The 121,896-nt window shown below is 37.3% G+C and overlaps 1 protein-coding gene across 1 annotated transcript; it reads right to left on the bottom strand.

Moving 5' to 3' along the window:
* Positions 1-292: 292 nt before the first annotated feature.
* On the bottom strand, positions 293-89,992 carry LOC149796108 (neural cell adhesion molecule 2-like). The gene is made up of 13 exons (XM_089964192.1): positions 89,837-89,992; positions 78,281-78,607; positions 73,604-73,885; positions 60,445-60,699; positions 46,270-46,545; positions 44,105-44,404; positions 42,441-42,731; positions 36,390-36,530; positions 34,640-34,670; positions 33,445-33,557; positions 31,506-31,542; positions 28,724-28,818; positions 293-4,225 (listed from the first exon to the last, which is right to left on the bottom strand). The coding sequence occupies exons 1-13, from the start codon at positions 89,901-89,903 to the stop codon at positions 4,131-4,133; spliced, it is 2,310 nt and encodes a 769-aa protein (XP_089820318.1). The 5' UTR covers positions 89,904-89,992; the 3' UTR covers positions 293-4,130.
* Positions 89,993-121,896: the final 31,904 nt, after the last annotated feature.

The following is a 121,896-nucleotide window of genomic DNA, read 5'->3' as shown; positions in this document are numbered from 1 at the left end:
GGATAATGCTTTGGATACATGCGGATCTTGCAAGTTGTAGGTGATGGAAATATTTATATGTTGTCTTTTAAGCAATGTTTACTACATATGTTGTTATAAGAATGAGTTTCACAAAAGAAAGAATTGTAAGACAGCTTATTGCACATGTCTAAATATCATCTAAATGATGAATATTACTTATTTGTGTTAAATTAAAGGTTGACATTTAAATTTGGAGACAATAATTACCAGAAATTATCACTACATTTTATAATAGACAAATATAAGATGAACATAATTTGGTCATGTCGGTTGATTTTATTAAGATTTAAGATCAAATTTTCTCCCTCATTTTGACAAATTTATCCGAAGAAGAGAAAAGTGTATTCATTTCTTCATACTAAAATGACTGCTATTATAATAAATTTGTATTTATTATACTTTTCAAACGGAAAACAAATTCAAGAAGCTTAACCAATTTTGATTTATTGCAACTGTTTTGCTAGTGTGTTACGTTTTCATATTTTGTTTGTTTTTTACGGTAACAGAATATAATCTATTATTGAACACAATGACGTTTTCAGATGCACTCATGTGTCAAATACAAATAAAACATACCATCGTCATTGTTATAATCATGATATTTAATTAAAATAAAACTGCCGATTTATTTTCCGAACATGTAGCTTCTGAGATACAGTACCTGTCAAACTAGTACATTCGTGCACCATGTGTACGCGTTACGCACACACACTGAACAAGCATTTATAGAAACGTTGCAGTAAAAATCCCAAATAATATGGTGCAACACAAAATATCACTGTTCTATAGTTTCATACAGTTATGCGAAAATGACCGAATCTTACAATACTAAATGTATAGTCAATTAAAACAATTTCAATTTAGCACACTTAGTGTAACTAATATCAACTGAGTATAATGCAAACAAAACTGAAAAGCATTTAAAAACTCACCAAGACATTGAGATGTTCCAGGACATATAACATGCAGATAAACCATAAAAGCAAGGAAATAATCCAAAATGTACATTCTTACTGTTATATATATCTTTACTGTGTTAATACTATATGGTTGTCAACTAAGTAACGACATGCGTGACGACCAATTTGTTTTGTAAAATTCAAAAATGAATCTCCCTAGAATACAAAGTGTAAGTATAAAAAAGAACGTACAGTACTGTGAAGTAAATCCCATATCGTTTAAAAATTTATATCACAAGTGCAAAGTATGTGATGCTCCAAATGAATTTCAGTGGTGTTCCGAACGAATTCCAATCTGTAATATGCTGATGTACCGATAACCTGGAATGCAGTTGACGTAATCTTGATTTATCACATAGATATAGTGCTGTTACCAGTCTGTGCTCTTAAAATAAGTAACAGAAAAGAGTGAAGACAACAAGCTTTGTAAAATTAACAAATAATTTATTTCCATAGAATATAAAGTGAAAAATGAGAGCAAATAACTTACGCTATTGCGAATTAAATCCAAATATAATCCAAGAATTAGAGACACAAGTCATATTAATAAAAAGTCCTGAATAAAACTCAGATCAAATCCCGACGTGATCCAAGTCTCTTGATGAATCACAGAAATATTATTACAGGTTTTAATTCAGTATAAATTGCAATGAATGTCTTTATCAAATCATTTTATCAGAGCACATTTGTATTTCCAGAGCAAATAATCACTAGAATTCAATAATTTGAAGAAAATAAAATTCAGCAATTCAGCCCAAACTGGTCACAACATATAACAACTTAAAGTGCTAGATGCTAAATCACGACTGGTAAAATCCTCACAGTCACAAGATAATAAAGTTCTCTACTTGACCTCAGGTACAAATTAGCATTTTCTCAAACCAACCATTGCCTAATGTAAAATAACCTTCTAAAATGATATAATGAGCCTTGTTTATTTACAACACAATAGCCTATACATTTTACTTAGTAATCTCCAAAACCCTGACCCAAATTAACATGTTTACCTGAATAATAATTCGGTTAATATGCAATTTAAAAACTAAAAACATAAAACAGTCAATCAGGTAAAGCATAAATGAACTCAAATTTGGACAAGGTCAAGTCCAGCAAGCAATATTACATTACAAATAAAATGTAATGAAATAAAAAAATTAAAACTAACCAACAAACAATTAAATACAATATATATGACAGTGCAAAATGTCTCTAAATGAATTTTAAAAAATCTCAAAATAGTTATTTACTCTGAAAGTATTATCGATTGTTGTTGTTTTGGTGGGTTTTAACGCCATGTTTCAGCACACGATAGGCTATACATGAAGGCCAGTATTAATGGTGGAGGAAGAACCCGGGAAAACCCCGGAAAGAACCACCGACCCAAGAGAAGCTACTCACATATCCACATTGGCCGAATCCGAGACTCGAACCCACGCAGACAGAGGTGAGATGGCAGTGATCCGTAACGGAGAGCGCTTTAGACCACTCGGCCACTCGATGCCCCGAAAGTAGTATTGAGCACTTTGTAATTCCAGTGAATAATTTAAATAAATAAATCATTTCAAATATTAACTGAAAATCAACTAAAATTGATTCCTCTAAAGACCGGTGTTAAGATATAAATGAGTAATTCTAATATAAACATAACAAAATATAAACACCTGGGACAAAATTAGACGACCAGGATGAGAGTCATCTACATGGAAATTTCCATCAAACTGTAAACAAGATTCGTTTCTGGAATCTTCATGGATCAGCACCAAAGAAGTATCCGGAACTTAAGTTCCAGTAAACATGTTTTCCCTACAGGACAATTGGCAAATAGGGCCAAAATGATATCCTCAGATGTGGACAAAAGACACACGATACAAATTAAATATTCGTAACACATCCCATCATAAAGAAAAAAGTATATTTATTTAAAAGAAGCTTTAATTTACATATTATTCAAATATATTTATACTATACCAATTTTAATTACATAGAAAGATGTTTTATGAATGTTAAAATATATAAACAACATAAAACATGATAGTACTTCAATACACGTGAAGGCGTATCTGCAGTTGGATTATATTTCTCTTGATGTAACTGGTGTCAATATTATATTCCTGTACCATCAAAATCTACCTTATCAATTTCTGAATTATGCTAATGAAAGAGATGGGGTTTGCGATCATTAAATGCCACAATCGTAGAATGAGCTGAACTTACATACACTTAAAAGTGTTACGAAGTTAATCTCAAAGACAAATAGTTCTTTTTGATTGTGTAATAATGTACATGTTAATTGTTCAATTTTGTTAGGAAAATAGCGAACTGGGTTATCCGCACCATGTTTGTCCTCCTGAATTCATACTCCACGAAACCCAACATCACTTGATCCAACATACATTCACTTAAATCTAGAGCTAAAAAAAACATAAGCACTCTTAAGTATGGCCTTTAATTTAGCAAAAGCCTCCTAATAGGTTTCGGATCAATGACACTTGGTTGTCTTACTCAACAAATTGGTCAGAGGATCAACAATTATGGAAATATTGGAGTTAAATTTCCGATAATATCCAGACATACCCCAAATATGGCACATGATGGACAAAGGGAATTCAGAGATAGCCTTGACCATAACTGTATTGTTTTAACTTGACCGTCTGAAACAATGTCCTAAAAATGTAGCGAAAGCACGATAAAACTCACTTTTGAATACGTTTTTGTCAAATCTGCTTCGATTAAAGAATTTCTGGATGGTTTCCAAGTGATCTTTCCAGTCATCTTTAAATGATGACCATGGCAAAAGTTTAAGGCAGTTAAAAGTCATTTCCTCCAGCCCCTGCATTTGTTATTACAAAACAAACACCTAAAGGTCCTTTTCAGGGCCACTCACCTCTCTTGAAAAGAGTGACTACACAAAGTTTGCCACATCAAGTTAAAACTTAAGTTCTTTTTTCCCCATGATCTTTGAATTATTAGTGTATGCGTGTGTGTGCTTAGGTCCTTATTATTATAAAAATCAAAACCTAGAGACACTTAAAAACACAAGCAGGTATGTTAACTGTAATGTTCGCCATGTGATCGATAACACAAAGCAATTTTATTGATTGCTTAATTGATGGCTCGTTTCTAAGTAAAGGCGAGTTTAGAGCGTAATGATCACAATTTCTTCTGAGCAGCCTCTTCCATCTGCATCGTAGTCTGTGGCCGCTTTCTTTTCTTTGTTTTGTATCTCCGGAATAATAGATTTGCCACTGAAAACATAAAAAGAAAGGATCATTTGTATATTATTAGTAATGCACAATTATGGCATTTGCGTGCAAAACGAATTTTACGGCTAGGATATATGTCAGAACCACAATAATTCCATTGATATAGATCTTGTAATTACTTTCTAACATGTTATATTTTTCACACAAAAAGAAATTGATGCCTCAGAAAAAAATGAATAACTTAGATTGTTACTAATACAGGTTTAGAACCGTGAGTATTATATATAATGCATAAGATCATTTGTACCACCAGACAATATGACGAATATAAGGTTAGATTATAGGTGTTTTTAATATCAGTTGGTGTACACGTTGGCCTAAATGTTTAGATGTAGCTCATATATGAAAGTAACAAACACAAGGTGTCCAATGACTAACATGAAACGCTATCATTAATGTAATTCCAATAATTCCCACCAGTTGAATGTAGACAAATAAAGGCCACTTATACAGTTTAAGTACGTTGGACAAGATACAAATCTGTTACCGTTGAAATGAAAATCTCCATATAGTCATTTTAATGAGTCTTTCATAGTTGTAAATTTAATATTTAAAGCATTAAACTGAACTTGCGACATCAGTCCATGATGTGAATAGGCGAATATGTTCAATTATTGAACATTGTAACATTAGTTTGAACATTTGAAAATCTCTCTCTCTCTCTCTCTCTCTCTCTCTCTCTCTCTCTCTCTCTATATATATATATATATATATATATATATATATATATATATATATATATATATATAAATTATAAAATAAACAACACCAACACGTAGTATGTGTGACCGGTTTCGCTTTAATGCTTCATCAGACTGAATTCAAACTGAATTCAATATCACTGCCTACGTCATTAAATATGTTGTTTCTAAGTGATCAATGAAATAAACAATGATATAAACAAGATGACGTCATAGCTTACATTTTTAACGTAATTATCTAATACTTTAACGAATAATTTACATGGAGATGTGCATATACAGCAAAGATTAATGATATCTTAATACATAAATATATATATATATAAAACTGGATCTTAAAGATACATATATCTCTACTGAAAACTATATATACGATTTATTAACAAATAGAGATAAACAGTTTTAGTAATATTAGTATTATGTATAATACACGCTTATTAGAAGAAAAGAAAATAAATTACAAAAAAAAAAAAAAAAATTACAAAGATAAATGTAATCAACATATATACTAGTATAATCTTTATAGCTGTTAAAGTGGTTATCAGAACTCAATTTATTTAATAAAAATATGATAAAAATATGGTGTGCATTACGGTTACTATCAAGTATTTTATAAATAATTAATCAAGTATTTTATAAATAATTAATCATATTATATTGATAATTAATTAAAAATTCAATTTCATTTTTTAAAGAATTAGTAAACTTATAAAAAAAATAAGTTTACTGATTCTTTAAAAAATGAAATTGAATTTTTAATTAATTATCAATATAATATGATTAATTATTTATAAAATACTTGATTAATTATTTATAAAATACTTGATAGTAACCGTAATGCACACCATATTTTTATCATATTTTTATTAAATAAATTGAGTTCTGATAACCACTTTAACAGCTATAAAGATTATACTAGTATATATGTTGATTACATTTATCTTTGTAATTTTTTTTTTTTTTTTTTGTAATTTATTTTCTTTTCTTCTAATAAGCGTGTATTATACATAATACTAATATTACTAAAACTGTTTATCTCTATTTGTTAATAAATCGTATATATATATATATATATATATATATATATATATATATATATATATATATATATATATATATATATATATATATATAGATAGATAGATAGATAGATAGATAGATAGATTGATAGATTGACTGATTGAAAATAATCTAACAGGCTTTTGAGCTATCATTCGTCTCAAGCAGGAATTAAGCCCATGCCCCAAGTAACGATAGTACTGTCTATCCCTCCCAAACCAACGCCCCAAGCAATACCGTCATGACTCATCCGGGACAGGCCTAACAGACGAAAGCATGAACTCATGGTGCACAAGAACGCGAGTGTGTGTGTGTGTGTGTGTGTGTGTGTAAACGCTTCATCAGTCACGTTGTCCATTATCAGTCAAATTTACTGTGCAGGTTTTGACGAAACTTTCCTTAGTTAAGGAGATAGATTACCGTGGAAAAAACGTAAACCCTGACTAGGAATAATTTATTCGATTTGGGAAGAATATTAAATTATAATGTATTGTCTTTTTTCATGTAAACCTTTTGAATTCAGTCATAGAATTATATATGGCTGTCTGTCATTGCGGCAAATACAATAGTAGTGGGGGGGGGCGATGGGGGTATATGGGACATTACAATGGAAAATGAGATTATGAAATGTAGGTTCAAGCCAATTAATAGGGTAAAAAAAGTGTATAGGGTTAATGGGAATTTAATATGATGGGCTTGTCTAGGGTCAAGGCGAATTGTACATGAGATTTATAGGGTCACAAGTTAATAGGGTTGAAAGGGTCAATATACACAAACAAACAAATAAATACACAATCAAATCTATATACAACAGAAAGACAAAAGTTGGAAGGGGGAGGGGGGCAACGAGATATTGGTTTTGTTAACACCACTGAGCTAACGTATAGAACATCGGACGGGTCTTCTTCTTTTCCTCAAACTCTGACATATTGACCTTGGATTAAGACTCGATTCAGACAACCTTATCTCTCCGCATAAATCCTTCGTTTCCTAATGGCCGTATATGTGATCTTCATGATAACTTATGATAATGTCACATACATGGGGTAGTCCGGGTTGAACAGAATCCCCAATATTACAGTAGACGATTCTGCGTTTGTCCACATCTTGTCGTGAGAACAGTTTAATTGAATGAGGCAAGCTGCGATTACTTATACTTTAAGAGCGGCTCTTTGACCAATCCAAACATGAGTTGCAAAATTAAGTCAGAGCGCGGAGTCTCTATTCCAATCAAAAGAAAGCGACGTGTGACGTCACATACTCTATTTACGTGCGCTAGATTCGGTGCACAGTGAATCGATGCAACATTGTTGCAACATGACTGAAACTATGAAGACGACGACTTGGGGTGCGCAGCGGAGGCGAGGAGTGATGGCATAGTGAGCACTACCAAGGCAAGCACGGTGATACTTCCAGAAGAGAATGCCTGTAATTAGGATTTAGCAAATTTTCTCTCCTCTTCGCAAGAATTTACACCAGTTCCAGCACTTTCACCATCGTCTCCCTCCTTACACTAGGTCAAGGATTTTAGAAAAATGCGGAAAAAAGAATTGGAGAAATTTGTAAATCAGCAGAAAGAAGCCGAACAAGCCATTGACATTCAACAGCAACAGCGAGACGAGGAGGAAAGAAGACAACAAAAGGAAGAGAAGATAAATTTCCAAAGAGAGAAGAAGGATGGTGAAAATCAAACGGTCACGGTGCTATTAGACATTTTGATTAGGTGTCTGAGATAAATGCATCCGACTTCTTTAACTCGACCCAAGCTAAAATGACCTTTCTGAGCTAAACATTCTTGCCCAGTAAGTACTCCCTCTACACTGACTACCACTGAGATACCAACAGTATGATCTCTACCAATCGTCGACCTTAGCAGGCGAAGAAGTAGGACATGGCCGTGGCAAAATTTTAAGGTCGTTAAACGTCATTTCCTTCCGCTCTTTGAGTTTTTATATATATTACAAAAAAAAACACCTAAAGGTCTTTTTCAGGGCCACTCACCTACCTTGAAAAGAGTGACTACTCAAAGACTGCCACATCAAGTTAAAACTTAAGTCCTTTTTTCCCCATGATCTTTGAATTAATAATGTATGCGTTTATGAGCTTATAAATACCAAAGTCCGGAGACACTTACATTTTCGTTCAGGTATATTCTCTTGTAGAAGCTAAAATAAAACTTCACAACACAAAAACAAAAGTTTATTTTCTTCTTCTGTTTTTTCACTTTCTCTTTTTCCAATTTGTTTAATTTCTTCACAGCCACATATTTTCCTCTTCCTGGACTGTTATGGAATCTTCCTCCTTTTCGATGTTATTCTTCATTATTGTAACCCCTCACCTCCTGTTCTTTCTTTGATCGGTTCTCTTTTTTCTTAGGACAGTCAGAAGAACAATGTCATTTCTCCTGACAACGATAACAAGTATATAAACCCTTGTCTCTCTTGACGCTTGTCTTGCTTTGACATTGTGGCCATTCAATCGTCCAATGTCCTGTTTTCTGACAGACATAGCAAGTATCTTGGCTTTTATCTCGAAAGGAGGGGGAATAGTCCGTCACCTTCTCTGAAGTAAACCGTCCCATGACACCTCGCAAATCTTTGATCAGAAGCTTCATCAGAAGACACACCCTATCTATACATATATATATATATATATATATATATATATATATATATATATATATATATATATATATATATATATATATATATATATATATGGGAGACAATGGGAGAAGGAGGTAAGAAGCCACAACGTGACGTATCGCCTCACACAGTAGCTGAAATCTTGGCCCAAGTCCATGCCAGCGAGTTTGAAGACGACATGGCCGAGCCAGAGTCCACACCTTCTATTTCTGCATCCAGACCCAGAGAGTCTACTCAAGGCCAAAGTCAACCACTAACGCCTGAAAAATATTACCACACATGAGAGACGGAAAAACTCTCCTCAAGGGAATTCAGAACCACGGATTACACTTAAATCGTGAGGTTTAAAGATTTCAAGTCAGACGTACCACTCGAGAAAGCAAAAGACTTCATCACTGATTTGTAGGATTCAGTGTTAACCACACTAAAACGACAATACCAGTGCAAAGAAGAAGACCGCCTGAGACTTTCCATTTATCATGACAGTTTGAAGTCGACAATCTGGATCAAGTTAAACAACTCGACAGAACTGACAACTTGCAAAGTCGTCAACAAGATTCAACACGTGCAGCAATCCAACGATCGATTTGAAATCAGCGATGGCAAAGCTACGCTTTACATGTCCCACGTTACCCCTCCGAAAGGGGAAGGAACTCAAAAATTTGTAACTGGTGGACGACCTCGCAGCACCAAGCTCCGCCTCGTCTAAATTAATAACACTCAGGACAAGATGTGCGTAGCCCGAGCCATCGTTGTGGGACGAATGTATGCCAATAAGAACGACACGGCAGAATAGAAAAGAGCCTGGGTGAACATTCGACAATCGCCCCGATTCAAGCAACGAAGTGAAGCAGAGCTCCTGTTAACAGCAAGCAGGCCTATCCAAATGCGCAACCTGTGGAATTCCTGAAATATAAAAAACTGCAAGACGTCTTATTTCCACTCAATACATTAAAAGGGCACCCACAAGAAATGCGCAAGCCAACGATTTCCCCGACGGAAAATACATTCACATTTATCATCACGAAGAACATTTCGATGTCATTACCAGTATCACCGCATTCCTCGGATACGATTATTATTGTGAGAAATGCGACCATGGTTATATAATCGAGAGCAACACCTTCATTGTGCATCGAAATGTCGGGAATGTTTAGCCTCGAAACGAAGGACAAGAACGTATGCATTACTCAGCTTGTCGACGAAATTTTGTCAGCCTTAAGTGTTACCAATGACACAAAGTTAACAGCAGAAAAGTGCTTGCCAACTGCTGAGATAATGCTCTACTTATGGACAAATCGTAGCGACAATAATGCCAAGGCGCACATTTATCGAGGAAAGAAATGATGTCACATTTGTCGCGAAATCTTGGGCGAAATCTTGGGCTTGGAACATGAATGCAACATTCAAACATACCAATCAAAGCAGGGGGAGGATGAGGACAAAAAGAAAGGGAATTTCATCTTTTTCGATTTCAAATGCATACAAGAGACCGGCATTCACATTCCTAATCTCTGGGTGGCTCATCAAGCGTGCGAGAAGTACATCCAAAAACTGATCTTTTGTCATTGCCAGCACTGTAGTAAGTTTCCTGGAGGACGTGAAAAAATCTTTCGTTGGTTTAACACGCTCGTCGACTTTGCCCAAAGGATTATAGACTCTATCGACGACACGTGGAGTCAAAAAAAAACATCAAACGTTACGGAGACTGTCATCACTATAACACGGTGAAGGCTCACAATTTCTCGGTATACGATGGTCAATTTCTTCTGAAAATATTATACAGAACAAGGCATCTAATGTACTAAAACTTTGAACGGAGCCAAACTCATCTCCATATAAGTGGAAAAACTACGATTGATAGATTTTATAATTCCTATGAGTTAATTAGCCGTGTCGTTGAGTTGAATGCTTGTAACGTTTGGAATGACGGAAATGGCCAAAGGGAATTTTCCGCACTTTTTCAATGCTGAAGCCAATCGGCACGCCGTCCTGACAAATTTGCCTGACGCTCACTACTACGACCCAGACAACATGCGCACCCAAACGTGTGAAGCTTTCTTCGCCTGGTACCACTCTCACGCTTCGGAACCATTTGACTTTCAGGAAGAAATGTTAAAGTATTGTCGCTCTGACGTAGACATTTTACGGCGTTGCTGTGAAAAATTTCGAGAACTGTTCATGGAGCACGGAGGGATAGATCCGTTGAAAGAAGCCTGTATCATTGCCAAAGCGTGCTCGTTAGTGTATCGCAAGCGATTCATTCCAGAGAAGACCCTAGCCAAGATATGCCCTCAAACTACGAACTTCAACAAACGTCGATACTCAGTCAAAGTTATGAGTTGGCTACATTACTTGTGAGAACAGGAAGACAAATTGATCCGGCATGCCCGAAACGGAGGAGGCGAAAATGACCTTGGGACGTATTCGGTAGATGGCTGAGACTTAGAGACCCCAAGATTGTCTACGAGTTTAAATGTTGTTTTTTCCTATGATGCCAGACCTGTTACCCTCAACGTGACACTAAAAACCCATTATCAGGGCGCACCGTGGAAGAATTGTACAAGCACACTTGTCAACGACGCCTAAAGCTAGAATAGCAAGGATACCAAGTCGTGCAAATTTGGAAACACGACCACGACCAATGTTTGAAAACTGATCCCAAATTTAAATGCATCGTGGAAAGTAACCCACTGGTAGACCCTTTCTATCCACGCAGACGAGGAGAAAGGAGAACAAATCAAATACCTGGATTTGTTTTCTTTGTATTGGTACGTGTGCAAATAGTGTCACTTTCACAGAGGGTATCCGCAATTGTTCACGGAACATATCGACGTTATAAACATCTGACAATACTAAGGTCATATTAAATTTAAAGTCTTGCTTCCCACCGACTTGTACCATCCCGTCTTACCTTACCGATGTCAAGGAAAACCTATGCTTCCTTTGTCCCACACCTGTGCTAAAACGTGCAACCAAGATCAACCTTGTCATTACACTCAGGAAGAACGCGCATTGACTGGAACGTGAGTCAGCGTGGAATTGCTTTGAGCTCTGGACCTGGGATACCAATTGTTAGAAGTATGCGAAATTTACCACTTTACTAAGACAGAACAGTACCAAATAGACGACGAGACTCAGAAAGTTAATTCTCGGTCTACGTGGATGCCTTTCTGAAACTCAAGCAAGAAGCCAGCCGCTATTCCTATTGGTATCAAACTCCCGAAGACCAAGATAAATCTAAAGAGGAATACATATCCAAATAGGATATCGCTTTATACCACATCGAGAAAAATGAAGGAAAGTGATCGTTTGCCAAAGTCATGTTGAATTGCTTGTGGAGAAAAATGGCACAACGACCGTGATAACTCAAGTCGGAGTACTTGACAGAACCCTCCCGCTACTTACAGATCATTCACGACAAATCAAAATATACAAAACACGTGTACGTCGTTCACCAAGATCTAATCCTGGTAAATTACGAAGAAGAACTACAATTTGTACAGGCCGTCGAATTTCGAAATGTCATCATTGCGGTCTTCGTGACAGCCTATGCTCGGTTACAATTGTACGAAGCCTTACACCTGTTGGGAGATATCGTCCTGTATTTTGACACAGACAGTTGCATCTACATCGATCACCCTCATCTTCAACCAACTATTGAAGGAGTCCGTGCAGGAGCCTGGACGGACGAGCACCCAGACAACAAGATAATAAGATTTTTTCTTTGCGGCGGACCTAAAACTGACTTTAGTAATAGCGAGACAAACATGGAGAATTACATAAGGCGTGCACATTTAAAAAATTAACGTTGAATCACCGCACGAGTCCAGTGGGGACCTTTGCCGTGCTGAAAGATGATTTTCACTCTGGAGATGATAGACGTAAGAAGATAACCGGGTTGGATTTCGGATTTATAGCAGAACACTTTTGATGGTGATAGAAATATAATGTTTAATGATGAATGCCTTGAAAGAGAAGAATTATCGTTAATAATTGCGTGTATTTGATCCAAATATTGGACAAATTAACATAATCCGCACGAACATAATAATGCAAGAAATGAAAATACCACAAAATGACCTTACACAATACAAGGACAAAGGTGAATGATTCACAATAATTTCACATGACGAAAATAATCAGTTGTTGTACTCAAATAGTAAAAATGAACCCACTCAGATAGTAATATATCGGGTATTTTACTCAAATAGTAAAAATGAATTCACTCATATACGATAAAACGTAATGACGTTATATTCTGTAAGCTATACAGATTATATTATCAGCACAATAATTACTAGACAATACACAGATTCAGAAGTGAATCTTCCTGTGCTCGATAAGAATCCTACAGTACTAAACGTTTCTTAAGAATGCAACTTTATATTGCTAAGATAAATCTCTTGCTAAGTCACAACCATGACTAGAAAATATTTGCATTTATATTACGCAAGCCGATGCTACATTGAAAATATACAAACATAAATGGGGTAGTAAAATATTTATAACTTATACACAAGTAATTAAAAAATAACTCATATACCTCTACAGCTGAATATGTGCAAGTCTTTAAAGTAGACCGTTTACTGACAAGACGTTCCTTAATGTGTAGATTTATTCTTATGGTGAGGCATTTATACACAGACTATGTCACCATAATTCGGCTGTGCGCTGGAATTATTCGGTTCTTCCCATCGAAACCACTTTCAATGTGCGGCATAGGATGAACCGAATTCACTGTTTTGAAATATTGTACAATATACATAAACCATCCTCGGGTATCGTTGTACACAAAAATACGAAACCCGAGTACATGTATTAAATAAATAAAAGGATTTATACACTTCCTTACAATAAAGATTTTAGGGCGACCACCTACGAACCTCAAAAGACTGTACGTTTACCCACTGATCTAATCGTCAGCTGACCATTAAACAAACTGTTTCCAAACGTGTACCAGAAGCGAGTACGATTTCCCAACCACTTCACCTTACCGTACGGACACGCCGATAGTGGCAAGTATATAAATGGGAAAACGTCCAAGACCGATACTTCATTTTCACTACAAATGCCAGACTAAAAAGATAAATCCGTATACACAAACACAAACCAACAAGAGGTTCAAGTTCAGTGGTGATCAACTGCAGTGTGATGGTGTACTTTGCTATTATTTACTACCAAATAAAGTGATGGGGTGCTTAGTAAACCCTACGGATGCGAAAGCGGTGCCATTTGTTACATTAGAACTCATCTCATTTCTGGTTTTCATCCTCAACGTAATACTGTGCAGCTACGGCCCTACGGAGCTCATCCATCCTTCCTTTAGCGGGTCCCCATAAATTTAAGTGTCAACGATAATTGCATTCCATTTTGTTTAAGAAACCAGACTTGCCAGGGATGAAATCTTGGAGAAACCATTGCTTCACTGGAGTCAAGTGCTGAAACCCAATTTCAAACGTAATATACGAGGATTGCCAAACGAATTGCAAAAGACGATCTACAAGGAAGTTTGGCTCGGTCTTGCAAGAGGGAAAACTCACTTTGTAACAAGAGAAAAGTGAAGAAAAATGCACAAAACTCATCAGTTTTCTGTTGATCAAGACTTTGGTCTACAGAGTATTCATCTACAGACCGTTAACATTAGAGGATTTTATTAAAATTATTGACAATTACCCTGAATGGCAGTGGCCAGAAATTATTCTCACATCGATCACTTTAACCTGTCGACAAGATATCGAATAACTAAAGACATACAGAAGTTGCCTGAAATAGATATAAAAGCTTGCTACCATGCCACGACCTTTGTCAGTAGTTATACAACAGATACCGGCAAGATGAAAATCACTGGTAAATTCTTGGTTTCGATGCTTGGACAAATGAACTGGTCACCTATGCCAAAGATTTATGTTAATTACTTCAAACGTCCAGTGAAAAATGTGATATTTAAACCCGTGTTATTCACAGTGCTAGAAGAACCCGACATAGAGGAAAACAACCCAGTTCAGGACACCAGCAGTATCGTTGTCGACATCGACACCCTAGTTAAGCCATTCCGGGAGGAAAGAAGTGAAACTGTGCATAGTGTAGAGACTCCAAGAACATTACAGTGCCTCTAGAGTACTACAACTTCGTAAAAAATGTACCTGTTTGCATAGCATTTTAATCGTCTTGCTTGTCACGTTAGACATGTAGTTCACCCTGTAGTGGCTCTTATCCATATTTGTATATCGTGTCAAATTTTAACTTCGCGTAAACATGTCCTGAAAAGTATAAAAACTCTTTTCTTGTCTTTGTTATTTTCAAACATGTGAACAACTTCGCTATGGCTACATCTTCCTTTTTTACATCTTCATTAACCTTCAAAGTCATCGACTAAAGGTTATATCGTTCCAGCTGAGAGGCTCTGTATCTCATGTTGATTGCTGGACCGGATGGTTAAGACAAAACCGAATTTGTCAAATGTTTGATAGAAGACAAAACCCATTTAATTATTCGTCCACCCCAAAGCATCGTGTGGTGTTACAAAGAGAGGCAATTGGCTTACAGCTTCCTTCGAGAAAGTCGAGGAGATTCTATCATTTAGGTGGATAGCATTCCTCGCGAGGATGAAGGGATCGTGTCTGACACCAGTCAAATACATCTGGTTATTTTCGATTTCAACAAAGTAAAGCCCATCGCACCACCAGTTTCAATGCTCATTACATAGTTTTGTTTAAAAGTCCAGAGATAAATCTCAAGTGCAAGTGTTAGCCGAACAGTTAGGAACTCATTGGCGTGCGACAATGCCACTCCAACACCTTACACCTATTTCCTATAAAGCCAGTCTCAAAGAATGGTTTACGGTGACAGCACGTGAATTACTTCAAGGCATCATTCACATTCCTAATCAAACCAAACGCCTTTTTTGGCAAACACAAAGTAGCCTTGTCGCAACTGGCAGATCCTAGAATTGATACTCAAACCAAACCGAAAATCAGTTTTTGAAACCTGGATGTATCGTGTCTCTAGGGGGTGTCGTCTTTCGTTCCCTCTTACAATGGGATAAAAACGGACAGCAGCCACCCCAAGAGAAAAGCTTCTCCCACAAAAACAAAACGTTGGTAGAAGAACAAAAACAGTAGTGATAAGACCAGCTTACATCCCCAGAAAAGAAAAGTCCCAAGAAAAAACTTATACCCGAAAGAGAGGCAGTACTACCCGGGTGCAGCGTTACTTTTTCAAACTACGATCTTCAGTGACCGTGTCTCCAGCAGCAGCAGCTTTTTCCACATCCCCAAGCAAAACCCGATTGCACAAGCATTTTTCCCAATTTAATGAAAACATGGAAACCGGTTTCTAAAGAAACTTCTACTCCATCAGTGACGACCTTCTCCTCCTCATTTTTATCCGCAGCGGCGGCCGAAAAGGAAGAACCCTCCCACAAAGTCAAAATCCAAGAGAGATCGCGAGTGTTACAGAGTTTACTTGATTTATCCAAGCAAGAACTGTTAGAATTTAGTCCGTTGCGAACTCCAAAACGTCCAGTGGTGCTTGTCTTAAAGATGATACAATGTAACGACAATCAGTGGTGACGTATTCCAGTATAATAAAGACCCGTGCCAGACGATTGATATCAGTGAGTTTTTGCTCCTGAACGAAACAATATGTCATCCAAAAGAAGCCATCACTCCTATCTCAAACAGGAAAAGGAAAAGGACTGTCTCCTCGCTTAACCAAACATTGGGACGTGTTGTCGGTCCTGTCCAATACCCTTTCACAAATGTCAAAATAACTCAAAAAGCCTCAAAAGACATCATCGATACCGTGTGCGAATGTTGCCTGAAAGTCTTCAAAGGACTTTGTCTAAACACCAGAAAGAACGCTTAGCAAAGCATCGACACGTTCTTCGACAAATGGCTCGAAAGAAAATGCCCATCCGTGAAAAGGAAAGATGTTGATGCAACGCGGAGGATTTCTTTTTCCTCACTGATAGGACCTTTGATCAAAGGACAAGCTGTAGCGATACTGAGATGAATTGTTGGAGGTGTTTAACCCACCGGTAGATAAGAAGATGAAAAGAACGTCTCGTGGAAAGACCTCATACGTGTCCTTTGGATTCTCATGGAAGGACGAAAGCTTAATTTAGTGCCCTACAAACGATGGATGGAATCCCATCGTCGACATAAACAACGCACTCCCCATTTACCTCCCGATCATCATATGACAGAGATGTCACAGTTACAACACGAATTGCAATCGTTGATGGATCGATCGCAACGTTTTGTGAGAATCGAAAAAATATCAACAGTTTGTCCAAGTTTTGCAACGTCTTCAAGTCTTTCACCAGAAAACTTTAGACGAAACAGCTAAACCGACTCTGATGAGTTTAAGGCCATGATTAAAAGCCAATCGCCACTATTGCCCCCAGTGACCAGAACAGACTCAGCCACACGGATACCAGAGGAAGCAGACGCAAGAGAAGTCTTTCAAACGCCGTCGGTTCCCTTCCCTAGTACAACTGCAGCGTCCTTGTTGACCCCTTTCGCCGCATTCTAACGAGAAGAACTCAAAGCTTCGGTTAAAAAGATGATATCCATGCTCCTTTGACAGATGTGGAAAAATGAAGGAAAACCAAGAGCGGAAAAAAGAGCGGAAAACCAAGAGCGGAAAAAGAAAGCAACAACAAAGATATCCCACTGCCACCACACTACCCTCGACTTCTACTCCCGTGGCTCATTGGACACGCTAAGCCGTTTCCAAACAAACCCATCAAACCAAGACTAGCATTAGTGAATAGTGGGTGACTTATTGAAGAGAGTCCTAATGGACAATCTTTCAACCAGCATTTACCACAATCCTGCCCATCATGTGGGTTACGGAGGAGTTCAAAATTGTACCTTGCTGCCAAACCAAAACTGAAAAGTGTACGTTTATCTCAGGTGCAACGAGGACAAACCACGTACACGTTACACAAACCCATTTAACGAAACTTTTTCAGAAGTCGCACCAAGGTGGAGGGTATCGATCATCAAAAGCAAGCCGATTTAGCCGATATATCTCATTTGGCCACCTGCAATCGCGGATACAAATATTTGTTTTGTGTCATCATCGACGTCAATTTCGAATTTCCATAGGTCGTGCCTTTGGCTATCAAATCGAGCTTTAAGTTAGTGCAAGCCTTAAAATTATTGTTGAAACAAAATGGTCTTCACCCTTTCCGATGGCAAACAGACAAAGGCACCGAATTTCTGAACCAAGCTTTCAAACAAGAATTGAAGAAAAGAAACATTTCTTCACCACCGAGAATTCCTAAGCCACAGCCAGCATCGTGGAACATTTTCAACGCACCCTAAATGAACGCATGTGGAAATATTTTACGCATCAACACACTCTCAAGAACATCGACGTCTTACCGGGCCTTGTTAAAGCTTTAAACCAATCTTACCATCGGGACATTGGATGCACCCCCGTAGAAGTAACTCCCAACAACGAAGTAGTCGTGTTTGAGCGTCTGTTTGGTATGTCTCCCGCTGATTTCCTAAGAAACATTAACTGTTAACACCGGGAGATTGGACGCGATTTGGGAAAACCAAATGCACTCTCGACAAAGGTTATTTACCCACTTGGACAACCGAATTGTTTCGTGTCACTGAACTAGTGCGTTCTCGCTATCCTTCCGTCTATAAATTTGAAAACATGATCGGCGAAGTGTTAAAAGGAACTCTCTACTTGCCCGAGTTACGAGTGACCTACAAAGAAGACGACGTGTACGACATCGAAAACATTCTCGATCGAAGAACCCACACAGTTGGCAAACGGCGTGTCAATGAAGTCAAAGTGCGTTGCAAAGAATATCCTCCGAGTTTTGATTCTTGGATCGACTCTTTGCAAGTCATCGACTATAAAAAGAAGTGACCCTTATGCCGTTCAACACAGGATCAGCAACAGACGTAACCGTTCCTTCTCTGAGTTTTTCTTTTCAGGATCTACAAAAGAATCCCTTGTGGGTGTGATATGGAGAACGTGTGCCTAAAAAAGGCAAATCGTCTTTTTCTGCAAAATCTTTGTGGTGAATTGCGTCATCGGTACAAGCCATTGCCAAGGAGAAAAACAATTGTGGACAATTTACTGAGCAGTTTCATCGGTTACCTTCCACCCAATCCGACACATAAATATTCCAGTAACAACGGGAGCCTTGAGGACAACTCCAGTCACCCTCCAAACATTACAACAACAACAACCCTCTTTTTGAGACTCCTTTAACCTCTAGCGACTCATCCTAAACCAAAACTCTCGAATTATGAATAACCAATTTTAACTTTACTCAGCGACATGATTGTTTCCCCACAATAAAGTGAGCTGTTTCACGGCCGAAGTACCCCAGGCCATACAGTTGGATCACGAAGCACACTGGGAAGTGGCTTTTCTAGAAATCATTATTCCCACACAAATCCTAAACATCACTGAAAACGAAACATTTTCGAGATCAAAGAACAAACGAAGTTTACCGTCCAAATCCGGAGTCCACGGGTACAGGATCAATTCGATAAGAACGATCCTGGTTTTTACGAAAACCTCAAACGGTCATCACCATTTGATCTTTTACTGAGCATACATGACATTACAATTCCTGCAGGCAATTATTTTAACGGTCATCATTTGTTGGAAATGATTGCCAGCATTTCAACACTCAGTTTTACAAATCCATGGACAAATCGAATCGAAGTGTCAAGATCGAGTAACATAAAATAGCTCGTCGCCTGTGATGAAATCTACGGATGACAATACTGCGTCCATCACATTTTATCGTGAAATATGTTTGTATTTTGGGTGGAGAAAATATCTAATCAGCTAATGGTCAAGTTTCCAATGACATCAGTATTTCCAGCAATGACTGATTCTTTAAGTTATTTCGTCACCCTGTAAAATTGATTGAAGGGTTGAATTTAATGTTTGCGAAGTCCGATGTTGTGGAATACAACGTGGTGGGGCACACGTCCGAGCTGTTACTGCGAGTCATTCCTTTCAATGTGGATTCAGCCTTGGCTAATGACGAAGAAGGTGGTAATACCTATCACGTTCACCGCGAATAGACCGCTAGCAAGTCGTATTTCGATAGTTTCAACATTGGTACAAAAGGAGATCTTGGGCAAAACATTCCATTCTCACGGTGAAACTTCATTTTGGAAAACGATTCTCTAACGACTAGTAAGTCATGTATCAAGTGTACCGAGCAGTCGCTCGACAATGGGTACATCGTTTAGGAGATATGATGAAATATGCGTTTCGTTCGTCTTGAAACCCATGGTGATGCGAGCATTGCATGCGTTGGAAGATGCCTCTTTGACGCAAGAAAAAGAATTTCTCCGAAATGCTATCATCGACAAACAAATTTAATATGAAAACTCCTTGCTGCGAGCCGACAAAAGTGTCTTGCTTCAAACTGGAAAAGACATTTGGCTCGCCGAGAATATCCTATAAATGCACTGCACGCTGTTGAGCAAGACATTCCTTCCTCCTGCATGCCACAGTAAGGGCAAGGTAGGAAAAGACTCCGATGACAACCCACAAGAGGAGTTGATAAACACGAAGCAAAAAGAACCGTCATAGAATTAGACGTTTTTGATTATTAAAAAAGAGAAAAACAATGATGCGAAGAGAATCTTGCGAACGTTCCAAGTCTAAACTGGATTGTGTTTGCCATACCACCAACCATGATCACAATGCGAGAATCCGAATGGGTAGAATTCCATCCCATCTCCGCTGTAACAGTCTCAGTTCCCATAGAATTTAAAATTAAAGGACGGACCGAATATCACATCAATCTGAATGGCAGTTACTTGTACCTGCAAGCCAAAGTGATTGATACAATGACTGACGATCCCGATATAAAGGACACCGATCAAGTAACCCCTGACTAAAACTGCATGCATTCCTTGTTCAGCAAAGTGGATTTGTACTTGAATAACAAACTGATCAGCAGCAGCATGGATACTTAACCTTACTAAGCGTACGTAGTAAATTTCTTGACGTACAGAACATAAGCCCAAAACACGCATCTGGATGCTTGTGTGGTATGGAAAAATTACGCTGCGGGGGAAAATAATTTCAACAATCGAGATAAAGACAATGCAGGATTTATCGAACGTCGAAAGAAAATCAAGGATGGGCAGAGTTTAGAACTGATGGATCGCTTGCATTTGGACATGCGGTTGCAAGACAAGTATTTGTTGAACGAAATGGATGTCCGACTGAGACTAAATCGAAGCAGTACCGCTTTCCATTTCGTGGCTAATAATGCTGCTAATCAGAAAACCAAACTCGAAGTAGCCCGACTTTAAGTGCGTCGTGTGGAAGTGTTGCCTCAAGTGGGAAATGATATCAGTCACACCCTGAATAGAACAACTGCTAAGTATCCTATACGGCGAGTGGAATTGAAAACCTTCATCATTGCCGCTAATCTCCGATCCAAGACCGATGATAATCTGTTCATAGGACAGTTACCGAAACGCTTAATCATTGGCATCGTCAAAATCGCAGCCTTTATAGGAGCCCACAGTGAAACACCTTTCGATTTTGAACACTGCAACGTGTCCAAGATAGACTTCAGTTGAGGTGGCAAGACCTTGTGTACCAGACCATTCGAGCCTAACTTTGACAAAAAGAATTACTTGAGTTCGTACTTTTCTCTGTACGAAGCCACCGGACCAACATCAGACATGGAATTTCGTACGACGATTATGCAGAAGGCTACGCATTATGTGTTTTTGATTTCACTCCTGACCAAGGCAGCGACGAGGGACATTTCCACCCTATAAAATCCGGCCAAATTCGTAAGGAACTTCAGTTTGCAAAAGCTCTTGACAACACGGTGAACGTCATCATGTATGTAGAATTCGATAATATGATATAAATCAACAACTTGCGAAAAGTGATTCTATACTATTATAAGCTATGGAAATATCTTATCCCCCTTTGGACTGTGGAGCCTGTATGGAGATGGGGAACGAGGATGCCCTAGAAGCAGAACCGAAAGACAAAGACGAAGAGGACATCACAATAATGAGAAAGCCATAACAAGAAGAACATAAAGTCAACTGTTTTGCAAAGCACCTGCGGAAAATAATTACAGCGTTTACCCACACACATTCATATGGTTGTCAAATTGATCATCACAGTCAAATTCAACACGATAAATGTCTGAAGATTGAGCCAAGAGAATAAATTGGAAGAATATCTGGATGACGCTTGGCGTATCAATTAAGACGTAGCAGTGTTACATAAGTTGTATAAAGACTTGCGTGGTTATTCCTCCCATCCGTTGACTTCTGTGGAGATCCAACGCATCGAATCTCTCTTTCAACAGAGTACAGAGACGAAGCGAAAAGCTATTTACTCCACAAAGATTTTCAAGCAAAAAGTCAGGAATGAATTGATGATTCATTATTACCTGTGAAAGAAAACACATGGATATCTTGAAACTTCATTGCATTTTGAAAAACAGTTTGCACTCAGCTTCTTGGAATCCTGTTGAGTGCGCTAAAGATTAAATTCCTCATAGCAAACCTAAAGACATTCAAGCTTATGTCATCAGCACCAACGACAGTCACCTCCCAGGAACCCACTGGATGGCCGTCTACTTTCTCAACGATCACACTGTGGAGTATTTTGATTATTATGGATCACCGACTCTGGAAGACGACAACATCGACTTTATGAGAAGAAATGCCAAGACGACTAGTTGCAATAATGTGAAATTACAGGTCACAGATTCCATGGTGGGTGGAAAATATTGAATGCATTTTCTTCATCAAAGCAGTCTTGGATATCCCTTGGAATATTTAGTGAAGTATTTTGATAGTACCTATTCTAGAGACGATGACAAAGTAGAAAAATGGTTTGGCGACCATTATAGCTAACCTTAACGCTACTGGAGACTGGGATGACAAGTGGAGATTCAAAATCTCGTCCAATAAAACTGTAGGAATGCTTTTCTCCCCCTCATTAAAGTAGGATAAAAGGTACCCGAATTTAAAACTACAAAAAAAGCCAATACAATTTGTCAGAGTAAATAGATTCCTAGGGATGCTGCTAGACGAACATCTAATTTGGAAAATCCATATAAAATACCTGATTAGAAGATATAATCAAGACCTTATCTTACTTAGGAATATAAGAGGAACAATCTGGGAAGCTGACCATAACACACTACTCAAGCTATATAAAGTCTTAAATAGATCAAACTTAGACTATGGGTGTCAGGTCAACAACTCAGTGAGCCTGTCACTATTTGTTTTTAAATAATTACAAGGGAACTTACATTGCAACTAAGAAGAGATGAACAATTACTAAAGATTAATTTATATGCTCTAAAATTGGAAAACAAAACAAGACAATGCAGTGACAGTTCTATCAGACATCAAAAGAACACTAGATTAAAAATACCAAATAGTATTTTGTTATTTACACAGATGGATCGACAACTATTGAACTAACTGAACCTCCGCTGAAGTGGTCATCCCTAGTGGACAATATCGAGTTTGGAAGTAGACTACCTGACGGAAGCTCTAACTATACAGCTGAATTCTGGGCAATAACTGAAGCCCTTAAGTGGATCAACAACTTACCCGATATAATAACAGAAGGCCTGCTTATAATCATAGATTCTTTAAGTGTCCTCCGATCTATAGAATCAGATAATTCGAAAAGCAGGAACAACGTTTCACAAGAAATACATCTACTACTCGGGGGAAAAAATGATAAAGGACACACACTAGAATTCATGTGGGTACCCTCGCATATTAACCTACAAGGAAATGATAAAGAAAGATAATATCTGATGAATGACACAAGAGCCGAAATACAATACAGTAAAATTAAGACCAAAATCAACCAAAAATGGCAAAAAGCATGGATAACCAGAAAAGAAGGAAACAACCTATTCGAAATTCAAAAAAAAAAACCAATATGTAACATCAAAACTCCGATTTTGGATAGCATTTGAGATTGTTTTAAAAATATATTAAATCGAATCAAAACTGGGAAAACTCTAATGGCCAGCAGCGTAGGTAAACACATTAAGGATAATAATATAGGAAATGCTAAATGCCCTCACTGCCCTTTATCAGACGATCTTACACATATGTTTAATATTTGTCCAAGTTATTATATCTAAAGAACAACCCTACAACAAAAACAGAAACGTATTAAGTACCCTTGGATATACACAGACATCATTAAGCAATACAATGGTAACCCACTAACTACATACCAAAATATTATCATATTCTTAAAATCCATTGAATGCACATCAGGGGCCATGGGGGGGGGGCAGGCAAGATGGATCAAGAAATGCAGGAAAAGCTGGAAACCAGCCGAGTAGGGTGTGGTGTTGTGCCAGTGTGCATACAGCGGACCCTATACCGATTGCAGCCCCCCCCCCTCCGGGATTATGCTACGGTTGCAAGCAATCGACCAAGCAGTGCTAATGGTGACATGACTTATACCCTCTTTTAGGGAAAAGTCAGCTTCAAATAAAACAAATTTAATCTATCACTTATAACTTAACCTACTCCTCTTTAACCTCTTTCTAAAATGATTACTACCGTGGAGGATACTGGTCAATGAAAGCGAAGATCATGTTATTATTTGGCCCTAAATTAGAAACTATAAGGTAGCTAATGCCCCACAGCCATCAGATCTCGCCCCACAACGGGGTAAGTAGTTTCTTATTGTAGGCCCTTATAAATATATAAGGCGACTAAAAGCCCAAAGTCGTCATACACCTCTGCACAATGCGGAACTTAAAGTATTAAATTAAGTCATATGATACTTACTCCTAAATGTTAACACACAACAATAAGTACCGCATTTCAGGAAAGGCACAGAACTCTATCATACCTAAATTGCAAAACGAGGCTATTAGATCCGGATCCCTGAATGGTTGGGAGCGCGTTCAGTTGTGCTGGGGCAACTCTTCCCGTCGTCGCTCCAGCCCTTGCCTCACCCGAACATTACGATTTATTAATCTGCATTGCATACATAAAAGCGAGGGGTAGTGGTTCCATACCTACCCTCGCGACATATTAATCAAGTCACTGAATGGGCACCAATAGGTCCCAAATGTCCAACGTATGCGAGCGACTTAAATCGAACACCGTAACCGCAGTCTGACTACCTATAGCTGACGTGTCAACAACCCGAAAATGAGCTGCGTAGATGATCTGAGTGATGCTTGGCATTGGATGTTGTCCGTGACGTATGTAGTAGAGAAGATTCCAATCTATTGGAGACATCCAGCTACTCTGCAGTGTGTGATAAGTCGATTGTCAACCGTTGAAGAAGCCAAGAACCTTGATTAAAGAAGTATGGGGGGGGAGGAAGAGAAGAAGATGAAAGGATTAATACCCTATTAACACTGCAAAGTAGGTTTATTGGTGAAAGCCTTGGATTTGATGGTGGTGACTTAGTATGTTTTTTTTAAAGATAGAGGCCTGCGTCTATTCTCCTAACCCGCCCTTAAGCTGCCTCAAGGATGCATCTACAATCATAATAAATTATGAGAGGCTTGACAGAAAAGTCATGAAGGAAGAAGTGGAAAAATCAAGTCCACCAGGGCAAAGGAAAGGAAAGAAAGGAAAAAGAAGTCAGAAGATCAAGGAAAACTGTGAGAAATTAAATAACAACTGAATCAAGTCCAGGAAGGGGTTAGAGCTATGGGACATCCTGACTGGATCCCGGAGGATGGAAAGAAGAAGAAAGGGATAATAGACAAGCTGACAAATTGGTGGAAGAATTTGAGCAAAGAAAGGAAGAAGAACCCAAAGGCCCTTTTCAGGGTCACACCATTGCCTCGAAAAGATTTGCTTCTTTGAACAAAACATTTGTTTGTCTTTCTGTTGTATATGTATTTAATTGTGTATTTGTTTGTTTGTGTATGTTGACCCATTTGACCCTATTAAACTTCGACCCTATAAATATAATTTTCAATTCCCCTTGACAAGCCCACCATATCAAATTCCCATTGACCATATAAATATTTTTACCCTATAAATTGGTTTTACTCTATATTCCATATTCACTTGTTTCCATTGTAAAGTCCAATATAGCTCCTATAGACTCCCTCCGCCCATAACTACTTAAAACACCACGAAGTTAGTTATACTGGCAGAGTTTTAATGGCTATTAATCATATTTATGCGTACTTTATGTTCTATATGCCGAATGTTTTTTTCCTGTTTATTGACCAGTGGTCGTATTCACTCTCTGTATGTATGGCGACTTTTGTCTTCCCCTTTATTTAACTGTCTTATTAGTTGGCATTTTTTTTAAAGTAAACATGGGGTGCATTATTTAATACCAAAATTTGCGTCTTGTCATGTTTAATATATTACTTTTCAAAACAAGGGTTTGTTCCAAATTTCATAAATATGTTCTGAGAGATACTTTCAGTTACATTTTCATTGTGAAAGAAAAGACTGACTCGCAAAATAAATCAAACAGGTACAAATAATAAGGATCCTTGTATGTGAAATTTCTTTCTATGTCACTCAGCCGATGTCAGGAAATGTATTATTTAGATTAATGTGAAGAATGTTACAAGACAATCATGGAGATAAATTCAATCCATATTGTATGTATGCACATATATATTATCTATTTATGTATGACTTGATGAATTCACGGATTGTCCTGTGTATCACAGACAGTTCCGACAATTCAAATCACAAACTGGTCTGATCAGTCACTCACGTGCTCACATAAACAAAACCAGTTAGCGGTGTAATGATCATCTTTGCAATTGAAGGACGAACAAAACCAATGACTGATGACTTGCATAATTTAGGAAGTGTGGGTCTTTTCCTCTTTTATTTAAAATGTTCTTTTCTGTTTTATGATCGTTAAGGACGGAAGCCAATCTTTCACTCTTGTGATGGAGGATGACTGTCATGGATTTCATGTCTAGTTTCCCTAACCTTCTTTTTTTTTTATTTGTCGTACAAAGTCTGATTCTATATAACTCAGTCTTCATGGTAATGGTTTGTTTTAACTCTTTTTGCGTCGTTCTAAAATTATCGTATTTTTCTCAATGCCATCATAAATTCCTGTGCTGACAAAATTTCAGAATAAGCTAAGACTGATACACCCTGCACATGGAATGCATACTGCACTATATATAACTGTATAACACTTTAAGAAATGTTCCTTTCTGCATCCAATGAAAATCTCGCCTCACTCATCTGAGCCGAATGACACTGCTTGGTGGATTCAAAACAAGCAATGGATGGAATGAGTCAGACGATGCTCTCTGATTGGTTGATACTATGACATGTTACGCTACGGCTGACAACGTGCCACACCAAATTTCGATCCCTTGTCTATCTATGTCAAGTGCAGTTTTCACTATTCTTGTCTTCAATTCTCAACTAATCAATATGCGAGTGAGTGCAGAGTCGTCAACAATTATCCACAGTATGTTGTTTCATTCAGATTTTCCAGTCAAGGTGGTGTCAAACATCTCAAATGCACAGTGGTATTTCTCTGAAGAAGGCATGTAGAAAGGTGCTGATAACAACCTTTGAGCTATCCAACGATCCATTTCATTTTATGTAATGTATTTATTTTGTCCCTTTGGTGTTTTTGTTTATATGAGTTTTCCAGAACAAATTTAGATATCCCAACTTGTTCCCTTGGTCTTGTATGCACAAGTGTGTGTATGTTAGTCATCCTACATACAGCCCCTTTGTGTCATTATCATAATGTGTATTTACAAGTATTCGTTTATAAATACAAAATATACTCTATGACATACTCTCTTCTAGCCATCCTATTAAAATTGCTATAGTACCCGATAGTACCCCTACTTTAAATCCCTATGTATGGCCAGAGTGTCATACTAATGTTAAATTCCCATAGACGTCTATAGTGTTGTTAAATTTTCATAGATGACCATGGCGTCCTCTAACGTTAAATTCCTATAAATGCCCATAGTGTCATACAAATTTTAATTTCTCACATATGGCCAGTGTAAGCAGATGTCAAAGCTCCATAAATGGCCAGGGTCATCCTTTTAAAGTGCAAACCTTATGGCTGTAGTGTCCTCTAACGTTTAATACCTATGGATGGCTAAAGTGTGCCCCAGTTTACTTTATCGTCCCCCTTAACTACTTACGGGATATGGGTTATTAGGCAGTGTGTGTGTGTGTGTGTGTGTGTGTGTGTGTGTGATTTGGATTGTTAACGTAGCTTTAACAATGTTTTAGCTACGATTTCTGCAGTGTGGCAGTTTATAGTGATGTCTAGCACTGGGGCATCATGCTGCAGACATGATGTCCCACCTAGTCACATTATCCTGACACCAGGCCGACCAGTCCTAACACTAACCTCTTAGTGCTGAGCGCCAAACGAGGCAGCTGTTAGTACCATTTTTATAAGTCTTTGGTATTACTCGGCCGGGGATTGAACCCACGACCTCCCGCATCCAAGCCGGGCGCTCTAACCACTAGGCCACTGGAGCGGTCGGTTATCAGGCAGAAGATCTTTATTAAAACAACGGTGTCATATTATAATGACCTGCATAAATATGCTCAGTGCATGCATACTTTCTTCTCTAGATGCTGTTGCATGGTTGGTCAATATTTTTACATCCTTAAACTGTCTAAAGTGACATATAAATCTAATTGTTATCGAACTAAAGACAAAACAAAACTCATGCGAGGCCCTATATTTTAACACAGTTAGTATTAAGGGGTTTATTTCCCCGGTCTAGTAACATACTTGTTTCTTAGGTACCGTGCTTTAAAAGCCATTGGAAAACCTATTTCCGATTTTTCAACCGGTTGAGCCACTTTCGATCGAACTATTTAGGAATTAGCTTACAAAACACAGTATTTCTTTGTCCAAGGCGGCTTCTCCATTAAAAAACGAAACGATTGGATGAGACTGATAAATATTTGAATTTAGAGACTATATATATGGCTATTCATTCCTTCATTACTACACTCTTCCTGATGTTTCTGCGTAAATAATCTTTTTATAAAGAGATTGTTGCCTATCTACTAGCCGAGTCATGTAAATTATTGAGAACTGCCAACCTTTTCTTCGTGTAGGGGGAGTCAAGGAACTGTAGTTATGATCTTGACTGTTTGCATACATATGTAGTTTTTCATAAGCATCGCATTCGGGAAGACTGAAATCGCAAATAAAATAATATACCAATTATGGCTAAGATACACATATTTATCTATGTACGCTGACATACATACATACATACATACATACTAGCATGCATACATACATACATACATACATACATACATACATACTTTTGATTCGAACCAAACGTTTTAGTCATTGGGTAAAGTTGACCATTGCTAATATCGGCAAGAACCTATCATGCAAGTTGTGGTTAGTTTTCATATAATTACTGCTTGCTTTTGCTTTTTTGCTGCCAAACGTTTTTCTTTTTCACTATATAAGCATCAGTTATATAAGATGAACTTTAACTTCAATTGGTGAAAATATAGCAACTATCAATATTGACCTTCTTGAATTGTTTGTGTTCTTCACTATTATTATTTAGCCTACTTAATCAGAACGAGGCGATTCGTTTCTTTTTCACACGAGACAATAATAAATTCATATGTGTTTTAATGAACATGCTCAGGGACTGGATAAAGGGACAGTATGGTTATCAGATACAAAATATGTTGATATTACGAAATATACGGCTAGTGACAATAGATAACGGTCTTCTTCTTCAATTCTTTTCTTCACATATCGACATATTTATAATTCTACAAAATGATATATTAGCAGTATAGTGGGGTGATGTGGAGACAATGGAGAATTCAAATGAATGGGTCTCTTGTGGAGCAAAGGAATGTCACCTTTTAGTGCTTGACATGGCATGTTCAATTGACCGCATAGTTCAGGGACAATAGGAATTAAACATTACGCCTCAATGTTGAAATATGAATATAAACAAGGAAAAAGTTAACGTTAAAACCACAGTTCATTTGAGTGGCTAAAACCTACTATACTCCACATGTACAATTCAACACGCCGTTGGAGCTACGAGCATCCATTCATGTTATCCAGCACTCCACATTTGCTCTCAAACAAAGCCGTTGGAGTAACCAACGAGCACCCATTTAACACCCCGCACATACCATCCAATATGCCGTTCTGTGTGACAACAAAAAACCTATCTAACAAACAACAGGTAAGACACTCTACACGTAGGCACACAGACTACCATACTGTCATGCATGAAGAGTAACACGAGGACGTGGTGGAAATATACGCACACTAGTCAAAAGCCGTTGAAGAAATGCTAAAAAATGAACAAATAAGCACACAGTCTAGAATGATTAGATGATAAGAAAGCTTAAACTGTGGGAACATCATTTCAAGAAACTTATAATTCAGATAGATTTACAACCATTTGACGCTATGGTTGCATGTTTATAATATTACGGATTTGACAGGACGGGTGGCAAAGATGAGACTTAAGAATATCTACGTATTGTTGATACAAAATGGTTGAGCGAAAGAAAGCCTCTATTCAATGAAATTATTCCGTTAAATTTTTAAAATATTTGAAAGGTAAAAAAGTGAAAACTGTTGCTATTTAACATTTTACCTATCATTGTATTTTTATTGGATTAGAGTCACTCTGCATTCGATGTAAGATGCACAGCATCTATGTACTTTAGTTCTGCGGTTATAAACCTCCAAGAGAAAATACTATAACCATACAGAACATGTTAAACCTTAGTTCCCACGCCAAATTCTGACTAACTTCGGCTTTATGGCAAATGTAACTCTTGCCTTTCTGTATAGGTAACATTTCACTCTGTGTATTGAATCTAGTACTAGAAATACATTTGTAACGAAATGAATTGCCATTGTGTAAGCAATATCAGTGTGTGTTTTAAATATAGAGTGGCCACCCAAAACCAACCGATATTTGCAACAAATGTTTCTGCCAGCATTTACAAAAAAACAATGGTAGACGTTTAGTGAGAGAATTAAAGCCAGTATGACAAAAAAGAAATCAGTATTTCAAATTCTAAATTAGTTGTATGTTTTTGTATGTTTCATACATGTTTCTGTTTAGTGTGTGTGTGTGTGTTCCTACCTTTCTCTCTCCTCTCACTCCATACATGGGGTAGTGTGTAATTACGGTGGTATGCGTATGAGAATTCCTACTCATTTGTTAGTAGAGAGGATGTCGGTCAATCCAACGTCATGTCGGGTAGTAAGTTCGGGATGTTGGACATTAAGTGTGGGGTTTTGAGTATTACCTGAGTGGGTGTGGATCACACCAACATCGTATTTGTTAATGCGTGTGAGCTTCCTCTTGTCCTTATAATTATTGTTTGAAGATGGAGGTATAATGTTCAGTTCTCATTATATCTGTAGCAACCACTGTCAACAGAACTTCGCGATAATGGACTATGTCAAGTTATTCAGTAATGTTAAATTCTCATTGTCCCTGTAGGGATCCATGATGTTAAATTTCCCTATCACCGTAGCACCACAGCTATCTCCAGAATTATAAGGACAAAAAATAACAATATTATATTAATCACTAAAAAATGTTAAATTCCCATTGTCCCTCTAGCAACAAAAGCAGTTCCGATAAATATGGTGACAAAAGAACATGTCATGTTAAGCACTAATGTTTGATTTCAATTGTCGCTGTAGCTAAATATGACTAAATCCCCTTTGTCCCAATATTAACATATTTAAACACGGCGAGATGATATTAATTTTCCATTATTCCGATACCAGCACACTATATTAGTAGCATTATGTTAATAGGAACGAGTTTCTATTTCATCACTGAGGTATTACTGATGATCAAGTTACCTGATACTTTCACTGGCACTGTAATCTGTTACGACATCTGCAATCAATCAAGCAATATATATATATATGTGTGTGTGTGTGTGTGTGTGTGTGTGTGTGTGTGTGTGTGACAACGTATAAAGAAAACTTCAGCTTTACATCATCGAAATCAACCAATGTATCAAATGTCAATCTCGATTCTAATTATTTCTGATATTATGATATCGAACAATTTGATTTATATTTGAGTCGATTACGGCTTAAGCTTTCAGTTAGAAACGTAACAAAACATTTATTGCATTTCTCTTTCAGTGGACTACATATCTTCGTAATGAACAGAACATTTAATCACTGGAGCAACGCTGGGATGCAAAGTCCTGGCAGTCTTTATACTATGTTGAATATGTTAAAATGAGCGTAATGTAGAAAACTTGCAGAATGTCAGATTTGTACATATTAATGATAGCTTATTACCCAGGTAAGTCTTCACTTCTGTATGATACAATTTTAAAGTTTTGCGACAGTTTGTTTTGTAATTCGTGCTCCTGTATTTATACCCAACCCACAGCATCAGTAAAAATAATATAACTAAAAGCAATACAAAGCTTAAAACATGAATATATATATGAATATATATATATATATATATATATATATATATATATATATATATATATATATATATATATATATATATATATATATATCTGTTTAGTTAAAAGGATTATACGAAAAGTTCATTTTTATCAAACACGAAAGATATAGGAGTGCTTTAAAAGTTGGGATTGGTTGTCCTGTAGTTTTAAAGACTAAAACCAGAGTTGATGCAATATCTTATCGATTCCCTTTAACTGTATTTTTCAAGCCCTCTCCAATCTTCTCCGTGCAGTAGTCGAGGATGCATTACGAAAATCAATATATGGCTCCTTCCTTTTATTACACGTATATGAAGTCGGTCCAGAATAGTTTAAAACTGTTATTTACTTGAAATCTGCATATTGTGACCTTTTATTCCTCAAATGAATCACAAAACATGGAGTTAATTATGAGATCACTTCTGGAGATAGTTACACGACAGACAATATATAGCCACAAATTGTTTAAATTTCCATCCAGAGATTTGGAAGATTTGGCAACGGACAAACGGACGAACACAAACGAATGCATTGCAGTTACCTCAGTAGGGCATGTGGATAAAATCATTCAGATATCAAGCATCAATGTTGTTCATCTCTCTAGTATGAACCTAAGGTTATGTGCATGATTGCTATCCAAGTCTTCACTGTAACGTTTGATTTCGCTTCACTTCTAATTGGATTTTATATGTTTTCCTAACGTGTTTTTTAAAAGCGCTAACATATCTCCCAATGAAAAATTCACTCCGTAAAATATATTTTTAATACCATTATAGGTAAAATTAATCTGCATTTACATTTTACCTATAAATGTACTAAATATAAATTTTACGGAACGACCTTTCCTCGAAAGATATGTTAGCTCTTTCCAAAAACTCGTAAAGACAAATCTCTGCAATTAGGGGCCCCGGGTGGCCAGGTGGTCTAAAGCGCACGCCTTTACCGATTACTGCCATCTCACTTCTGTCCGCGTGGGTTAGATTATCTGGGTCTGCCAATGTGAATACGTGAGAAAGATTCCTGTGGGTTGGTGGCTCTTACAGGTTTCCTCCCAGCTTCTTCCTCCGCCAGTTATACTGGCTGCTATATACAGCCTATCATGCACTCAGATTTCAACCCAAAGCAACAACAACAGCATTTGCACTTACAAACGTACTAATATTTGGGTCTGCTTAGCAGACGTAGTCATATCTTGCAACTCTTGAAGGCCCCGTATCTTTTGAACATTCTCACTTTTGAGAAATACTTTGTTGCAACATATTAAAAACATCTTTTCCAACAGATTTTAAAATAGTAAGGTTCATAGTCCACAAACTTTATCCTACCATAAATTTCTGAATACGGGTTGTAATTGTCTGTATCGCTTCTCATATCTTCGTGCTCACCAGTAACTTCGTTACGCCCGACAGGAGCGATGATCACTTGACTGAACTCTGCACTGTACAAAGAGAAACTTACATCGAGGGAAGAGAATAAAAATATGACGATGAGAGGATGAACTATAAACATTCATTCATGAACACAACACACACACACACACACACACACACAGATATATATATATATATATATATATATATATATATATATATATATATATATATATATATATATATATATATACATATACACACACACGCGTATATATATATATGTATATGTATATGTATATATATATATATATATATATATATATATATATATATATATATATATATATATATATATATATGCGTGTGTGTGTATGTCATTTTAACAGTTTTGTAATCTTATTGATAACATAATTATTCTCTGTGTATTTGTTTTTTTGGGGGGGCTAGGTGTTTGGTAATTTTTTTTAACAAATTTATTATTTTTTTTATGTTTTTTTTTATTTATTTTTTTTATTCTCAGCAAATCTGGAACCACTTTATATTGTGATAAGAAGCAGCCTTATAAAACTTTTTACTTAACAGAGATATAGAACGACTGTACACAATATGTGCTTGTTCTAATCCTGATATCGTCCTATTGCTGATAAAACTAAATAAGCGTTTTGCTTGTTTTCACTTTCGTTCCCTTTGGCCACTTATGACCTCACTTGTTGTCACGTAGCATTACAACTGTATACTAAAGTGAATAATGAATATTGGAAAGGTTTAAACCTTTTCATGTTTTAAATATATATGACTAATTACGTTACTGAAATGTGCTGAAAATAATGAATATAAATTAATTACCCTGAAATTGAAATAATATTATAAGCTGTATCTTGAATATTGCATTTCTTGTTTATATACGAAACTTCGTTCAGAAGAAGGTTTTATAACGAATTTTTTATATAAAAAATTCACATTAAGAAGCATATTGAATTTATTTAATTTAACATCATCGGTTTTGCCCTTAGGCTGTCTGTACACCTCGAGATATGATTATAAATTATATTTATCAAAATATTGTTCTAGCTCTAAACATTACCATTAAAAGAGCATGGGTACTAAATGTAAAGAAACAAATAGTGTCTGCCAAGAACAATCTTACCAAACCTCGTTGTTCGGACTTGAGTCGATGCCTGCAAAGATGAAAATTAATTTGAATTGTGAATTAATACAAACTTTATTCTTTAGAAGGCCTTACATTTTAAACATTTGCTGAAACATCCGATACATTTTACTTTTGAAAATACTAGAAAGCAAACAAACTCTTTGAAATGAATTACATTACAATACTACAATGAATATTCCTAAAACTGTATGCATATTTATTACTGTGAGATCTAATGGCGTATCTTTTTCTAAATATTTGGAAATTATTTTAAAATATGTGCTTCCTTGTTTTCTAAGTCAAAATGTAATGTGGAATAGTTTGAAAACCTAGTTTATATATGATTGTTACCATAGTACGAGTTGTCCCTATCGCCTTTGAATCGCTACATTTCATTATTGACTTTCTTCATTCGTAAATTCACGTTTGGGATATAGTTTTAATAAAATACTTTTACTGATGTAGGAAGATTGTTGTATGATCACCAGCATATATAAGAGAGTAGAAACCTAAAAACGTAATTATGAAATTCTGTTCCGATTCAATCAGACGACATGACTTTTTAAGATGTGTCATGTGGTAGTATTTATGCATGTGTTTGTAATTAGGTGGCTCTCTCATTCATAGCATGATGATGAAAACTGAGATTTGAGATTCAAGCGAACACACTATCGCATTCCGAATTATTCAATTAATTTGTAATCAAAAACCTGCATTTATTAATTATCCTGATGAATACTGTTTATTAGTAATCTCCCGTCATAGAGGATCACTAAAAAACGCTTGGATCACAACCCGGTTAATTAATTGATTATATGATTGATTGACTAATGAACTGTTTGAGAGAGTCACATAAAATAATAGTTGGTCTTTGTTGATTGATTGTTTCGCAACTCACAAATCCTATTTAAAGAAAAGGAATACACGTGGATAGCTATTTTGATATCGACATATTCTGCATTAATGACACTTGGTCTGTTACTAGTTAACCCTCTTATGAATTGAATTGAATGACTCTTGTGTTTGAGGTTAGTCGTTAATCGTGTCAGTATGATAATTCATGCTTTCCGTTCCAACTTTGAACCCGATTTTCGCATAATCTCTGCGTATTTCGACTCAATTACATGTAAAGAAAAAGGGGCATAATTAAAATGTATTGCCTTCCAATATAGTCTTTCGCCTTAGAACATTCTGATAATTGTCCGGAAACGGTGAATGTCGAGTTTACCATAAAAGCGCTAGGTCAAGCATGATACAAAAAAATTAAACAGCACCTTTATTTGTACTGGTGTCATGTTACCTGACAATGAAAGATATAAAAAAGGCTTGCTTATCTGGTCACAAAATACTCAAAACAGTTAGCCTGGAAGATCTATTCAATATCGTACAACGTTCGATTTCCATATATCACATTAAACTTACTAAGAGTAAAACAAAGATAGCACGATCTTGACCTGAGATTTACATACTGGATTAATTTTGAAGGAAATTAAGCTTCATGGGACTTCTACTAAATCAGGGTGCACAACCTTTTTCGGCCAAGGGCCAGAATGCATTTTCTAAGACCACTCGAGGGCCGCTAACACTAATTTCTTTAATATAATTAATGTTGATGGGCCAGATTTCTTTGTTGTTTTAATTTGCTATGAGGGCCGGACAAAACACGCTCGATGCCCGCGAGCCGGGGATTGTGCACCCCTGTACTAAATGCATTCCAGACATGAATATAATGGCACAGTACACCAACCTTGTTTCATACAAGTACCCTGTTGACACTTCCATCTTTTGGTAACGCAAACAGATATTACCACGACAATGCAAACAACAAGCACTACAGCCACTCCAGCAATCAATAGTCTCATCTCTGTTGTATGGATAATGTTCTCTACTGAAATGGAAAATTTGCTTTGCTTCTTATCATTCAATATACTTCCATGAACATATAACATTTAAAGTTGAGGGAGGAAGACCGCATATCATGAGGTGGTACTATGGTCAATTAATCTTATGTGGCTACCGTAGCTACCCTGTGAGATTTTAATATTATAAGAAATGATGTCCACTTATGGAAAATTAAAATATGGGTCACTATGGCCACTTGGATGAATTACATTTGACTTTCATTTGGATGAATTACATTTGACTTTCACTTGGATGAATTACATTTGACCTTGAGCACTATAGTCACCTATACAAAATGAACACGAGCGGATTTATGGCCATATATGGGAATGAAACATGATGGATGGAGAAAGAGGGAACTGGACGGATGGACAAGGTGAACCTAATAATAAATATATTATTACTCAAACAGTTTGATATACAAACATTCACTTTGAAAGACAAATATCTATGCCTAATCACACACAAATTTTGGTGCAAAAAGGATTATTTGTCTTTGTTATGTTATTATAACTTGCCTGATTATTGCCAACGTATAGTTAACAACACCTACAGAAATGCACTGGTGAGTGGAGATAATGGTTTCTAACGCAGTCTTGCTGACCAACTGAGATTTTAATGACCAATACTCAATCTTAGTAACCGACCCTCAAAAACGTAGAACGATACTCATGTGCCACATAATTATGTGGAATAGGTGGAGGGTGGTTGCAACTAACACCTATTAGTACATAGTATAGATAGATATTCATCACTTAAAATCAAAACCTTGTGAGGGATAGAAAAGTTAGAAACTGATACACACAAGAACACACAAATACTTACAAATGCTTACAAACTCATACTCATACAAGCAAGCCCAAATGTTAAAGGCAGGATCTAGAGGGTATTGAAATTTATCTTTGGAAAACATAATACGAAAAACGATATTAGAAAAACACAACAAAATATTACAATTATAGAATGTGGCAACCAATGAAAAGTATTATGTTTCTTTCATGCTTGTTGACGTAATATGCGTGGCTGAATAGGACCATTGTTTTAGACCTTAGAAGAACTGTTTTAATGGCCGCATCTCCTTTAGTGTGGGCATGTCCCAGGCCGAGTTTTACAGGTAATATATCTCTAATCATTAATTCGGATGCCACCGATACCCTGAAACGGACAAGCTAAATGAATCGGTTTATTCTCACTCATCTCGGCCTCTACTCTAGCATCTGTTGTTGCTCTTCTAGTTGACGTTTTTCCTGCTGCCCTCAAGCTCTCGTCTCTGCTTCGCTTTACTTTTATAAGACATTCGTCACAGGTCTTTGTATGCGTTTGATTTGTTTCAAATGTACCAATGTCACTGTCAATCTGCTTATTATCTTCTGGTTCTTCGTTCTTCTTTCTACTTTCTGGTTCACTATCAATAACAAGACTGTGGAGCTCACTGCTGTATATGCGAGAGGTATGGACGTGATGGCAAACATCTCGTTTTCTTTCATGTAAATGATTGAAACGATTTCAAAATTTACACTAGAATGTGATTGACAACATTACCCTTGAAATAAAAAGATATAGAATGAAAGAGAACGGAGTAGTCAAAAACAGAGTTTGAAAATACAACGAATATATAAATAAACAAAAATATCTTTTGCAAAACCAACATTTGATTAATCTTCGCTCAACTAATTCACTAGCTCACTAAACAATAATGAAGAAGGAGGATTATGGAAGATCCTAATCCTTATGTACAATTATATATTTTCGCGTTGAAACTAGACAATTTTCAATGCATTTGCTAATACAACACCCTCCTGAACAGGCCTGGCTGCCAATGTTCATGACAGTTTCGCCTTATTCTCGGCGTAAACTACATTTTCGAGGAAAAGAGATAATCATGACGATAATAACATCGTCATTCTAGCTTTGCATCATGTATATGGAATAGCTGAGCGAAGTAAAGAAGAAAAGTATTGAACTTCAAATCCAAGACTACGCTCCTGAACGAAAGGCACACAATATTCTTGGTAATCCGTCGAGTCTGATCTGTTTAATCCGGTACGATGGAGATGTGTGTGTGTGTGTGTGTGTGTGTGTGTGTGTGTGTGTGTGTGTTGATCCATTCAAAACAAAATATTTCAGATGTGTTACTGTTCAAAGACGTTCCTCGGTGGTTATTATGTAGGCTCGAACATCTTTGTGTTTTCAATAACGGAGTTATCCGTTGACTCATTCTACAGGATTCCGAAGGTACATAACTTGTGTGTAAGGAAATATGAATTTCTCATGTATTAATTCCTTTAGACCAACAAAAGTCACAGGTAACGATATATCATGATTACAACATATTATCATTAACATAAGCCAACAAATAATATAAATTTAATACACATAAAAACTGGATTTGTGATTGAGCCGTTTCTTTTTTAGTTAGGATAGCTGGCAAGTGGAGTATCCGCTGCATGGACAAAATTGGAGTTAAATCTATTTTTGCAAGAGACAAGTGTCAGTTTCTTCCTTCCATAACAGACATGTTGCAGTATTCATACCCTTTAATACGGTATCATATTCCATTTCACACCTAAAGAAAGCCATGTTATCGTTCCTAGCGCCTCTGGCTCACAACGAAGAAATATTTCTTATAGACTTGGTCCTAAGACGAAGGAAAGATTTTGTATGAACATGAGCATTGTGTGTACTCAGAAAGCAAATGGAATGTAAAGCAAAGGAAATGGGTAAAAAAGAACTAAAAGAAGAGGTGGAAATAACATCAATATCCCCGTTAAGAACTTGAAACAGGGACGCTATCATGAAATCGACAGACGTAAAACAAAAACATTTTATACTATGATGTTATTGAAATTCATTATTATTCCTAATTCATGAGGATATACCAAAACTGAATTGATATCCAATAGTTTTCAATTTGTCATTTGTGATGTGATTTTGATTTTTAACGTAGCTTTAACAATTTTTCAGTCATATCGCTACGATGTCTGCAGTGTGGCAGTTTATAGTGATGTCTAACACTGGGGCATCATGCCGCAGACATGTAGCATGATGTCCCACCCAGTCACATTATCCTGACACCAGGCCGACCAGTCCTAACACTAACCTCTTAATGCTGAACGCCAAGCAAGGCAGCTGTTAGTACCATTTTTTAAGTCTCTGGTATGACCTGGCCGGAGATCGAACCCACGACCTCCCACATCCGAGGCGGACGCTCTAACCACTAGGCCACCGGAGCGGTCAATTTGAATATGATTATAACCAAACCATATTCCTTTGTCCAAAATTCGTTCCAGATTTTCTCCAATGCACTCGCATGCATGCATACATACACAGGTTGTTTCTTTCATTGGCATATTGTTTCTACAGTTTCTCAATGATAGATATGCGAGATATGGTTGGGCTTGAATAAAGTCGTCTGTAACACACCGATTCTCCATTAGCTCTTTTAAATGTCTCAATCATTTTTCTGCAATATAATAGTATTTGCAACGGTCGTATTTGTTGTAGCTTTCACTAATTGCTTGGACATTGTGAAGAAAAGGTCTTTTCCTCTAAAACTTGAATAATGCTAATAATTCCTTCTTTTTTCAGGGTCTGGTATAGTCCACAAAGAATTCTGAAGTCAGTCTTTCACATCGTCTGATTTGTAGCTCTGATGGATGGTATATTCTTGCTTGCTCTTATCTTCTTGATGCATTAAAAGAAACTCTCCCTGTTTCTATGTAAAACGGTATGTATATTTTCGGCATGTGTCTGTTACAAGCGACTTATTATGTCAGTAGAATCAGAAAATGTCGTGCTGATAAAAGTTCAGATGAATCCAAATCTTATAAATCTGAATCCGACATGTGTACGGTACTGTATTTAACTGTACAACACAATTTGGAAAGATTGATGGAAGAAATGTCAAGTCAAACCACATATCCCGTATTCTGATTAGCAGACATAAATCAGGCGATTGTAAGAACGAGTATATGACACACTCTGATTGGACTCTGATAAGACTCGCACAAGATATGCTACGGATATTAACGCGCTATAAGGTCATTTATGATCCCTTGCCTGTACATATAAAGTGTGGTTTTTCACTAGTACTGCCGTACAAGTCATCATCATTTAAAATATGGGCGAAAACGTCTATAATTTAAATAATGATGACTAGTACTGCATTAATTGTCAAAGAATCAATATGTGGGTTAATGTACAGTCGTTACGTATTGTATCCAGTATAATGATTCATCCTGATTAGCCAGTCTATGGTATATAAAGTCATTTATAAAACATCTAACAGACAGTGATATTGATGCAAAGACGTTTTGTAAAACGACAAGGTTGTGTGAAGCTTGACAGGAGCCTTGGAATATGAACTTAATGTGAGAAGACGTTTAAGGCGCGCAAAAACAGATTTGGAATATATTAACAGACTTTGTTAACACCCGTCAATCCTTTTGCGTACCACCACCCAACACACCTATGTATGTAATGCAACCGTATATGCTTTCTGTATTTTGTTTATGTGTTCCTACATGTATTTTGTCTCTGTCTGTGTATGATATCAAAACGAAACTATTCCATATGTGCAACTTATCCATTCTAGAATGGGTTTCAGTTCAAGAGTATAATACTATCCGAAAGTTGGTTGCATGCTTGTATGTGGTATTCATCAATGCATACGTTTTTCTTCCCTTACATACTTTTGGTTCTGAGTGTTGATTTATTTGCCTTTTAAAATGCGCTTGGGTCTGTAAGATTAGGTGTTATCCCTAATCATTATATCACCACCTTATATCCTCTTGCATTTGAAGTTGTATATATATGAATGCTGGTCAATATTGGCCAATAAAACTGTATTAGCAACCATTTCATAATCCCAGCCTTCTCTTATATGTTTGCAAGATGTTTGCCCACAAGAATTGTTAGGCGGATGATCTTTTCATAACTGAAGACAAGCATTCGTTCCTACAAAAAATTAGTATATGTAGTAAAGTAGTGATACATGTCTGCCAAGGCGAATGATTGGCGGTCACACCGTTGTACATAATGTATAATGTCTCCATTCCCTTGCTCCCACTCCATGATGTCGATTTCATTCTAATTGGTGGTCTTAAATGGCCCCGTTTTAAAATGCCATATTAGACCATAATACCATACGTTATGTAAAATACCAGTAGGTGGTTATAGTGCCCCTAATAATAAATTTCTATGGGTAACCAAATTAACCCCAATTTTAAATTTCGCCATATGTGTCCAAGGTGCCATCTTATGGGTATGCCGCCACATGAACTACAGTGAAAGGGAGATAGATTAGTCACTACATTTATGCAAGCTTCATTTTTCTATCCAAAGTGACATCTACATATTTCACTTTTGTGATAACAAGCACATGTAAATGTTGGGAAATTTCAAGTTGAAGCAGAACATTTATATTAAAAAATAATTTAACAGCACGCATTTAATGTTATGTTGTATGATAGTCTTTGGTGCAAGAAAGAGATAATGCTATAAATAAGAAACAGGACAGTGGTGAGTACTTTCTTCAAAAGGGAACACGGTTAAAATAGAATTCGGACATAAAAATGTGGCACTGTTATAGCTTTTGTTTGTAGTACAATATATCTAGTAAACGAATGTATTGAAGTTTAATAAAGATACTTACACCAATGTTGCAACTACATAACAAAATTTATTCTGCTCAACTTCAAAAAAATTTTCATTGAAAGAACAATATTTTTCTAAAATCATCTGTTTGCTTTTAATGGGCGTAATCGTAAAGCATACTGTCTCCTATTTTTCCATTTATCCAAAAACATAAGAGCATATTTGGTGAATTACTTGCTTTGCGTCTGAGTCAAACCCGAAAATCGTATATGTGTGCGCAATTTTCATTAGACTTTCTTACCATTCCGCGTGTACACGATGATGACCTCGGTCATATTGCTTGTAAATATTGAGTTATTCGCCGATATATGAATGTTATATTTTGTATTGGGAGTTAGATCCTCTATCACAGCAGTTCCAACTTTTCCGTATCCAGGATCAGCTGCGTACACAGTTCTTGCGAAGTGACTTGCTAAAGCGACAATCTGAAACACCTGTTCTGGACCCCCACTGTGGCCTGCCACCCACTCGACTGTCAGACTATTTTGTGTCACTTCTACGATTGTTACACTAGACGGAGCCTCAGGAATATCTGGTGAAGAACCGTTTTCTCTATAAATTTTCATATTTCTATGTTTGAGCGTCAATGATTAAATTTCATATATATAAAATAACGATTTCTTGGGTATCAAAATATATCTAGCATATTTTTGTAATTAGTAAAGAGTACACTTTAAAACGTTTGTTGAATTTAGTAATAACAAACAAACTTAAGTTCAATTACATTGTTAAATTAAAACAAAAATTATTATATCTCGCTCAATTGAATATTAATTTGTTTATAAACATTAGAAAATGGGTTAGATGGGTTTAATCCATGTATTTAGTCCTGATAAATTTCAACTTTTAAAGCTGCCTTTTTCCAAACATTAGCTTTTACTAATATGTTAACTTTATTTTTTTTTTGTAACTCATAACTATCTTACTGCCAAAATTCACCAATATCGTCATGTTTGGCTCATTCAGTATTTTTGTTTTGTTACTAAACGGTAGGACCACATTCATCGATTTGAAAATAAAATTGTCTTTCATCTGATTGAAGATATGCACTGTGGTTAGATGCTTGGTCAGGCTTTTTATTGGATCTTTTATACTCTCTGATATATGACACTCTGTACGTCTGACACAAATCATCTGATAGTGATCCTCAAAATTTGGCATCTATTAAGTTCAGGTTTTGTCCAGATGGATGTGCCTTACTGACCGCTTCGACTGTTTGATTACAAGTACATGATAAGCAACGTGCACGAAATCATCTTTTTTGCATGCCTGAATGTTTCAATCCGTCTTAGGATTCCTCCGTTTTCTTCAATCTGGTTTATATTTTTAAAATCATTATATTTATAGAGAGGACCACAAATGCTCATCATATCATTATCCCATTGTCTGTGATGGAAATGTATACTGTGACATTTGTATGTAACATAGAGAAATATCAAGCGATTTTGCCTGATAGGCTTCAGTTAATATAACATGATGTGTTCCTTTTCTCCGTGGTAAATAATTCTTCTAAATTTAATTCAGGCACACTTAATATTTTTCGTCTGCTTGAAACATTATCAAAAAGTAAACATTCCTTTCCTTTTTTTGTGTTAACTCGATGTATCTTTCTTTGGGAGTAGTCTACATATATGATTCTTTCGTATGTTTCCAAAGAAACGCAAACGTTACGTTCCATTTCTGGCAGATAGTATTCAGCTTAATATCAAATATGTCAACATGATAAAATTTCAACAAGCAGGTTGGAAAGTGTACCAATTAAAGAAATTCTTATATAAAGAACTACATAATGTTCGATATAATTGTTCGTTCGGGTCGCTGTACACATTATAGTTGTAAATTCACTCTTTTATGCTTTTATATTGTGAAATCACCTAATTTGCATTGTCAGCAAAACTACTTTACCTGCTACAGCAAGTTCAAACACCGTCGTGGCAGATGGCGGGAATAGATTTTCAGCAGTGACTAAATAAAATCCGAAATCCTTTAGGTCCAGATTTTTAAATGAGAGCGTGGAATGCTGGCCAAAGTCATACTGGACTGAGGAATTTGGCAGAGCTTTCCTTTCGCTGCCATTTCCGATGAATGTCCATACAAATGTTGGGTCTGGATAGGATATCACCGTGTATCTTAAATGTGCATCTCCACGACGTTTGCTATAAACCTTCGTCACTGGAGGAGATCGAAAGTCGGTTCGAGGATGACCTTAACATAAATGAATATATTTATTTATATAATATAGTAATCTGAATGTAATACATCAACAACTTGAAAATTACCATTATTAGTGTATTACGATTGATGCATCATGCAATGTATCTATGCCTCTTTAACACGTTTTTAACATTAGCTTGTATGGCACTGTAATACACCATAGGAGTTTCGTTTCTCAGCCATTTCATACCTGGCGTGAATCTCGCTAGAGGTCACTTGTTTCTTCTTGATTTCCAATGACTTATATACAACTACCATTGCAAAGTAGAAATCCCAACGCTCCCAGACATTAAATAAATTTCCTGTAATCAATACATGCCCACAATTAATACAATTACACAGTTGCCTCTCAATCTCACAACTGCATGGTTACTCATTATTACATTTCAGTAACGTAGCGCCAGTATTTCATGCCGTAAAAATATACAACTCAACCGCCAAATAAAAGGAACTATTTTCCCTGCTCTACTTAAGGTCAGCAAAATCATGTTTTAAGCCTCATTTAGCCTGTAACTCTGCACCTTATTTACCATCATAGCAACAATAAACGACGCCTACATATGACGGAACAGTCCCTTCTCAATTATTTCATTGTGCAATTTACCAGTCCCCAATCATAAATACCGTACATGGAGTTACACAATCAATCCACACAATTAGATTTTAATAGGGACTAAAAAGTGACGGGGACACTTATTCGGCTCTGACCTGAGCTCACTAAAACTAAACCATGCCATTATGCAATCCCACCAACACTGCACTTCGTGCCGTTTTCTCCTAGTACATGGCTAATTATTCGGGATATGGTCTGTATCACCAGCACCGACTTCCCATAATCAAACAAGTAATCACAAGAAATCCTTAAAATGGAGAGCTGTGCACAACTGCACATACTCCAAATTTATTTATTTATTTATCGTATGCAGTGCATGCCAAGCCATTTAACAGCAAGGTGCACAGTATTACAGTATTACAATAAAAATTGTATTCGTTAAGTTGAAATAACACAATGAATCTGAGATCTAGTATTTCATCTTTGTCATTGATACTGTGCTACAATGATCGTTTCGCTTTGAAAAGCTAATTCGTTTCATTTACGAATTATTTTGATTTCTTTCTTCGAATGGCGATGACATTTATACAAGTACTTGGCCTTGAACGATTTTATTCATCATACTTGATGATCTCAAGTAAATATTCTGTAAAAAGTCAAGTGACAACAGTTTACACAAGATATGATTAAAACATACGAGTAAAGGTCTTTACTTTATTCCTATAATGCATATCAACCCCGTTGCTCTTCAAAACTTTATCAAACTCCCTAGACTAATGACGTTTACCAAAAGCCAGTAATCTTCAAACATTTCTGAAATGTTCCAGCCAGTTGACTAAAAGCAAAATGTTTCAAGAAGATTTTAATGATTGCATATGACAAAATATTTAATTAGGACAGGAAAATATAATTACCCTATCCGACTCCAAAAATGGAAATTGCAATCAACAGTCAACAACAACCACGAATGAAATGATGGAAAATAAATTTCCATACCAGGTGGTGGTCTACGATTTTTCAAAAATTAAAATGGCAGATGGTAACACGTTGTTTCAAATATCTTTGAAGCATATTAAGTCTGATGAACTGGTTTCAAATTCATAGAACAGGTTACGTGGTCAGGAATGCACGATTATAAAACTACCAATATCATATTTGTCTTTCTATATCGATTAAGTGAGAAACTACGAGATGTGAAACCGTCAAGCGGAATAATTCGCTTATTTATAGTTGGTGCTTTATCCACAAACCCGTAAAGAAGTTAGAAAGGAAAAAAATGTGAAAGGACACTACTTTGGCTTACAATTAACATGAAGCGAAATCCTTCTATCTACAGGGATATCTACACCATTGTTTGCCTGACATGTATAGTTGGAAGCATCCAGGCACTGAGCACTGTTAAACACCAGGTGACTTTGAAGCATATCAAAATCTGCTTTTAGGGGCTTGTCAGTTCCATCTTTGGTCCATGTGATGTTAGGTTCTGGTTGGCTGTCTGTGGAACATGTTAGTCTTACTGTGCCATTCTCGTTCACAATGTTTCTTTCAACCGCTGACAGGTTTGTTATCTTGGCTCCGTCTACAAAGTATTAGAAAGCATCATCAGTATTATACCACCATTAGGCGAACACGTTATCTTTGTTACCATACACTATCATGTGGAATCGATCAATTATGTAGAAGATGAACAAGCTTAATCCATATTCACACATGAAAATATGATTCTAAGGGGATGGGAAAATAAGATGATTGTATTAGGTATTACATAAACGGGATAATGTGTCTGTGCTAGTCATTGAAGATCAAAAAACTGTACAGCAGAAAAGGATCAAAGTATTTTTTTAAACTGAAAAGGGAGGACGGTATAGTTACTATATGGGACATTAAATGGTTCTTTTCTTCTTTGCAAATTAGCTTAAATGTCTGTAGATTTGTGACATTATAGATACAGGTGTTAGTAGTAATCAAAACAATTGAATTGAAATAAGCTGAAATATTTTCTCTGATGCACTATTTTAACACATGGTTAGTAGAAATTATTAATACCAGGCATACAATGAAGTGCAATTTTGTTCTCAATTAAAACCCTTAAGCCAAATATATATGAAATGCTGCACAAATTGACAATGAAAAGCGTTTTTGAACGAATCAAACAACAATATTTCTGGCGGAGAAATCCAAGATGTGCATCTGGAAACATTTGTAATTTGTTTCGTTTTGAAGACAACGCGTTTCCTAATTGCGTCTGAAGATGTGTGTGTGTGTGATTTAGAGTTTTAAGGTTGCTTTAAAAATGTTCAGTCATATCGCCACCATGTCAGCAGTGCAGACACAAAGCGTTTCATAATTGCGCCTTAAGGTGTGTGTGTGTGTGTGTGTGTGTGTGTGTGTGTGTGTGTGTGTGATTTGAATTTTTAACGTTGCTTTAACATTTGTTCAGTCATATCGCTACCATGTCTGCAGTGTGGCAGTTTATAGTGGTGTCTAGCACTGGGGCATCATGCCGCAGACATGTAGCATCATGTCGCACCCAGTCACACTATCCTGACACCAGGCCGACCATTCTAAAACTAGTCTCTTAATGCCCGTACCATTTTTATAAATATTTTGTATTACTCGGCTGGGGTTCGAACCCACGATCTCCCGCTTCTGAGGCGGACATATAGCCACTTAGGCCACTAGAGCGTTCACGCCTGAAGATGCATTAACTTATTACGTTTTGTTAATGTATATCAGCTGGTTAGGATGCGACCAATTAAACATCTTGAAGGTGGTGCAGATAAAGGAACATCAGTACAGTTAAGTGTTTCATGATTTTTGAACATTTGGCATCAAGTACTGCAATTAAATATAAAGACTTTAACTTCTTAGCCAAACTTCATTAACGTAGAAGAATGCCCCAACCATGTCTAACAGTAAAGAAACGGCAAGGATAACCACAATCCGTGAATGCTTCACTTGTCTGCCCAACATCCACCACCTGTGAATTGTGTTTCTTTGCATCGTTTAAGTACTAATAGCGTTGCTACAAATAAGGAATAGCTCCGACACTGATGCGTTGTTTAAAGAGTTCATTATACTTGTACGAAAAACTCTTCGCATATAGTATTAAAAACATTAATTATGACGAAGTTTGGACGGCAATTATTTTCATAACATACAAATTATCCCTGGCCTAAATTTATATGAATACATCCGATAATCCAGGGTAACTTTGCAAAATAAGTTTAATTCATATATACTTTCTAGATATCACCGACATCACAGATAACCAGAATGGTTGCACAACGCAACATCGGACGGTTTAGCTCACATGTGAACCACGGGATATACCTACCAAAATCATCTTTTTATCCTGTTGGGAAAGATTGGTCACACTAAACTAACTTACCTGGTAGAACTAATTCGATATTAGGTATAATGAAAAGATAAAGCAGTAGAGACCTAGATGTCACAGGTATGCTTTTGTTATACGAAGTATATACATAAATACTGGCTATCATCGTAATTTGGTATTTTTAATTTTCTTCAGTTTCTGTCCCAAGCAGCGCCACTTTCAAACTTTTTTATGCGTTCTAATATATCACTTTGAACACTGAGCACAGCAATGCAATTAAAAGTTTAGAAAGAGATTGTCATTTGCAGATGGTGTCTATTTTCAGATTTTGCTTAACATGCCGTAATTTATTTCAGTTAACAAATATTATTGGAGATGTTTTTAAAAAGAAAATTATAATAATATCTAATAAGAACTTCATAGGTTCCGATGGTTCGTCGGTGAAACTTTTAAGACTGCCAATAGCCTGTGTTGCTTAACCACTGACTTAGATATTTAGTATGTGGATAGGGACAAAAATATTTGAGGACGATGGGAAGAAAGGTAGAGGAAACTCTTTAAAACCAGGAGACGAATCCAGTCTTATTAATTATTAACTTGGATCTGTTATGCCTATTTTGGGGAAACTGAAACTATTCACTCTCTATTATAAATAAACACCATAATATGAAAAATACAAATCAAGTTTAAAAATTCACAAACGTATGGACCTATCTTAATTCCAAGTCTAGCATCTTGGCACCGCTATATCTTATTGCTGATGTTGTTGCTGTTGTTGTTGATGATGATGATGATGATGGTGGTGGTGGTGGTGGTGGTGACGACGACGATGACGATGATGATGATGATGATGATGATGATGATGATAATGATAGCTTTCTTTGGTACGTTATCAGCCCATACAGGTTTTGTAGCCTAGGTAAAAAGTATGCGGCCTGTTTGCGATGTTAGAAGACTATGAATCTACACAATTTGATATATAAAAAAAGAATATGACTATTGACTATTTACATTACTGCTAAATTATACCTGGATGACGTCCACATAAAACCAAATAATCGAAGAATATATACCTAATTTGTTAACACATTTCTAACAAAAAGAACACATAATTCAGGGCTGAAACAGTTGAATGTACCTTCCCAGGACATGTGCAAGGATCTAGGTCTTTCACCAGAGCATATGCATATACACAGTGCTGGCAGATGCTATGTACTTTGCAAACTCGCTTAAATCTCTTAAATAGACACCAAGATTACATCAGTAAGTATATAAACTACTATAGCATGCAAGAACTTTCTTGAGAATACAACATGTATCTATCTCTATATAGGTCATTTGTAATGACTATAAAGAAATTCTTAGAATACAGAATAGCCCATTTCTTGTCTGGTGAATATATCAAACATGTCTTCGGTATACGATATGCAATAAAGAAAATGCAACATGGGTTTTCCTTTAGGAAAAAAATAATCTCGCTTCTTGAAAAACTCAAGCCATATTAATGCATACCTGTCTCACAAAGCATTATTACTAGATATATGACAAGTAGGTTCAGTTAAAACACTTGTTATGTGTATATAATGTGCGTGTGTGTGTGTGTGTGTGTGTTTAATTTTTGTCCATGATTGTAGATTGTACTCTAACTTAATGGTAATTTGCAAACAACATGTTTACTTAACTAACTGTTTCCCATGTCTTTAAGTGGCATCCAAGATGTTTACTAACATTTCAGTTCAATATTTTATTTTATTTACGAGTTAGTGAATTTGTTCCGTTAGAAATTATTAGTTTTCGAGAACATCTTGTTGTGTTATATGTCAGGTGACATTTTGTATATAAAAGACCTATGAAAGCAAAGTCTTCATTCCTGTTTCATATCAGCCTTTGGAAATTAATGATCAGGGTTTAGATTTTTTTTTAAATTATTAATTGGAATTACAAAGTGTTCTTTTAATTTTGAACAAAAACACTGCTTTGGGATTATTGATAACTCATTCAAAGACATCCTGGATTGCATTATTGTAGCACATCAAGACATTCATGACTATTAGATATTAATTGCTCTTTTAATTTAACTAAACTTGTTGATTTCACATCTTTCTGTCACTTAGTTTAAGACCATAGAGCCGTAAAAATGTTGACATCTATACGCTTCTATTTCAGAAATCTTTCTACACAACGGAAAAGTGTATTTCAGCTTAATGATTATAGTAAATTATGTAATATTCTGCCTTCCCTTCTTCAGCATCTTTATTTACGGATAATTCAGAAAACCCATACAATTCAAAGCTATTTCCAGTTGGATAAATTTTTCTAATTTGTATTCGTGACAAATGTATAATGGTTTGAACAGCAAGTTAGCACAATCGTTACTATGTGGTGCCAATTTAAAGTAAAATTCCAAAGAAGCCTCTCTTGTCCTCATTATGATGTTCATTGAATATCAGATAGCACTGGAATCTTGCATCATTTCCCTTTTGCTTTTTGTCTTTCCATCCTGTCAAATGAAGTCTATTTATATTACCTTCGTGCGGGGTTGATATGTATGTAAAAGAACTTTGCAAACATGACATGTACGCCTATGATAGTTTCCTTTTGTTACGTATACGTATACGCTAAAATTTCACAGCCATTTTGAAACATGGATAGTCCCAACATTACTTACAAACATGGAAATAAAGACTAGGGTACAAATATTTTACATATTTTCACTACAAAGTGGTGCATTTTATATATGACAACACGTGGAGTTTTTTAGCACATCATGACGTGTAGGTTCGTTTGATAATAGTTACGTTACTCGTGTCAATTACAAGAATATGTATTGTTTCCATTTTTTATACAGAGTCAAAAACTTTCTTTTGTAGCTTCTGCAGACCCTCCCTTACCAGATCTGTATTCAGGAGATTCACGGAGGAATAGAGTGGACTTTACTTTGACTCAGTTCCATCTCGGATATCAAATACATATTTGTCACACTATGTACATGTCATTGGTCTGAGTCAGCTGTACCTGGCAAAACACTTAAGCCATATTGCAATATAGTCATAATAGACATGTGTGTATATATATTGATACAAGCCATGGGTCTTTACTTGACCGAGCGGTGTCAAAACCCTGGCGCGATTCTCGCTAGAAGTCATAAGTTTACCCCAACTTTCCAAAGACTTCCATACAAATTCAGTTGTAAATTAGAAAGCCCGACGTGTCCATTATATACCTAAATTTTACTCTAAGCAATGCAAGACCACGGATCTCAAAACCTGCCAAATATCTATCAAACCGCGCATTTGCATGGTTTCTCTTCATCTGGTTTCCGTACCGCCAGCAGTTCACACCAAAAAAACTATACGAGCATCCCCTAACACTGGGAACTATTTAAACTTCGCCACTTGAGGCCAGTAATCTATGCTTTCCAGGCACATTTCGCCAATATAAGTGCACCCCATTTGCCACCATGGCGACATAAACGGTATCTGCCGAGTCCCTTCAATATTTATCCCTTTCTGTAATTTACCGGTTTCAAACGGTAAGTACTGCCACTTCAGTCACACCACCAATGTACACCACTACGTTTTAATATGGACTATCTTACTCAGGGACATTCATTCGTTGTTGGCCTGAATTCACTACTGGTGAACCATGACATCATGGAAACTCACTAACACTTCACTCCGTGATGTTTACTCCAAGTAATTGGCTAATTATTTCGGGCGAAGGATATTTCCATTGCGCCGAATTTCAATAATCACACAAATCTTAGAATTCCTTAAAACGGGGCGTTATAACCAAAGGCGCATACTCCAGCTTTATCCGCCAGGCAGCAGCTGCCCTAGACACACCACATGAAAAATTGCCCGGTTCAACAAGGGCCGCCCTTCCGTCTTGCACCAGGGCGGAGGTGGGAAGTATATGACTGGTGCTCAGAGCAGCAATATTCGTGTCAGGAACAGTATCACCATTGGCACTTGGAATATGATAACACTTAGAGCAATAGGAAAGCATGAGGAGCTTACATATGAAATGAACGGATACCGCTGTAACATCCTAGGACTCTGTGAGATACGATGGAAGAACATTGGAGAAACAACTAACTACCTTGCAAGGACACAAACTGTACTTCAGTGGCAGAGAAGACAAACATGAGCAGGGGGTTGGGCCCCTTGTACACAAGGACAGTGTGAGTACTGTCATGGGATGTCGGCCAGTATCCCTCCAGCTCATCACCATCCACCTCAGGACAACTCCATTCAACATCACCATAATACAGGCATACACCCCAACATCAGACTATGATGACGCGGATGTGGAAGACTTATATGACCGTCTACAAGAAATTGTCAATAAAACACCTAAAAACATTCTGGTTGTGCAAGGTGATTGGAATGCCAAGATAGGCGAGGACGCTTGCATGAACTGGAAAGGAACATGTGGGCGCGGCTGGAATGCACAGACAAATGAAAGAGGACTGAGGCTCCTGAAATTCGCTAGTTACAAAGACCTTATATTTGCAAACACCTTCAGCCAGCACAAAGTATCCAGAAGCTGGATATGGCACTGCCCAAGCGGAGATCATCACAGTCAGATCGACTACATCATGGTGAAGAGGCGCCCTCAGTCAATTATAAACATCGCCAAAACTAGAAGCTTTCCCGGAGCGGACATAGGTAGTAACTATGATATGGTGATGATGACTTTAGGCTACATCTAAAGAAGGTCAAGAAAGAGATCCACACAAGAACACAATTTGACCTCGAAAAATTGAAGGATCCCGAAGTAGCAAGAGCGTTCCAGGCAATGATTGATGGGAAATTCGCACCGCTCACTATCCTCGATCCTGACCATACCGACATGGACAGGTTGATCACCACCTTCAATATAACAACGACCGAAACAGCCAGCGATATCCTCGATAGACATCGCCCAGTCAAAAAACCCTGTGTCACAGTTGAGGTTCTAAATCTGTGTGACAAGAGGAGGGAACTGAAGAAGAAAAAGAACGATACGAAAGGGGCAGACCATTACAAGGCAATCAACCGGGAAGTCAAGTAAAGCTTGAAAAAGCAAAGGAGAACGGGACAGAAGAAATGTTTAAAGGCATTGTGGCAAACTTGAAAAGGAACAAAAGCAGGAAAGCATACCGACTGGTCCATATTCTAACAAGCACAAAACAACGACGAGTGACCTCCTTACAGGACAAAACCGGAAACTGCATCACAGAACAAACAGATATTATGATAAGATGGACAGTGTACTGCGCAGAACTTTACAACCACCGAGAGCCACAATAGATCCAGCGGTACTGAATGTTACTCTCGCAACTAACAACGACAACCACCCTATCATACGCGAAGACGTACAAGCCGCAGTGAGATCACTGAAAAAGTGAAGTTCAACATTAGTGGACAACATCTCGGCAGAACTAATACAAACTGGGGGAGAAGCAATGCTTAGCGCCCTCATGAACATCTGCAACAAGATCTGGCACACAGGAGTATGGCCATCGCCATGGACCCAACCACTGATCATCACCCTCGCCAAGAAAGGCAACATGCAACAGTGTCAAACCCACCATACAATCAGTCTTATAAGCCATCCAAGCAAAGTCATGTTAAGGATCCTGCTGAACAGACTAAAACCACAGACTGAAAAGATCATTGCCGATAAGAAGGTGGGGTTCAGAGCAGGGTGCAGAACAAAAGAGCAGATCTTCAACCTCAGGATAATGTGTGAGAAGTACCTCCAACACCAGCAAGATCTGAACCACGTCTTCGTGGATTTCAAGTAGGCATTTGACAGGATAGGGAATGCAGCGTTGTGGGCGACCATGAGATTGTACAACATCAATGCCAACCTCAATAGACCGCCTTTATGACAAGGCCTCCAGTGCAGCATGCTTCAACAGCAGCATAGGGGACTGGTTCAAAACTATACTCGGAGCCGTACAAGGCTGTCGGTCTTCTCCCACACTATTCAACATATTTCTGGAGAGAATCGTGGAGGACGCGCTTGACAAGCATACCGGGACGGTCAGCATCGGAGGCAGAACAATCACCAACTTACGTTTGCTGATGACTTTGATGGACTAGCAGGAAACGAGCGAGAATTAACTAGCCTAATAGAGAGTTTTGAGAAAAACTCTGCAGCCTATGACATGGAACTTAGTGCAGAGAAGACCAAAATGATAACCACCAACATCTAGGGCATCAGCACTGACATCAGTGTCCAAGATACAAAGCTAAAAACAGTCTACAGCGGTAAGCATTTGGGGACAACTATAACAGATGAAGGATAGAAGCCTGACATAATCTCCAGGATTGCAAAGACAACATCAGCGCTGACAAAACTGAAGCCCATCTGGAAATACAAGAACACCGCACTCAGCTCAAAAGTCAGACTGATGCACTCACTGGTGATCTCCATATATCTCTATGCCTGCGAATCATGGACCATAACAGTGGACATGGAGAAAAGGATACAGGCTAAAGAGATGAGATGTTTCCGCAAGATCCTCGGTGTCACATACAAAGACCATATCACCAATGAAGAAATACTACAAAGGATAAGACAAGCCATTGGGCCTCACGATGATCTCCTGATCATAGTGAAAAAATGGAAACGGCAGTGGTATGGGCAGTGGTATGGGCATGTCTCGTCATCCTCAGTACTTGCCAAGACAATCCTACACGCGACACTGTACAAGGAAGAAGAAAGAGAGGCAGGCAAAGAAAGAGGTGGGAAGATAACATTCGAGAGTGGACAGGCATGACTCTGAGCGACTCACCGAGAAAGACGGAAAATCAAGAGGAATGAAGGAAGCTCATATTTAGGTCTTGCGCGGTGCCACAACGATCTTCCAGACTACGGGACAGATGATGATGATGATGATGATGATGATGATGATGATGATGATGATGATTACTTGATCAACAGGATACAAATTGTGTCTGCAAATTGAATACACCCCAGCCCAGTTAATATATGTTATGGTGTTTCCACAGAGGTTTGTTCTTGGACCTGTTCTCTTCATTCTATACACTCAGCCACTCTCAGGTGTCATAGATCATCATCCAGTGTCTCATCAATTGTACGCTGATGACAAACAAATATACAAATCTAGCCACCCAACTGAAGCTGATGCTACCATCCAAGGTGTAGAGAGGTGCATTACTGATGTGAAATTATGGATGACATGTAACAAGCTGCAGATGAATAATACTAAAACCGATGCCATTCTGATCACAATACAAAGACTTTCTCATTCACATCCTTTATCTCAACAATAAATATCAGCAACACCAACATTAAATATACACAGTACGAAACCTAGGTGTTACTCTGGACAGTACTCTCACATTGTACCAACATGTCATGAACATATGCAAGGCTGCATATCTTGAACTGAGACGCATCGGCTCCATTCCCAAATATCTTTCAGTTGTTGCCACTAAAATGCTTGTGTGTTCATTAGTACTTTCAAGACTGGACTATTGTAACTCAATTCTGTCTGGTCCATTTCAATATCTACTCCAAAAACTTCAAAAGGTTCAAAACACAGCTGATTGGGTCATACTTAGACTACCACGATCAGAGCACACCTCCCCGCTGATCTGTACCCTACACTGGCTATCCATTCGATCCAGAATCAAACACAAAATGTGTTCTCTGTGCTACGTTTCACTGACGGACTCAAGTCCAACATACCTATCCGACCTCACCCATGTGTACACACCACCAAGATACTTACGCTCATCTTCTGCCAATTATACTCATTATTCCCACTATGTCATATGGACAATGTTCTTTTGGATACCAGGGCCCAGCAACGTGGAATGAATTGCCCACTGAACTTAGACACAAAGACTCAGTGATCCCATTAAAGAGTGCTCTTAAAACATAAAGACCCAATAATGTTTCCTACCTTAAATATTTTCAGCACGTTTTTTTATGTTTTCTAATTTCATGGTGTTTGTTTTTGTAATCATATCATTATATATGTTTCTTATGTTATTGGTGTTGTCTAATGTTGTAAAGCGCTTAGAGTTTCTAAAGATTAGACGCTATACAAAGACCTCATTATTATTATATATATATATATATATATATATATATATATATATATATATATATATATATATATATATATATATATATATATACATATATATATATATATATATATATATATATATATATATATATATATATATATATATATATATATATCTTAAAAAGCATGTCTTTTAAAGTTTTGGTATAAAGCAATATGTAACACAACTACTGTTGGTATATCTAATTGCTTCCCGCCCATGGCGCAATGATACCCATTTATAAACATTGTTGCAACTGTGTGTGAATGATTCTACAAATCAATGATGAATTTCCACTGATTAATCTTTATGGACGTATGAAAAAAACCACTAAAAGTATTAATAATCCCCGTTTCCCGTTTTCTAAATGAATTTAAAATGGTACACAATTTCATCGCAATTCTTTCTGCTTTTCCTTCCACTCTCTCCTCTCGTGCGTTGGGACAAAATACGCAGAAATTTGGAGTTGGAGAGAAAAACAATTTTGGCTGGATGAAAACCTTGAAACTGAACTTACGCCAAGTTACCTACAAGAATATGGTTCGTTGTAACGGTATGTGTACACTTTCTTTTCGATTTATCTACAGTGTTAATATAATCAATAATATAAAGTTGCAATAGCCTGCCGACACTATACGGGCAATTTCTTGCTTACGATGCCCACATACTGTAATGCAATTACTGCTTTGATGTTGTTGTTGTTTCTTAAACCTATAATAATGTTCTAAAACTCGATCGTTATTAATTAAATAGAAAATGTTCAAACGCCGCCCCCTGCCACCCCAGTCCCGTAACAAAAATGAAGACTCTATAGATAAATATTTAAGAGACATTAACATTGTGTTTGAAATCTAAATTCATTTCGTTTTGAAATTCTCTTAGTCACTGATATTTTGGTTTTACATAAATCAACTTACAAGCTTTTACAATGCCACACGAAGTGGAAAACTATTACAAATCCGTCAAACAAGGGCTTGAGTCCTTAAAAAGGATGAGTTGTTCAGCTTGCCAAACAATATTCTATTTCGGAACTGAAAACATCTTTTGCGAAAAGACGAAATTAAAATTAATTTTGGTCTAATATTTTGTCAGAAATGAATTTTTCATAGAAGGGCTTAAAGTTTGATTAGTAAATCTCTGTCTGGCTCTGAAATGAAATAAAAACTTCGATGGAAACTGAGCTAAGAAAGATTCAAATTCAAAATGAAATGATGAAAATAATCCAAAAGAAGAAAGATGAGAGAGCAAGAAAAATGCAAAATAGGAAAGAAGAACGAGATACAGAAAAACAAAATAACAAAGTAAAAAGAAAAGAGAGGCAGATGCAAATGAAAATAAGGAAAGAAGAGAGAGAACTACAAATTCAGAGAGAGGAAAATGAATAAGAGAAGGAAAAAATACTATTTAAATTTAAAAATTAGAACTTGCAAGCCGAAAGCACTCCCTATAAAGTTCAGTTTTTTTATGTTGCCAAAATTGTTAGGTTAACTTTTGAAGAAAAAAGGAAGTATATCAATATTTTCCTCATTTTGAGAAAATCGCTGAAAAGTTACAGTAGGCAAGATAGCATTTGACTTTATTATTAGAGAGTTTATTTATTGGCAAAACTCATGAAATCTACAATTCACTGTCGATGGAAGCGAGTGCTAATTATGACGTAGTTACGGAAAGTATATTTAAATGTTATGAGTTGGTACCTGAGGAATATCGACAGAGGTTTAGAAATTGCAAAACAGAAACTGACCAAACCTCTGTCAAGTTTGCTAGCGATAAGTAACAACTATCTGATAGGCGGTGTGCTACTGCACAATATGATTAAGAATATGATAATCTTAGACAACAAAAGACTTACTTTGATGAGCGAACAGTAGAAACTTTTGAAAATTCTGCTCGTGCAGTTGATAAATTATCCCTGACTCACAAAATTCAACTGTCAATAAGTTTTCCTTTAAGCAAGTGTTTGGTAGAAACCAAATCAAATCAGTCTAATACGATAACTTACAGATCTTAGTCTAGTACAGTTGTTTGATACTGTTGATCAGAAATCCTTATCCTTAGAAATCGAATGGTTCTATGTCACTTATTGATGATTCTGCTAATCCTATTCCTATCAAAACATTAAGGGACCCAGGAACTACACATAGTCTTTTATTATCAGGTACTTTGTCGTTATCCGAAAAGCCTAATTCTTCACGTAAACGTATACTTTTTCAGGAAGTGCGACTTTATTCAAGTTCCAATCCACAATATAAATTTGTTATCATACTTAGTCTCAGGACCCGTGACTATCGGAGCGGCGCCATTTTTGTCCATTGAGGATATATTTTTATTGTTAGGCATAACTTAGCTGGAGATAATGTAGTGGTTAAGCAGCCTGTTACTGGCAAGCCTTGTTAGGATCAGAATGTTGGTTCTACTGAAATTGAAATTCCTGATTTATGTCCCGCATGAGCAGTTGCTTAAGGTATGGTAAACATGGCTCTTGCGAATTTGTTAACCGGGAAATTATTCCTTTTGCTGACATATCTATGCGTAAGTCTTTTGATGAGATAACTTTGTCTCCGATTATTGATCAATCAAAAGGTAATGATCACGGTTATATTCTGTTTACTACTCATTATCTTTCCTCTAATCAGGATTACGAAAGCAAATCAGTTATATTCGAACGGGAACAAAATCTCGAGATCTCCTGAAAGGTTTGAGAGGGCTTTTCGCTAACCTGAAGCCACACAAGCTCCAGGTTGTCATTTTGCAAAAACGTAATCTTTATGGGATAAAGCGAGACATAACCTCACCTATTCGAGTCCTGTTTAGTATATGCTTGTGTACTTTTCTGTCTACATATTTACAATCATTCGTAAAGAAAATAGCTCCATTTTAGGACCAAACAATGTTTTCTCTTCATCATTAGATGTATTAATTTATCGCTACCGTTGTAAAATCTTCAAATATGTGTGTCGCAAAAGAAAAATGTGTTGCTGAAGTCTAGGCTAGCAAAGTGAATGAGATGACTGTAACCCATATATGAGACATACTCAATTACAGAAACAAGCCAACCTTTCTGAAGGTGCAATATATGTAAATATGTACATTCGTATTTGAAACTACACAAGCGTTGGCGTGGCTGACGACCTTCTGAAAAATTAACGAAGTACCGAAATAGAGTATCTGATGAGCGACTTTAGCGTTCGCTTTGTACAAATGTGACCTTATTCTGCGAACGTATATGTAGCTATCCCAAACAAACGTTGTCAAAAGTATTTTCCTTTCTGATTTAATAAACAAATATCGACCAAAATATGTGCAAACTATGTTTGAACAGCGTTTAATTTCCGCCATAAAGCTATTGGCACTGAATTTAAAGCTATCTTCAAATACACGCGTGACTATATCGCTTCATTTGAACGATCAAATATTACAAGTTTTAGTATTAGAGGCCAATAAAGAAATGTTAGCATCATCGTGGAGTCAAGAGTTTTCTTTCTGCAATACATATATAAACCATCATTTTAAAATGTGTACAGGACAGAATAATCACAAATTAACGTATAAACCGCAGGTCAATAAAATATTTACCCAAATCAGGATCATAATGAAACTCCACACCTAACGGGCATAAATTCATGCACATTATATACGCATACGCTTTCTTCATTCACTCTTGAAAGTTAATTACCATCTTTGTAGTTTTGAAATGCTCGATACTGACATTATTTTATAATTGCAAGAACAAGCATTCAGCAGAAGACATGCTAGAAATATGAAATGGTGATACAAACTGTATATGTCTTTATCATATTAATAAAAAGGACAATGGATGTTATTTTAATAGTTTATTAATAGTATTCTAGTAATTATGGTATGTAACTAATATTTCAGTGATCATAGTCTTTAGTACTATTTTAGTATTATTATAACCTAGCTATACTATTTTATAGTTATGGTGCACAGATGCAAGAAAGGATCATCTTCAAAATAATGTATTTTTGAACAACGTTACTTCTCTCCCCTTACCTGGACTATATTAAAGTAACAGTAACAAACTTACACTGAACACGAATATCTATTGTTTTCTGGCTTTTCAATTCTCCGTGCTTGCTTGATTTGGCTGTGACCTTACACGTGTATGTTCCTGTATCTGTTCTGGTGACACTTTCAAATAAAAGTGTATTGTCAGTAGATCTTCCACTCCACAAAGGTTGTTCAGGGTCAGGATTTCCCTTAGCAATACACAATACACTTACCGACTGCGTCTCGTTCACCGTCAGTGGACTGGTAGCATTAAACTCGATGATAGGTGAATCTGCAATAAAAATATATATTGAGCTGGCTAAAAAGTCTTCCCTCTAGTAGACGTAACTGCCATACACGCTATTCGTTTGTGTATTGTACACACTAGCACATCTACAAAGTTGCTAGTCTGAAAGCTTCCCATTGAGATTGTTTGTAAAAGGTGAATCGGCGATTTTATATTTTAGCAAACATATTGCATTCTTGTAGACGTAAAACTTTGGATGAGCTGTTTAAACGTTTTTGAATCACTGTCCCTCACCGATTACCAAAAATGCTTTTTTGTTATATTATTCAAGTGCCTTTAAACGAAATAGTAATATTTCGCTGAAGGATCAATCCCGTAACGATATATCTCTATTTAAAAGACAATTTAGTAATGTTTTAACAAGACGAATGAAAATGTGTTAACATTTGCTTATAAAAGCAGCAATGGTTGTACGATAGCCAATAAATGAATTTGAAGAAACAGGTCAGCACTTAAGCAGTTTGAATCAGCTAGATTCTATATGAAAAATAAAAGGTGTAGCATAGAAGGCCACCCACCCACTAATCCACCCTCAAAGTCATATATATATATATATATATATATATATATATATATATATATATATATATATATATATATATATATATATATATATATATATATATATATATATATATATATTGTAATAGAATCAGCAAGTACCTATGTTAGTAGACAAAACAAAAGCCTGAATTATACTCGGAAACGTTTGTGGTTGTTATATGGTATTAACAGGTAAAGTTTCGTCCAGATATGTTTCAAATGCAGTAATAAGAATGGCACAGTATAGACTAGGATGCAAAATATATTCTGCCCCATAGTCATGATATTGTTATACCGAGCGACAGAAGAAATAGGACCACCTCCAATAAATCGGCAAACAGAAAAAATAATGAAAATACTGACTAAATATTTAGAACAATAATACTTATAATGAAGTTCGAAGATTCATTTACAGATGATAAACAATGTTTAACAGAGAATATTACCAAGATATGTATGTACTTTTAACTCTACTAAAGAAATAAACGTAAGAGCGATTAAATATGTTGTCTCAGTGAAACCTGACTTAAACTGTGCTTATTAATGTTCAATTTTTTTATACACCAAGCGCCCTTTGTCATATAGAATCGAATCAATCCTTTCTAGTGATATTATGAACACAGGGGGCATTAAAATGTGACAAATAAGAATTTGATTTTGATACTGTTATGATGAAGTTGATATAGTAGATAATGTCAGTGAGATACAGGACTACCTTCAATACTGTAGCTAGGGAAGCGGAAATGAGAGAAATTATAACATATCCGTTAGAGTTACAGACAGAACAAGATAATTTAGTGTCATGATGTTCATTATCTCTCATTAATGAACTGGAAGTATTCTAGTAGAATTAATCATGTGTTATGGTTAATGTCATCTCACACAAATATAAAGCTTCAAACGTTGTTCCCCAAAGGCGTTAAATAATTTATATTATTATATATTCATTTTTTCCCCATTAACTTTACAGTGCCAGAATCATGCAGTATTATACTATACTGAATACTAATACTGCACTACACGTGAGTCGAAAAATGGTATAGTATTTTAGGAACTACTTTGTAAACAAACCATGTACGATCATTTAGCAGACTCTCTAGGGTTTATTTATTAGATTTGTTTGTGACTGAACTAGAGAAGCTGTTTCGCCTATTAAAAGTAGAGATGAAAACATGAACGATGTAGATGAATCAACTAAGTCACAAATGCAACTTTCAAAAGGCAAATAAACGAACGTGATATTCGTAATGTCCACAACAAACGTGAGAAACTCAGTAATTAAAAATACCATTATGACCATTTAAACAGTTTTTTAGGAGAAATTGTAGTAAAATTTCATTAATAGAATGATTCACACTATGAACAGTGAACTTTGTGTGTATATACATATAACACAGAGACGCATATTGAGGCCCAGGGCTATCGCATATCTATCAGAGACGTACCATTTTACTAGTCAGTCAAAACACTAAATTCTAGACAAATATGTAACTGAAGAATTTGGTTTAAAAAACTACGATCCTCAGAGCCAATAAGACAAAATAAATACAAAATATTATTTACGCTGGCTAAATGGCCTCATACAACAGGTGCTTGGCCCCAAATGGCCAAGTGGTCTAAAGCGCTCTCCGTTACGGATCACTGCCATCTCACCTCTGTCTGCGTGGGTTTGAGTCTAGGATTCAGCCAATGTGGGTATGTGAGAAAGCTTACCCGTAGCTTCTCGTGGGTCGGTGGTTCTTCACTGGGTTTTCCCGGACTCTTCCTCCACCATTAATACTGGCTACCATGCATAGCCTATTGTGTGTTGAAAAATGGCGTGCAGGACATAAACATGTCTTCTTTAGCTAATAATAAGAATGGTAACAAATACACTTACATTTATGCATCTTGAATGTCATAACAATGTATTTATTTTGTTCCGAAAATCTGAATGATATTACACATGTAATGGAAAACATTATACACACCGCAACTGTACTGGAATTTCGGCTTAATGTTTAACTGAAGTAACATTTTCCTTACTGTTCTTAATTGACCCAATAAATTCAGTCCATAATAAGCAGAAATGCAGAATTGAGTTGGATGGACAGAAAATTAAAATCCATATATTCCAGACCAACTCTAAAAGTTGTTTCAATGTGCAATCATTCAAATAAATATAAAGTTTAAGTAAACCAAAACGGGACATTGTTTAAACTAATGTCGAGCGCGCAACAACGTTCAAAGGTCGCCGGGCGATGCTATGTGCGCATTAATATTGCTACTGTATATTGATAAATATACGGTTTTGTATTTGTTTTGAAATACAGCATAAATTCAATTACTTTGTCTCTTATCGTGTATTCTTTATTAGTAACCCTTAGGTAGGAAAACGAAATGAGTATATAATATAAAGATTAATGCATTTGTATTCGGAAATATTAACTCCCAAAGGTCATGCAGTATTATCAGAAGAAGAAAAAAACTTGTTCATATGTTCCCATGCAGTATCCTATAATTATTCATTATAAACTGGATAGTACTCACTATTACAGTGCACCAGGATTATCTAGTAATGCTTCGATCAAGTTAACCAAGGATAAGCGTTACTGACTGCGCTTGATATATTTTCATAATAAAGGAGGAAGTAGTAAGATTCGTATTGGATATGCTAACCTAATCATGGACACCGTAGTGAATATAAAGGCAAAGTTGTATATGAAGGACAATATTATGTTCTTTTAGCATACGTCATATTTGTTCAGACAACCACTGTTCTTTAACTAAGAAGTATACACTTTACTACATTGCCTGGAAGCAAAATCGTATTTGCCTTAATAAGAAAGAGTTGATCACACTCAGGTTGATTTAGCTAACGATACATCCGCAACATTTCCCCATATTACTTGTAATGTAATAAACTGTTATATTCATGCAGCAGGAAACGATGTATCTTTTTCATCCGATAATGTATTCTAATTTCTTGGCGAATTATTTTGTTTCCATGTTTAGGTTTGGTAAGTGGCGCCGACAAAGAAATAATATCATTAGTAAATACTAACATCTGCATTAGGAAGAAATGTAAATCAGTCCCATCAATACTACTAAATGTAAATGTATGTTTCTTTGTTTCAGTTAAATAATTAGTAATTGCATGTACAACATGTTCCTTATCTACACAGCTCTATTGTGTGACCTTCTCATTACCTGTCTCTTTATAAATTACTACATATTTTATGGTTAAGTATTACTATGTCATTGTCAGCATGTAGTCCTAGCTTAAAACTATCAGATTATGTTTAACACTTCTTCATTAATTGTATAACGTTACTGGTGCATTCAACAATGCTACCCAATTATATTATGATTGTATCACTAGGTCATGCAATTCCAACAAAACATAAGTCTAGTTTAATTTTGAATCTAAAAGTATATCTGAAATATTGATAGAATATTTCATCATTTTCATAACCTTCTTATCCTAAGGTTAAATAACGTTTCGCATAATTAATGTGATCATCTTGTTTTGCGCCAGGTTAGATTGCACAATATATGTTCTGTTTTGAACATCAGCGCTTAAAGTACGGATTACACAATATCTATGGATTTGGTTTAACTCTGCAATATCTTCATCTTATGGCAGTAACAATCTCGCAAAAAACAACAAAGACCTCGTGTTTTACTTGTTGCAACTGAATTAATTTATTTCATCAGCTGTTAGTCTTACTGTATATTCAAGAGTACGTGCTCCTTCGCGACCATACGATTTCTCCATTTCTATGAAACTATTACAATAGCAGCAGTTAGCTCTACGAAACCCTGCTTTCCAGGTCCATTAGCATTCCAATAGTTGTCTTTTCACATTCATGTATATCGAATCAAAAGGTTTGGAAACGTTTGGTCTGTGTTTTGGTTGGTTGCATTATACACTTGATCATCAAGTAAACATGTTTTACATTATAATAAAGGAATATGTATTTTATGGTGGACGCGAAACTGATCTACCGATTTTAATAACTAAGGTTTATTTTGATACGCTCAGTGCCAGTGGGCTAATCACATCAAGCTTTTGTCATCCATAATGCTCATTTAAATTTATTCTGATGAAATGTCATGTTCCTGTTCTATATCTATGAAGATAATTTTCACTCGCGTTTTAAACTGTACGTTTAAAAGCTGAAGTACAGTTTATCTTTGTAAATATTTGTACAATTTCAATATTATCTGTAAAGATAAACAGAACTGAACGACCAAAAAACGGGTGTTCAACATGCTAATTTCCTAACTCAAAAGTACATTCTTTAATTTTCATAAACAGTTTACATTTCAATCATATCAACCAATTATGTTTGTGATTGCTGTCGTTTTGTCACTAGTGAATGTTGGAAAAAAGGACTTGATGTCTCTTTAATAACTATTTCTTTGTTCCTTTTCCTTGTTATGTAAATCTATATTTTTGTAACCGTAGGTATAGTCTGTGTAATTTTTGTTCATGACTGTAAGCTGTAGCTATCCTCGATAATTTAAATAATATGTAGCTAATTTTTTAAGCAAGGGTATACAATTCTATTTTAAAATATTGAAAGTGTTGATTGCGTAGGAGTTATAAATAGATGTGGTTATAGGTGTAACGATCAATAATAATAATAATAATAATAATAATAATAATAACAATATTAATAATAATAATAATAACAATTGTTGACAACAATTTTGTATTGATTGGTTTGGCCAAGTGGGTTCTTAGAACAGTTAAGTTATTCTCCATTGAATGAGTTATAATAAGTGGGTTCTTTTACGTTACGGGATCTTTGCAAAGTATCGCGTAGCGAGTATTGGAAAACGACTTATCACCCCTTAAACTTGCATATGAGTTTGTGGAGCTGGACAATTTAGTAATTCTCTTTTCTTGTGTTCTTTTTGAAACATCTGTCAATAGATAAATTTAATGATGGTTTAGATAGTGTTTGAGAGGAAAAATTTGTTTAGATTATTTATTGGAACTACAAAGTGATCAGTGGACTAATATATCATTCTGCAACTATTGTGAATTATTCAAATGAGTTCTGAACAATGCTACTTTGATACATGAAGACTGATTGCAAACCAATACATTCGAATATCTGTAATTCATTGGGAACATTAAATTCTGTACATGTGATAGAACATTTGGAATTACTTTGGATCAAATTCATAATACTGTAAGTTAGTCTTAAAATTTCATATTATGACTTTAATAGTTAAATTATTTGTTAAGTTTTTGGTTTCGCTTCATTCCGTTGCTGTTTATAACAATAGAGTCGTAAAAATATGAATGGCTTAGACATTCTTTTAAAACTCTAGATGTTTATGTTTTATATTTTTCGCTTAAATTTAAGATGTTTGTGGCCCACACATGCATTATTAATATTTAGAACTTCAAACGGATATGAATCTTGTTTGTGCTCATGGCCCAGCTGTGGCTTAGAAGCTGGGTAATTATTTGAGAGGTTTTAGATAATGAAGAATGTCAGTTTTGGGGTGAACGAATTGTATCTTACTAATCACGAAAATATATATTATTAAATAAACGCATTGTATTAAGATCAAACAGAGTTTTCGAAATGATATTTAAATTTTCTCACCTTAATCCTTCAGTTTAGATACTGGCATATTTTACACAAGACATACATTGAGCATGATATACACACTATCGCAATGATTGATGAATCGGACATTCTTTTTGAAAAAAAATTATCACGCCTACGCTAGAATCGTATTTTACTATTTATATCTTTGACATGCACACTAAACGTTGTAGTGTGGTGCGTTCTACAGTATATATTGATGATTTTGTTGGTGTGTGAGCAATGATTAAATCCAGTTTTGCTTCCGGACAACAATTTGCAGAAATAAATATACATGTGAATGGGTAAACAGATGGACAAGTAAATAGAAACAGACGCTGCAAGAAAAGAGAGAGACAATGAAATTAGAGTAAGGTCTCTCCTGATTTGGACTTGCTTAGTTAAATGGGGAAGGTTTTTACGGGAATAAGAACGAAATAAACACGTTTAAAAAATTGCAATGACTATAAGAGATTTTAAATAATGACTGGGAATTCAAGTTGACTATGTCAAACTAGAAACGTAAGCAAACAGAGGAGAAAGATTTCATTGTTGTACTCATTAGACAGGGAAATACTATTCGCAGGCAAGTATATGTCTTAAAATCCGACAAATCAATTGGGGAATGGATTCAAAATCTAAGGAAAGTACCCTTTTTATTTATTCTTTCTTTTATTGGTTCTCGCGTGGAAATTAATGCAGCAAATGTATCCATGCGAAAATTCTTATAAAAGGTTTTCATTGGCTCATTTTAGCAAATAATAAGATTTATTTTGAAACTAATTTAAATATTAAAAATAAAGAGCAGTTAGGTTTAATGATACCCTTTGAAAGAGGACGAACGTATAAATTTGACGTCTCATAAAAATTCTTACACACTTGTGTACTGTGTTTGATTTACGCAACGTTGGGGGAGGAGCGTAGAAACAATGTGAGAGAAAAAGGAGTATATATGAATATGGAAACGTAAGACGAATAAAGATATGTGTACACACATTATTAGATTATATTTGCAATTTGTCCCTAGATAAGAATGAAATCTTTCAAATGCATTAAACCAAGCCATAATCATCAGCTACGACATCAAACAATGAGTTCAATGTTAAAATAATATATTATCGTACTTCATAACAACAATTTCTGACTTAAAGCAAAAAATAACCTGCTTAATTTGGGATGTGTATAGATTCTTATACATGAATAAAGGTCATTTTCTTTTTATATTTAGTGTATCGCTTAGCTCACTTTGCAATTACAGGTGGTTCAAAGAGAGGCCTTTCGACTTGTTCTAGCACAAAGACTTGCCTTAGGACTACAATCGCTAACTAATGAAACATTATTCATGGGGTGGAAACTTTTAATCTTACTAAAGTTTAGACTCGAATCGTGCACAACCTCAGTAGAAAACGGAAACATAATAAAAAAGAAGGGTAAGAGAAGCAATTATTTATTTTTTGTATGCATCTGCTAGCCCAAAGATGTTCATGTATTTTGTTAATTTTCAAGCAACAGACTAGTGATTTAAACCACAATGCATTTAAAATGCGCGAGACTAGCTATCAAACCTGCCCAGAAATTAAGGATTAGATTGACAAAATTTACAAACTATTCATATTAATGCAGGGTTCAATTAGATTCACAAGTGTCACTTCTTCCAAACATTTTAGTGTAACCACTATTCACTTTACATTTACTTTACAACGCTACAACGTTAATGCTTCAAACAGAGCTGACTGTAAATAATTTTTAGTACACAATGGATTCCATTTTAAACCAAACTGTGTTGCATATAATAATTCATTTGTATTATGTTTCATTAATTTAAGTCATCAGAAGAAATTGATTTGTGATGGACTTGTAACAAAATGTGCAGTGCAACTATGGATTGAATGATTCCACACACAAACAATCAACACATGACAAGAAAAGAAAGATGAACTTCTCTTTCGTAGGAACAGTATAGAAAAGACCAAACATTTGACATCAGCTTTTGCAGTGGTGCTAATCTGGGCTCTGGACTATACATCAGATGCGAAAAGAGAAAACATGTTGCAAGCCGATCCGCTGTGAAAACATAAGTTGCATATAAACGTCTCTGAGAAGAAAATTGATATCCACAGGTCTGATTCCTTCAGATATATGGAATGTGAGTGTTTCTGAAAAGGTAAATAAATAATTAAAAAAGAACAGGATATAAAAGCCGTGGCGGCTAAAGCAATACTGAATAAGATGTTGAAATGCAATGTAGACCGGTCATTGGCCGAGGTTTCCAGCTCGCTGAATTGGATTCCGCACCATTTCAAGTTACACTTAAGGTTGTCTTTGTACCTTTTCCTGGGGCGCCATCGTTTACGTCTTCGTTGCCCGAGATCACCATATGAGATTTGTCTTGGTATTCTTGTCTTCTCCATCAGAATGACGTGGCCATACCATCTGAGCTGCACTTAAAGCAGCAGTGCCTCAGTGCTAGGAACACATGCCCTTTAAAGGACTTCAAAGCTGGACATCTTGTTTTGCCATCGGATCTGCATGATTGACCGTATTGAGAGCATGTGGAATTGCTCGAACTGCTTCACGTGCCTGTTTTATACAGTCCAGGTTTCACAGCCATAAAGCAGGGAGGTGATGATGATTTCTAGATCGTGATTTTGGTGAGTATCATAACGTCTTTTGGCTGCAGGACTCTGACACAACGTTTTAAAAGGGTTTGGTCTGCTTCCAGGATCCTGGCTGTAATTACATTGTCCAGAGACCAATATGAAGACATTATGCTCCCCAGGTAGGTAAAGTTATCCGCGTTATTCAGTTATCTCCCATCGATCTTGATGATGGGTTGTGATTGGTTTGTGTAAGGAACTGGCTGAAAGAGTATCTCTGTTAATCCAGGTTCATTGTCAGACTAAACAGCCTGGATGCTTCAGAAAACTTATTCACTATGGTTGAAGGCGGTTTTCCTTTTTGCTGTAAGTGCACAGTCATTTACAAACAGAGCTTGAATAACTGGTTTGTCCAGTGTCTTTGTTCTTGCTGACGCAAGTCTTCAAACAGAGATCTTTCCAGGCGATACACGATGTAGACTCCAACGTCTAGGTCTTTCAATCGGTGAAGAATAGGTTGAACAGCACACGTGTGAGCACACAGCCCTGCTTCACTCCTAGCGAAATGTCAAAGTGCTCTGAGTACTCCCTATTGGTTAATACCTCTGCTGTCATGTCGTCATGGAACAACTGGATGAGGTTTGTGAACATTCCGAGGCAGCCAGGTTTTCTAAAGATGAACCACATGGTTTCTCTATGTACAAACTGAAAAGCCTAATATACATATCCGTGTGCTGTTCCATGCATTTCTCATGTATTGACCTCACAGTAATGATGATGTCGACTGTGCTGCGGCCTAGACTGAATCCAAAATGTAATAAGGGTTGCAATTCCTCTGAGATGGTTGCGACACGCGCGATCAGGATAGGGTAACAATCTTTCGTGCAATGGAGAGCAGAGAAATTCCTCAATGGCTGCTGCAGTTGGCTCTTGCGCCTTTTTTTTTGTATAGTGATATGATAGTGGCATCTCTTGCATATGCAGGCATCTCCTCTTCGTCCCTGATGCTATTGAGGATGTTGTGGAATCCCAAAAATGTTTCTGTGCCAAGAGCCATGAATACCTCTGCTGCGATTCCATCTTATCGGGTGCTCTGCAACAGTTCGTGTTCCACACCATCTCCTCATGTGGGGGAAAGTATAGCTCTTCGCAGACTGGTATTTGGTGGATTTGTTGTAGTGTTGCTCTATCGACAGTGGATGGTTGATTGAGGATTGAGGAACTGGCTTCAATTTCCTTTCCATTTTGCTCTTATCCATTCTATGTGTATGATGGCTGAAGTGAATATGCTGAGAGCCAAGGGAGGATCCTGATCTGGGAGGCCAAAAACAAATTTAATGACACTAAAGAACATTATGGAGTTCCTCATGTCAGCATATTGTTGTGTGTCCTCTGCCTTTCTTTTCCACCATTGATTCTGTACTTGCCGTTGAGCCCTTGCAAGCAGGTGATTCAGCTTGTCTCTTCTGGAGATGAAGTTTTGGTCTTTCTGCAACTCAGATAATTCCTTGTTTATTTCCTTCAATCAGGATATTGATATCCTCATCATACACATCAAACCAGTCATAGCTTACTCTTGTCATATGACCCAGGACTCAGTTGTTTCCGTCACCATCTTTCTGAGGTGGGTCCATTTTTCAGTCGGTGATCCTTTGGCAGAAAGCTTGTTGTCGAGTCTGATTTGGAACGCCAGCTTCTGCTCCGGATGCTGTAACTTGCATGTGTTGAGGACAGGTCTAACCTGTTGGATTCGCTTGTGGTTGTGAGGGATGATGTGTAGGTTAGGCTTAGTCAGTCGAGCACTTTGCACTGCGCATGGATCTATTGATGAGCACATCTCGAATGTCCCTCTGCTAAATGATGATTAGAGATGCTAATGTTTAGACCTTAGGTGCATCCATGTTGTCTTGTACATGTCCGCTTGTCTAAATATGGTGATGGAGATCACAATGTATATGTTAACTTTTCTAGACCCCTCCCTTTACAGGGTGAGCATCGTTGTCCTGAAAGGGATGTTGAGTTACCCCGGATGCTGCCAGACTCCTCTGATGCCCTAGATCCAGAGGAGAACGACCACTTGTCCAAGGGCAGGTTTGTGAGTAAGATTACCAGAGATAACCTCCACATGTCGATTTGCCAATCCCCCATTAATGTAGGACTTTTAAAGGGTACTAGTTTGGTCACATATGGTCTGCAGAACAAAACCAGTGCGGAAGAGCTTTTAAAGTGGGACGGGCTTTGCACAGGGATGATCACACTGTCTCGACCGTGGAAACCGGTTACAGAGAATGGCCATTAATTTGAATGTGCCTTGCCAATGCCCTTGGCGTTCCACAGTAACCTGTTGTTCCACCATCGTGGTCATTGAGTCGACTACGACCTCATCCACGCATTCAGCTTGATCAGACTTTACTTTGTTTGGTAGGCAGGTCCCTCTATTTGACCCCTAGTTGAGTAGTAGTCAGTGTCACGCCAGGCAAGTCCATACATCGATGGGCATGTAAGTCACACCTCTGGGATCCACTGATACTCGAGATCGCTTCAAATCAGCCTGGGGTCAAATGATGACTTACCGTGTGTTGCCACTGGGAGACACTGCAGGAGACACGGCGGTGGAGAAGCAGGTACTGGCAAAGGGAGACTTACGTATTCGGCTACCCTTTTATCCACTAGTCAGCGGCTAGCCAGTAGAAGCAGCTGAAAGTAGAAAGCTCATGCACTAACTACAACTACACTACACTACGGCACTAGATGCATCTCACATACCCTGTGGCACAGCCACTAATACACCTAATATTTAATGATTAACATACGAAGGACTACAGTGCAATTGGCTGAAAAAAAGATTTCACGGGATCATAGGGAGCATATGGGGGAAACCTGGATAGCACGCACAGTGTTAATTACAAATATTAATGAGGAGCTAAAGGGTATTAACATTTCATACAGACGGTATAAGTCTTTTGAAGGAAAAAAAAAACAATAGTGAAACCTGTTCAACGGGAAAGCCATGGGAAAAAAAAGATATTGATGGATATTGGCGGAAGCTGTATATAGGTTTCCACAGGCAAATCAATAGAACACCTGCAAGCATGTATGAATAATGGCAGCGTGCCATCATTGGTGACAATGGGTCAAAGAGTGTAAGTGATGCACGACACCGAGATAAGCCTAACAATGAGGAAATTTTTGCCAACAATTATACATTATATATTATCAGCAAGATAGGATAGGCCTTAGTCAAGCAGAAATGAACAGATTAAAAACTATACTTGACGTACCAGTAGCCGTTCAAATTACAACTTTACCTTTAAAAAATCTGAAATACCAAACATGTCACTGGTAGATCCTGGTATGTTCTGCGCTTTCGGGTATAATCATACCATATGATTATCCTATTTTTGAAAATGAATCATACAATTCATGAACTAGTTGATGTGAGGAATAAAATGATGCAATTTTAAAGGACATTGTTTGTCACTAGTGTCTTTGATTACATTTATTTCCACAATGACACTGATACTGATCAGACAGTACAACGCAGGATACTTATCAAGGTTGCTACATCATAACTGATCGCCAATTGTCTATGAATTACGCAAATATATATGGGTGAAACAATTTTATAATAAGATCCATTGCTTTGTAAGTAAGAAATGTGGGTATCAGATACAAATGAAACTGAGGATTTGCAATCGGCCCTAAGACTAACAAAAGTGGACAGTGATCCAATGTGAGGCTATTTCAGAAAGTGGCGAATCTGGTAAGCAATTAAAACTCAAGTGAACCGTATCGCATTTGCCAAACCATTTGACATAAAAGAGTGGAAAAAACGTCCAATTAGGAATTCAAATAGGACAAGAAATAAAGAGCTTTCAGAAATATGCTGAATTAGAAACTAATGAATGAAACATTTGCTTCTGCTATTGACATTATATTTCGGACGTAACTAGTATCGAGTGCAAAGTGACAATTTTTTTCCCAGAGTTGCTTATTTTCAATATCAGATGCTGAAAAGAATACATTTATAAGTTTGTGTTTTGTGTTAATGTAAAATAAATCCAAATGTAGAAATGCACATGTTAACGTTTCATGTAGCCTGCTGTCAACTTTTCAGATTGCTTTTTTATTTATAAGTTGATATAATCTGCATATACTTACATTCAATATTGAGGATTATAGGCTCTGACATGACTGTAACATTTTCAGCGATAGTATAGTTGCTGACAATTTGACAGTAGACTTTTTTTCCATTGTCACTGGGCATTAGTTCGTTGATCACCAGATTTTCATACTCGTCAATTGTACCTCTGTCTCCGATCCATATGATTTTCGAATTGGGGATGTGATCGCCACCATTGGCACAACGGAGAGTCCCTGTCTGATTCTTCAGCCAGGGAAATTCTTCGCCATATTCCTGTATTTTTGCTAGGTATGCCTGGTCTTAAAATCAATAAATAAATTATGAAAATCTAATTCATCTAATGAATGACGAAAAAATTTCCATTATTGAATCAGTGTTATGGAGACAGTGAGAGTATAAGCAAAACGCAAATCAATGAATATTTATCCTTTCTTATTCTTTTCTATTCGAACAGACCATTCCACCACATCGCTGGTTCACTTATTATTTACTATATTTTCACACTTATATTTAATTTGAACAGCAAGTGGGGAATTTTACACAAAAACCTTTATAGTAAAATGTTTTATTTTAGAATCTTAGCAGAACCTATGCTTTATTAAATACATTTGACGAGGGAATGATTTAGATTTAAAAACAGCATGTGTAATCTTTGTTCAATATTTGTAATAAAAATTGTTAATATAACCAATCTTGTAGTTACGGTTATAAGAGCTAATGCTAAATCTGCTTTTGTAACGTTTGTTTTGTCCGTTCAATTAATGATTTTCCATGATTTTGAATCCTTTTTCTTTTTAGTTCTCCAAAAATTGTCTTCAAACTGTTTTACAGGGAAAGCTGTTTGCGCCATTCTAGTTTCAATAATTTATAATGGTTGTTTGTTTGGTTCTGGCATTCCTACGGATGTCCACCTCTGTACTCTTTAATTTATTTTTATCTGGCCTGGTAGAATATTACATGGACATCAGAAGTCATAATGGTGTATATTTTTGTAATCTTTTTTTGATCTGGAACTTGTATTTTTCACTTGAAACAACAAACAAGTTTAATCGGATATTCTCTTTCAGAGAAGTGGAACCATATCACCATTAAGTTATCTTTACAATAATATTGTAAGGATTTATTTATCTCAGTCTTACTTCTTCCAGCATGTACCGTATTTCATTAATAACAAGCATGTCAGTTATTTCATCTTTGTAAATATACTTTATTTGGCATGAAATACACGTATTTTTGCTTGTTGTAACATCTGCGGAACGTCCTCATCATTATTCTGCAACATTTCTAGATTTATACAATTTTATGATATGCAGGATGATCATATTATATAGCTTAAAAATATCCCCAGCCGTCATAAATATCTTGTACGCAGCGACAAAACCAATACATCCCATGTACAAAAAAATTGGATTTTACTGAAGATAAACATAGCTGTTAAGTAGTAGCAAGGAAGAAATTGAAAGAGATGGAATGTCAATCATAATAAATGAATATAGCTATTGCAAATAGTATACGAAGAGATAACCGGTACCAATTTGATTGAAAAGAAGATCTACAATGTGGACGTATGAGATCTTCTCCAAATATGAATTCATCGTTAGACGTTTTAATTACACATTGACATCCAAAATTAGCTAAATTATGTTAAACGAAAATTTGGACGGTTTACCAACTGAACTGAACTTTCAGTGCATGAGATGAAGTGGAACTAAAAATTATTTCTACCTATGTTTATCATTTACTGATTACTTTCGAAACGTTAGAATAAAACCACAACAAGAAACAAGACGAAGACGTTATGAGACTTGCTATGCCACGACTTTTGCCAGCAACGCTGCACCAGTTTGTATGGAAGAATTACACCTTTCAAGACTTATTGGATTACCAGGTACAAAAGAATTGTTTCTATAAGATGACGCGAATTCATATAATTTTGTACCTCGTGTGATGTGTGTCTAAGTGACTACTTTTCTTGGATTTCATTTGTTAGCAAGTTGTACAGTTCTGAATAGTGCTTGCAAAGATATCACCAACAAAACATCATATGTGCACGGAAAATTCCTTGTGCTGAACGTAATGATGAATACGAGTTGCGGACCATGGGCGAAGAAGAGATTCGACGTACTTTATCAATTCTACATACTAAATATGACATGTGTACAGCCAGTTGGTTGTATCAACAGATTTACGAATGGAAGGCAGTACATGAGTGAAAATGAATTGGACAGTATGCCTCGTTACAAGAGGTGGCTAACTTTGCCAAAGACATGCATGTGACCAGTAAATAAGAAGTATATGATGCAGAGTTAGTGGAAAAAAAGCTACAATCGAACGAAAAATTGAGGAATGGAATCGCTCCTCATTTGGCCAAACATTGGGATGTTTTATTAGTATTGTCCAAATACAATGTCCCGATGACAAAACAAATCATTTAGAAAGCACCAAAAGAAACCATCGATTCTATGTGAGAATGTTGCTTGTACGTTTCGAAAGTAATATAGACTTTAACATTTGACCTTTGACCTGCACAACAACTATCGATTCTACAAATATCATTGATATGGAAGGAAGGAATATACTGATTGTGTATTGCGAAGTCGCAGAGTAAAATGTCAAGGGAAACACAGCCACTTCGTTGCGCAGAGTGATTACTTTCATAGGAAATCTTGTCATAGATGCTTACAATGATTGAAAAAACCAGTATGCTAACTGATATTTTGTTCATCGTTATTTCCTGTCAGGAAATCATAGTTTGAATGTGTTGATATTCGTATAAAACGAAACCTTGGACACAATATTGTTTCTTCAAACGAGAAGTACTGCGAAGCAATAATTTTGAAAAAGATTTTCCAGTGCATTGTAACATATGTATTCTGTATAACAAGGAATCGCTAGGAGATATGTTAAAGTCAGCTCTTCATACGGCAGCACCCATCATGGAACCGATGGTGACTCTTGTTAAAAGATGCAGCTTTTGACGCAAGGAGCAGAATTTCCCCAAAACATAATTATCGATAAACCAAGTCCCAACGAAGTTTTCATGAAAGCAGCAAAAAATGTATTGATTCAGACTGGACAAAAATCTCTTTGGGCTCCTGTAATTTTGCCTCGTGCTTCTGGCTCATGGATCACTTTCTCCTCTACCAGAAAGAACCATGCAAAAAGGAACGTCGAAAACCTTCAGACCTCAGAGACATGTACAATAAAAGAACGAAAAAGTTCAGCATTCACAAAATTATACATTTTGGATTACTTACTAAACAAGTATTGATACACAAAGATGTTTGTTCTCGTTCAAGGTCAGAACTAAATCTGCTATTCCACCAACAATGCTATTTCTGACCACCTGATGACATACTGAATTTGAAATCAAAGGACATCAGAAGTTTACATCGATCTGAATAATAGTTACTTTTACCTGAAAACTGAAGTACTCAAAGTGGACAACATCAATCCAGGGTAAGATGCCAGAGAACATTCTCATCAACAATTTCATGATTTATTCCTTTAGCGAAGTGGATTTTTACCTGAATAGCAAACAAGGAAGTAACTGCATGTGTACTCACAATCAACGAGCATACCTGGAAAAGATTCAGAACTAAAGAAAAGAAGTCAAGAACACACACGCACACGATGATCCTTACAATGATGGATCTAACAACCGAGAAAAGAACATCAACAAGAACTTACTTTATAAATGCATCTGTATATATGTATACAAGATAAGCATATGTTGAATGGTGTAAATGTACGCCAGAGACTAAATTAATGTAGAACCGTATTCCACGTGCCGGGTAGTGCAAACAAGTACAAACAAATATCGAAACGAAATAATTTCACGTGTGATGTGTCATGTGTGGAACTCTTAAATAAGTGGGAAATACATTAGTCAAACATATTGACAGCCAAATGTTTTCTATGTCAAATGGAAGTCAAACCCTTCACCATCGAATCTCGGCTGGACTTCAATCCAAGATCGTAAATCATGTTTTCCAAAGTCAGCTACCATAAGGTTTGCCCATCAGCATCATCAGAGTTGCAACACTTCAAAATATCCCAAAAGAGATACACAACATGGCCAGACGTTCTGAACCAGACCCCTTCAACCTCACTTTGGCCAAAAATGGTATTTGAGATATCACATGACACTCTATGACGCCAAGTGATGGTTAGATATCAACAGCAGCTCAAGCATTTCGGACGAAGAACATGCAGGAGGATATGTTTTGTTGGGTTTTCATTTTTCTCCAGACTAAGAGAGAGAAGGGGTCTTTATATCCGTACAGTACTTTAAGTGTAGAATTATAAAGGCTTTTCTCAAAGACCCAAGGCTTCTAAACTTGATATTGTTAAGTTCATCTGAAATGTCTCCCAGTGCGCTGCGTTTATTGCTATGTGACATCTCCATTGACAACTATGTATAGATAGGTATTGATTTTATGATGTCGACAGTAGAGAATGTATTGTGATGAGTGTCAACAAAACTGGTACCAATATTTTTCAATCTTTTTCGTCGGTTCAAATTAATTCTTGATGTAAACATATTATACACTCTTTGCTTAATCTAACGTAAGCAATGAACATTTGGAAAGACTTTCTTGATTCATTTTTAAAATAACTGATCTTAAAACTATGTTGGAGACGAATCTAGCAATTTTCGCATTTATTAAATATATAAGAGAAGATTAACCTACCGTAAACCTCTATGTCCTTCGTGTCTTTTTCAGTATCATTCTCCAGAAATGTCTGTACACATTTCCATTTTCCTGTATCCCTTGTCGTGTCCAAGCTGTCGATATAAGCGTAAGCTCCACTAATGTTGGCTGTGAATCTGTAACTGCCTGGATTTCTGTCACACACTCCACCGAACTTGGGATAACATCTGGAAAGCTCTATACCACTTGGGCTATACCAGTAAATAATACCACTGTTAAATAAGCTGGTTGTCAAACATGATAGGATCAGATTTTTCCCTCTTACTGGACGAGATTTGTCACTTTCAAGCCTTAAGCTAAGCACTTCTGCAAAAGAGAAGAGAAAGCTTTTGTTTTGGGACATAACACACGTTGTTTTCATTCAGCTTAGAAACAAATATCAAGGATGCATTGTGCAGTTTCTTTATTCTTTTTAGGTATATTAATTTGCAGTATAAAGGTGAATGGTCCTAACAAGAATGCATTAGAGTTAAAATAATCTGAAACGCCCACTGAGCTTGGCCAAACGTCTGCAATCTTATCCAGAAATAATTTATAATTTAAAGTTCTACAGATCATGAATAATGATATAATTTATTCCAAATCTGCGTTTGGTATTTTTTCCGTATGTAGAAGCCTTACCCAGAAGGTGCAGCAGATATATATCAGCTTCGTGCTTGAACATAAAAGCAAAGAGCCATCCAGAGGGCACCCACGCACTCCTTTCGTCACTGGACTTTTTCAACATATGGATTAAACATAACCTGTCTGTGATATTACTATACTTATGAAGGATAATAGGCGCTAACAAGTGTCAGTGTTTCTTTGCTCGGAGAGGATGCTTCCTTCCTCTGTTTCCCACTTGGTAGCCATCGCTAGAGTCACAAACTTCTTCACACGGAGAAGACGGCCAGAAGACAATCTGCTGTTGCATTTCATCAGCTGGCGATAGTTTGGCCGATGTTTTAGAGACAGTTCAAACCGAGTGGATACACATGAAGATAACACAAGTGGACAACATTAGAAATCTAATAGTTCCTCTGGCACTTGCCACCCATTTCAGATATTTCTGCACCTGGATCAAAGCCTAAATAGGTTGTTTTATGGTCAGACTACCCATCAAAAGTTCATATGTACAGTTATTTTCTAGAAGACCTACTAGAGAAGTGCAAACCTAAATGCAAAGTCATGGCCGAACATCACACCCGAAACGAGGTGTTGCTAGAAGGCAAGAACACTATGCACTGAAAACTGGCATAAGCAGATCAATGTTCAATTCACTATGAACCATTACCTTAAAGTGCTGATCACCAAGATAACTAGCCCTTCTTAATCTAGACCAGAGCATAGCATAAAAGGCACAGCACCACAAGGTCGCATAGCAGTTAGGTAGCAGTTAGTACATTACTACATTCAAGACTACAAGGACAGTAATGACTTCAGCGCTGGATCTTATTTTGAACACCATTGGAATTTAATTAGAACTTTGCTTATTAGGACTGGTGATATAACTTTTTGGAATATGTGGGATTTAATTAGCAATACTGAAATATCTTTTAAAATTTCCAAATTGTATTCTATGGAAATAAATTATTTATCGAATTGTACAAAACGTGTTCGTTTTTGCTTCTTTCTATTACTTAGTTTAAGACAATGGAGTCCTAATAGGAGTCTGCTTCTACTGTACCATACCATCGCTATGACTTTAAACGACTGCAAAGAGGAACACTTACTCGATTAAATATTTGTGTCACTGATAGACAACACCATACCCTTGATTGAAATATAATACCAATCACCACAATCCTTGAACAGAGAACAGTGAGCATTTACGGCTTAGGTAACGTGATAAAACAAAATAGGCCGCACAGCTGTAATGACAGCTGAGACTACTGGGACAGTTGGACAAACTACAAAACTATTATAAAAAGTCATATGTTGACACCCTAGTGAAGCAGACAAGGTCTAACGTCACTATGATCAGAGTGATCACAGCGGTTTTAAACAAATTACGAATTGAATCGCCTTACAGTGCGAATGTAATTATCACAGCATCTGCAGGTTTCGTCATTGATAAAAACAAGTGTGACACAATAAGCAGTTGATCTTCGCAAAACTATCCAGGTAATGCCTTGAAACCTAGATGTAGGTAGACACTTTATCAACCATGTTCTATGTCCCGCACACAGTCTAATTTTGATCGACTTGTCAAGCCGACGCTTGGCCCATAAACAATAACGTGATGAGTTTGTTGGACTTGAAAAATAGCTAATGGCGTATGTCATTGAGATGAGCATTGTCCCAATGGTCTACACATGAAGACTGCTATCTATAAACACGTACAGAAATTATTCAACACTATTCGCCTGACTAGTAGCTGCCGGATAAATGGTGGGAGATTAAATCAACTTGTGAAATCTACCTTGACACTGATTATCAATGTATACTAATTGGTAGGAATCATAACGGTTATCTTTTGTTCAGAGTTCTTGTCCACCCTGAAGAAGAAAAAAAAATAACATTCGAATATACAAAATAGCAAAGAGACCTTTCATATACAGATTTTCTTACCAATTCCACTATTGATTTTTGGATTGTTCCCTAGGTATTGCTAGCGACTAATTTAAAAAAAGGAAAATCTTGAATTCTGTGGATCCAGGTATCCCAATGGCTGCGAGTTCTTGAATTCCAGAGGCTAATATGTACCAAGTGCAACCTGTCCTTCCTGCTACGAGCACGAAGAAATCAGGGAGCTCAAGTACCGAATCGAGCAAGAACTGCATCCGATTGCCGCTCTATACAATAGCGTTTTAATTTTCATCAGATCAGTTGGATTTCAAAAGGATTAATTCTTTTTCTCTGGAAATATTTTGAGGAGTGCTTACAAAGAAATTTTGGAAAGACATTGCTTACAAAATTAATTTGGATTTCCAACACCGGAGTGTCATTATTTGTATTTCTACAAGGAACTGTAAAAGACAACACATTACAGACTACAGCATACGTCATCGTCATACATCTTGGATTTTCCATCAGGATACGAACTTGAAATTATTAGAACATTTATTACACACACTTTTGCAATTTAATTCGTGGATTATTCTTGGATTATTTTTGGATTTGATTCTTGAAACCGTAAGTTCATATTATTTTTATTTTTACAGAATTTTTCCAGGGAAATAAATTATTTGTTAAAGTTTTAAAAACTTGTTGTTTTCACTCTTACTGTGTTACTGTTTATTCGAGTCTAAACACGTAACAAAAGGTTAATCGATTCGGAGGTTTTCTGTACATTCCTGTACGCAAGGGCTCAGTGATATATAGCTATATTTTGTGTTGTCACGCGCTTAATGTCATAAAGCACACAAGTTTACTAAAAGTCTCGTTGTTTGAAAGGATATAGAATTATGGACGGACAGTCGAACAATAATATGATTACCTTAATTTCTATTCTAATAAACAGGAATCAACTGATTTCATAACTGCTGCATGTTTACCTTAGGAAAATAAAAACGGTATAACAATCACTACAGTTCGTGCCCATGTGCATACAAATATTAAGCCCAATCTAAAACTAAATCTCAAGTATTAACAAAATCTAATATAATGTTCATCTTAGATTTAATTTGATTCGTCCATCCGCATATAAATGCAGCCCTACTTTTTTCTGATTTAGATTGATATTGGACATTTTAGGTACCGCTATAGCTGATTATCAAAATCTCAACTTTGAGTCTCACATTTTTATTTAAGATCATTCGAAAATGCTAAATCAAAATTATTTTTAACCTTAAAATCTGATCCTATACTCAAACACAGAGATAAGTTCCAGATTTTGCATACACAAAACTGTCAAATAAATCGTTTATGCAACACAATAATGTCAAACACGCCACGTGCTGTCCACATTTAAAAAGATCAATTGATACATGGTGGAGGATAGTTTTCTAGAAAATGCAGAACTCACAAGCAAATTGCGTTATATCCTTGATTCCTTACAATTTTGAATCCAAAAAGTTAAAAATGTGATGAAATGCTAGATTAAAGATCAAATGTTATGTTTGTTTTACATTAACTTTATGGGTAGGAAATATTCCAATGCACGATGTTTCATACTGGTTTTGATTCATTATGTTTTCAAAATTTGTTCTTGAGGAAATGGCCTTTATGGTACCCAGTGAAATGCTCAGGTCAATATAATCCCCTCTCCTCGTCCCCCAGGACTGGGTAATAGCAAGGCTTATTTTTCACATGAGACAAATAGCTGATTTAATGACGACGTTGGACTGCAGAGCAACATGCAAATTTGATGACCATGCATTTATGTATAACCACATTAAATTTAGTAAATCCAAAATATAAAATCCTGGCATCTATTTTGGCTCAAGTGTAAACAGAAATGCATCAAGCGTTTTGGATGTTGGGGTGGGGGAGATGGTAAGAGAATGGAGCAGTTTTTACATTGATTAACAAAACATCTCTACCACTGTGTTCTTTGCACATGGCGTAAATGAAATATAAATAGAAGGTGGTACATTTAAATCATGTTTTCGGTTAGACAGGCAAGTTTATTATTTCTAATCTTTTATGTTTTGCGCACGTACAGCTACAAACCGAACCATGTATACCATATTATACCCTCCTGAAACCAAAAGAAAATATGTGAAACGTATTTAGCATTTCAATCAAACCATTTCATTGCCGCTAGCCTTCAGGTCACCAACAGTGTAAATAGTAAAAGCAATGCAACAATAATACTAATCAATCAAACATGAAGGTTTTATTTGCGGACTACAGACTGTCTGTAATTATATAAAGCACAGGGAATATAGTATGCATATGTGCAATTTTGAAGAAGGTGTCTCACTGAGCAGATCAATTTATATGCTTGTAGGTATATGATATTCATGTAGCAATGACTAATGCATGTTTAACCATCCTAAAACGTTTTATTGGCAGGTAACAGTTCATTATATTTTACTAAAAATTAGAAGTATTATTTGCAATATGCTCATATTTGGTTGAAGCTTGATGGAATATATAATTTCACAGGTAATCCAGAGTTTTTCTGCTATACACATAATTGGCTTTTCTTGGTGAACACGTGGTTCGCTGCTTTCTACGCAAATGTCATGTATGTCAATTTCTCATCCAAGTCATACATTAGGCAAAATTTAAAAGAATGTACGAATAAAAAGGGTATATGTAATAAAAACAAAAAGCCTAAGTATTATATATCCGAGTCGGGCGAAAGATCTCGCTTGATAAGACGTATATATATATATATATATATATATATATATATATATATATATATATATATATATATATATATATATATATATATATTGACAACATCACGGAGTGATTCGGTTAGGTTATATGTACAAAGTGTAGAGAAGATGGAATTCAAACAATATATATATATATATATATATATATATATATATATATATATATATATATATATATATATATATATATATATATATTGACAACATCACGGAGTGATTCGGTTAGGTTATATGTACAAAGTGTAGAGAAGATGGAATTCAAACAATTATTTACTAAGGGTTTGGGGCTGTCATTTGTAGGAAAATTATCCAGAGCTGCCGTCACTTATACTACTGAATATGGTAAGCACTGGGATTGCGTGGTTTCCAAACGTTTTGGAAAGATATTTAAAGTTTCAGCAACAAATAATCTGTATTTTCTTCCTTGTCAATTTTTATTAGTATCGGACTCTCTTGAGGTATGTTCACTTAAAGTTACTGAAATGAATGATTCATATTTGCATGAGTGTTTTCAATTAATCTGCAAAAATAGATGAGGAACTAAATTATATGGTTTATTTATATTACCGATTTTGTGTTACACGATGTATTGGCATTCACATTTGTTATTCTTTTCGTGTATATGCAATCATTATATGTACGATACTCTATGTCTATGGCTTTTATAAGTAGGATCTTTATTTGAATATATTATGCCTAATTCATACAAGAAATCGTAGGACTCAATATGAAGAGTCATATGGAAAAATATGTGCATTACTCTTAACATTTATTTATTTCGATATTTTGTCTAAATTATATTTTGGAAGGGAGTGGGCCTGTAACATGTTGTCTCCATAAACAATTGAACCAAAAAGGTCAGATTGTAAAATATTCCGATTGCTATAATAATATAAACAATCGGGTCAGAAAGTGCCATGCAGTAATAAACATTCAAGATCTACAAAGAGCAAATGCATATGGCGTGCAAAAGAACGAAACCCATACCAAATTTAATAGTATAGCTAATTAATATTCTGACTCTCGCACCCTCCAGTCCTCCAAGTTTTGAAAACAAAAGGTTGTGATCAGTGGAGACAGTTATTCCTATTTTAACATCTGTCTAGGGGAATTATTCCTTTAGCTGTGCCCATGTCCTATCTGAGAGGAAATGTTGATTTAATTACTAATTGGAATTAGAAAGTACGTCAGCCCATTCAATACTTGGAATTCATTCGGACCACGACTGAAATTCATCTGAAACTCTATAATCTGGACTTGTAATATAACTTTTATGATTATTTGGGATATATTTCAAAATACTGCACGTTCCTTTTAAATTTTAACTTTGCATTTTAGGGAAATAATTTATTTGTTGAATTTAATTAAATTTGTAGAATTCGCTGTATTTTTTTAATAGATTTATTGGTTTCGCTAGTTTCTGTTACTTAGCTTGAGACCATGGACACGTCACATACTAAAATTTGATTTAAAAAGAGAATGAGAGGGAAACAACTCAGGAAAATATGTGAAAGGCTTGTAAAGTCTACAGCTACTAAACTTTCCAAACCATTCCCAAATATAATAATTTATATTGTAACAAAATTATTTTATTTAAACGGAAATTTTATAAAATAACATTAAAGATGACGACATCAGACTGAATTAGATAGTTCACAAAAGTATTTTCATTAAAGCAAAGTGTGCCTGTTTGCTCCGAATATTTTGTTTGATATGGAGATTTAAAAGTCTAGCAGAAAATAAATAGTCTAAAACAAGGAAAAATGATTTGGTACATAGCTTGGCGTACGTGTTGTATCGATTGATAAAGATTATCTCTGAAGAAGAATATGTACAAGATATTATGTCATTGATGAGTAATGGTGTCTCTAACCGCACTTAATACAATAGCTATCATTGCATAAATCTATTTATATCGAACAATTACTAATTATATCGACAATTGGTGTTGTTGTAGGGTTTAACGCCATTCTTCAGAACACGATAGGCTATACATGGCGGCCAGTATTAATGGTGGAGGAAGAACCCGGGAAAACCCAGGAAAGAACCACCGATCCACAATAAGCTACTGGCGCTTTAGACCACTCGGTCACTCTGGGCCCATATATCGACAGTAGTTTAGACCAAGTTGTTCAAGATTGCTTCAGAAACAACGCGCATTAAAGGCACGATCATGTCTAGGGTAATGTGTGCATATACAATTTCCTTAATGATAAAGTTATCTATCTTCATTCATTCAACTTGTTCTTCTTTTATGTAGACGTTAAAATATTAAAGACTATGTAAAACAAGATGCTCAAAATCGCAGTACGTAAAAGAAATTAATCAAGGTAAGGTAGTACAAAATAGTATATGATAGGTATAACTGATTTTGATATGTTGTTCACTTGGTCAAGAATAAAAACTGTTTCTGTTTTCAAACCTGATGAATAGTAAAGCAGGTTGTTAATAACTATGTACGTCAACTCAAATAAAGAACACAATCTGGTCCCTAGTACCCACTTCTCTGAAAGAAACTATGAGTCTATAACACTTTATCTGACATGTTTTAGCAGAACTTTAATAACTGTTTTAGGAAAATAAATAACAAGGTTTCGAATGCAACAAAAAAAACATCGGCACAGCATGCTTTTGAAAAAGATATTGAAGTTTACAAGTCGTTCGCCATCAATAGTTAATACCGAAAAAGCTGCTGAACTAATAGTTTTTTCTAGCCGGTAGGAAATCGACCACCTGACAGTAAATGGACTTTTATATGACCTATGTTTATAGTTAGATGAACGAGGGAAAATGTATTCATTCAAGAAAAACATCAGGCGCACAATATTAGGGAAATTAACAATTATTTAATCACTGTTATAAACTAAAGGTATAAGACAAATGCAAAATACTAAAGCATTGTATTGATTAGAGTCAGGTACGAAAACAGTTACAACAAATATATGCTGTTATGCTGTTAATGCATTGGGAATAACTCTACTATAGAATTTCAGCGAACGTGGTTCAGAACTATCGGAATGGTTTCAAAAGCTTTTAACTATAAGATAATTTGAAACAAATATTTAACACAGGGTGAAATTGTAGCATGTGTCATAAGCAAGTTGAACAGTATATATGACATGATAATAAGCGCGATAATTAAAACGAAATCAAATGTCAAGATTTTGATTACAATAAGATTAGGAACACAGTCAAGAAAATTAAATTAGCGCAGAAGCAAAAGAGAACAATATGTCTGACAAATATCTCTGAGACATCTGGAGGAAAATAGGACAAAAGCAACAAATGAAAGCGGTTGCATACAGATGATGTTTTGCGTAAAAGAATATAGAGAGGCATCCTGGTCATTCGACAAGCTAGACTGAGATGCAAATTTAGCAGAGTTCACGTTATTACTGTAACATTATTCTCGCGTACATCGAGCAATATAAATCTTTTTCCGTGCAAAATAAATAGCGCAGATTAAGTACAGAATGAATGGATATATATATATATATATATATATATATATATATATATATATATATATATATATATATATATATATATATATATATATATTGAGCGTCCGAGTGACATTTGCTTTCCTTTTAACACTGATGCAGAAGAAGAAGAAAATATAATACACTATGTCAAACAGTGCCCTGCATATCGACAGTAACCACATTATCAATCTAACACATCCAGTACAGAATTATATGCAACAGAAATAAAGTATAATAGAGATTATATACTCAAATATGTAAATATGTAGGCAAAATTCGAACATCAAATATTTTGTAGAATTATAACCCATTAAAAGCAAATTTTTGAGGTTCTTGTTTTTCAGTTTTACCATAATCTATTAGTGTGAATTTTGTAAATGATATGTCGATTTTGCTCTTTTTGTTTATTTCTTAACGACGCATCATTACCTAAACTGGGTACAATGTAATTGTGTGATCGATCAAGGCTGGAGTGTTGCTTACAGACATCACTAAACTCGTCAAACCTCACACAACAATAAATTAAACTTTTCATGTAATAGTACCAAAGGTCACCAGGCATATTCAGGTTGAAATGGACGATGCTATTCTATACCACATTTGTATATTCAGGTTGAAATGGACGATGCTATTCTATACCACATTTGTATGTTCAGGTTGAAATGGACGATACTATTCTATACCACATTTATGTGTTCAGGTTGAAATGGACGATACTATTCTATACCACATTTGTATATTCAGGTTGAAATGGACGATACTATTCTATACCACATTTGTGTGTTCAGGTTGAAATGGACGATACTATTCTATACCACATTTGTATATTCAGGTTGAAATGGACGATGCTACTCTATACCACATTTGTATGTTCAGGTTGAAATGGACGATACTATTCTATACCACATTTGTGTCTTCAGGTTGAAATGGACGATACTATTCTATACCACATTTGTGTGTTCCGGTTGAAATGGACGATACTATTCTATACCACATTTGTGTGTTCCGGTTGAAATGGACGATACTATTCTATGCCACATTTGTGTGTTCAGGTTGAAATGGACGATACTATTCTATGCCACATTTGTGTGTTCAGGTTGAAATGGACGATACTATTCTATGCCACATTTGTGTGTTCAGGTTGAAATGGACGATACTATTCTATGCCACATTTGTATGATCAGATTGAAATGGATGATTCTATTCTAAACCACATTTGTATACATTACATGTCTAAAATTCAAATTGCACTTATATTAATTGCCTGTGCACAAACCTTTCGTTTAATTACAAATATGGCATGAATTTGTTGAGATCAAATAAATATCATCTTTTTCTGCAAATATCATTTCTTTCATACCTTTTATTTCATTATAAATGTGTTTTGCAGTACTTCCCAATCATTCGTTTAAAAACCAAATATATTATTGACCGCTGCAAACAATTGGACAGCAACATTTATGAATTGAATTTTATATGTTTATAGTGTTTGTGATGAACGAAAAGTAACTTAAATATGTTTTTGTAATTACGTGTTTTATGTATATATAAAAAACAGATACCACTAGGAATTTAAATCTCCTTGTATCACTTAAGACAGAATAATACTGTCAGTTAGTCTTTATAATACCAATGAAACGTCTGGAATGCCGCCTTCCCCTAATACCTTACGAATCGTGCGATGCCTGATAAATAACATGGCACTTATTGATTTTGTTGGTCTATAGATCATTGTCAATTTTCGGAATTGTTAATTTTTTCAGTTTCTTTTAGATTATTTTTGTGCTCAATCTATAATTAAGAGATTTAAACGTGGTATCTGAATTCGAACAAATTTTGTGTAGTAATGAAATATAAGTAGTCCAGGAATTGATAGGGATATTTTGAGCAACTAGGAGACGGGAATGTGATAATGTCTATTTTGACAAATTTCACAATGCGTTTTAAACCACGTCTAATAGATTGCAATATTTCAATCTCAGGTGTTATTGTACCACTGGAGTATGATTTATAAATTTACAAATGATTTCAGGATGTTCGCATACCCCTGCACCAGATGGCAATAAGTTCATATATTTAAGTTGCGTTCATCTCGTTATTAAGCATTTAACATTCTAAATAATAGATCTATATACAGGCTAGCGTTATATACAGTTCATCGCTATAGTAGTTTTTGAAAGCTATATATTATATATTTTCACTGTGTAATAATTTCACAAGTCGTTGAGTATTTAATTTTTCAAAAATCTAGTAGGCTCTGATATTCCTCTACCTCCTCTCATCTCACATAATACATGAACATACATGTCGATAAATGTTTGTGTGTATGCATGGCTGAACGTAGGATATTATAGCGACCAATTTAATATAGCATGCAACAAACTTGTATCAAGATCAACGTTCTAAACATTGTCTTTATACGTCATACAATGTCTGATATAACACCTATGATCTCTTTGATTAGAATTTCTCCTCAAAGTCTTGATCTTTCTATGTTGAACGAAAACATTGATTGTATGTTGTTCCAATATTCAACACATGGAAAAACTAATGACATCTGACTAATGCAATATATACTACTTTGTACATTGTACTAACTGTCATCTTTTTCCTTCTATGCTTTCAATACTGCAAAGTCATGGATTTTACCTAATTAAAACTGAATGAAAATTCAAGCTATCGGACAAATTTGAGCCTTGACTTGGTTTCTTAGTAGTCTATTACACGCTGCAGCTGTAGAAATGTAAAACAAATACATAATATCTGGAAGAACTTACCATGAATACACGAAAACGACACCAGAAAGACGAGTAACTGTAAGACGTTTTGATTCATGATAAACATTCCAGCAATTCACTAAAGGCAAACTGTGTCATCCGAGGAAATGTTTAACGCCCTTTTGTTTACTATTAGCTGTGTCATAGTTTATCACATTTCCGTGTTTCTCATGCAGCATTCGTAGCGTCCGTCTTCTCGAGCTTCTTCAAGCCGTTTAAAGTTTCAGATTATTTTGGGGCATATTTATCTGCGTCATGCTCACGTTGTAAAGAAAGTTTCCCCTCGGTCATTGGGAAAGGTATTAGTCAATATTAACTGGAAAGGAAAACTATACGACTGTTAAGTTGGAAGACTATATAAAGCAAGTCTATCCTGTTGAGTAATATGATAGCATAGGGTATGACAGATGTTTAAGATAAAATTTGATCATTATCACATAAATGATTAATTAAGATGTTTCTGTAGTTCACAGTGAACGGAAAGAAAACTACACAATATGTCAGATACAAAAGTTTATACTTAAGGGTGACCGCAGATGATCCATCCCATAATATAACAGAGATAATTCTTATAAATACTTTTGAATGTAAAACCAAAATAATACAATTATATTCATATTACAATAACCGCATATCAAAGTTATAAACAAACATAATGTATGTCTATAAAATGAGTAAAACACTAACAGTGTTATAGAAATTCAAGAGCCAAAATGCACAGAACAAAGTCGTAAGGTAAGAAAGAGGAACGACTGCGTTGGAAACAAAAGCTGCGACAATAAACATGATATACCAGTATCGTTTTTCATTAACCAGGATGAATTTGTTATGGTTAATGTAATGTATGAGGCAAACATATACTTTTGGGCCACGTATACTCTGCAAGTTTTGGATCCATATGCTATATGTATTCAGTTATTTTATTATTTTCACAATTTATTGAATATGAAGAAACTTGTACATTATTATTAAATGACATGAATAACAATAAAAGTTAATATTAAGGAAACAACCTTTAATACTTTAATGATTTGTCATTTATATATATATATATATATATAGAGAGAGAGAGAGAGAGAGAGAGAGAGAGATTGCACTTGACCTGTTTCTATGTGTATGGGTTAACTATGTTTGAATTTATTTGTTTGTATGTCTTGTAAATCATGTATCTTGGGAATGTATTATAAAGGTCTAAAGGGTGTTTATACCGATGATTTGTAAGATAGCAAATAATGTAATTAAGACAAGAAGTGCAAATAATGTAATTCAGACTATAAGTGAATTTTGTTTAATTCATTTGTATAACTAATGGCTGTGTGATTTATAAGTATTCTACCAAAATTATTCTCCGCTTTATTACTAGCATATCCTTTCACTTTGACATGAAATGGTACGAATCTACCAAGTAAACTTACTATATTTGGAATAGCTTTGTTATTGTTATCAGTAAAGTTTCGGTTTAATGCTGCCCGTGGTATATGTATCAGGTACTGTACTGGTCTGAAATATTTAACTCCTTACGGTATTTTACCTGCTTGCTATATTATATTTATGGTGTAATATCTTGTGCTAAAGATAAACATCCTATTTAGAAAAACGCTTAAGAAGCATGCACATTAGCACCCATCAAGAGTGCAATAAATATGTACTCGTATTTACCTGATAATCAGAAAGATGATATCAACAATTCACCTTTGGATATTGTCGTTTTTCAAGTTCTGCATCATCACTATGTGTAGACGCATATCGGCCAAAGGTCTCGTTAAGATGGCTAATATACTGAGTCACTAAGCTCGATTCATTCAATATTTTATTCAAGTAATATTTCCCCTGTTATTCTTCCATTACACTTTTTGATTCCTAATTCATTCTTCGTCAGATCCATCTTCAACAAATAACTTTAACAGAAAGCTAATTGCAGCAAATTAAAACCGTTAGTTATCTCTACTTCATTGCAATCTAGCCATAAATAGCAAAGTATTTGTTGTTACTCTATAGTTTTAAACTAAGTAAAACAAAGAATCAAAATCAACAAGTTTTATAAAACTTAAATAATCAAATTCTCTTAGCAATAAAATGACAATTTAAAAGGAACTTGCAATATTGTGAGTTAATCTAAAAGTAATCATAAAATATATATCACGAACCCAAAAAGAATAGAGTGTTCAAAATGAAATCTAAGTATTCAATGTGCTGACGTACCAATAGCCTTGAAAGTTCTGATGTGTCCACATTATTGACTTTTAAATTTAGAAATCGCATTTTTTTAAGCTGTGAAATTTACATTTTAGCCATGTAAATAACTGGCATAATCGCTGAGGACGATAATAATAATCGTTGACGATTTTGACAATCCTGCATATGAAGACGATAATGTGGTAAATATACAACAAACACAAGTGGACGCAAATCTGGCAAGAGATTTTGCAAATAAAGACTATAACTTTATGAATATGTTCCTCGACATAAAGGTACTAGTATTTCAAGCAAACTTCTTGGTCATTACAACGATGACATAAAGGTACTAGTATTTCAAGCAAACTTCTTGGTCAGTACAACGATGACATAAAGGTACTAGTATTTCAAGCAAACTTCTTGGTCATTACAACGATGACATAAAGGTACTAGTATTTCAGGCAAACTTCTTGGTCAGTACAACGATGACATAAAGGTACTAGTATTTCAGGCAAACTTCTTGGTCAGTACAACGATGACATAAAGGTACTAGTATTTCAAGCAAACTTCTTGGTCAGTACAACGATGACATAAAGGTACTAGTATTTCAAGCAAACTTCTTGGTCAGTACAACGATGACATAAAGGTACTAGTATTTCAAGCAAACTTCTTGGTCATTACAACGATGACATAAAGGTACTAGTATTTCAAGCAAACTTCTTGGTCAGTACAACGATGACATAAAGGTACTAGTATTTCAAGCAAACTTCTTGGTCATTACAACGATGACATAAAGGTACTAGTATTTCAAGCAAACTTCTTGGTCATTACAACGATGACATAAAGGTACTAGTATTTCAAGCAAACTTCTTGGTCATTACAACGATGACATAAAGGTACTAGTATTTCAAGCAAACTTCTTGGTCATTACAACGATGACATAAAGGTACTCGTATTTCAAGCAAACTTCTTGGTCATTACAACGATGACATAAAGGTACTAGTATTTCAAGCAAACTTCTTGGTCAGTACAACGATGACATAAAGGTACTAGTATTTCAAGCAAACTTCTTGGTCATTACAACGATGACATAAAGGTACTAGTATTTCAAGCAAACTTCTTGGTCATTACAACGATGACATAAAGGTACTAGTATTTCAGGCAAACTTCTTGGTCAGTACAACGATGACATAAAGGTACTAGTATTTCAAGCAAACTTCTTGGTCATTACAACGATGACATAAAGGTACTAGTATTTCAAGCAAACTTCATGGTCATTACAACGATGACATAAAGGTACTAGTATTTCAAGCAAACTTCTTGGTCATTACAACGATGACATAAAGGTACTCGTATTTCAAGCAAACTTCTTGGTCATTACAACGATGACATAAAGGTACTAGTATTTCAAGCAAACTTCTTGGTCATTACAACGATGACATAAAGGTACTAGTATTTCAAGCAAACGTTTTGGTCAGTACAACGATGACATAAAGGTACTAGTATTTCAAGCAAACTTTTTGGTCAGTACAACGATGACATAAAGGTACTAGTATTTCAAGCAAACTTCTTGGTCAGTACAACGATGACATAAAGGTACAAGTATTTCAAGCAAACTTCTTGGTCATTACAACGATGACATAAAGGTACTAGTATTTCAAGCAAACGTTTTGGTCAGTACAACGATGACATAAAGGTACTAGTATTTCAAGCAAACTTTTTGGTCAGTACAACGATGACATAAAGGTACTAGTATTTCAAGCAAACTTCTTGGTCAGTACAACGATGACATAAAGGTACAAGTATTTCAAGCAAACTTCTTGGTCATTACAACGATGACATAAAGGTACTAGTATTTCAAGCAAACGTTTTGGTCAGTACAACGATGACATAAAGGTACTAGTATTTCAAGCAAACTTTTTGGTCAGTACAACGATGACATAAAGGTACTAGTATTTCAAGCAAACTTCTTGGTCAGTACAACGATGACATAAAGGTACAAGTATTTCAAGCAAACTTCTTGGTCATTACAACGATGACATAAAGGTACTAGTATTTCAAGCAAACGTTTTGGTCAGTACAACGATGACATAAAGGTACTAGTATTTCAAGCAAACTTTTTGGTCAGTACAACGATGACATAAAGGTACTAGTATTTCAAGCAAACTTCTTGGTCAGTACAACGATGACATAAAGGTACAAGTATTTCAAGCAAACTTCTTGGTCATTACAACGATGACATAAAGGTACTAGTATTTCAAGCAAACTTCTTGGTCATTACAACGATGACATAAAGGTACTAGTATTTCAAGCAAACGTTTTGGTCAGTACAACGATGACATAAAGGTACTAGTATTTCAAGCAAACTTTTTGGTCAGTACAACGATGACATAAAGGTACTAGTATTTCAAGCAAACTTCTTGGTCAGTACAACGATGACATAAAGGTACAAGTATTTCAAGCAAACTTCTTGGTCATTACAACGATGACATAAAGGTACTAGTATTTCAAGCAAACTTCTTGGTCATTACAACGATGACATAAAGGTACTAGTATTTCAAGCAAACTTCTTGGTCATTACAACGATGACATAAAGGTACTAGTATTTCAGGCAAACTTCTTGGTCATTACAACGATGACATAAAGGTACTCGTATTTCAAGCAAATTTCTTGGTCAGTGCAACGATGACATAAAGGTACTAGTATTTCAAGCAAACTTCTTGGTCATTACAACGATGACATAAAGGTACTAGTATTTCAAGCAAACTTCTTGGTCATTACAACGATGACATAAAGGTACTAGTATTTCAGGCAAACTTCTTGGTCATTACAACGATGACATAAAGGTACTCGTATTTCAAGCAAATTTCTTGGTCAGTGCAACGATGACATAAAGGTACTAGTATTTCAAGCAAACTTCTTGGTCATTACAACGATGACATAAAGGTACTAGTATTTCAAGCAAACTTCTTGGTCATTACAACGATGACATAAAGGTACTAGTATTTCAGGCAAACTTCTTGGTCATTACAACGATGACATAAAGGTACTAGTATTTCAAGCAAACTTCTTGGTCAGTACAACGACGACATAAAGGTACTAGTGATAGGTGCACTTATGAAAAAGAGATGCAGATAATAGACACCAACGAACCGTTTGTTGAAAAGATAAGCGTAGTAGATACCATAATTGACAATTACCACGGATCACAAAATTTAAACCTATGTTGAAAAGATTACTCACTACAGAAGAGGAAATATAATTTAGGGTCTTTGTGAATACTGAAGATATTATCAAATCAAAGCTAGAAGCTAAAAATTCCAGATGCTGAATCGTATCAATTACATATACAAGAGTTGCTAGTGGACATCAGTAACGAAATATATCTAAAACAAACTGAACCACAAGAATTGTTGCAAAGTACTGGCGATACAAAAGTGCAATTAGCTCGACATGACACATCTAGAGAGAAAGTTTAGAGAAACATTGAGAATATAAATTAAGACTTACGGACAAATTTCCCGAAGGTGGACGACTGAATCAAATGCCAAAAGCAAAGAGTCTTGCTGAAATTACAAACTTTGTGGTAGGCTAGCCCTTAAAAATAGCCGCACATATTATTTCTTTCTTCCCTGAGCGTGCAATTTTGCCTTGGAATTAATGTGTTTTGTGGGCTTTATTTTATCAAAAGTGTAAGCAAAACATTATGCCAGAGTTATAATATAGTATATTAATTTAAACAGTAACATATACCAGGTTCTGCAGTCATTAGTATCACTACTGTTTGCGGAAATTCTAATTTTGACTTTGCCCACATTGCGCTGCCGTCATGTGTCGTTTGAAAGTTCGAAAATAGGACAGAAGTTTTAGACATTACAGTAGACACTGTGATCATAATCCTTTTTTGTACGTAACTTTTGTCCACTTCATCCTCGGTATTTCTTGTACAATTTCTTGTCGTTCTTACAGAGAATTTGTATCAGCCTCATAAACATCAATACTGATCATGAGGCCGAACCCATGTTAAAATAATCCACTCGACGTTTGTAAATTGTTATTGTATCTAACGATACTATACAGTTTCATCACCATGTCCATTGATAAGAAAACGATATCGTCACCTCTAACAGCATAAATCAATATCGCTTATGTAACGCTGGCATTGTATCGCAGTGCTTTCATCTGCTCATCTAACATAATAGCTCCAGAAGCCTGTCGACAATGTCTGACGCTTAAGCAGTCCATAATAGATAATCTGTTTTGTATTTGTTAACCTAAAATACAAATCACATATAATCTAATATTGGCTGATTCAGAATTCATACAGGCCATTACCGAATCACTTATTTTGTTGGCCTCCAAGGTAAAAGGTGGGCTTTATTGTAGATCCTGAAAGCGGACTCGCCGGTTTTTTTAAAGTGACTCATTCTTTGGAAATGTTACAATCATGACTCCGTACACTCGTCACTAAGAAGAGATCATCTCCGATTCTAATGGTACTCAATCAAAGTTGTAACAAGATAGCTTTCACTTAAACTGTTGGATTCCTGCCTTTAATTTATTTCCCCTACACAAAAGGAATAATGAAGCAAATCATTAGAGTTGCTGAAATCACAGTAATAATATAACGACTGGCCATTTACTGCATCTTGTTAATGGAAGTATCATTTAACGATGAAGATTGGCTTGAGATTGCGGATATGTATGGATGATGCTGATAACGATTATGATGATCATAATAATGTTGATGATGATTGGCATTGTTGTGACAGTGGTGACGATGAAAATTTTGTTAATGATAATGAAGAGACACTGATATGATTTATATTAAGTTCTTGTGAATGGTTGCACAGTAATAAGGATTAGCGTTTTCTTGTTTACAGTCATGCATTCATGTAGTATCTCGATGTGGAAGAAACAGCTTTCGTTATCCTCTTGAGAACACAAGTGGACAAATTACGTTCTTTTTAATAATTGTATCACTATATCTAGCACTTTTTCTGTTTTCTGCTTTCTATTGTTATCAAACAGAAAACAATAATACTTTGCAGCTTGATATTCTGATAAGTACAGGCAAGTTATTACATTAGTCATACTTAGTCACACATTCTCCGGACATACACTTACAGACATTGTTAGTTAGAACTCAGTATTTATTAAATACTAGTTTTTATCGCTTCTTCTGAATCAGAGGGAGATTCCCACTGGGTTTATTACGCTATATTTTGTTATATTGAACACAATGATCAGGAAGTAAAACAAAAACCACATTACACAAATAAGTATATAATAAACAATTAAATATCTTCAATTAAAACATATTTCTTATTTCAATGTTATCACAACTAAAAATGCAGATGAAGCTGATCATAGCAATACGGTGCAATTAATATTCTTTCAAATGGACTGACATTGAATATATATCCACCACTGCATCATTTCCGAAAGTGCTTCAGCCGATAAAATGCTACTGAGCATGTACTTACAGATGTGTCTACTTTAATCGAAATATATGTTCCTGCATGAATAGTTAAGAAACTAATTATCTTAGCGTTCTGAAATGTGGCACATCAGTGCCAAATATATAATGTTAGCAAATAAATTTGTGATTTCAATCATCCGGTCTAGTTTTCTTACAGAAGCAGCGTGAAGCAGGATTGTGGTGGAATCAATGTACCCAGCCGAAGAATGACACGTTAGTCGGACCTTCTTTTCAGCAATAAGTTATAACTGTTGTTGCTGTTCATTATTTTAGGTTTTTTACCACGCAGAACATGTTATTGTATTCTAATGTACAATATAAATTCGATAGGGACCTATTTCGAACCAGAGTACGATTCATTACATCATCACTAGGTTGCACTCATGCTCTATGCACATCGAAATTCACTTGACTGACATCAGTTTAACATAATCAGTCATATCGCTACGATGTCTGCAGTGTGGCAGTTTATAGTGATGTCTAGCACTGGGGCATCATGCCGCAGACATGTAGCATGATGTCCCACCCAGTCACATTATCCTGACACCGGGACGACCAGTCCTAACACTAACCTCTTAATGCTGGGCGCCAAGCGAGGCAGCTGTTAGTACCATTTTTGTAAGTCTTTGGTATGACTGGCACGAATGTAGAAATAAGATTAAGAGTAAATACACATTCCACAGACCTTGATAGGACAATTTAATTAGGTCTTAACTTAGTGTTCAAGGTCATTTCCTGTGTAGGTGGCTTGGTTACTGCAATAGCTAGCCCTGAGACGGACAAGCCTCTATTGGCTAGATGCGATCAAATTTGCGATATTTTACGAGAAACAGATACCATACACTACTAGCATGAAAGTAGTGAATCGGACCACTTTAGTGTCAATAGGAATTAGCATTACAAAAAAAAAACCTGGGCCTCATTGGCGTCAACATTTCTTAAAATTACCATGGGCCACTATAGACTCAAGACAAAAGGTTGGGTTTTGTATAGGGACATTAGGAATGGAAGAAGTGGGTGATGTCACGGTACTGGACATTGGCAACAATGCTGCAAGAGTCTGACCTGAATACGCGCTACTCTAGGTAGTGACAAATACATTAGAATTATAGACATAGACGTATATAACACATATAAATAGAATGATGAACATCAATGTGTCACACGTAAAATATAGGCAAGAGACTAAATGTTTTTATATAAAATACAAAATAAAAAAAAATCGACTAAAAAGGTTTAGACAAGAAAGTAAATCTTTTCGAGGCAATGGAGTGGCCCTGAAAAGGGCCTTTGGGTTTCTTATTCTTCTTGTTTCGTATTTTCCTCCATCATCTTAGTTTTGTTATCGCTGTTGTCATCTTATTTTTTCATTTATTTCCTCCAGTTTATCCTTCTCCTCTTCCTTTCTTTCATTTTCTTCTTCCTTTTCTATTTTATTATTCCATTTCCTCATCCTTTTCTTCTTTAAGGAGATCTCTTAACATATCCTTACACTTCCTCGGGTTGTTTATCTCCATCTTAACTCGTTGGAGACTGTAATAGTACTCATCGTCCAGTTTTATTAACATTTCCCCAAATGGTCTAGAACGTTTTGCAACCTCTTCATTTTGTCAAGAGGGTTCGACGCCATTTTGTATTTAATGTTGAATGGCGTGAATGATGAACGCTCGACTTTATATTTCTCAAGCACGGATGTGAACAAAAATATCCCTTACAATAACTTCACATATCATCTACTCTCCACACAGAAGGGAAGGGGGGAACAATATCTACCATCCACAAAAACGTGCGCGAACGCATACACACACTCTACTATCCACGCAGAAGGGAAGGAGAAAAAACAAACCCAAAATATACTATCCACACAACGTATGCTCACGCATATAAACACAATATATACTATCCACACAACGTACACGCACGCATACAAACTAAAAATATACTATCCACACACGAGAAGGAGAAAAAACAAACCCCAAAATATACTATCCACACACGGGATGGATAAAAAAGGAATCCCAAACCCCAAATCCACACATACGTACGCGAATGCTTACAAACCCAAAATCCACTATCCACACAACTTACGCGCACGCATACAAAACAAACACACACACGCGCACACAAGTAGTGAAGTGGGCCACTTTAGCGACAATGGAAATTAGCATTAAAAAACACCCCTGGGCCACTTTGGCGACAATGGGAAATTTAACATTACGAAAACCCCTGGGCCACTTTAGCGACAATGGGAATTAACATGGGAATAGATTTTGGGCTTGTCTAGGGACAAGGGAAATTTAACATGGGAGAAAAAAGCAATTTTAGGGACAAGGGGAATTTAACATGGGATTTTTTGTGTTTTTTTTTTAATTTAAAAAAAATATTAAAAAAGGGGGTAGGCAATTGAAAGTCTATCTCTTTTCGAGAGATTGGAGTGGCCCTGAAAAGGGCCTTTGCTTTTCTTCTTCTTCTAACTCCTTAACTTCTTTATCCATCCCCTTATCTTTGCCAAAATTCCCTTCTTCTTTCTCTTTTCATTTTCCGGTATCCAGTCCGGGTGACCCATGGCTCGGAACTTGTTTTGGATTTTCATCCAATTGTTGTTAAGCCGCTCAAACTCTTCCTTTTTCTTTTCGTTTTCTTTTTCTTTTCTTTCTCAGTCCAAATGTCTTTTATTATCTTGACTTGTTCTCGCATCACTTTCCTCATCATCTCCTCTGCTTTCATCATTTGGTTTAAACCCCATTTCACATAGGACCACTCAGTCCACTCCAAAATATCTGTTAAAAAAACACCTCACTTCAATAGCATAATCAAGGGCCTCTTTCAGTTTACCTACTTTCACATAGTTAAGTTGTATGAAGCCTCTTAACGTTTTAACCTCCTCTTCAATCATGTCCCCAATCAGATCCCTGGCAAGTTTTAGACTCGTCACTTGACTTTTGACAAAGTCCTTCGTAACTTCATGCATCCACTCCTTCTCTAGCCTTTCCACCACTTAGGCTGCATCTGTCATCCAGTACCAACTATCCTTTAGCTCATTAAATAGTTCAATACTCATTTTTTGGGTTCTTCCGTAGAATGGTGCGAACGACGAACCTTGTGGGTTCTTATAGTTAAAGTACGGACATGAAGGAAAACATCCCCCTAAGACACAAAAATTTATATTACCTAGATCATTACTTAAACATCCCCTACTTTTCTCATTTCATATTATCTACTATCCACATACGTGAAGCAGCAATAAAAAAACCCCAAATCTACTATCCACACACGCAAAGCATTAAAATGAAACCCTAATCTACTATCCACACAAACCAACTTAAGTTCTTATATAACCCAATAATCTACTATCCACACAAACGTACGTGAGCGCTTACAAACACACACACACACAATTTTAAAAAAAAGAGTCAGTGTTTATATTCACACTACTCTACATACACACATTGACAAATCGATTACTATTTCTTTTCTAAATGTTTCGGTAGCCCTGAAAAGGGCTGGGTTTTTTTAACTCCATGGCACCTGGTTAATCATGGCACCTTCCAGGCCTGGCACCACACACACATCTTCTTCCCCAGTCTCTTTTCACTCTTTTTGGGGGGAGAGCAGAGGCGGGATAAGTGGCTTCAGAATCCCAATCTTCTGTCTCTGGGATTCTGACATTTCCTTCTTGTGGCTGTGGTACAGCCATTCCTCTCTCCTTTTCCTCCTCTTCTTTATTTCTTCTCTCCTCCTCTTTCATCCTTCCCTTTTCGACGATGGCCTCCGCGGCCAGTTCATTTAGTATGAGCCTGACATATTCAAGGTGCACATGAAGTTCAAACAGTTTCGCTAGCCTTCTGCTCATTCTCAAGTGTTGATCAATCAACAAGGGTAGCTAGACTGCCGAGAGATTTTCAATTTATACTAAAAGCGCGGACGTGAAGGAAAACATCCCCAAAACAAAATTTATATTACCTAGATCTTGACCAAACAACGCGCGGACTTAAAAGAAACACTCACTGACTTTTTTATACTACCCATCACTATTCTAAAAAATTTCATGAAACCAATAATATACTATCCACAAATGCAAAGCAGTCAAATCAAACCCCAAATCTACTATTTACGCACGTCAAACAGCATAAAAACATCATCATAATCTACTATCCACACAAACGTACTTGAGCACTTACAATCACTCACACATATAAACATATACAATCACACCAGAAAAGAGTGAGTGTTTATATTCACACTACTCTACATACACAGATTGGCGAATCGATTGTTATTTCTTTTCTAGAGATTGGGGTAGCCCTGAAAAGGGCTGTTTTTTTGCTTGCGTGAAGTTGAAGCTAGGGCGATCTTTTAGTTTCTAAGAATGCGACGTCCTCTGACGATAGACTTTCTGACGATAGGTCTGCTTCTTCGGAAAGAGAAGAAGAACTCTTTGGTGTCGATACGACAATCGACAAAGCCTCTGTCAGGTTCAGGTTGCTGTTGTTGTTGTTGTTGCTGCTGTTGCTGCTCTCTCTGCTGTTTCTGAAGTCTGTACTTCTCTGTCCATTCTTCTTTCTCCCTGTTCACTTCTTCTCTGAAGAGCTCTTCTATCCGGTCTTCAATGACTTTTAACATTCTCACATTCTCTATCTCTTCTGGCTTCGGTATCAGACTGTGTCTGACCCTATGCAAATTCACGTAGGCTTCGTTTAGCTAAGCTAGTTTGGAGCACATCTTCGTAGGAGGATGAGTCGACAATGGATGGTTAGACTGGAGGCTACCCCGGCTTTAAAGTAAAAGCGCGGACGTGAAGGAAAACATCCCTCCACGGTTTTCGAGCCGCAACGTTCAATGAGTGTCATGAGAGGGATAGTAAGAAGTCAAAGCGCATGAATCAAAATTCTTATAGCCAAACAAAAGACAAAGGCATTTTTTTCAAAACACAACATTTTTTATTCAAAATCACTTAACACTAACCAACAACTCTAACATTTTTAACAATAATCCAACAATATAACATCAAACATTTTTTCAAATACCAAACATTTTGTTGCAATTCACACATTATTTTGGACAGGGCTGACAACGTTGTTAATGAAATTGTGATTTCTACTGTTGGAAGTCATTAGGCCATTGATGGACACTAAGTTTCCTAGCTTGAGACAAAAGATAAGCATACTGGTCACAAAACCATCGATCTACTTTCACATCGTTTCTAGAAGAAGAACGAGGATCAAAATGAGTTGCTAAATGTTCTAACGAATAGCCCAGGCTGCGATGATGCAGAAAATACACACAATATTGTCCACACACCAAGGAATCTGTGCCTTGTAATTTCACATTATTGAATCGGGTGGTTTGAGCATTTCTTCTCATAAAGTCAATGATATCGTCTTCCAAAGGAGGCAATCCGTAAGAATCGAAATATTCCACACAGAAAGTAGACGGCTACCCAGTGGGTTCCTGGGAGATGACTGTCGTCCGTGTTGATCACATAAGCTTGATGGTCTTGAGGTTTGCGATGAGGGAGTTCATCTTTAGCACAGACGACAGGATTCCAAGAAGCAGTGTACGAACTGTGGTTCAAAAGGTAATAAAGTTTCCAGGTATCCATGTTTTGTGTGGTTTTTTCTTCTTCATCTTCACAGGTAATGATAAGTGATCAATTCGATCCTGACCTTTTGCCTGAAAATGTCTGACAAATAAAAGGCGTTTAGCTGCGACTTCTTATTCTGGTCAAAGAGAGATTTGATGCGACGGCGCTCCAGAGACATTAATGGAGGAGAAGAATGTTTATCCAAGCCTTTATACCACTCATTCAACACAAATTCTATCTCGATGACACCCCAAGCTTTGTCCAGACATTCGTCCAATTTTTCTTCTTGGCTCAACATCAGACATTTGTCGTGTTGAATTTGACTGTAATGATCGTTGTGACATCCATAGCACTCTTCCTTGATCAATTCTTTCATTACATCTGTCAGGAATGTAACAAAACAGGAGACTAAATGGGCTTCTTGTTCTGGCCATCTTGTCTTCATTATGATAACTAGTTCGTCTTGGGAATCTGCTTCTTCTTCTTCTTCTTCTTCCGTGGTCTCCTCACATTCCATCTTCAAAGTTTATCCACTAGGTAAAGAGGGATAACAGTCTTCCATGGCTTCTAATAATCTAGAATGACTTCTCTTAAACTGTTAATTTATATGGTATTGTCAAATTCTGCATACAGGAGGAAGTTCACTGTGTCAGGTAGAGGATTAGTAAACTGAAGTTCCACACGAATCTGGCCGGATTTTATAGGGTGGAAATGTCCCTCGTCGCTGATTTGGTCTGGAGTGAAATCAAACGCCCACAAACCGTAGCCTCCTGTATAATCCTCGTACGATATGCCGTGACTGGTGTTGGTTCCTAACTGTCCGGTGGCTTCGTACAGGGACAAGTACGACCTCAAGTAATTCCTGTCACCAAACTTAGGCTCAAACGGTCGGGTACACAGTGTCTTGCCATCGCGACTGACTTCGATCTTGGCTACGTTGTAATGATGAAACAGGAAAGGATTTTCGTTGTGGACTCCGTTGAAGGCTGAATTCTTGACGATACCAAGGATCAAACGCTTGGGTAACTGGCCTTGGAACAGATGATCTTCGATCATGGATCGGTGTCCAGCAGGAATGGTGAACGTTTTTACTTCCACGCGTCGTATGGGATACTTGGCGGTCGTTCTGCTCAACGTTTGACTGATGTCGTTTCCCACTTTGGGTAACACTTCCACGCGTCGCACGTAGAGCCTGGCTTCTTGGATGATGGTTTTGTACTCGTTAGCATGGGCCTACAAATGGAAAACGGTACTGCTACGATTCAGTCTCAGGCGAATATCCACTCCGTTCAGTAAATACTTTTCTTGTAACCACATGTCCAAATGAAAACGATCCATCAGTTCTAAACTACGTCCTTGCAGAATTTTATTTCTACGTGTATTAAACCCCACATTGTGAAGATCGTCATCTGCTGTGAGGGCTGTATCGTTAAACGTGTTATCACCTGCTGTGTCAGGTTTCCATACCACGCAAGCATCCAGATGAGTATTCTTGGCTTCTTTTCCGTACGTCAAGAGATTTTCCAGGTAGGCACGATACGGGTAAGTATCCATGCTGCTGCTGACCAGTTTGTTATTCAAGTACAAGTCCACTTCGCTGAACAAGGAATGCATGAAATTGTTGACGGGCGCTACCCTATCATTGGCTCCAGGATTGGTGTTGTCCGTTTTGATCACTTTGACTTTCAAATACAGGTAACTGCTATTCAGATCAATGTAATCTTCGGGATGACCTTTGATGTCAAACTCGATGGGAGCAGAATCCGTCAAAGAGGAGACGGGATGAAATTCCACCCACTGGGATTCTTGCATCGTCATCATGGTGGGTGGCATGACAAACAGATCCAGTTCCGACTTGGAACAAGCGCAAGACTCTCGGTGCATCATTTTTTCTCTGTGTCTCAATAATCGAAAACGTCTAAGTCTCGAACGGTTCTTCTTTTCTTTGTCTTTCTAGCTTTAGAAGTGTGAAGTCTGGTGAAAGGGTGTTTTCTTCGTCGTCTCTTTCTGCCTTGTCCTTGCTGAATGCCTGACTCGGTAGCGTGCAGGGCATTTATAGGTGTTTCTCGTCGACCCAAAAGGTCTTTACCCGTTTGCAGCAAGACATTTTTGCCTGCCCTCAAGAAAGTTTCTTTCGGGTTTTGTTTGTCGATGATGACATTTTGGAGAAATTCTTTGCCTTGTGTCAGTGCCGCATCTTTCAAGGAGTGCAATCCGAGTGTCACCATCGGTTTCAACACCGCAGCCACCGAACGAAAAGCCGATTTTAACATATCTCCTAAACCGTGTCCTCGCTGTCGAGCAACCCCTCGGTACACTGGATACATGACTTACAAGTCGTGAGAGAACCGTTTTCGAAAATGGAGTTTCACAGTGACTTTCCCTTTGGTGAATGAAATATTTTGTCCCAGATCTCCTTTTATAGCAATGTTGACCGTGTCCAAATAAGACTTGCTGACGGGCAAATAGTGAGGATGTACAAATTCGTGGTGAACATGATAAGTGTTTCCACCTTCCTCGTCAGTGGCCGTGGCAGAATCCACTTTGAAAGGAATGACACGCAGTAACGGCACTTACGTGTGTCCCACCACGTTATACTCCACCACATCGGAGTACACAAACATCAAATTCAGTCCTTGGTTCAGTTCTACCGGGGAACGAAATAACTTGCTAAAAGACACGTTGTCGTAAATGATTGGTAATTCGTTTTTCTTGATCATGACCATTCTCATGTCCATGTCCCCGCCCAACATGTCAAACAATTCAGGACAAAATAAAATGGACACGATTTTACCCCCGTCAAATTTCATCAGGAAGCGACGAGCTGCTTTGTGGTACTCCATGGTGACACTTTTTTAGACACTTTCCAAAGCTTTCAGAAACACGACATTAAATCTGGAGGTAATGGTGCTGACCAAATGTTGACCACTAAAATAATAGCCTGGGGGAATGAACAAGTGGTAGGACCACTTTTGAGTTTTGTCATCATAGGTTTTGTGATCATATTTGACATGGGTATTCAAGTACTTTTGCATTGGCTAGTCATGAACTTCCACCGTAAAAAAATTTTGATTAGGAAGGACATTGAGGACTTGGGTCGGGTGAATGATTTCCACTAAAGCCACTTCCCAATGGGCTTCGTGATCTAATGGGATGGCCTGAGGTAATTTGGCCGTTTAACAGCACAACGTGTTCTTGGGAAACACCTCCATGGAACTGTCACTGGGTAAGGTTAAGTAAAATTGGTTGTTATTGCTCATAATTCCAGAGTTCTGTGGCTGTCCTAGGGGTTACTGGACGTCAGAGGCGTGTCTCCGCCCAAAATGGGGTTATTGTTCTTATTGGAGTGGTGACTGGCACTGACACTGGACACAAGGTTCCCGTTGTTCCCGTTCGAGGTGAATTTCAGGGAGGGATTAGGAAGCAGGTAACCGATGCAACTGCTCAATACAATATTCCACAATTGTTTGTCTCCTTGTTGCAAACTCAAATTGGCAATCGCTGCTCCGATGACACAATACACCACGAAGATTTGGCAGAAAAAGACGATTTGCGTTTTAGGCACACGCTCTCCACACCACACCCACAAGAGTTGTTTCTGTAAATCTTGCAGAGAAGAACTGGGTGAAGGAGTGGTTGACGTAGCTGCGTCTGTGTGAAAGGGCATGATGGTCACTTCTTTTTATAGTCGATGACTTGCGAAGCGTCGATCCAAGAATCGAAACTGGGTGGATATCCTTTCCAACGTACTTTGACTTCTTTGACACGTCGTTTGCCCACTTTACGGGTTCTGCGTTCGAGAATGCTTTCGATGTCGTGCACGTCGTCTTCTTTTTTGGTGACACGCTGTAACTCAGGCAAATAAAACGTTCCTTTGAGCACTTCTCCGTTCATGTCTTCCAATTTATAGACGGCAGGATGACGGCCATGCACTCGTCCAGTGACACGAACCATTCGGTGGTCCAGTTAGGTAAGTATCCTTTGTCGAAAGTGCGTTTGGTTTTGCCAATGCGCACCCAATCTCCAATGGCCAACACTCCACTTTTCTTGGGGACAGTCCTCGTCGGGGACGTACCAAACAGGCGCTCAAACACTAGCACTTCGTTCTCGGGAGTCACTTCTTGCGGGGCACGTCCGATGCTTCGATGGTAAGATTGGTTGTACCCTTGCACCAGGTGCGGTAAGATGTCGATGTACTTCAGAGTGTGGTGATGCATAAAATATTTCCACATGCGTTCTTTCAAAGTGCGTTGGAAAACGTTCCACGATGCTGGCTTTGGTTTCAAGATTCTCGGTGGTAAAAAAAAATGAATGTCACGTTTCTTTAATTCTTTTTGGAAAGCTTGGTTCAGGAATTCGGTACCTTTGTCCGTTTGCCATCCAAGAGGGTGACGACCGCTTTGTTTCAACACCCGTTGTAGGGCTCGCACTAACTCGCTGCTCGATTTGGAAGTCAAGGGTACGACCCAGGCAAATTTGGAAAAGACGTCGATGACACAAAACAAATATTTGTAGCCGCGATTGTAGCTGGCCAAATAAGAGACATCGGCTAAATCGGCTTGCCATTGATGATTGATGCCTTCCACTCGGGTGCGACTTCTGGAAAACTTGCGTCGAATGGGTTTGTGTAAAGTGTAGGTAGCTTGTTCTTGTAACCATCGTTGCACTTGAGGTAAACGGAGACTTTTCAGTCGCGTTTTGGCAGCACGATAAAATTTTTGAACTCATGCGTAACCTGCAGGATGGGAGGGATCGTAGTAAATGCTGGCTAACACCTTCTCCATTTTGTTGGTTTGTTAATAAGGCACCCACTCTTCGAGGATGCTACATTGGGTGGGACGAAAGGGTGGTTTGGAAACGGATTTACGTGTCCGATGGGCTACGGGAGTAGAAATCGAAGGTAGTGGTGGTGGTGGAGGTGGCAATGGAATGGCTTTGGTCTTCTTTTCTTTTTTCACTTCTGGTTTCCCTTCTTTCTTTTTCACTTCTGTCGAAGGAGGAGTAGACATCATCTTTTTAACCCAAGCTTTCATTTCTTCTCGTTGGGGTGTGGGGGACGGGGTCAACTAGGATGCTGCAATCTTACTTGAAAGGGAAGCTGCTGACGGTGTTTGAAACAGTTCTCGTATCTCTTCTTCCTCAGGTCTTCGTGGGGTAGCATCTCTGGCGACCCCTGGGGATGGTAGTAGTGTTGGTGGTGGCGGTAGTGATGATGGTGCTGGACTTTTCATCAAGGTCTTAAAATCTTTCAGAGTGGGTAGAGCTGTTTCGTCTAAAGCTTTCTGGTGAAAGAGTTGCAGTAGATGCAAGAGCTGACCGTACTTTTGCGATTTTTCTGTTTCGGACAAATCTTGGCGATCCATCAAGGACTGCAATTCGTGTTGTAACTGGGACATCTCACTCAAATTGGGATTGGGAGGTAAATGTGGGGTGCGTTGTTCTTGCCAACGATGGTATTCCATTCATCGTTTGTAAGGCACTAAAGCTAGTTTTCGTCCTTCCATGGGATGTCAGGGGTAGATTCTGAGATCTTGGGACTTCAGAGGGCCTTTTTATCTTCCTCCCACCAGTCCTCCCAACATGGTTCCCAAGACTCCTTTCAGTAAGGGACCTAACAAGAGGGGTAAAATGCCTCCACGTTGGACAAACATCTTCTTCTTTTGACGAATGGGAATTTTCTTTTGAACCATTTGGCGAAGAACGTGACGATGTTTGCCTAAGCATTGTTTCTGGTGTTTGGACAAAGGGATCGTGCCTTTCAAGACGTTCAAACATCATTCGCACACGGTATCGATGACCTCTTTGGAGGCTGATTGAATGAGTTTTTTTCGTAGGGGTGGAGAAGCTTTGGACAGGACAGATAACATGTCCTCGCCGAAGTGCCTCTCTTGCGACTAGCTAGTTTTCTTCTGTGGGCTTTTCTTTTCCTGGGGACTTTTTCTCTGTTTCTTTTTCTGGGGGCTTTTCTTTTTCCGAGGTGGTGTCTGGTAAGAGGAGGGTCCCGCCACTGGAGAAGTTCTTGGAGACACGGGTCTCCTTGGGGACTTGGTCTTGACACCGTGGCTCTTTTTCTTCTTCTTGACGCTTCGTTTGACTTTTTTCTTGGGGAGAACTTTGGGAGTATTAGGATCCCATCTTAAGAGAGAGCGAATGATGACCCCTCCTAGAGCACCGCTCCCTCCAGGTTTCAAAATGATTTGTTTTTTGGTTTGAGTGTCGATGCGGGGGTCGGCCAGTTGGGTCAAAGCGACTTTGTTTCGATCGAAAAAGCGTTTGGTTTCATGAGGAATCTGAATGATCCCTTGGAGTAATTGACGTGCTGTCACCGTGAACCATCGTAAGACTTCTTTGAGACTAGCTTCTAAGACACGAGCTCGTATTTGTCGATTCTGTTCTCGCTGATGCCATACAAGGCACGAATCAATTTGACGGGAAGATGTGATTGAAGGGACGTCATGTTCACACTGTGTGAGACAGACGAAAAGTATCTGAGGGTTTTATAGATTTTTTTGGAGTGAAATTAAGTCGAGGACGGAGACGTGTACAGGACAGGCCCTCCGTCTTGGCACCAGTGGTGAAACAAGTGGGTACGAAATCGCAAATCATCGGGGGTCGTAGGTTTCAAATCGACGAGTAAATAGGCGTGTGGAGTTTGGGTGGCATCGTCGTACGCCTGAGTCAGCCAAGGCGTTCCTAACTGTTTGGCTAAGACTTGCACTTGCGATTTATCTCGAGGGCTTTTAAACAAGACCACGTAATACGCATTGAGACTGGTGGTGCGATGGGCTTTACTTTGTTGAAACAAATTTTGAGTGATGCAAACGACACTGGCATTACGATGATGCCCTTTGCACGTGAACCACAGTTTAATTTCTTCTTCGTCTTCCCCTAACATGTCGTCGAAAATGACCAAATGGGTTTGACGGGATTCAGAGACGATGCCATCGTCTTCTTTAGGAATGCCTTCCACAAACACGATGGAATCGCCTTGACTTTCTCGCAAGAGACTGTACGCCGATTGCCACTCTTTGTAACACCACACGATGCGTTGGGGTGGACGATCGATCAAATGATGTTTATGTTCGATCAAACGTTTGACGAATTCGGTTTTGCCTGAACCGCTAGGTCCAGCAATGAGCATGTTAAAAGGATGGCGAAGATACAAAGCCTCCCAACTGGCACGATCTAAGTGTTCGTCGATGACTTTGACAGTAGAGGAAGAGGAAGCAGAGACAGCGGAGGTAGCCATAGTGTGAGGAATGTCACTTGTGACACGAAAACAGACAAGACAAGAGTTTATATACTTTTTCAGGACACGTTTATTGAATGTTTTAAACATGAATACGAAAGACAAAAATACATAAAAGCCAAAGGCTTAAGTACAACGATAAAAGGCACATCGAAATTATCAACGTAGAATAGAAACAAGTGTCTGTACAACATGTTTTGGGTAATGTTCTGACCAGTTCTATAGGGGGTAAGGTCACACAAGTGTCTTCCCGAAAGGGTCTTTCAGGCATGTCCACTGACAGTCCTGGTTCTTCTGGCACCATCACTAACACAGGTTGAAAAGTGACTTTTTTCCTTGAACAACTCTCGTGCATACTGGGCCACTTTTTGGGTCCAAGCCTCAAAATCCCATTCTTTCCAGGCACGGACATCTGTCACAAGCTACACACACATCGTCATACACGTCTCGCGTAGCTAAAAGTTGACGAATCTTTTTTTCCCGTAGAGGTCGAGAAGTATCCAGATGAAACCGCAAGGCTTTGAGCAAAAGGAGTTTTTCGTGACCATTTAAGGCCATTGGGTGGTAAGTACTTATCGTAAAGAGTCCACAAGGAATCGGCTGGTAAACGAAATCCTAGAAAACAAGTCACTAAGACACACACCACTTGTCGACCCAAACTGAATGGATACAGTTCTTGTAATAATCGATGGTAATGATCCACGGTTTGAATATGGTCATTGAGTTCCTTCCACGGAATCTGTTCAATCACATGTGAAATAAGCCGTGGCATAAATTCCTGATTTTATAGTCTCTTTATTTCGGAAGCAATAAAGGTACTTTCTAACTAGATATCTTCGTTCTCCAGTGGGGAATTTAAATCTTGCATACTGTAACCTACACTTCAGAGTTTGTTTAGATGTTTCCTCTTCCGCTAAGCAGATTCCACGTAAAATATGTTGATAATCCTTTAACTTGTCTTCCTCAATGCGTTGCTCTAGGTGAATCTCGAAGTAACCAAAATTATGAACATTTCGTTCATTCACTAACTCAAAGTATTGAACAAGGTCTGACCACTGAAACAATTTCTGACGAATCAGTTCTTTTATACCATTCAGGTACCAGTGGTTCAAACACTGGTGACCTAATGGATGCAATTGTTCTTTACGTTTCACTTGTATTTTGACCAGCTCTCGGTAAATGCGTTCTTTCAACTCCACAGGCAAACCACGAATGTTCTCTTGTAAAGTATCCATGAATAGGTCATACTAAATTCTCTTTCTTACACAATAAATGTATTGTTTGCACAGACATGGTTTTAATTCATTGTCGAATCTAAATCGTTTAATCACTAATTTACACATTACAATTCGTTCAGAAGTTTCCTCTTTCACTTAGTTGACATTGCGTAAAAGATGTTGGTAATTCGTTAACTCTTCCTCTGGAATTCGATCCAGTAAGTTTACAATGTAGAAGATAGAATTATCAATACCAAACCAATTCTTTTTAAAACAAGGGGGTCGTTGATCAATTATGTCCAATGGAACACTTTCAACTCAATCAGTCCTTGTATAGCATTCAGCTACCAGTGGCTCAAACACCGGTGACGTAACGGATGCAATTGTTCTTTACGTTTGACTTGTATTTTGACCAGCTCGGTAAATCCTTTCTCTCAACTCCACAGGCAAAGCACGAATGTTCTCTTGTAAAGTATCCATAAAGAGGTTAGTCCGTACAATTCACAATCTTCTCCTAGAGGAAAAGTAATTCACACAGTGAGTAATTTCTGACCACTGCCATTCGGGGTAACGTCCAAGAATGTCACTGAACTCTTTTGATGTAAACGGTCTAGAGTGATATAATAGGACGAATGCACACTTGACCCAGAGAAATCTAACACTTTGATTAATTTTTTCACTTTCCTCTTGTGAATTTCTCGGCACAAAAGTTCTACAGTTACCCACTGAGATTTCACTCTGGCAAGTCCCTGCCAAACTTCCTTGTAAATCTTCTCTTGCAGTTCTTTAGGTAATCATTCAATAACGTTTTTGAAATGAAGTTTAAATACTGGTCTCGGTGATGTCCAACATTTGATTCCTAGCCAATCTGGTTTCTTCTTCAACGACATGGTAAGTTACTTCAATATCTCGGTCCCACTAAGGGTAAGTAATGACAATTCGGTGACCATCGAGCCTGTTCTACGTAGGCCGAATCTTGTGGTTCCCAGTGGTGAAGTGACACACCGCAACTGAAGCACTTGACTTTATCCCCTTCGCCCAAGTAGAACAATCCGGCTCTGGCTAATTCTTCGGGGGTTGGTCCTCCCAGATACTTAGGCCATTTTCATTTGAACGATTGAAGACGATTTTCAACGTCGCAGTATTCCGACAAACGCACGGGAAACGAATATTCGTCTTTCACAGGTTCGTTTCGATGAGGGTTGGGTGACATGGACAGGAGTTTGCTCAGGGCTGGATGACATCCGTAGGGGCATAGACGTGAAGGTTGATATTCCCTTTTAAAACGAAACCCAGTAAAGTGTCCAAGAGGACGAGTGGCATCGCTTTCGCATCCCTCAGGTTTGGCACGCACAGCATCACTTTCCATGATAGGGGTAGTAAAAACAAAGTTCCCATGATGCTTTACGGCATCGCTAAGGTCACAGCGTACAGCATCGTTCCCATCGCAAGGCTCACAATCGCATTCCACTTCAGAAGCCCCACACTTGAAGTGTGCCTGTCTAAACTTGTTTTCTGTTTCTCTGAAAGTATTCATCTTGTTCGCTTGGTCTTGGTAATCACAATGAACTATCGATCTTGCCTAGGGTTCCTTTTTATATACAGACCAATACCGACGTGTCCATACGGTAAGGTGAAATGATTGGAAAGTCGCACTCGCTTCTGGTACACGATTTGATAGACTTTTTCCAAGGGTCGACTGACGATGTGGTGAGTGGGTAAACGTACAATCTTGTTGGGTTGATAGGTGGTCACTTTAAAGTGTTTATCTTTTCCAGACTGCAAGGCTTCTTTCAATACCCCAAAGTTCACCACTCGACTGGTACGATAATTCAGTGTCAATCCTTTAACTTTACACTTCGTGTGCACTTCTCCTTGTTTGTCCCGGTATTCGTAGCCGTAATTTTTAGGACCGCCACTGGCGAAACTTAGAATCTTGTCGTCGGGGTGCTCGTCTGTCCAGGCTCCTAAACGGTCTCATTCGATGTCAGGGAGCTGTTGACTCGGGTGATGGATGTAAATGCAACTGTCCGTGTCAAAGTACAAGACACGTTCCCCTAACAGCTCTAAAGCTTCGAACAATTTTAAGCGAGCATGAGCTGTCACGTAAGCCGCAATAATGACATTTCCAAAGGGGTCGTCTTGTACAAAGTCCAGATCTTCTTCGTAATTCACTAAAATCAAATCTTCGCGAACGACGTCCACGTGTTTCATGAATTTAGTTTTGTCGTGAATCATCTGGAAGTAGCGAGAAGGTTCTGTCAAATATTCCGTCTTGGGTAAACACGGGCGTTGTGCCATTTTACCCCACAAGCAATTTAACATCACTTTGGCAAACGATCGCCTGCCTTCGTTTTTCTCGATGTGATCTAAAGTGATGCCTTCTTGTGCCCAGTATTTCTCTTTGAATGTCTTTTGGTCTTCGGGAGTGTGACACCAGGACGGATGGCCGCTGGCTTCTTGCTTTAGTTTCAAAAAGGCATCCATGTAGTCTGCGAAAATGCCTTTCTGCGTGGGGTCACCCTTGTGGTATTGTTGTGTCTTGGGAAAGTGACAAATTTCGTACACTTCTAACAGTTGGTATCCCATGTCCAGAGCTTTGAACAATTCTACGCTGACCCAGGTTCCTGTCAAGGCCCGTTCTTCCTGGGTGTGCTGACAAGTCTGGTCTTGGTTGCACGTTTCGGCACAAGTACGGCACAAAGGAAACATCAGTTTGCCTTGGCAATGGTGAGGTAAGACGGGATGGTACAAGTGGGAGGCAACATTTTGCACTTGATCATACCTTCGTATTGTCGAATGTTTTTCAAGTCGATGTGTTCCGTCAACAATTGTGGGTGCCCTGCAGGAAAGCGACAATCTCCAAGTATTTCATTTCTTCTCCTTTCTCTTCGTCGGCTTGGTGCAGCAAACAGGTGGCATTGGTCCTTCCTCCGTACAAACTATCCCTCGGGTTCAGGGGGTCCATGAACTGGTAACTTTCCACGAGACGTTTAAACTCGGGATCGGTTTTCAAACGGTAATCGTACTCGTGTTCCCACATTTCCACCACTTGGTATCCTTCCTGTTCTAACTTTAGACGTCGCTGACCAGTGGCCTGGTATAAGTCTTCCATGGTTCGTTGTAAAAACTGATTTTTAGTGCTGCGGTCAGGGTAACAGATGGGGCATCCGTGAAATAAGCAACCGTTAAATTCGTACACGATCTTGGGGTTTTCTAAGTCCCAGCCATCGACCGAATGCGTTCCGATCGTCTTTTCGCCCCCTCCGTTGCGGGCATGCTGAATCCATTTGTCTTCCTTGTCGCACAAGTAATGTAACCAGCGTAGGGCTTTGACCGAGTATTGACGTTTGACATAGTTGGTCGTTTGAGGCGTGATGACAGCCACGGTGTTTTCAGGCATGAATCGTTGCCGGTACACTAAGGAACACGCTTTGGCAATGGTGCAAGCTTCTTTCAAAGGATCGCCCCCTCCTTGTTCCATGAACAGTTCTCGAAATTTTCCACAGCATCGTCGTAAAATGTCCACGTCGGAACGACAATACTTTAACATTTCTTCCTGAAAGTCAAAAGGGTCTGAGGCGTGAGTTTGGTACCAAGCGTAGAAAGCTTCTCGTTGTTCGGTACGCATGTTGTCGGGGTCGTAATAGTGAGCCTCAGCTAAATGGGGTATAACGGCATGTTGATTGGCTTCCGTATTGAAAAAGTGTGGAAAGTACCCTTTAGCCATTTCTGTCATTCCAAACGTTTTAGACATTCGACTCAAAGGCATGACCAAGTAACTCATCGAATCTTTAAACTGCACTTGTCCCACTTGCATGAAAATGATTTTGGCTCCGTTCAAAGTGACTTTAGGACGCTCGGTTCCATGTTCTGTATAGTATCTAAGAAGAAACTGTCCATCGTATCCGGAGAAATTGTGAGCCATCACCGTGGCATGGCGATAACAATCTCCGTAACGTTCGATGTCCTCTTGGCTCCACGTCTTGCCGATGGGGTCTAAGAACATCGAGCGAAATCGGCTAACGTGTTCGGTCCCCGAAAGATTTTTTCACGCCCTCCAGGAATCTTACAGCAGTGAGGGCAATGACTGAAGATAGGTTCTTGAATGCACTTCTCGCACGCTCGATGAGCCACGCAGAAATTAGGAATGTGAATGCCGGTCTCTTGCATGCATTCGAAATCGAAAAAGATGAAATTGCCTTTTCCATTCTTGTGACCGTCCTCTTTCTTTGGTTGGGGTTGGTATTTTTGCACGTAACATTGGTGTTCCAAGTCCACGATGTGGTGACAAATGTGACATTTTTTCTTTCCTCGACATACGTGTGCCTTGGCATTATTGGCAAATATACCTTGTCCACACGTAGGGCACAATCTCAGCAGTTGACAAGCACATTTCTTCTGTGAACCTTGCGTCTTCAGATGTTGTTGGTAACAGGCAGGGCTGACAAACGTGCGCAGACAAGTTGAACAATGCACTGGTTCTTGTCCTTCGCTCAAACAGGGTGAAGAGGCCAAACATCCAGAGCATTTCGATCCACAATGCTTGTGTTGCTCTCGATTGTTATAGCCATAGTCACATTTCTCACAGCAATATCTGTATACCAGGAATTCAGTGATACTAGTAATGGTATCGAAATGGTCATCGTGATAATAGACATGAATGTATTTTCCATCCTTAAAGTCTTTCCCTCGAAACAACAAAGGCCCACGCATTTCTTGAGGGTGCACTTTCAAGGTGTAGCGTGGAGCTAGGACATCTTGCAATTTTTGCATTTCAGGAATTCCACAGGGTGTGTCTTTGGACAGGCCGGTTTGTTGTAACAGGAGTTCTGCTTCACTTCGTTGTTTGGCTTGGTCCGATTTTTGAATAGTTTTCCAGGCTCTTTTCCATTCTGCCGTGTCATTCTTGTTAGCATAGGTTCGTCCCACCACGATAGCCCTGGCTAAACACATCTGGTCTTGAGGGTTGTGAATTCGGACGAGACTCTTTTTGGTGCTGCGAAGGTCGTTCACCAATAAGATCTTTTTTGCGGTCAGTCCCTTGAGGAGAAGAGACGTGGGTCATGTCAAGTGTGGCTTTTCCATCGGTGATGTCAAACTGGTCATTGGATTGTTGCACGTGTTGAATCTTGTCCATGACTTTGGAAGCGGTCAATTCTGCAGGGCTGCTAAAATCGATCCAAACAGGGGATTTCAAACCGTCATGTTGTATGGAAAGTCTCAAGCGATCGTCTTCTTTGGGTTGACATTGTCGCTTGAGTGTGGTAGGTAAAGAATCCCACACCCCGGTGATGAACCCTTCTGCTTTCTCTAAGGTACTTCGGACTTGAAATCTTTAAATTTCACCGTGTATTTGTAAGCCGTGGTTCTAAATTTTCTAGAGGAGCGCTTTTCTGTCTCTCGAATGAAATAGTATTTTTCAGGGTTGACTAAGGGTGGTGAACTTTGTTTAAAAGGTTTGGATTCTGGTTCACTCATGTCCTCTTCAAAATCACTGGCATGAATTTGTGCCAAGACTTCAGCTCTGGTAAGAGGCGATAGATCACGTTTCTGCCTCTTACTTTCTTCTTCTTTCTTCTCAAATGAATTGGATCGTTTCATCTTGAGTGTAAAACGTCAAATGACTAAAGTTTAAACACCATGGACTAATTTATAGTCATGGCAGACCAGCGTACATAAAAGGGTGTGTGTCTTGTCCTTTCACTATTCATTTCACTCTCAAACCGAGCACAACGATGGAAGAGACTACACAAATCGAACGTTTCATCAGAGCTTTGCGAGGGGTCATTAGAAAATTCTCTTCAGATAAGCCGACTGGCTACTCTCCTTCCTTGCGAGATAAAAGTGAAGATACTTGCTATATCTGTCAGAAGAAAGGGCATTGGTCTTCAGAGTGTCCAGACCGTCCTAAAAGAAAAAAAGGGGTTAGAAAAGACAAAAGTCAAGATACCTGTTATCATTGTCAAGAAAAAGGACACTGGTCTCCAGATTGCCCAAAAAAGAAACAAGAGGAATCAGAAGAGAGGGATTCTTCAGAGAAAGAAGAAGAAGAGGAAGAAAGCAGACAGGTGAAGAAAAAGAAACAGGAGAAGAAAAGAAGAAGGGAAGAAAGTGAGAAGGAAGAAGAGGAAAAGACTGTGACTGTGAAGAAATTGAAAAAACAGAGAGAGTAAACAATGAGACAGAAGAAGTCTATGAACTTTTTAAAGTGCTCTGTTGTGAATTGTGAATTGGATTGTAAACATTGATAAAAGAATAAATTAATTATAAAAGGTAAGTGTCTTGGGGTTTTGATTTTAAAATAACAACGTACACTCAAACACTCATAAACACGTACTATACGGATAAAATGGGTTGTTGTTTTTTTTTTTTTTTTGAGTTATTGGCAATTGAAAGTCTATCTCTTTTCGAGAGACGTGGGTGGCCCTGAAAAGGGCCTTTGGTTTTTGGAGTAGGGGGTGAGTTTAAGCAATCAACTTTAACTGTCTTAAGCCAAGGCCTACTTCTGGACTGCGTACTGTTGATGATGATGATGATTTGGTTGAAATCACTAAGGCTGGCACGGTAGGCTTAGTCACAGGGTTGGCGTGTTTAGCTCGGGAAGGTTGTATTCTCTTCGGTCGTAATAAAGAAGTCTGACACATTTGTTTCAGACTTCTTAATTCCGCTAAAATGTCTAACAGTACCGTGATCGTTTGATTTTCACACCCTTGTTTCTTTGCCGCTGCTTCTTCTTTTTTTTTTCTTACCTCTTCTTCTTGCTGTTGTTGCTGTAGGCGAAAAGCTTGTTCCGCTTCCTTTTGATGTTGTATAAATTTTTCCAATTATTCTTTCTGTCTCTGTCTAAAATTCTCCACGTGCGGTAATGAAGAAGGTGACGAAGGTTCCGGAACAAATTCTTGCGAGGTAAGAAAATCCACAAAATCCCAATTCACCTCTTCTGAAAGTAAGTCCGGGTTCCCTTGGGCGGTCTCCACTGCTGGTGCACCCCAATTTATCGTTTTCTGAGTTTCCGTCATGTTGAAAAACTGTCGCATGAATTGACTACGCACAGGCGCTAGCGAATCTATATAGACCACGTGACATCACAGACTGCTCTCTTCCGATTTGACGTGGGCTGACTGAATTTTGTAACGGGTGTTTGGATTGGTCAATGAACTCAATCCGTTTCAATCCTTCCTCTACCTATAAATAAGTGCAGTTCACTGCATTGATTCACCTGTTATCGGCGCCTCAAGATGTGGACCGACGTTCAATCTTCTACGCTTGTGTCTTCGATGATGTTCCGGACGGACATACCCATGTATGTCCGATCCAACTGGACAGTTATCCACAGGACCGACACCAGCCTGTGGATGCGAAGAGTCTATGTAGAACGTCAAGGATGCCTCAAAAGAACGTCAAGGATGCCTCAAAAGAGTCCTGATTTACGGTCCTGCAGTCAGGCGCAGCCTAAGGACAATAAGAAGACCAATGCGGTGCCATTTATGTTAATATATCTTAATATTAACATAAAACCCAAAGGCCCTTTTCAGGGCCACTCCAATCTCTCGAAAAGAGATAGACTTTCAATTGCCTACCCCCTTTTTTTAATATTTTTTTAATTTAAAAAAAAAACACAAAAAAATCCCATGTTAAATTCCCTTTGTCCCTAAAATTGCTTTTTTCTCCCATGTTAAATTTCCCTTGTCCCTAGACAAGCCCAAAATCTATTCCCATGTTAATTCCCATTGTCGCTAAAGTGACCCAGGGGTTTTCGTAATGTTAAATTTCCCATTGTCGCCAAAGTGGCCCAGGGGTGTTTTTAATGCTAATTCCCATTGTCGCTAAAGTGGCCCACTTCACTACTCACACACACACACACACATTTCAGGAAAGGAGTGAGCGTTTATAATCACACTAGTCCACATTCACACCAATTGGCAACTTGAATAGTGTTTCTTTTCTATAGATCTGGTTAGCTCTGAGAAGGTCTGGGTTTTTTTAAACTTCAGATTCACCTCTTAGTGTTGGCACCTCCCAGGTCTACCCCACAGATGCATCATCTGCACCAGTCCTGCTCCCACCTGATGCGTGTGGAAGGGAGCGCAGAGGGAGGTTGATTGGCTTCACTATCCCAATCCTCCATTTGAGGGATAGTGAACACTTTTTGTTCCCTCTGTCTTCTGTGTCACACTCGGGGATGAAATGGCATCATTGCCTCCTGTGGACGCTGTACTGGTTGTTGTGTCTGTGGCTGTGGTGCTTCTGCTGGTCGTGGAGCGTCCTCACCTCAGGCTTGACCTCACACAGACGCCTTAGCATGAGGTGGGGAAGGATTCTTTCTTTCTTCTCTTTCTTCTCTTTCTTCTCCTCCTCTTCCTTTTCTATTCTGGCACTTTCCGCTATGGCCTCCATAGCCAGCGCAATTAAAAGGCACCTGGCATACTCCAGGTGCATCTGAAGCTCCAACAATTTCACAATTCTGTTACTCATTCTCCTGTAGTTCACAAATCAACGATGGGTAGCCAGACTGACTAACCTTTCGCTTTATATTTATGATGGGCGGCCATGAATGAAAACATCCCCGGACACCAAAACTCACAAGACCCATATCACAAAAAAAATCCACGGAACGCGCGGACCTAAAAGAAACACGTTTTACCTACAATCACTAACTACAAACAAAAACACAGACTATTCGACAAGCTACGGAAACGAGGTGTTTATAGACACACTTCTATTTTTTGACATATAACACAAAAAATGAAGTGCTTATAGACACACTTCTATTTTTTAACGTACAGACAAACACAAACACAAAACTTTTCGCAATTGGACTAGTGCGTCTTTTCTAGAGTATTGGTGTAGCCCTGATAAGGGCTGTTTTGTGGACAGGGAGTTATGACAAATTTGTATCGTCTAAGATTGCGTCCCCGTCTGGCGGCAGGCTTTCTCAGCGGATAGGACCTGCTTCTTCGAAAAGAGAAGAATAACTCTTTTGTGTCCACACGGCAGTTCACAAAACTTCTGTCTGGTTCCTGATGTTGATGCAGCTGCTGTTCTCTCTGCTCTCTTTGCTTCTGAAGTATGTAGTTCCCCGTCTGTAACAAGATAACCGGGTGAGATTTCCGGATTCACAACAGAACACTTTTGACGGCGATATAAATACAATGTTTAATAATGAATGACTTGAACGCGCAATTAGTTATGAATGATGTGTGCGTATATATAATCCAAATATTGGATTAATTAACATAAGAAAGCACAGACTTAATAATGAAAAATACAAGTAAATTACTGTACAAAATACAAAGTCAAGGGGTGAATGGTTCACAATGAAAAGATGGATATAGTTTACTCAGCCAGTAAACAATGTAGAATTTTACTCATGTAGTAAAATGAATTCACTCAGATAGTGAAATTATGCAAACAAAAAGCGATAGATATACAAGTCATCTTTACAGTCCCGAAAGATACAATGGGTTTTACGAATCCCTAAATTAGCCTATGGCTAATAGACTATATGTAAGGAGATACACTCAGTAATCAGCACACTTTAATTCAGCTCCACGGCTACTACAGTTCAGCTTCACAGCTGCTACGGTTAATTCCTGTGGTTGGCTTTACAGCTTGCACCACGTTGACCCCGATCACTCCGATAACTTTTAACCCTCGGGTCACTCTGGTCACTCTAGATACTCTAGCCACTCCAGACGCTCTAGACACTTTTGACTGCTCTACACAGCTTTACAAGGCTCTATGCACTCTGGACAGCTCTACTTGAAAACCATGATCTTTCAAATGTATCCACACGTGTATCCGGTTGAAGAATTGTGTGAATAGGTTGGAGTTCTGTTCCTGGCATTTCTCCTGGTGATGCCGAGCTGTAAACACCGTTTCTGTGGTTCCATGTCCTTTCCTGCACCTTACTGACTCTCATGCAGGAGATCTTGATCAATAGTATGCACAAGGCAACTCAACAGAGTTCTGGCATGGATTTTGCGGGTTACTGACAGCAATGCACCGATATTTGTCGCAGGATTGTCTGTTGCCTTTCTGCTTGTGAACGTGAACTATGGATTCAAACTTCTAGTCCTGGGCTATATTATTCCTGGCTAAAGTTCACCGAGTTCACACTGACTGGAAGAGTACAGTTAGCTTCTGATCCATGTAAGAGCCACCGCATTGGTAGACTTCTTCTGCTATTGCATTTGTTCTAGGTGTTTTGTCATCAGACAGCAGGTGAATTGCTTTCACAGTTTCAGTCAGCATTTAAGGATCAGGAACTGTTATGTTGATTTCCCTTTGGGGAAGTCGATCAATTGACTCCTCGCTGATGATTGAATATTGATTGAAGTGTTCTGTCCC

This window comes from Sinohyriopsis cumingii, chromosome 7 (assembly GCF_028554795.1).
Source record: "Sinohyriopsis cumingii isolate HCF-2022 chromosome 7, ASM2855479v2, whole genome shotgun sequence".
Taxonomy (NCBI): domain Eukaryota; kingdom Metazoa; phylum Mollusca; class Bivalvia; order Unionida; family Unionidae; genus Sinohyriopsis; species Sinohyriopsis cumingii.
Note: the sequence above shows the minus strand (reverse complement) of the source record. Positions and strands in the feature narration are given on the sequence as shown.

Excerpts from the sequence above, each read along its gene's own strand:
- LOC149796108 (XM_089964192.1), bottom strand. The coding sequence starts at position 89,903 with ATGTTTATCATGAATCAAAACGTCTTACAGTTACTCGTCTTTCTGGTG. Across the intron at positions 46,546-60,444 it reads AATAGATATTCGTGTTCAGT|ACGGAGCCAAGATAACAAAC; the intron begins GTAAGTTTGTTA and ends AATACTTTGTAG. Across the intron at positions 28,819-31,505 it reads AGTGCCAGTGAAAGTATCAG|TCTTCCCGAATGCGATGCTT; the intron begins GTAACTTGATCA and ends TTGCGATTTCAG.